General features: G+C 29.5%; 2 protein-coding genes across 2 annotated transcripts; one reads left to right on the forward strand and one right to left on the reverse strand.

Annotated features, from left to right (window-relative positions):
* Window positions 1-11,720: 11,720 nt before the first annotated feature.
* On the forward strand, window positions 11,721-43,365 carry LOC147065690 (uncharacterized). The gene is made up of 4 exons (XM_085957279.1): window positions 11,721-11,817; window positions 37,429-37,943; window positions 41,206-41,409; window positions 43,045-43,365. Exons 1-4 carry the CDS (start codon window positions 11,721-11,723, stop codon window positions 43,363-43,365), a joined length of 1,137 nt encoding a protein of 378 aa, XP_085813405.1.
* Window positions 43,366-50,175: 6,810 nt separating this feature from the next.
* LOC147065691 (uncharacterized) lies at window positions 50,176-94,548 on the reverse strand. The gene is made up of 6 exons (XM_085956886.1): window positions 94,435-94,548; window positions 78,182-78,327; window positions 64,318-64,560; window positions 63,374-63,576; window positions 54,473-54,668; window positions 50,176-51,345 (listed from the first exon to the last, which is right to left on the reverse strand). Exons 3-6 carry the CDS (start codon window positions 64,492-64,494, stop codon window positions 50,323-50,325), a joined length of 1,599 nt encoding a protein of 532 aa, XP_085813012.1. The 5' UTR covers window positions 64,495-64,560; window positions 78,182-78,327; window positions 94,435-94,548; the 3' UTR covers window positions 50,176-50,322.
* Window positions 94,549-144,179: the final 49,631 nt, after the last annotated feature.

Below are 144,179 nucleotides of genomic sequence, written 5' to 3' on the forward strand. Positions count from 1 at the left end.
AATTTAAAATGTTGAAAGTTAAAAATAAAAAAATTATATTATTTTATGATTTAGCTGGTTGAACAAAATGATAATACACGTCAACTTAATTATTAGTGTAGAATATTTTATTAAAATATATACACCATTTTTAACTGCTGTCTTTATTCTATTTCATTGATATAAAACTAAATATTCCACGCAAATAATTTTATACATAATAGTAGTGTTTTCACTGATTTTATTATTTAATACATAACAAATGTTCTACTAAATCAGTTAGATAATATTTGTTTAAATATTTACCTGAGCATCAAGTCATGCATTCAACGTAATCAACAGGCTTTAAGTTTTCTATCTAATTGTAAATTCATTAAAACAATTTTCACTCATGCAAGGTGTTAAAACTCGCGGATATATATTTAGTTACGTTATAAAAATATACAATCATAATTATCATAATAATAAACTGATTAATATTATATTCCTATTTCACGACGTTTTATTAGCTCGTATTCTTGTTTGTTCGGTGGTTGTTTGTCCAGTACAAATCTTGCAATCGATTTTTAACCAACTTCCCGATTAGCTAGAACTTTCACTTTCAGATTTTCTAGATTTTCACTTTGTCTAAGGTCATCACTTTTCCTAGGGACGTCACTGTATATACAGTTAATATCTAGTGTACTAGGTTTTAAATTAAAAATGTGACAACATAAGTAATCTAGTTGTGGATAATAATCAAGGTTACGATATATATAAATATATTTGTTAAATTCCTTTCGACTTATCTTATAATAAGCATTCAGTATCACATTACACAATATTATCTCGAGTATTTTATAACATGCACTGGTAAAAGTATTTTGGTTTTCAAAATCGCTACATTACCCTTTATGGCTGCGTAGCATAAGCATTGGCCTATAACGTCATCGGCCTCAGGTTCGAATACTGGGTCTGGCAAGTACACATTTTTTTTTAAATTTTTATATGAGCCAGAGTATGGACCTAATAGGTTGAGCAACTGGCTAACATCCATTTCTCTTAAAAACAAAATCTGTGAAAAATGTGATCTTATTAGTATCGGACATCGTCAATTTTTTTAACGTAGACACCTATTTCCACTACTAGACATATTATTATAAATCAGTAACCAGGTTAAACTAAATGCATTTTCAAAAATAATACTATTGGTGAAATTTAAATTGAAATTCTAATTGATTCAAGTGTTGAATTATTCCATTTAAATCGTATTTTGCGACCCCCGTTTCACCCTTTGGCATCGTCATACACTATGCATACTTATCAATGGTACCTATTAAAATATATGGAAAGGAAAAACAAACTTATCCTGTAAGTACGTATGTCTAATGTATATTCTAAAAGCCTAACATTTTGGTGATACGATTGATGTATTCAGTTTACTGATTATAGATTATATCTTAACAGTATTTTTTTTTAGTAAACAGGTGTAATATGTGACATTTCTCATTAGCCAATTTTATTAAATTTACAATATATTACCTAGTGCGATATTTATAAGTAATGGCAATCTAATACACTTACTGAATATATTTATAGTGAGTATCTAATATATCTATTACAGGTTTTTACACATACTTATAATTTCCAAAATTTATTTTTACACTCATTTACTTAGTAGGTAATAAAGTTTTCACATTATTTTATTGTATTAGTATGTTATGTAAATTATAATTAACTGTGTTCGTTGTAAATGTGCATTTACTAATTAATGATTAGTGCGAATAGTGCGAATAGTGCCTGAAGATGCCGAAGGGCAAAACCTGGGATGCAAAAAATGACACAAATATAATATTACAAAATTAAATCAATAATAATTGGATAACATTTTAGCAATAGCCTTAACAACATAGTAATAGTAAGAGGATATTAAATTTTTCAGCAATGTTCCATAAAAATAGCGTGTGTTGCATGTCACTTTTTTTTCAATCATAAAATTCTTTTAATCATAAAATAACTCAAGCACTTTCTGCACGCACTCAATCAGTAAGAACTATTTCTTTCTTTCAAATTTATAAAACTTCTGGTAAAATGTAATGAATCTACTCTTACAATAAATTCACGTTATGCAAATATTAAAATATTCTTTCATAGTAAATAATCTTTTAGTTCCACTTTATTGCAAATCTGTGTGAGATGTCATTTTTATTGTTTTGCTCTTTATATAAGTAACCGAAATGGATAGAAATTGATAATATATATATATACATACTTTAGAAAGGGCTGAATTGGTAATAAACACAAGATGACAAAACACCATATCTCACCACAGTTAAAATTATCGTAATTAACTATTTCTTTTATTCAACGAATAATTCACAAGATTGGAGAATGTACCATTCTAATTATTGAATATACATAATTTTGAAAAACACGTATGAGAAAATATATTTTAACCAATAGAAAAAAACTATCCAAATTTTTGGAAGAACGCTAGATTTGGAAGAACGCTAATGAGCAGGTATTAAAAAGACCAATAGTTAAAGATTGTCGTCATCAGTATGTCACCTCGCAGCATAGTGGATAATGCGCGGATTGGGGCGTTAACCCAGGAGATGCAGGTTCGATTCCTGCCAGGTGTCTAACTTTTTTCAAAAAGATTTTTTCTATTGGTTATAATATATTTTCTCTGAAGTGTTTTTCAAAAGTATGTATGTAAAATTATCGTGTTTGTCATATTATAATATTATGCATATGGGTACATTATTTATAATATATTACTTTATTAACAAAAATATATTTGTGACAAGCACGCTTTCTAGGATGTGAGTCATTCAAGCTATATATATATATATATATATATTATATGTGTGTGTGTACAACAAAAATCTGGTAAGTATATAAGATAGTTAGTGCATTTTTACATCAAAATACAATCGGTTGAAAATAATATTTTACTAAAGAACAAAATTACCATTTCATTACTGAAAAAAATATTGTAATTCAAACTTTTTAATAATTTACTTAATGTTTTAAGTAATATATTTATATGTTAAATATATAGTAAAATAGTTTTATATGTTAAAGTTAATTATGTTCTGTATAGGTATTGGAATTTAATCCTTTTTTAGTTCGTTCGTTTAGTTTTAAAATTATTGTTTTATTCATTATTGTTTATATACGTAGGTATTACATTTATATTAATTTTTCAAATCAATATCAATTATTACATAAAATGAAATATTTAGTACTAATTTCGATGCTTTATTTTATTATATATATTAAAAAAGTGAAACTGGTACTTAATATTGTGTTTTACTTAATTATTAATACAATGCATTTCCACCATGAAGATAATTCGTTTATTTTTCTTGATAATTAACTGTTTTTTTTATTATTATTTGCTCAAAATAATGGTTCAGACAATTAATGGATTTTATTGTATGCTAACGGTTTATAAAAATTCGTTCTTGTATACATGATATAACCGTGTCGTAAATGGCAGAATTACCGCTGGTTGGGGAAAAAAATATATGAATAAACAACCTAGAGTATGGAGAAGACCAATTGTGGGAGGAGTAGACACAAATTTGAGGAAGAATATTTAGATAAACCTGGATGATGGCATTTTTTAAAGGAAGGTTTTTTACATATTATACTTCAACTATTCATAATTTGTTTGTTATATTTTTTATTGTGATCTATGACTTGATAGGTGGGTGATAATTTTTTTTACTTTATTTAAGTTAGAATAAACTGTATTCGCTGTCAGTGTGTATTTATAATTGGTGTGTGTAAATGTGCCTAAAGTTGCCGAAAGACAAAACCCGGTTCGCAAAAAACAACTCAAATGGAATAGTACAAACAAATCCATTAGAATTTAAAATCAAATTCCATCAAATATCCACGGTCGATAGTATTAATATTAACAATATATTTAAAGATTAATAAATAATATGCAGTTATAATCGACAATAAATATTATTATTATCATAAAGCATAGGTCATAAAAATGATTGATATAATTTTAAAATTAAATTTGTCTTTCTATCTCTAAAATAAAGTATTTTTTTACGTGCGCGTTAAATTTATTCAAAGTAGGAAACTAAATATTTATTACAATAATTTAAATTGCATAAAAATTGTAAGCAGTTAAGATTTTTGGTAAAATAATTCGAATCATTATAAAATGTATTGATCTAGATCTGTAATTGCCATAGTAAAAAATTACGCAATGTCGGCGTTTATACAAAAAAAAACATCGAATTCTTTACTGAATGAATAAATACCTATTCATATTGCGATATAAATGTCAATTCGTATTGTTGCTTCCCAGAAACTATTATACCTAATTTATATTATGTTAGAGGCTTTTCTTGATTCATTATTTATTTTTACTCGCATTTTTTTGTACGTTATTTATTCACAAAAATAATTTATTTATATAACAAGATAACACCTTCAATCAATGAATATATTCTATTTCAAGCATCTTTCTCTCGTATACTATGTATTTGAATAGTGTAAGGGTGAAGTGAATAATATGTAATGTAAGTCTAGTAAGGATATCTAACAATGAATGTCCTAAACATGCAATCTAATGTGATTTATGTGACACCCCCGTATTATCCCCATTTGGGGATGTCTTTGTGTATCTGGAGACGCCCGAATCGGTATCAAAGCCAACAAATAATAAAGCGCTGATTACGAAAATAAATAATGTTAAAAGTCGGCCGGCAACATTGTCTTTGACCGTTGGAGATATGCAACGTCGCCCAAGAAAAAAAACCGTTGGGAATGATTTTTCAAGATGGCGCGGAGATCGCGACAAGCAGCAAAATCGCGAACGCGTACATTTCGCCCTGCGTAGAATTAAATTATTAAAAATGTAACCATATAGTATAATAAAGTAAATAAACTCGTCGTCTTCCATCATAATTCCGGTGCCTTAATTATCCACCTTCCATCCCGAATCCAGACGAAAAAAAAACACAAAGTGACAGTTGAGAAATTTTCTCTTACCAAAATGGAGGGGAGTGATAAGTGGCCCCAGTCAACGTGGGACTACGCTTCTTGATTTTGATCGTCTGGAATCAAGAAGCAGGTGAAATTTCTTTCACCCGGACACACACCCTGAGATCCAAACACCGGAATAGGAAACGGCGAGGAAGAAACATCCAGAGGCTTGCCTCTGGTGGCGCTCAACAAAGTATAAAATAAAAAAGCAGTAGAAAGAGGATGCTGCCAAAGCCAAGCCAGTGAAGAAAAGAGCAGAAACACCCGGATTGCGAAGTCATGGCTCCCGATGTACTCCCGACCAACTGCATCCGCCAGCGAACTTGGCCCACGGACGAGTGTATCGGGCAAGACCCTGGCTCCAACGAGGGAAAACGGCATCAAACGCCCTGCATCATCAGCCGCTTGAGCCCTCTTCGTCAACAGCAGCGTGTCTGTGAGCCTTGCAATCAGCCCTGGCCCAGATGCACCAGGATGAAGAGAGCTACAAAGCGGCCTTCTTCAGCTGAGCAAAGCAGCCTCCATCAGCGGATAGCAGCCAAGCAGCATCCTCAGCCATTAGCATCATATATTAGTTAGTTTTAAGTGTTTTGTGTTTGGAAGCGATGTATAATAAGTTATTTCAGTGCTCGAAGTGGAAAATTTTACAACCCGGAGCGGTTGTATGAGGCAGAATGGCGTTCCGGTCCATTTCGGGCCCTGATATATTTTTAAAATTATTTTTATAAACTTTAAAGCCATTTTAAGTATTAAATTAAGTTTCTACATATTATATTAGTATCATATCAGTGTAGTGCGTGTAATTCGATAGCCGCGGCAGGGCAAGCGAGCAAAAAAAGGGGTTCGAGTAATGCGCCGGTATGCATTTTCGTGAGGGATCGACTGATTTTCGGACGGTCGCTGTTGGGAAGGCTGGGTGCGACGTCCTCTCTCAGCATCCGCCCGTACGGTAGACATGGGGAGCCGCGAACCACTACGCCCACAAAGCGGCGTAGTGCTGCATCCGAAACTCTCCGGTTGCCGACGGTCCGAGGGTGTTGAGAGGGCTGGGCACGACGCCCTCCTCTCTCAGCAGCTTTACGGTAGGCCTGGGAACCGCGAACCACTATGCTACAGTGCTGCATCCGAGTCTCTCCAGCCGCCGACGTACCGGGAGGGCTTCGATCCTTCAACGTCTAGAGACGCAAACACCCTTTATCAAGCCGCCGCACTGTCCAGTTACACACGCTATCGTAATCAGCCCTTAGTTGGCCCGATCCCCATTCGGGCCTTTCCGGAGAGGTTCGCTTGTGACACCCCCGTATGGTCCCCATTTGGGTATGTCTTTGTGTATCTGGAGACGCCCGAATCAGTATCAAAGCCAACAAATAATAAAGCGCTGATTACGAAAATAAATAATGTTAAAAGTCGGCCGGCAACATTGTCTTTGACCGTTGGAGATATGCAACGTCGCCCAAGAAAAAAAACCGTTGGGAATGATTTTTCAAGATGGCGCGGAGATCGCGACAAGCAGCAAAATCGCGAACGCGTACATTTCGCCCTGCGTAGAATTAAATTATTAAAAATGTAACCATATAGTATAATAAAGTACGAGGGTGGGTCAATAATTCCTTAGAAAAAAGCATTAAAACAGTTTTTATTTTTGTATTTTTTTTTATTTCTCAACATAATCTCCTTGGAGCTCAATACACTTGGTTAGACGTTTCTCAATTTTTTTAAACCGTCAGAAAAATAAGTTTTCGGAAGGTCCTCAAAATAAGCATTTGTCCGATCGATGACTTCTTCATTTGAAAAAAAACGTTGTCCACTTAGCCATTTTTTTAAGTTTGGGAAAAGGAAAAAGTCACTGGGGGCTAAATCTGGCGAATACGGTGGGTGGTCGACCAATTCGAACTTCAATTCTTCAATTTTAGCCATTGATCGTAAACATGTGTGAACACGGGCATTGTCCTGATGAAAGAGGATTTTTTTCCTGTTTAAATGAGGCCGTTTTTCTTCAATTTCGTTTTTTAGCTGGTCCAATAAAGATGCATAATAATCCCCTGTTATTGTTTTTCCTTTTTCCAAATAGTCAACGAAAATAATTCCACGTGCATCCCAAAATACAGTAGCCATAACCTTACCAGCTGATTTTACGGTTTTCGCCTTCTTTGGACATGGTTCGCCTTTCGCAATCCACTGCTTTGACTGTTCTTTCGTCTCGGGAGTATAGTGGTGTATCCATGTTTCATCTACAGTCACAAAGCGACGAAAAAATTCATCCGGATTGCGTTGCATGAGCGACAACAGGGCTTTAGAGGCCACCACCCTATTGCGTTTATTGTCGACTGTGAGCAAACGCGGCACCCATCTTGCAGAAACTTTTTTCATGCCCAATTTGTCATGTAAAATAGAAATGACGCTACCTTTTGAGATCCCTGTAACCTCAATTATCTCACTCAACTTTAATCTTCGGTCACTTAACGCCATATCGTGGATTTTATTGATCATTTCTGGTGTAGTCACCTCTACAGGACGTCCTGAGCGTGGTTCATCCTTTGTTGATGTACGACCACGTTTAAATTCATTTAACCAGTTATAAATAGTTGCAAGTGAAGGAGCAGATATGCCGTGAACTAAATCCAACTCATTTTTTATTTCTTTTGCTGTTAACCCTTTTATATTAAAATGTTTAGTAACAGCTCTAAACTCAATTTTCTCCATTTTTGTAAACAAGCAAATTTTTTTTTTAAATGTACGAAAATAAAAAACAACAACCCGACCAATCTGATTGAAACTTCGCAGCATACTGAATCGGTAGTGCCGCTGCATGAAAACAAACCGCTTACAGTACTAGTCGCGCCACCTGTCGGCTTTTCTAAGGACTTATTGACCCACCCTCGTAAATAAACTCGTCGTCTTCCATCATAATTCCGGTGCCTTAATTATCCACCTTCCATCCCGAATCCAGACGAAAAAAAAACACAAAGTGACAGTTGAGAAATTTTCTCTTACCAAAATGGAGGGGAGTGATATTTACCAAAAAGTTTATCAATAAGAAGAAAAAAACTATATATATATATATATATTAATTTCATAGTTATTACTCAATTACAATTTTAAAAACGTCTTATAAAATGAGAGTTGATTCAACAGTTCATATTTATTTTTATTGTTTTTTTTTATATTTAATTTATCATTAAAATGTTTGATAAGTTCATTCAACAGTGTATAGGATATTTGGTACTGTTCGGTTATCAGGAATACAGCGGCAAATACATTTTGAAAATAGCCGATATACTGGATTATTTGTTAGTTTGGGTTAGTTTAGGTTAGGTTAGGTTAGGTTAGGTTAGGTTAGGTTAGGTTAACTTCACAAATAATCCAGTATATCGGCTATTTTTAAAATGTGTTTGCCTCTGTATTCCTAATAACCGAACAGTACCGGATATTTTATAGTATTTTTTAATTCAATTTAAAAACAACGATTTTTATAATAGTAGAAATCTTTTTATTTACATCTTCTTAAGCTTTGCTAAAGTCATAATAGTTTATAATTGGCAATTTACTTACATTGTGCTCTTTATGTAATAATATATTCGAAAATAAGGAAGTCTCATTTAATTGTATCCTCTGGCAATATTATATTCATACAAACAAATCCACCCGAAAAAGAAAGAAGAAAAAGAAACATAATATGGCAATTCCTAGTTATTAGATTTTACAAAACATCCATCAAGTAATCGTTTGTGATAATAAATAAAAATTATATAAAAAATACAGATTTAAAATAATGAAGCATTATTCTTGCTAATCATGAAATTAGTTTTTTCAAATTTTTTATGGAGTTCATTAGCATTATGTAATATTGTAGAAAAACTATTCTGATTCTGTTACCATCCGGTTTTATTTATAAAATGAATAATTAAATAATATTTTTTAAGTTAAATAAAAAATCCAGCTTTGTATATTGTAACTATGTAGAATCAATGAATCATCGACAAAAGTAATATTTTGAAAATAATGTTTGTAAGCCCGTAAGCAATATTTTGTCTAGATTTTATTTATTATATTCTCAACAACGGGAGGTAGTGGTAAATGAATATCAATATTTACAAATGTTAGAGATCATAGAGAGTATTGTTTTTTGTTTATGTGCACATAATAAACCAATAATACATTGACTATATTCTTTGTAATCAAAATAATATATAAAATGGTTATTTACCGGGATAACCTTCTACCCGCAGCAAGTACTTATACTCTGAAATCTAGAAATAGTAGGAGAGTTTGTATATATGGGATTAATTATTATTAGTGGAAAAGCGGATGTGAAGCAATGTAAAAAGACGTAAACAGATTGCGAAAAATGCGACAACACGTCTTAACAGTATTTGGAAAGATCGAGGACTCTAAATTTCGATGAAAATTGTGCCTATATGAGCAAACGCTCATAACTTTACTGTTCTCAACATTTTTGGACAGTATGCATGCAGTCATAGCAAGATAGTAGAAGATAATGGATGCTTTTATACCATTAAAATACTCCATATAAAGGAATAACTCTCGACAATATGACGACTGAAACGCATTGCATATTTTTTGTAGATATGTGGATATTATGCGCGGACCAGATAACCTGGAGAAACTTTTTGAGTAGTCTCCAACACAGACCAAGTAGAGAGAGGAAGAGCATCGGTGCGCTGGAGTAATCAAGTGAAACAGTTTACTGGGCTTAGCATGACAAACTCAGTTGACGATAACTTGAGATTGACCCCGTCTTGATTATTATCAAACTATGTGGAATCTTAGAATTAAGGTGGAATCATTAATTCCTATTTTGGTGAATGTGCCGCAGATGCCCGCATGAGTTTTTATAACTTTCTTATTAGACCAAACCCAACCTAATCTAACATAACTTAACCTAACCTAGCCTACCCCAACCTAATATAATTTTAGTGTGTGATAATGATCTATGGAAATGTATGAACATTTTAAGTTAAAAATTATTGGATCGAAAAGCATCTGCGCCGACAGAAAAAATGTATTTAATATAATTGTCTACATACATTAAAAAATAAATTATAAAAGCTCATGCGGGCATTTGCGACATAATTACCTCTATTTTTTTAAATTTATATGTAGCAACGCTGAATTCCATAAAATATGGAGCTGCATCTTTTCTATCACATCACATTGATTGTATGCAAACAATATATTAAATACATGTAGGCTTAAAAATAAATTGCATCCGCCAAAAAAACACTTACTTGGTAAAGAATAATTTAAAGAAATAGTAAAAGTGTTCTATTATAAAACACAAATTAGTTATATGATCGAATATCAGCTCTTATGCAAATTGAATACAATATTATACAAGTTTGTGTTGAGGGAAAAATAAAACTGTTGCATTTTGAAATAAACTTGGCAAGCACGCACTTCACTAACCATCAGACCCGGTCTACTTTTTAACAAAACGCCAATGATAATATTTGTTCGACGAATCGCTCAATTTTCACGCATATTTGGTTGCTTTAGTTGGCGTGATTTAATCAAATTGATGCCGTAACTCAACAAAAAGTGCACAAAGGGTTCGCATCATTTTGTTAAATAATAAAAAATGACTGACAACACAATATAGAAGTATACTAAAAGGTAAACTTTAGATAAAATTATTTTAATCTCTTCGTCTAATTTAGATTTTTCCTAATCAATATATTATAAATAATGAGCCACTACTTTGCGCTGCAAAGAATTTTCCAAGGTTTTTACAAGATGTTTTTATAAATCCTGGCTGAATTTAAATTAGCAATACCCGACGCGGGAAGACGGGAATAGGACAACTTGACACCAGGACAATTGGGCACCGTACTATCGAATGAAATATAATAGACATTCGTTACGATCTTATAGAGAAAATAGACGAGGAATTTTTATTAGGTTCTATCTACTACTTAGTAGTTTTAATTAATTCTGCTCTTAACATCATGTTTTTATTGCGGGTTGATATTTATCATGCCTGAGGTTTTATATTATAAAAATAGAAGAACTCTCTTTTCATTGGATCTTGAACATATGCACAATTAAATCATTATGTACGTGTACATATTTTAATTCTAACCAAGTATGAAATAATAATTTAAATATAAATAATAATACAAAACATATTTTTAATCACCTATAATTCACAAACGTCTATCTATTTTCAAATCATTCGATTGTGTGGTGCCCAATTGTCCCGGCACCAAATCGTGCTAGACCTAGGAAGACAATTTGTTTTCAATAAGGAATTTTTCTCAGCCGAAAAAAACTTCCTTTGACTTAGCATCAAGTAGAGTAGTTTGCATGCCAAAGTCCTTAAATAAACCTCGATAGTAAAATACAGGCATCCAGAAAAAATATATAACGAGCACCTTATCATTAAGTCTAATACATAATTCTTCTAAATAAACATGTTTAAATACATCTGTAATGCAAAGATAAGTACCCTTCGATTTGGAGCAAAAGTTATTTTGTTACCTAAACGCAACAAAAAATTTACAAGGCAAAGCATTATAATTACATATATATATATATTAGATAAATCCTAGATAAAATCTTGGATAAGCTGGGATTACAGTACATATTCATTTGCTTGTCGCGTAAAATATATTTACAAATAAACCTTCCAGATTACCAAATATACCTTAATTATACCAAATATAATTAATACTAATTTTCTTAGTTACAATTCTCTCTTCTTAGTCGTTTCCTTGTAGCTATTAATCATGACCACCTTGGAATGTTGTCATCTTTTGAGCAATGAAGACGGTCCATTGCTTTCAATCCTCTGCTTCTCTCAGGGCAGAGTGAAAGATACCACCAGTAAGTACCCCTGTTTCACCTTTTTTGGAGGTTACCCAAAACTACCAGTCGGTCCAGGATATTCTACATTTCAATATCGAGTTAAGTATTCACTGTATTCTTTTTAGAGGCATGTCACCAATATATCTCTAGAATGACTTATTTTTTAGATTGATTGTTATTCGTGTATCCACAAATAATACGTGTATTTTACAACGATTTTCTTAGGTCGTATTCTTATTTGTCCGGTGGTTGTTTATCCGGTACAAATCTTGCAATCGATTTTTAATTAACTTCCCGACTAGCTAGACATTTGAAACTTTTAGAATATATCAGAACACGATGCCAATGCATTTTTAAATCCTTTTAGCCATCTTTAAGTAGAATTGAATTCATTTTTAGTTAATTCCGTTTTGTATGAAAAGTTATTTCGATACCATTATTGTTTGATAGGGGGTCCTAGCAACTAAATTATTAGTAATATATACGTGCGTTACTATAAAAATCAATATGGAATGACATTTAATTATTCAGTATTTCTATCAAGTACAATTTTTTTGATCATTTAAGCTAGTCAAGTCAAGTTTATATGATTCAACAGAAAATTTAAAAACGTTGTATATAAAAAGTTCTATTTATCTAGTAATTATTTATATTTGTATTTGTATTCTTATTTGTGAATAGGTATTGATTGTTATTAATTACAGGGAGACTTTATTTTAGCTATTAAATACCATAAATGTAAATATTTAGAATAACTTAGAGACATTTTCTATAACTTTCTTAATAGTTATCGTCATTTATGTAATTTAGTCATATAGTACTGTGTTTTTGATTAATTCATGACAAACGTAAAATTGACAATTTTGAGATACGTTAGTTTTGTAATATCTATCATTTAGAGTTAGACAATCCAGATTATTTTAATAATAATAATAATATAAATAATCGATTGTTTAATAAAAAAAATACACAAAATAATTATAAGTTCAAACATTGTTAACTAAAAATAATAATTTCACTCTTATTACATAATATTATTAGTTGAATACAACAGATATAATATAACTCTAAATACTATACTGTAAATTTTACAAGTCATAGAGATTAACAAATAATTATTATCTGTACCTAGGTATTAATACGCATAGAAAAATATTATCTAGATTACATTTCCTGATAAATATTTAAAAACTTATCAAAGTATGTATTGATTTAAAATATTTATTTGGTTGCAAAATCACTCGTTTATTCTCTATTAATTTATTCGCTAAGTAAGACGTAGTAAAAAGGTAAGTAATAATGTATTTGCATAAAACTTTTGTTTTAAAATATACGGTCTTGTTTACAGTAATTACGTTATCAAAGACATACTTTTGAATAGAAAAAAACCATCAATTACCTACCGCAATTCTGCATTGAGCATAATATAATTACCTTGGTGTTATAACATATCCCAAAAATTATTGTATCAAATATTATTTGATCTAGTTTTCTTTGATTATCGGTTTTTTGTAAATTGTTTTACGTAACTTTTGACTAGAGTGTTTATTATAAATGAAGCATTATTCTTTAATAATGCAGCTCCGTTATATTCTGTAGGTATTACAACAGAATATCGGATGTCTGGAAAAACGCTCTTGCTGCGAGATCACTTCCGTAAAATTCTTTAAAAACTAAACGGTTGTCTAGAGTTAATATAACATTTTGCCAAAATATTGTATGTATCTACATATTTATAAATTCTCATTGTGAAATGGCTATATTTTATTCTAAAACTTTATAAAAAGATTATTATGATTTAGATAAAAAATATAATATTATATTTCAATCATTTTCAATACTTCAATTAGATAAGGAAATGAACACTTAATATATTTTGTTCAAATATTCGTATGTAAAAAGCTCAGTAGAATGAAATGCCGCCTGTTTAACGTTTTGGCAGTGTTACTTTCCGGTAGCAATTTAGAGAACCTTATACTGAGCTTTGAAAACGTATAGCAGATAGTGGGTGACAAGGAAATAAAAATTGAATTATGCAACCATTTGTTAAATTTACATAAGATCTTAACTTAACCACTGCGGATGCTTCAATTGAGTCTCAGTCTGGCATATTTTCTTTAAGCTAACTAAAATTCAGCATCAAAAGCATATAAACAATTATAGCATAGCTTTTAACCGTTTACACGTGCATGGATTTACTGCTGACAGTACGTGTTATTGCGGCCATAACAAAAAATGCACATATAAACATGTATTATCATGCAAGTTGTAAGATTGCGTGCATGAATCAAAAAAGTTCAGAAGCTTCTGAATGTTCACGCGACAGTTGGGATTGTTTGATATCTGCGCCTGCACAGTAGAACGATGGTGGCAAACCTGCCGGTAAAAAAACGAACTATACCGCGCAGAGACTCATTTTGAGGTTAACTGATTTTCACTACCCGTAAAATAGTACTATAAATCGACAACATTGCGTTTCGTTTACTCTTGAAGAATGAGATTGGCGAAATAGTCAGCACTTTTACGTGTAAACAGTTATTATCGCGATAGTTTAAAATAAACACTATTGCTGCAAATAAATCTATGCACGTGTATAGGCGCTATAAGGTACGGGATACAAGCATGACCTGTAACGATGCAATATGACTGGCGAGTAAGCATGGACTAAAAATATAAACTAATTATTTTTTAAGATATGATCATAAAATGATTTTCTAGTTACAACCACCTTTTTGTGGAATTAAAGACTTTTCAAAATAACTTTTAAAATATTAAACGTAGTTTGTTTATTATTTTTAAAAGACCTCGATTAAAAGTATACGTATAATAAAAATTACGTAATAAATACAGACATTAATATTATTTTCTCCTTTGCGGTGAATCCGTTTATCAATTTAATTCAAAAAATGCAGTTGTCTATTGCAAATAACGGTTAGTCTGTCTATATAAAAATACCAAATGAATTTTTCTTGAAATAATGGAAAATCTATCAATTTATCTCTAAAATGATGTCAGAGGCGTGCGTTAATAGTCTGTTAAAAATAAAAGTAATATTATTCTATTTATTTTATTAAAATTATGTTATTACAAACATAAACTAGGTACTTATCATTTTACTTACATAACCTACTAAAAGGACATATAATATTAAAATTACAAAATTAGCATATCATCATTGTTTAACGGTCCCACGATCAGTGACGTCCCTAGATAAAATGCCGCCCATAGGCAGCGCCAAAATGCCAACTCATTTTTTTATACATTATTTTTATCATCGTTTCATGAGTCTAATATCTAAGAAATGTGTTGTATGGATACATTACTAGCAAAATATCAGACTAACCGCATGATTTGCCGCCCTTCGAGTACCTGCCGCCCCCAAGCGACGCTCAATATGCCTACCCCCACGGGACGTCACTGCCCACGATGGTCGAGCGGCTAATAGTTTATAATGTTGTGGGTACCAGGTTCGAACATTGGGTCTGGCAAATACACATACTATTTTTCAATTTGTATTTGGAGTCAGAGTTTGGACATAATAGGTTGAGCAAGTAGTTAACATCTATTTCTCGTAGAAATAAAAAAAAACTGATGATCTTATTAGGATTGGACACAGCCACAAAAAAATAACATGCGCCACATTGGTCAAAATGGAGATTTTATGGTATTTTCAGAGCATAATCATGGACATTCCTTAAACGTTGTATATAATCTATTTATATAATTTTGAAGCTTTATTGTCTTACCCATGCTAAAAATCCTTGTTTTACCACTAAATTAATACACGATTGTTTAACCACTATGGCCTCCACAGCTTAGCTAGTCGTATAATATCCACGTATATCCACAATATATATATATACGATAATGATAAATGGATAAAGGCTTATCATTATTCAAACGCACCTTTGGTATTTTAATATATTTATAATTTTGAGTGACTTCGTTTTCAAAAAAAGATATTTTTCTATATAAAATTGTACTTAAGTATATTTATATTTTATTTATTAATATTTTTATTTTATATATTCTCCTTTTCTCTCTTGTGAGGGTAATATTTGTTATAATGTAAATCTCATATTGTGTACGTCTTGAATTTAGATTTGTTATATCCACAATGTTTTGTTTTCTTAAATAAATAAATTACACTGATGTAATCGGGCTTTATGACATGTTGTGTTGTTAGAAAAATAGAAACAAATATTAAAACTAAAATTTTTTAAAAATCTAGTACTTGCAGTATATGGCTATATGATGCATTTTATTCATTCATTTTGATATATCTACAGGTAATAAATATTAAAAGAACTAAAATTTCACGAAAGACTTTGAATTTTCTATTTCTATCTTTTGTTGGTATTTCAATTGAAACTAAATCGTGTTTTAGCGAACTTTTGGCAAAAAGTCCAGAGTGTTATTCTCTCCGGCGAAAGAAAGACAAACCATTTATTTCTGCAGCAATGGCCGATGTACACAAAAAAAATCACAATTATTTCTCGATTGCATTCTAGCGGCGATCGTTTCTTATAATCCGGATCGGGCATGATGCGCCAGCCGACCGTGACGTCCTACTCCGATGAATGACTCGGAGATAATAATGAAAATGATAATTCCTTTTCGTCTGAATCCCAACGATCATAATGGACCGCATGATTTATACTGGGCCATTATTTTACCTCCCACGGCCCTGGCCATTTCCTGACAGCAACGTGAATAAAAGAAAACAGAGATTTTCATATATAATTTTACTTATCTAATCCTTTTAGGATTCTATGATTTCACGATTTGCTCATTTCTAATTGATCTAATTTGGAGTCAATATCAAAAGGTTTTTCTAATACCTTGATAATATAATATATCATGATTATAATTAAAATGAACATAAAAAAAAACAAAACTCTTACTAGTATCAAAAATAGCGACACCAGACACCAAAACAAATTTTGTCATTAACAGCAAACCAATTGAACGTGTCAAATGGGACCAGTCTCAGGAAATAAAAACTAGAATTGAGATCGCAAGGAGTGCCTTTCTCAAAATGAGACGCCTCCTTAGCAATCGAAACCTTAACCTAGGTCTGAGACTGCGTATGGTACGTTGTTATGTTCTGTCAATAATTATTCTTTTATATGGTAAGGAATACCAGTTTTATACCATTAGCTAAACCAAGAGATGTCACGGAGATTTAAAGCTTTCGAGATTTGGCTGTATAGACGCATCTTGAAAATTTTTTGGACTCTCTTTTTCTTGGGTGACAAATGTTGAAGTTCTCAATCGAATGGGGAAGGACCGAGAAGTTCTGCGTAGTATCAAAACCAGGAAACTACATTACCTCGGCCACATTATGAGAGGACAAAAGTACAGCATACCCCAACTTGTCATTCAAGGAAAGATCAATGATAAGCGTAGCAGAAGACGGCGCCGCTTCTCGGCTTAAGAACCTCCGTGATTGGTACGAGTGTAGCCCCACTGAACCATTCCGGGTAGTAGATGACAAATCTAAGATCGCCTTGATAGTGACCAACCTCCGCTAAGGGATGGCACAATAAGAAGAAGAAGATATTAAAAAAGTAATGTCCATCAGTCATCTTAACAATTTTGACATTAATAATCATATACAATATACAAAAATTACGTCATAAATCAATGCTTTTCTTTCTAATATGTAACTCTAAGCCTTAAGAAATAAAGTACGATGGTTTGAATCCAATGGGATGCGGAAACGAATCGCGTTCTGTAGGTATCATTATTTTTTATGAAATATGTATATAATAGGTATGTTCCTGATGTAGATATTCCAAGCTATATATTATATGATATATCTAAACGTTTATGTTTTTTTTTTCCATGAGGTCATAGATGTATTCTGTGACGACCAAATGTTGTTTATTCAACGCTTCGACGCTACATGTGTTCCCGTATGGATGTGAGACATGAATCTCAAAGGTCTCGATTTTCGACTTTTGAGAATCAATGTCTCCGCCGAATCTTAGGGGTGCATTGGTACCAGGTGGTTGGTCACGGCAACCCTTGGTGATTGCAGTAATCGCGAGAAGACGCTTTACGTTGTTGGGGCACGTATTCCGGCTGTCGTTAGAGAGTGCGACTCTCAAGAATTCTTTCAACATGGCCGACCCTCCCTCACATGCTGCCAATGCGAAGGGTGGAGGTTGACTGTTAAGATCCGCCATAAATAGTCCACACTAAACTTTGTCAGTCATATATATTTATTTTCATTGAAATAAGACTACAATTTACAGATAATCTTGATTAGTTTTTAATATTCAATTGAACCCTGCGAAAACCAAGTCATAATAGATAATAGTAAAAAAAATACTCGTATATGTATAAAATATCTAAATTTATGAAAAATAGTCATACATAACTTTGAATATTTTATAGAATACAAAGCTTAATGAATTAAAAAAAAAATACCCAACTATATATTGTGTAATATGTATTCTTAATCCAACGAAAACAAATAAGTATACATGAAAAAGTGTGCACAATTTTGTCGTATTGCCAAAAATATACCAAAACTATTATGGTTTGGTTAGGCAGGGCTTAATTGATTTTTAAAAACTCACCAATACCATATTATGTAAATTGTAGTATTAGATCAATAAACACTAATTTATATGAATAACAAAGTTTAATGTACACTATTTATGGCGGATCTTATCAGCCTACCTCTACCTTTCGCTTACTTCTTGCTGCGGTATTACAAAGACGATATACGCGCTATGAGACGCTAAACGTGGTGATGTATCGAAGGAAGTGGCGCGAGCTTTCTAACATTGTAGCGTGACAGGGTGAAGTAGTAATAAAAAAGTAACCAATCGTTACAAAAAAGGGTAATTCAATATTATTGAATTAACTATTTCTTTTATTCAACGAATAATTCACAAGATTTTAAGAACGTACCATTTTAATTATTAAACATACATAATTCTGAAAACACTCATGAGAAAATATAACCAATAGATTTTTTTTTAATAAAGACACCCGGCAGGAATCGAACGTACGTATCTTGGGTATCGCGCCCTGTGCATTACCACTATATTACGACTGCCGTGCGTAACTCAATTTGGAGAACGCTTATGAGCAGGTATTAATAAGGCCAATTGTTCAAATTTGTCGCAATTAAGCATGGCAATCGTAGCATAGTGGTAATTCACACGGCGCGATACCCAAAATACGCAGGTTCGATTCCTGCCGGGTGTCTTTATTAAAAAAAAAATTCTATTGGCTATATTTTCTCTTGAGTGTTTTCAGAATTATGTATGTTCAATATTGTTGAAGTGAAATATTTATTTAATCATATTTAAAACTCAAGTCGCAATCTGCAGGATTAGTAAAATTATTAACTTAGTAATATAATATTATGTACTACGTAATAACAATAATGGTGGAAGCAGAACAAAAGCATTGATCTAGCAGTACGTCGACCCGGGTTATAATAATGATGATATGTTTCTATTGAAAATTTGACGTAATAAACTTCTAATACGATTATGTAAGAAAAATATTGTAATAGAACACTGAGAATGATTGTTATAGTGTTTTGCGTAAATCTAAGCAAACATAACTGTAGCAGAATTACAAAAATATAAATAATTTAATACCGTTTTATTGAATTTAAGATTTTACAATGTTATTTTATACAATGCATTCTATTATTCTTGAGATGTAGATTACCGCTGGTGAAATTTAATGGACTGTAAAATGACTTTGACTCTTCAAAAAGTCCACGATTTCTTTATATTTGTGAAAAATACTATTATTTAAATAAGCAGAAATATTGTTTTTTAAATCATTTTATTGAAACAAAACCAATATTAAGTTGTGTGATAGTAAAGTTAATTAACATTAACACTAATGTTTATATTTTTATTATTTACTTTAATGATTGCTAGTATTTTAGAAAACGGTATTTATTATATGAATTTTTTTTAAATTCATTGATTTCATTATTTCCTCATCATCAAAAAATACAGTTTTTGATGAGATATGGGTTCATTATGAATAGTCGTACAATTATTTGTGTATTGTTTTGACAAGTACTGTCACTTGCTTTCAGCATTTTTTTGCTGAGGCTTAAACATGGTGAACTTTCAGCAGTCCATTTCAGACAGGGCTATTTTTTAAAGATCACTTAAAAGGGCACACTAATTACTACAATATATTATATAACTCATTTATTATTCATTTAATTCAAATAAATCATTATTTTGACAAATTAAAATAAAAAATAGATTTTTTAAATCAATTAATTCTTTAAAAAATATATCGGACTCTATAACTAACACCATTAAATTGTGTTAACACAATCACAGCTAACCTTTTAATTACCTACCACATTTAAATACAACGTTAATTATATCTAATGGCTAACTACTCCAAACGCGTGAGTCGCGGTGTTAGCACTAAATGAGCACTAAACTTATAATTTGTAATGTCCACAATATGTAAAACAAATAAATTGAAATTGAATTGAATGAGTAGTATAGTTACGTCTATTATTAAGTAATTTCAACTTTTGAACAATCAAAATTTGATTAAAAATGTTTGATTTTCACCATGTCCTGCACCCTGTTACAGCGGCGCCAGACTGGCGCCGGTTGTCTCCAATTGGTTCTCCAAGATATTGTGTTACGTTTTAAGACTGGTCTAAGTCCAGATATTCCTTACCTCACCAAAAATGTTATATTATATTAAATGTTGTGTATCATTCTACATAGTCTAACCACTTCTGCCTAGTACTTCCAACCCTTCTTTTATATTCCTGTTTATCGAATAGGAGGCTTTTGAATAGTTGGCTGCCTTCCATCCTTGAGACACCTCACTTTTACGTGTGAGGTAACAGGCGGATCAGTACACATCACGTGTAAATAGTTCTTCGATTAGGTGCCTACCGTGCCACAAACTATCTTCGTCGCATATGGCTTTAAAAACCCATCTCAATATTTTTCATTCAAAGAGATTCAGTTTTTAGAGTAAAATATTTAATAAAACCCATATTCTTTATTATGCAAAATATATTCTTAAAAGATATTTTCTATTGATTTTCATTACAATAATAGAGATATTAATATTTTATTTAACATTACTAATATTTCATTACAATGAATAAATAAAATTCATTATCGTACCTACGATTATTTTAGTCAAAAAATTATAAAAACGTCCACAAATAATTTTCATGCTAAAAAGAAACTATATCAAGGTATTACTATTACATCAATCGTTTATTACAATAATTGAAGTTGATAGATTTTATAACAGTTAAACGTCTAAGACACATTATGTTATTGCACAAACGACGATTAATTTATCATTATTGTATGATATAGGATATTATAAAATAAAGAAGTAGACAACCTTTCCATACGTGGTTTTAATAATTGGACCGTTTTATTTCAATGGTCAATAATAATAAAGAAATTTAATATTATTTAGGAAAACAGAATAAAAGTGATATATTAGTGAGTATTTGGCGGTTTGTGATGTGGAGGAGGACATAGAAGGTAGTTGTTGCGTGGATGCTAAGAGGAGAGTTTATTGATCGATACAAGAATACAAAGTACTTTAATAAACGTGATAGGGTTGACAGCGCGAGGTAGCAATCGCGAGTAATGATGTACTGGTGAGATCGATATAATTAATAGATTGCTATATATGACTGAACTGAGATGCATGGTTTGACTGGAATGACGATTGACTATGTCAAGTGAAGGAGTCGTGACGATAATAGTCCGTCGCGTGCCGGACTTGGTGAGTAAGTGAGGTTTCATGTATTATTCTTTCAATTTATACAAATGCAGTACATAATAATATATTATAAGAGATATTGTCGCAATTAATAAATCATAACAGAGTCTAATGATATAGTTATGATTGAAGAAATTCTGATGAGGATTATCGCTCTATTATTTTGTTTTGACAAAAAAACATGCATATTAGAGTATGTCACTTATTTAATGCTAAATCGTATAATTGCTAAAATTATAAACAGATTTTTTTTTTTTAAATAAATATGTTCATTAAATCATCGTACAATACTCCCTGTTCCGCTGCTTAATATAATTTAAAACTGTTTTCTGTATATATACTCATTTTACAACTTGAGGTTCAACATTTAATTTCAGAAAACAGTATGTTGATTCAGTTGAGAAGAAAAAATATTCATTTTAAAGCTTATGACAGGAAACGCTTGTTAGCAAATGAGTCTATGATTTGAAACGCAATCTTTCTATAAATAATTGATCAATAACATTTTTTTTGTTCACCGTCGATAAAATTGTTGGATATTTTCCATTATACATGCGCTGGCTGAGCGTTTATATTTCAACTTATATAAAGTCGTGCATCTCGGGTTTGAATTCCGGGTCTGGAACAATTTGATGATATTTTCAATATATGGCATCGCAGTGTATTTACCCAATAATTTGAGCAAGTGGTTAAATAAACATGTCTTTTAAAAAATGTTCTAAAAAAACCTCATTAAGAGGCGACCAAGATCCTAGATCAGATTATAGAGCCAATTAAAAAAAACATCTGTAGTTTATTTAATACATCACTGATGTCTTATAGATTAAAAGTATTTAAAATAATTTTATTTTGTCACTTTTTTAAGAAAATCCATAAATGAAATAGAAAATCATAAATAATTTCAAGGAAAGTTTTTTTTTGTATCTTCTATTTAATTCGAGATACAAATAAAATATGTATATTTAATTCGTTAAGTACATTTTTTTATTGAAGTAATTGATTAACGATTTATCTGGTCTGAAATAAAGGTTTAGACACCTGATTAAACATGTAAAAACAATAAAAACACTACGGAACACATACGCTTAATAATTAATACTTTTTACTAAATCTAACCACATTCATACAATATTAATTATTAGAATTGCTGTTCAATTTGATTATGGTTTGGATTCGCCGTATAAAACAATAACTTGATCTCAATTACATATTCAATTTACTTTCATTTTAAATTTTAAAAATAAATCATTTTTTGATACTTATTTTCACTTTTCAATGAAATTTTAAAATACTGGACATATTTTTAAACAATCAATGCATCGCAAGTCATATTATTATTATCATTTAGATTTTACACTTGTGGACGGGTGAAAATTGGAAAAATATTTATCAAACCGCTGACGCATAAATTATTTACGTAAATAGTTTTTAACATAATATATAATATGTTTATAATAACAGACTGATTGCAAGTACAAAAAAAATGTAACATGAAAATTTTATTATGAATTGAAATAATCATTAACTGATCAGTAAATAAATTGTCAATAATAGAATCTCTGAAATTTGAGGAAGCAATATTTAGTTTTATTATTTATAATATATTATTTGCGGACCAGTAGAAAATTTAAAACCTTCATAAAGAGAATACAAATCTTAAAAGTACATACATCGCTAATTTTACCATATGCATACTTACATAAATCGATACTACAAATACATATCCATGAAAAATTAACGAATACAACTAGTTAGTGAAAATTATCCCGTGCATGTAAATAAAAATATTTTTTTTTTACCATGTTTGATTTTAATTAGAACATAATAATATAGACCTCCACAAAGTGACGGTTGTATTAACAGGTTTTTTTTTTTTACAAAAAAGTGATGTTTGCCATTTGTTCTACCTATTAGATCCATACTCTGGGTCCAAACACACATTGAAAAACTGCCAACCACTTATGACTCAATGAACCAAGACTAACGATGCTACAAACCTGATGCGTCACCATTTGGCCATTATAGGCGTCAAAATAAAAACTAAGTTTGTGAATTGTATACGCTTTGGAAGATTGTATAGTTCTATAATAAAACTTTTTTAATTCAATGAATAATTCACAAAATTTGACTTTAATCACTTTAATTAAATATTTTAGAGTTCTAGTACTAATTACATAAAAAATAATTTTGATTCATTCTTACATTTTATTCTCTATAAAAACCACAGTTTAATCAAATTTAACGGTGTAATAACGTTCATTGGTTATTATTATTTAACAAAATGAATAAATTTACCATTTATTCAGGAGCTTATAAAAATTAACTTGATAATCAATAATTATATGTAACTAGTCTCATTTTTTTATCAGAAAGTATTCAATTGAATGATTGCTTATGAAAATTATCAACCTTAACACGAAATTTAATAATGTCAGTATGCATATTGCGTCATAAAAAATTTACAACCTTTCTATTTATAAGTGGGTAAATTGAGTTGTTCAGATTCAAACTCACATCTCACCGTTATCAATTCACCACCAAATTTTATGTATTTAATACTAGTAGATAAAACTCTAAAAATAAATTAATTTAGCGTATTTTTTCTAAAAGGTTAAAACTTACCAATTTTAATAAACAATGTTCTATTTTAAGTTAAATGGATAAATTAATAATTATATTTATATTTTTGTGAGATTAAAATTTGAATTTGAACAACTCTATTGAGTCGCAGTAAGTTAATCTAGTTTGCGTGTGGTAAACATTTTTTTCTCTAATTATTTCATACAGCTTTAGTTGTCGCTGTATATCTAGAACTATGCCATATCTCGAAACTCTTTTTTTTATATCACCAGTGTGTTTTGTAAACTCCCTCATTTTTTATAAGTGATTTTAAGAATTTATAAATTTATCAGTCTATTTACGATAATGTCATTACATAAAATATTATTTAAAAGCCAATAGAGAAGCCAGATATTACGTTTTAATATTACAATTATATAATATAAAAAAGTTATTACGATAATGAAAATTTTGTTTAGGTCAATATCACTATCATCTTCCACTTTACAAGTAGTTACTTGCACTTTATAAAAAAAAATCATTATGTAAGTACATAAATACTTCAAACTACTAGGTCAGGCAATATGTATTAATATAAATACTATGACACTGTGAGTATAAAATCAATTACTATAGTTTTTTATGATAATTTGTATCAGTCATACTTAGGGATTCCAATCCCGGGAAATAAAATAAAAGCAAAAATATAACAGAAAAAATACTTTTAATAAAAAATGACTACATTAGAAATAAACTGAGTTTGAATGAAGTTTGATTTATACCCATGTGTAGGTTGCCGATTCATTTTATTTTTTTCACATAAATTATTAATAATGAGAAAGATTGGAAAAAACAATGCTTCGCACTTTTAACAAAGTAATTCCACCATGATATCATACGTTTTACGGCAGTTTCATATTTGGCTGACTAATTAGATTTATGAAGCGGAAAAGCCATAAGTACGCCATGATTATTTGCTTTACTATTTTAAATCTCGCTAATCCATTCATTATGTCTTTACTACCAGAAACAGCAATCTCATATTAAATTCACATTATTATTTATATTACAATATTATTTACTCCATTAAACTTATGTACGTACAAGATTGAACGTATAAAATATTAACAATAAATGTCTTAAATAGTATAAATTATACAAGATTTATATTTGACCGATTTTATCAATGTTATTTGTAAATATAAAAATTTTATATTAACAATGGAAAAAAATGTCAATCCCGGGATTGTCAAATTGTAATCCCGAAATCCCGGGATCAGAATTTTGGCTCGGGATTGGATTCCCTAGTCATACTCAGTGTCCCTATTATATATTAAAACTAATGTAACGAACCATGGAAATAAGCATATTGGGCATAACATAATATATACAGAAGCTATAACAGATAATATGATATGAAATAAGTAACCAAGGTGTCAAGGTCTTCTGAAAATAATTATTTATTTATTTAGAAAAAAAGTATTGTGGCATTAAAAAGATTGGCAATGCGCCATATATAAGTAATACAAAATATAAAAATGATTTAATTACAAATAACAACCAATATAACAATAAAGAAGAATTGATAATGATAAAATCATTACAAATTTAACCTATTTAACATGTCTACAAATCGCACTATGAGTACTTTAGTGTATTAAATCAGAAATTATCATTTTTTAGTTAATAATGCAGTTTTATTCAGATTTGTTTGCTTTATTTATTGCTTCAACGTAGTAACTCAAACAAAATGTGAAATGGGTTGTAATTGAGTTACTTCACTAAAGTATTTTCAAAATATTTTAAGAAGTTGACTGCTTTACTATATTATTAAGAAATACTATGGTAATGCATCAATGTGGTGTATATTTTTGGTGCATTAGTGTATTATTTTGATATAATATACTAAAGCATTAAGCTTATATGATGTTCTTAAACTTACCGGAATATTACAGTACGAAATTGATTTATAACTTCAAACGCTGATATCTCAAAACTATACTTTTAGAGTTAATACACTAAAGTACTCATGGTGCGAAATATTGAGTAGTTCAAAAAAATATCAACCTTTATAGTGTCATCCAATAAGATAATCGCACGATACAAAGCATCACGAAACATCACATCCACCCGGCAACAGGCTAGCATGAAGACTGCACCTCTCGAGCGATATTAGTGGAACCATTAAAATTAATAATTTGTCAGTATGGACGGATTGCGATTGAACCCACGAAGAAATAAAAAGAAATGCTTTAAAAGATCAATCACTTTTCGGGTGGGCAAGGATTGCATTGATAGTATACCCAGAAGAAAAGAGTCGAAAAAATCTTTCATTAACATTATCATAAGGAAATAATTAATATTCCCTTAAGTAAAAAAATCTAAGAAATCTATTGTGGACTCAATCCAACTTCATTGTGTGGACGGAACTGTGAGGACTCCAAATAATGCTGGTATATTCGAGAATTAATACTTAACAAAAATGATATATAATATAATATGATATGATATGTTATGATATGATATGATATGATATGACATGATATGATATGATATGATATGATATGATATGATATGATATGATATGATATGATATGATATGATATGATATGATATGATATGATATGATATGATATGATATGATATGATATGATATGATATGATATGATATGATATGATATGATATGATATGATATGATATGATATGATATGATATGATATGATATGATATGATATGATATGATATGATATGATATGATATGATATGATATGATATGATATGATATGATATGATATGATATGATATGATATGATATGATATGATATGATATGATATGATATGATATGATATGATATGATATGATATGATATGATATGATATGATATGATATGATATGATATGATATGATATGATATGATATGATATGATATGATATGATATGATATGATATGATATGATATGATATGATATGATATGATATGATATGATATGATATGATATGATATGATATGATATGATATGATATGATATGATATGATATGATATGATATGATATGATATGATATGATATGATATGATATGATATGATATGATATGATATGATATGATATGATATGATATGATATGATATGATATGATATGATATGATATGATATGATATGATATGATATGATATGATATGATATGATATGATATGATATGATATGATATGATATGATATGATATGATATGATATGATATGATATGATATGATATGATATGATATGATATGATATGATATGATATGATATGATATGATATGATATGATATGATATGATATGATATGATATGATATGATATGATATGATATGATATGATATGATATGATATGATATGATATGATATGATATGATATGATATGATATGATATGATATGATATGATATGATATGATATGATATGATATGATATGATATGATATGATATGATATGATATGATATGATATGATATGATATGATATGATATGATATGATATGATATAATATAATATAATATATTATTTTTTTTATTAAACGAATAATTCACAAGATTAAAGAATGTTACATTCTAATTATTGAACATAATTTGGAAAAAATCCTGTAGGATCGAACCGGCATATCTCGGGTATCGCGCCCACGCACATTGACTACAATGCAAAAGGGGTAATACTTAATAACGACAAATTTTAACTAATGGCTTTTAATACTCACTGAAGCGCTTTCTAAAGTCAGCTATATTGGCGATCGGCTTTTGTATTTTCAATCAAGTAGGTATTACTTAATTACTAACCGACGTCACGGATCACTCAAAGATTTTTTGTTGCAACTTGAACTTGCTAATAATTTAATTTTTTTTTTTTATTCAACGAATAATTCACAAGATTTAAGAATTGAACATTCAAATTATTGAACATGTACGTAGCACTCGGACATTTTCAAATGATCTTAAAATCCTCATAATAAAATTAAGATTAATTAATGAATGAAATTATCGTATTTGGTTTAAATGCGTGGATCAAAACTATAGATTAGAGAGGGGTGGAGTATTCTTGAAACAAATTTCATCTAACATTGAATCGGTATTGATTGGTAACCTTATTACATTTAGTACCTACTAATTTCTTTACACAATTATCTTAGATTGTCAACGTAGTATTATTAAAATGATATCACAATAAAGAAATATAATATCTATTACCTACTCATAAATTGTGATTGGCATTAGAATTTATTGGAATGACACTTATATATTTAACAGATATGCGTGGTAAAAGTATTGATTAAAAACACCATATTACGTACAATTTTATTTAACACCTCAGAAAAATAACTAAAAACATTTAAGTACACCGAATTAGATCTGAATCCATACCTATCGCATTTAACTTGTACTTCGTCTTATACCCTGTTTACACGTGCATGGATTTACTACTGAAAGAACGTATTATCGCGGCCATAACAAGAAAATGTACGTGTCAACATATATTATTCTGCAGTTGCAAGATTGCATGCATCAATCAAAAAAGTTCCGAAGCTTTTAAATTGTCATGTGACAGTTGAGATTTTTTCGGTCTACGCCTGCGCAGTAGAACTATAGTGGTAAACCTGCTGGGAAAAAATCGAACTACACCGCGGCCAATTTTACGACCTGTCAAATAGTACCATAAGTAACCATTCGATATAATTAGCATGCTATTTAAATATGGTAATTAAAAAGTAATTATCTAGTCAGCAGTCAATGTAACTGGAACTGCAAACCTAGTTCCAGAAAATTGTATTCAATAAAAAATGCTACAATCTTCAATCTCACATATTAAAATATTGTTATTTTAGTTTTGTATTAAAATTTAAATAATTACAAAACGGTTGATTTTATCAAAGGCGAGTGCAGACTGCAGTGTTAATATTGAGTGCCTACCAATATATAATTTTGAAAGCATATTAGACCCTGCTTTAACTGTTACAAAGAAAAAAAATGTCAAAAACTATGCAATCACTTATTTTGAAATATCAAACAGTACTTTACTTTATATACACTAGCCTAGATTTAATACGCGGTGCAATTCAAGGACGTTAATATCTGTAACACTATAAAAACTCTCTATAATCTATATGTATGTTTAAAAGATAAAAAATGTAAATAATTCGTTTGGTGATAAAAATACTTTTAGATGTTTAGAGTAAATCGTAACTATGAAACTTCCACGGGTGGGATACTATCAATTTCAAGGCTTTGTAGGAAGACTTTCTTTGATAATAAAAAAACAAAAAATGAGAGAAAATAATTACGAGATAAAAATAACTTTTTATATACTTACCACGTTTTTAAATTTTCTGTTGAATCATATAAACTTGACAATTAGCTTTAATTTCTTTTATTTTGTTAACAATTAACTAAGTATTAACTTATGTATTCCGAAATAACTTTTCATACAAAACAGAATTAACTGAAAATGATTTCAATTATATTTACAGATGGCTAAAAGTATTAAAATAATGCATTGGCATCGTGTTCTGATATATTTTAAAAGTTTCAAATGTCTAGCTAGTCGGGAAGTTAGTTAAGAATCGATTGCAAGATTTGTACTGGATAAACAACCACCGGACAAACATGAATACGAGCTAAGAAAAACGTGGTAATAAAATACATACTTATCTGACATCATACTTAATAAATACTATTACTTGTCTTGATTAAGCATAATGCTGATGACCGTAATAGCTAATCAGTCAATTCTACGTGATATAATATACTTTAAAAGTTTACTTTAAGCTACTTTATTTAATATATTGGTTTCTTTTTCATCTCTTGGTGGAAATTCATTGTATCAATTAAGATAAAACACAATATTGAAGATATTATGAATAATTATAAAATAAAATTCTAAAAAAAAATTTTTAAGAGTACCTACCTAAATTCGATTATAATAATGTTTTCTTATACGGTAGAAAAAATTAATTTATTTATTTAAGATAGAATTTTATAGAATTTTATTTATTATTATTCATATATTCATAATTTTATATTTTAAAATTATAAATGAGTATAATGTATTATTGTATATTCTTTACCGTTGACACTGTCACTTTTAAAGTGGACGAAACCGGTTCTGATTGATATTAAAACCTGTACTACACACTTATTGATTAGACAATATTATTAAAGTCCCTAATTACTTTTTTTATTATTAGTTGTAACCTTACACGAATAAAAAATGCATACTTTGTAATATATTTATATGTATTAATCATAGCCAAATGATTTTTAGGATATTAATATTAATACTATCAACCGAAGATACTTGATGAAATTTGAATTAAAATTCTAATGGATTTAATGATTTGTACTATATGACAACGAATACAATTAATTCTAACTTATATAATAAAATGATATATGAATACTTGAATTGTTAGTAAAAAAACCCTATCACTAATAGTACAATCAATAGGCGTATACATCATCAAACCTTAAGTATAGATCATTTAATAATAATCAATACATACTACATTCCGTCGGTCTAAAATCGTCAATACTAGAAATTTAATGAAGTTAACTAATGAGATATTATATTAATAATACCTATCGGTCTTTAAAAAGTTATATTAGACAAATATTCTAACATGCTACTTTTTTATAACATATCTACAAATAACCATGTAAAAGTTGAAAACTGCTTGTAATATTTCAATATTACAAATCAGAATACCGTATTACTTGGTGTTTTAAAGCATAACGTAAATAAACTTTTTTATAAGTATTGTCCTGACACCCAGATAGCATGTCACCAAATCATTTTAGACCTACATCAAATTCTTATTAATTATGAAAAATTGTCTGTCTACTTCTACATAACATTTAAATAATGCAATGCAATTTCAGTAACATGCAACTAATAACAATAATTTTATATAATCCATGATTATTACCAATCACTTGTATTTTCATTAAATATAAGTTATATCACCAAACTTACTATAAAAGACATCCAAAATGTATCACTTAAAATTTGGATTAAGGCATAAGTGACGAATCTTATGGATTAATTCAAAATCAATTTGAATTTTATAACAACATTTCTTCGGTATTTTGTAGCGTGCCGATTACGTCCGAGTACCCTGACGAGACGATTTGTGCAGTCGACCAAATGAAGCGCTTTCCCGCTTCGCGAGCTTCCGTTTCGACTGCCATCCGATCTGTGCTTCTATATTCAAAAGTCGGAAACGCTCTGAGAGGTGGCACAATGGGAGAGGGTTGCTATGCCTCCATACAAACGCAATTCATATAAATACTCGATTCGCTGGGCAATCGATATCTTGTTCAGTTCGATCAGTGCTAGCCATAGCAGTTTGTGGTATTCAAGTATTAGTGATCATATTGGAAGGTTAATAAATACATAACAACAAATACATTACGAATTTTCAGTGCTTTCGATTATTTTTAAAAATTAGGAATTACACAAAAAACAACCGAAAAAAAATTAAATTACATACAGTACATATTATACATTTTACTTTCCAGAAAAGTGTTATTATAGTCGATAGCTATTTCGGCTGTAACATCATTATCAAGACAATTAGTTTATATTTATTAATTCACGTATTAATAAAATACGTTAAAATATTTTATTCAGCTTAAATATTTTTTGGAATATTCGGGACATAATTTTCATATCGGATTATTTCCATATGAATCCAGTATATTATATTCATATTATGAAGTCTTAACATGATATAAAAAATACCTCTTGGTGGTAATGATTTAAAGTTCAATTTTGTTAATGTTAAATTACAACTAATCGGATATAGATACATCCTATATATATATATATATATATATATATATAGATACATAGTATTTTTTCATTTTAATAATGAAATTATATACCCGTCAAAAATTTAATAAAAAAAAACAAAATTAATTTTATTAAGTATATAAAACACCTGATAATAATTTTGAGTTTTGGAATTGCTCTCCTGAAAAATTGTTATTAGTAGCATCATAGGTATTGATATGGTGTTGATATTGGCGTTACAATCGATATAGCTATTGGCTAAAAATCAAATTTTGTGGAATTTCATATTATTTATATTACACTATTTTAAAAATATTTTTTCTCTGTGTAAATGCTATGAGTATCTGAAGAAATGATTACAGGCAGTTACTACTTTTGTTAATAACAAATCTATGTATATTGTTTTTATCATAGTACACGTGAAAACTATGGTATATTTTTCATATAAACAAAAATGTTCATCGTTCAAACCAATATTCTAATTTATATTATTTACAATATATTTCTTTTAAATTGAAATAACGTCGTAATAATAATATGTATATCTCATAAGACTATACATACTTCAGCATATGCTATAATGCTTTTCAAATCATTACTAGCTTAAACATATAATCATAATATCAGACTTTGATGTAAAGAGATATTTGTACATTTAAAATATGTTATAAATAAAACCATATCACTTTTTCTATAGTTAAAAAAACATACAAATTGCATAACAAATCTAAACACAAGTAGAACAAAGATTAGATATGTGTTGTATGAAAATATTATATTATACATATTTAATAACCTGCACAATTGGACAATTATTAACGGATTACGTTCTCTTATTTTCTTTTGTGATACAATTTAACAGTTTTATTTTTTATAGCTCGAAGTAGTCATGATGAAGATAGTGTGCGTCGCACTTTTGTGCCTAAGTAAGTAAAAACAAATTATTATCTAAAGCAATTTTAAATAGTTTAATAAATTCATGATTATTCACATAACCGGAAACATATTATATAACGTATCAATTTCATACAGAAATTTGATGATAATTTTTTTATGTATGATTAAACAAAACAATAATATAACAAAAAAAGTAATCAACTTGCTAATAAAATGGCAATTATTAAATATAAACAAAAAATATCTTTTTTAATTGTTAAGTTAAGATAACCAGAACATAAGTTATTAGTCATTTCGATTAAAATTGTATTTTTTTAAATACATTTTAAAAACACTCAATTAATAAGACATAAGATTTAAAAAGGAAACATTGAAAATACAATCATAACTTAGAACAATCTTAGAAGCATTCGTTATTATCAGCCAGTTAAGTCCGATAATATCCATTATAAACCGGCCATGATTAGTAATTGTTTTGGTGGCTTAATCGGTCATCACACGGATTCTAATAGGAAAGGGTTCTAGTTCCTTTTAGTACCTACATAATTTTGTAGAGTAGTTATATTTCTGAGATTGTTCCAAATTATGTATGTTAATTAATAAACAGTAAAATATCAGATAAATTAAATTTCTTTATATTTTCATTATCACATTGGCTTAACTTATTTAATGATATATGATAAAATACCATTAAAGATAATATATTTTTTTTAAATAAAGGTCTTTTTGAATGTTTTTAAAGCAATTTAAAAACCTATAAAGTGAATGACTATAGTATAGTTATTTTAGGGTTATCAAAAAATGTCTAAATCTAATGACTTGACAAATAACAACGAACTTCAAATTTATTTTTTTGACCGCTATTACATAAGCATCATTGCGGTCACCTATTTTACCAGTTCGGAAGTGAATTTCTTATGCTCAGTTAGATACGAACTTTCGATTACCCGAGTGCGCAATTTTCCCGATCTGCTCGGGCCGGTTCGTTGATTTGTTAAACTCTTTAAGATTGCTTGTAGTTGTAACAATTATTATGATTATATAGATGGACCAGAACGTGACCAATATTGATCTAATTTATTATTTAAATTTACAGTAAAGCCATAATGCAACATGATAAATGATTTATGATCGGATATGAAAGCAACGCAAATTATATGTAAATTAATTCATTTGCGGAGATTACATAATAATCTATAATAATTGATTAAGACTTCCGTGATTTTATAACTTGCATATTTTACAATTAATTTAGCATTTATGGGTTCCATTCCTATACGTATCAATAACATTACAGTAAAATGAAAAAATTTATAATCAAGTTAATGGATACTTGTGACAATAATTATTTTCTAATCCGTTTTCTCTCCAATGGGTCTATTCTATACTTATCGAACACTATAGTGACAAATAGTATCAAACTTAGGGTAGGTTTGTATCAAAATATTAGCACTTATTGTAACAATTACACGAAGTTGGTTTTTATTGTTGCAATAAGTGCAATATTTCAACAGCAGCAAGATAGGTGCTGTTAAAATATAGCACTTATTGCAACAATAAAAACCAACTTCGTGTAATTGTTACAATAAGTGCTAATATTTTGATACAAACCTACCCTAAGTTTGATAATATTTATCACTTTATCACTTTAGCGGTCGATAAGTATAGAATAGACCCACTGGTACCTAAAAGGGTTACAAAAATAGATTCTATAGAAAGTGTCCGTGTTAACGTTCTTTTTTTAATAATGACATTAATAATCCTAAAATAAAACACCAAATTTTAATTCAATAATTATCAAATGTATAAATCGTCAGAATTTTTTATGTCAGTATCTTATAGTCAGTGAATTTTAAGTCTGAAAAGGAAACTTTCGGGTAAACGAAGATGATGATATGACATACTCTTAATGTAAATTGAATCTTGGATTTCAAAATGTAAATTTTCTTCTAAGGGTATGTTATTTTTGGTTAAATAAATTACTTAACCGACTTTTCGCATATTTAAAAACGTTTTTCTAGTACGCAAAACAATAAAAAATATCAAAAACAGTATTTTAGTTTTGATTATAATATAAAGCTCACGGTGGCGTAGATAGTTAGTAGTAGGTACAACCGAAAAATAATTATTTATTTTACAAATTTGGATAAGCTACAAATTTATATTGATGTTTTAATTTATTAAAAAGCATTTTTTTTGTAGTACTTATTTCACTTTTAATCAATAGATTAGGACCGGTTTCGTCCAATCCTAATCTATTGATTAAAAGTGGAATAAGTACTACAAAAAAAATGCGTTTTATTAAATTAAAACAACAATACAATGCAGTTCCACCATGAATTGACAGTTAACAAAATATAAGAAAATAAATTTATCTTCGTCAAAATACAAATTGATTAACTTTATTCAAAAAAAGAGGTTTAGGTGACAGGTAAAAGGATATTTGGTTATAAGATAAGCTGACAATGATATATATTGACTTTCAAAAATCATTTAAATTAAAATATGTACACGTGACATATCTGTACTATATAAAATTTATGGCGTCACAATAATTTTTTGAATAAAATGGTATTTATTACCAATATCTTTCATATTTTCATAACTGTGACCGTAAAAGGAAATAGTATGTGCAACTCAATATTTGAATTTTTGTATCACTTTGTGTGAAATATTAATGCACCGTATAATGTGCCCGTACAAATTATTCGTTTACGCAACCTTTAGTGAAAAAAATCCAATACACGTCGAAGGCGTATCGTTGGTCAATACAAAAAACTGTGACTTGTTGTAGTAGAAATACTTTCGTAAGACTGTTTCAAATCGATCGTCATATTCCTGAAAAAATACAAAAAAAAACAACAATAAACTTTAATTTTCATGCTATTTGCGCTGACTGCAAGTAAATTCTCCATTTGCTACAAATGAAAGAACTTCTTTTTATCGGACAACTTTTGTATTCATTTATTTTGCAGTGATTGCACCATTTTAAATCTTGTTGAATATCAGGAAATTGCATTTAAAAATACTTTGAATTAAACTTAAAAATATTTCGCTTTACTCAAAAACGGCTTTCATTGGATCCGGTTTTATTTACGATAGCTTTCATTTTATATTCGTAACGTAAAAATGTTTACTTGTCATTCATTGACAGAATTCAGATAATAAATTTTAATTTAAATACGTAATCAGATCATTGCAATGTCAAATACTAAATATTATGTAATTAACGAAATACATAAATTACTAGCAATTATCAATCATTATTTTTTTTATATATTTCATAAATAATATCCTAAAATATATTTTTATTCTTAATCAAGAAGTAGTATTGGATATTTTTTTAGTATTACAAAATGCACATACGTATGTATTCTTTTCAATTAATGTGTTTAAAGATTATTTTAAAAGATAACGTTAGCCGATCCTCGAAACTATGATTTCACGGAAGATCTTAGCCACCATTTTTATTTTCATAATTCAAATCGGTTATAGAATAAAGGTGATGATTTTGGCCTTTTTTTGCTTTCTGCCTCTGCTCTTGTTCTGAAATATCTGATTTTTGTATAAATCTTCCCATAAACATCTTTCAAGCTTTAAGTACTTAATGTTTTTCATATTTAACACTCCTGATCGTAAAGCATTTTTCCCTACTCACATCTGGTATAGTTTTCAATCCTGATATTCTGTTAAATTTGAATTCATATGCACCCGTCAATTACATGCGTGGTCGCAGCCATGACATCTTTTGGATAAAAACTATTTCCTCTTGTCAGGCTTGTCAGGCACCACTAGTGAGTGCAATACGGCTGGCTAATACACTCACTAGAGACGTTGACATTTTTTTTAGTGATACGTTATGTATTTTGTTTTTAAAATTCCATTCTCATATATTTTTTTTACTACTTACCATATTATTGTTGGCTTATTTTCTTTTCTCTACTAATTTGATTTACATGTTTTTTTCATTCCGTTATGTTGTTAACGTCTTGAATTAATAATTTGTTATCTACTCAATATTTTTTTCAATAAATAAATAAACACTACCGCGACATTTATACCCACCGAAGCGAATTATCTTTAAACTATAGAATCCAATGCTTTTTCTCTGACAACTTTACTTTAATTAAACGGAAAAAGTTCACAGAGCATCACAATAGATATAGTAAATATAATACTAACAGCTTTCATGCAACAAATCCATGCATTGGATCCAAAAATACTTTTAAAAACAGCTAATTAAATGAAATCGGTCAATATAAGATAAAAAACGATGACCCACAGAGTTTTAGTTGGGTGTTACATATATCGCAGTGGACTGAACAATAGCCTTAAACTTTCTCCAATAATGTTTAAATAGTTTATTATAATTATTATTTCGTAATCTCATATTATTAGATATAATTTAATTAAATGAAATAACTAATATTTTCTTTAACAAATGAATAAGTGTTAAAAAAAATATTATGTAGCTATCAAAATATAACGCATAAAAATTGATTTAATTATCACGTTCTGGTCCTATCTTTTTATCATGTAAGCGTTTTACATGTTTACAATTAATTATTTACTATTTCCTCTCTGAAGACGTCGTCGTTTTGGCAAAACCCCCGAAGTCGCAAAGTAGTCAGCCTCAGAAACGACAACAGGAGCAGCCCCAGCCTCAGCCTCAGCCCCAGTATGACTATAACGACTACGACTTCGGTGCATCGGTACCAGCGGCTTCCGTCAACCACTTCGACTCCTTCGGAGTGCAAAGTCATGGAGGAGGCGGCAGTGGCGGAAAGAAAGGCTACAGCGTAGGCAGTGGTCTGAGAACGATCGCTCAAGGATCTGCAGACCAGGCCAATATGGCTGTAGCCAATCAGCATGCTGCTGCCAAACAGGCTGCTTACGTTGCCAAGAATACACTCGCTCAGTCGGCTGCCCAAGCTTCTGCTACTGCCCAAGCAGCTTTGGCTGGAAAGCAAGTCATCCTCAACGGGCTTGAGCAGCAAGTCAGAGATGCTAAGGTTGCCGTAACTGGTGAGACTATGCAGCTCCAGTCTGCGCAACGGTCAGCGGATTCTGCAGCAGCGGCAGCGCAACAAGCAGCCCATCAGGTAATAAATCAATTTGCATCATACCTTCTTTACGTTTTTGAAAATTGACGTCGCTTGTTTGAATCCAACATCGGATAACTTACAATATATTGTTTATTCAACGTGCGTCTGAATTCAAATAATGAGCCTAATGTGTTGAGAAAATGGCTTATATATATTTTTTTAATAAGTTTCTTCGGATCATAGAGGCAAATAATAATAAAAACAATTTTTTCATTTTTGCAGTAAAGTGTTGGTTTATAAAGTCACGAGTCAAACCCCGGGTCTGAAAAAATTCAGATGTTCTTTTTCCATTGTCTATTTTGAACCATGGCATAAACATCCATTTTTCGTAAAACCAGAAATCAGTCACAATACAACTCCCACTCTGTAGAAGCTCAAATGCTATGTTTAGAAAAATAAGCGTTAAACATGTTTAATGTCCCTACATCTTTAAAAACAATTTTCTTACACGAAACTTATTAAGCAGTTTCAAAAATTATACAATCGGAAACAAATTATTTGGTATAAACGTTTCTATAACTTAGAAGTATTAATAATACCTTCAAATAACGATTTTAATTAAAATAGTCAAATGTATTAGATTTTATATGTATATTATTTAGTTATTCGATACAGAACAATTGATACACTAATAATCAGGACCAGTTTTCTCTGCAATAAACAATATTATACTGATAAAAATACACTCCTATATCTATTTATACCAACAATTTAATGAAAAGAGTTATCACTAAAATGTTTTTAATATGAATACATGTAAAATATATTTTTTGTATTAGTTAAGTGTGTTCCTTCATTAGTAGGCGTAATTAGTCTTAAGCGTTTTTAAATTAGCTTCATAATATAGTATTTTGAATTAACGTAGTGTATTATTGTGAATATTTTACGCGATATAAAATCTTTTGTACTATTCTATCTGTAATATTCCATTTGTATTATTCTATTTTGTACTATTTTACTCAAATGGAATAGTACAAAACTTAAATCCATTAGAATTTAAATTCAAATTTCTACAAGTACCTTTGGTCGATAGTATGAATACGGTATAAAATAATTTGGGAGAAAACAATCTCTTAAATGTTATGATAACCATATAAGTCCGTAATGTATTTTTTTAATAACATTAAACATAAATCTTCGATAACATAATGTTGTAGTATTATAATATAAACTCATGTACCTAATAAAAATACAGTTTCGATTAAAACTATTGTTTCGATTATATTTAAATATGAATTCATTTTTAATCTTTTTGATATTTATTGTATCATAACAATTATGAAATTAAATTAATTTAAGTAACTATAGCATTTCCGCATATAAAAATTAACCGCATATGTACTTGACTGCATTGATTGATTACGTATTGTCTCGAAAACTTATTGAGCAGTAAGCTATAAGAGATAGAATGGTAGAAAATTATGTTTTCCACAGTAGGAAAAAGTCAATTACAAACATAAAAATGACACTTTACCCACTTATTTTTAAACGCTTCATCAGTTTCCAGGAAATAAATTAAATTTCTTTCAATGGATTAGCATAGATAATAATATAAGCAAATGAGAATATTTTATATTATTATCGTTAAAATAAATTCAAATATTTGCTTAAGTATTTACTTATTTAGATTTTTTAATAGTTAACAGAATCTATAGGATTTTTTCTGATTTATATTATTAATCTACAGATATGTATTTACTGAAATAGTTCCACTATTTTAGCTTTCACATAGTTTGCAACGATTTCTAACATTAGCAGTAGGTGTTTAACTGCATCTAGCGAGCTAACGTATCCAATTATGAGTAACTTTGTGAGCAATTTACCTCAAGATTGCAGCTTCCGATAGCTACAGATTTATTAAACGTTTGAACGAGTTATTACAAGTCAACAATATTATTACTTTCAGTACTTTATTATACATATCTTTATTTATTAGACCTGCATATTTAAATATCATATTCATATGCAAATCGATTTACCCTTTTTATTCCTAAACAAATATATCGATCTTCATATAATAGAGGTCATAATATATTGACAATCGTTTTACGGGATATTAATGCTTAACAGACTATGTTATTAATCTGGATCAAACATAAATTGAAAAACTAATATGTACGTATATTAAATTGGAAATCATTATTTGTTTAATATGTAGTTATATTATATAAATTTAATGAAAACATCACTACTAGACAAGTTCATTCATATTTACTATAAAATAAAACAAACATATAAAGAAATAATTTTACCACGAATGTGCAAAGATGTGATTTTTTTATTATGTGCAGGAATTAGATAGATCTTATGTCATTACTGTTATGGTTTATATCGCCAACTGTACTTAAACCAAGTCTGTTATATCCCCTTTTCTCGCTCGGATATGTAGTGTTTTGTGCTAAAATTACTATTGAACCTCGGTGCGATATGGTATGTTTATAGTAAGCATAGCCTTTGATAGTATTTTATGAACATGCTAGTTTAGAAATATTTCATTGGTGATATAATTCATCCAAGTTATTAACACAGCACTATTGTATATTCTTTCTAATAATATCAAGTCCTGAAGTATAGATATTTCGTTGGAATTCTTGTAACAGTATAAGTATTAAATATTATATTTAGCAATCTTGAAAGTATAAATCAACTTGGCATGAGGAAAGTCTGAGTTAAGTTAAGTCAAGTTAAGTTAAGTTAAGTTTAAATAATTTATGATATAAACGACCCAGATATTATTTTTTCTTCTTCAATTCAAATTCTCATTTAAATTCATTTATTTTACATATTATGATAATCTTTACAAATTATAAATTGAAGGCATTCAGAATATGATACTTAAAAACAAAGAAATAGATGCAGTATTAGAAAAACCGTATAAAAAGTAGATACACTAATTTTAAAGGAGATACATGAAAGTACACTAAATGAACTAATCTATATAATTCATGATGAATCTTCAAAATTTCCAAATGGAATAGTACAAAACTTAAATCCATTAGAATTTAAATTCAAATTCCATCAAGCACATTTGGTCGATAGTATTAATAATAATCTATATAAGTATATACGATAATTATAAGGGCGCATATATTACTTTTCTTCCTGGATGAATATTTATTTATATAATTATCTAATCAAAACTGATCTAACTAAAAACTAAAACTCGGAAAATTTGATGAATATAGGAATATAATATTTTTTTACTTGGTAGTCTGGTAGTGCATATGAGCAGAAGGATTAATAATTACCTTGTTTCTAGGTGAACGTAATCCAAGCCGCCTTGAACGCCGCCCAAGCGACGTCGGAAAACGCTAATATGGCTGCTAGTGCTGCTGCTGGAGAACTTGCCGCCCAACAAGCCATGGTCGGAGCAGCCAAACAGAGACTAGCCACCTTATCTGAACAGCTCCATGGATCCAGAATCGACTTCGAAGCTACTCAAGCCGCCGCTCAAAATGCTATGGTTAGATTTTATTTTATAAACTTAACTTATTAACTTAATTAACTAATTAACTTAAGTTTGCGTATTTGATATTTTATCCATTTAACAGTAACAGTAAAAAAAAATAGTGTATTCCATATGAAACATTCCATATTTTGAGATACTTTATTCATAGACACTAGATATTATAACAATCAATTAAAATCTATCAGTAACTTTTTAAATTTTCAGATAATATACAAAAAACATTTTATAGTTCCATTATAGACACGGCAAAAGGAATTCGCGATAATATTGCGGTACTGTGATGGCAGACGATTATAACTGGAGTATTTTCACTTTTTAAGTTTTCTTCCATAATATGTTCCAAATTGTACATTCTTTGATGTGGCAAAATATTAGAGTTGCAACTTTATTGGTCACAAAGTAACGTTAAAAGATATCTGCATATGACCAAATTTGAAAAAAGTTGATATGGCTGAAATATATATCTGCTTAAAATGCAAGATAAATAAATCCTCAATCTTTTTATCAAAAATGATTTAGGATTTATATTGCGATGCTGATTGCACTTATTTTGATATAAAATACTTAAAAATATCTAATAAACTAACTCTTGTCAGACTGATTTCAAAACTTTGTTTTTGCTCTGCTGTAAAATTGTGTAAACAGCAGTTATAACCGTTTGCCATCACACCATTTGATATTATTTGCTAGCATTGAAATATGCATTGTAACAAAAATTACCAATATACAAGCAAATTATTTGTAGTGCCAATGTAGAATGATTTAATGAATGACTAATGATGCTGCATTAAAGACCTGGCAAAAAAATGGGATGCCTCCATCAAAAGCGGGCACATATTTAAGTTTTTTTTTTTTTCAAATATCAAATGGCGAATTTAGATAACCACTTTAACTCTGGATCATTGCACCAATTAATTATTGACTGGGTACGGTGGCTTTGCTGGCAGGCTCTTTGAGCTTAGTCTTATTACCCATTCAATATACCCATGTGGCGGAGATATACAGGATGCAAACAATATCATTTATGAATGACCTAAAATGTGTATGGACAGAAAATAGCTGCTCAAGTTGGTTCAACCACCTTTTGGACGCATTGGACCGTCCAACCTGGTCGCGAAAAATCCCAATTTCGTTGTATTTAGAAAATTTGTGACGTCATACTGCTAACGTGAATATCTATTCAATTAGATTGTTCAGCAGTTTTTAATTAGCTTTTAACTCTTTCCCATGGATATTCTTAACTCTAAGTCATTTAAATTCAGTCAAAGCACATTTGAGTGCACGGCCATCTCAGTGTTGGATTACTGCTCTTGAGACATTCCCAGTCATAAAAAAATGATTCTTCACATTCAAACGTGGGGTCCTGTGATACGCTCGATTGAAACTGGCTGTGATACGGGACAGATGTCATTTGGTGGTACAATTAACTTCAATGTAAAATGATTTCAGTATGAATAATATGTGTCTATAATCAACTTAACAAACATTTATCCAATCCATGTAGATCTGTCGTTCTATTTGAGTAGTTTTAATATGGGTATATTAAATCTATGCTAATAAATCTTTTACTTAATTTAATAATATTTGTTCAGATTACATGAGATTAAAACAATTATTAAAATATTACAGGCCGCCGCCCAACAAGCCCAAGCTAACGCTGCTGAAGCCGCCGCAAAGGCCGCAGCCGCTGCTGCAGCTGTCGATGCCGCCGCGGCCGCCAAGGCTGGAGGAGGCGGAGAGCATGGAGGGCATGGAGGACATGGTGGACACGGAGGATCAGGAGGTTCAGGCGGACACGGAGGAGGTGGCCACGGAGGGCATCACTCTGGGCATGGAGCGCACGGCGCTCACGGGACACATGGTGCACACTACGACGACTACAGTTCATTGGCCGGAGACGACGGCAGAGTAGAGTACGGATACAAACTGCAATCGAGCTTCCTTTATTGATCACGAGGAGTCATGTAATGGGAAACTAATTAGGCCTTTACGCGATTGGCAATCTGTGATAAGCAAGTCTTTAACATTCTGTTCAATCTAACAGTATTCCGAGTGAAAGTTTTTAACTGCAACCGTTCATTAACCATTCAACATTATTTTACATACTCCTGTATGTAATTAACATAATATAGAAACATGCATTATTTATTTCAGCATCTATTTTATCTATACTTAGTTTTATATTAAACTTTTATGCTTCATACAAAGCAAAGTTTAAAAAAACTATGCTTTGTTTAAAGTATTGCATTTGGAATACCCTTTGAATAAATTGAGCATAATTTTAAAGAAAGTAGATTGATCGCGTAAAGGCTCTATCTTTAGAGGGTTACCAAGATCAACACATTGTTTAGTAGCCCGATAAGAGAATTTATCAATTTATTTAATCGAGCACTACCAAAAAACAGATATTTTAAATTAACAACAATTTTGTTCAGATTAGTAAAACAGTGATAAATAAAAATTGAATCAGTAAACTAGGAAAATCCGCATTGTTCCAATTATGATTTTTTTATAAATAAAAAAGCTTCGATTGCTTTCTTTCAAAAAATATCTGTTGAAATAAGCATTTGTTAGTCTCGCATGCTCGATCAGATAATTGAAAAACTCGAGCGGATTTCGAAACAATGTGATAGTGTCAAATTATATTTTAAGGTGTTATTTAATTGTATTATTACCAAATGCTTTTTATATAATATAATATGTATATAAAAATTTCAAAATTTCGTTGAAAACATCTTTGTTTAAATCTGTATATTATATGATTTTTATAATTGTTATTTGTTATTTCAAATATGTATATTATATTTCATATAAAGTTCATAAATATTATGTTATTTTGTATCACTGTATATTGAAATGTACCATAAAGTTAGTATAGTATTTTAAAACAATTTTTAATAATATTGGAAAAGACAAAAAAAACTTTTGTTCGTACCTAGCCTATCTTCGCTTGGTTAGGAATTGTTACAAAATAATAAGTTATGCCATAATACATATTATAAAAAAATGTCAAATTTAATGGAGCGAATTAAAACCGTGTAATTAGACACTGTTGGATTTTTCTGATAAAATCTAACGTGAAATTCTAATAGATTTTCTTGATAAATAATGTTGATTATTTCAGAATAATTTTATGTAACTACTTTTTGCTACTTTTATTTCCGCTTTAAGGCAGTTTTGATTTACAAAATTGTTTATTTTTCTATTTTTGACATTTTGCAGAAATGATTTATAAAAAAAATGTATTTGTAATAAAATGTAATCTTGTTTGAATAAACACGAAAATTTTACACAACTCCCCGGTATGTTTTATTTGTAATATTTTGCAACATTTTGCTAAAAAAATGACGAATCATTTTCATGAATCGATTTGAATTTCCATTATTTACGGTGTGTACATTTTGCAAACCAAAATATAAGTTGAAATATATATGAAACCGAATTTACTCAATCCCGAATATAAACAATTCAATTATCGAACGTTTTTCATATCTGATTTCTTAAATTTAATTTAGAAACACTAACAAGATTTGTCTATGGATAATAATAATAATAATAATAGTTTATTGAGTAATAACCTCAATATAAGATCACTATTTGGCCTTGCTGGCTGGCTTGGCTATTAACTTATTGGTATTATATTTTATTTTTCAGCTCATCTTGGGACCTAGGTCTTTCAATCAAGCCATCAAAAGCCAGAATAAGCTCAATCGATATCGCATAGTTTTAAGTACGATTCGCTTTTTAATAGCTTAATATAATATTCAAATCTTTTAAATCTCTTTATCTGACTTTTTTATCCATATTCATTTTTTTTAATTCAACAACAAGATTACAATATGATTTTGTAATACACATCATAAAGCATGATCATCTTTTTCAGCATTAAAACTTTATTATAATATGCAGAAGATTCTAATTATTTCTTATTATTTGGATATCAAACCACGAAAATAGTCAAGAATGATTTATGAATGTCACAATTTCAATTATTAGCTACTATTACTATTAGCTCCCGTTGGATTGAAGAATGAAAACATTATCTATTTTTATAAAATACTGCATTATTAAATAAAATTATGATAATGGTTTCTTTATCGGTAGGTACTCACGCATTTAAATTACCATGAAAAATATCATAAAGTATTTTCTTCTGCACAATATTATTTCAGCGGCATCTGTGTTATAGCATCAGAAACTATTTGTAAAACACTTTATATGAAAAGCTTATAATTTTGAATCAGAATAATAAATTGAAAAAGCCAACCGTTTTCAATATATTTTCCAATGATTTTCTTATAAAATTTAAAATACATACCAGCATGTATTTTCTATAATCCTGCTGAATTTAAATCTCTACAAGAATCTCATGCTGAGTTTCTGTATTTAAACATGCACTATTTAATTTGAACGATGTCACAGTTATGTTAAGGGATATCCATATATTATTATATCACGCTGTAGAGGAAAAGGGAGTCAGAGAAAATATGACGTTACAAAGAAAACAAAAAAATATAAAAGGATCTGAAAACGTGGATTTAAGGATACATATTAAAAAAAAACATTTTTTCAATATTTAGCGAGGGGTGTCAAAAACGTGACGTAATATAGACAGAGAGGTAAAAGATTATGTGATGAAATGTGATAATGGGGAGGAGGATTAAAAATAGCCAAAAATCGTGTTACATCATATGTGGACGGCTCTTTAGCTATATTTTATACTAATACGCGTATATATTTTATACTATTACAATTGCGTGTAATTTTTTCAGTCCTAATACCCACGGTGGCCGCGCGGCTTAAGCGTTGGACTATAAAGCCGTGGGTCCCAGGTTCGAATCCTGGGTCTGGCAAGTACACATATTGTTTTTCAATTTGTGTGTGTCAGGGTATGGACCTAATAGGTTGAGCAAGTGGCTGACATCCATTTCTTGTAAAAAAAAAAAACAAAATCTGTCAATACAAACCTCCACTCTTTGGAGGCCCATATGATCCTATCAGGATCGGACATGGTTGGAATATTTTTATTTTAGTACATAAACGTGATCAGTGCCTTATCATGTGTGTAAATTCAGTTTGATACTATAAGGGCATAAGACCGATTTATTCATCATCTTCATTGGATATTATTTTGATTAGAGAGTGTCGGGATATAAACCTTATCAACTCTGGTAGATTTTTACGAGAATAAATATCACTAGACAGCAGGAAATATAAAAAAATAATATTATAATAAATAATATTTCACTTAAATAATTCCCAGGGCACGTCGTATAAAACCAGAAACGGTTTTGTGTTTACAAAACAAATGGTTTTCCATTGCATGTATGTGTTAAGCACCAGTGATCAGTTCAACGCCATAGAAAAGTAATATTATATTTTATACTTTCGGCCTATAATTGGAATCATGTGTATAACTTTACTTAAAGTATATTCATTAGCACCCACAGTCAGATTTCTCTGTTATTTAATTACGTTATTAAGTACAATTTACACTCTAATTACTCTATATAATAAAATTGTTCCTAAACATTCTAAAATATAATCTTTAGAAACACGACGTACTATTTCTGTTCTTATTTTCATCTTTAAACTAATTAATAATCATTCATACTGCCCACAGTTACTGTCTAACATTAAGTTTAATATACCCAAAGTCAATAATCGTCCTCACATCTTTTCACCTATACCTATACATTTAAACATAAAACCAAACTAGGTTATAATTTTCCGGTTGTTCGACTTTGCAGAACCATGAATCTTCACAGTGATCGGTGATCGAGTGGATCTGTTGTGTTCTCTTGCCTCTTTTAAATTAAGTTGTTCCAAAATTTACGATTAATTGTATCTAGGTGACTGCTGTGTTATTGTATTTTTACAACGTTTTTATTAGGTCGTATTCTTATTTGTCCGGTGTTTGTTTATCCGGTACAAATCTTGCAATCGATTTTAACTAATTTTCCGACTAGCTAGACATTTGAAACTTTAAAAATATATCAGAATATAATGCCAATGCATTCTTTTAATACTTTTAGCCATCTTTAAGTAGAATTGAATTCATTTTCAGTTAATTCTGTTTTGTATGAAAAATTATTTCGGAAGAAATCCGTAATCTAATCCACTATTATTGGTTGCTATGGGTCTGGGGTCCTAGCAAGTAAATTATTAATATATACGTGCGTTACTATGGAAATCAATATGAATGTCAAAAAGACATTTCAGTATTATATCTATCAAGTACAAATTTTTTGATCGTTTAAGCTACTCAAGTCAAGTTTATATGATTCAACAGAAAATTTAAAAACGTTGTATATAAAAAGTTCTTTTTATCTTGCAATTATTTATCTATTATTTTGCCAATAATCTTTATTATATACTTTTTTATGTTTTTCTCTATTTTTCTTTATTTATTATGTGTTTTTTATATTATATATATACTATTTTATAAATGTAGGTACCTACTTAATATATTTGATCTAATTAAATTAAATTTATTATGCCTTTTACGTCCGCCTGTTATTGGGACCATCACATATAATTATTTTATTTTATATTCTCATTGTATTAAATTTATTCTCTGCGGTTGATCCTGATTTTTGATATAAATAAATAAAAATTCATAATAATTATTATCTTCAGTTTATTTAGGATGAAAATCAAATGATCGAAAAATAAAAATGCAATGATTCCGTTATAGATGTATTTCATATAAAACAATAACATGTATTATGAGCAAATCATTAGGTGTGTTGTAACGTTACATTTAAAATAATTTATTCTACATGATATGAATGACAAGTATAAAAATATATGACTATTGAGACAATAAGCAAGTAATGATAAATTACTAATGGAATTTCTTTTAAATGCTTATTATAACGACCATATTTGTTTCGTATTTGACCCAATATTCAAAGATAAATATGTTTTCGTAAATGTTAACTCAGAATTATTAAGTATTATTAATTCTCAATAAATTGATGTATTTACTACAATACCATAAAATTTATATTTTTAATTGAAAGTGTATTATCATACAATGGCAAAATATTTTTTTTAATTTTTAAAGACAAGATAAATAATACTCAAAATAAGATTTTCAAATTATTCAATTTTCGTCTAACTCAGTTATTTATTTATAATTTGAATGATCCATTATTTTATATTAGGCTTTGATTTATCTGTCAGATTATAAATAAAAACCATTAGATAGTATTGGCGTTGTCAATGAGTGTAGTGCTAATAGCGATATCTTGCGACAATACTACGAAACATGAAATCAAATACAATTTTCCATAATACTAACCTTGATTAGATATAAATAAAATAGATTTAAATTAAAAGAATTCTTTACCACAAGTTTAAAAGATTTTTAAAAATGTAAGTTTGTTCTGTTTGTATTGTTTTTTTTTTATGTATGTACGTACGTATTGATCGACTACTGTGAGTACATAACAATTATCATCATCAACATTAGTAGCCCAATAAACCAGGGTAGGTCTTAGCCTCCTCCAGGAATGTCCTCCATTTTCTCTATAATGGGCCAGTTTCCTCCAGCCATCTGCGCCGACCGATCTAGCATATTTCGACACCATCCAACCACCAAAGTTTAGGCCTTCCAATTAACCTACAACCGTCCAGTCTAGTACCACTGTACTATATACAGTACAAACTTTAGTTTTGGTTTTTTAAGAAAAACAGAAGTTGATTTTACCATACATTTTACATCCAATGGTAAAGTAGAAAACATTATTGCAAATTTGCCGATAAAGGTCATTTTAAACAAACGACGTGACCCGGAGATAATAATATAATATATTATGTATGAGCCATATTTTGGCAGTTATTTTTAACTGAAATGTTAGGTTAGATTTTGATCGGTAAAAAAATAAATCTGGATTCTAGTAGATTGATCGATTATATATGATAATATAATTGTTAAAAATAATTTCAGCATGACAAAATGTTGAATACAGCATTATTTTTAAACTATTAAATATTTTTTAAATTATTTTTCCCGTAATCACACATATCCGTTATATGAGTTTATGTTTTGTATTGATGAGTATAAAATCATGCATTTAAAGGATATGGCCCACCCATCGGAGTCTATCGAGTTAACTATCTAACTAATGTGAAGATACATTCATCTTAGAACATCATATTATACTCGAAATGTAATTTTTCAGTAAATTATATTATATATAATGTTATGTTTCGCAATTCAATCACTACACACCTCTATTAGCAATACAGTCTACTTTAAAAATACATATTAAATTTAAACTATTTACAATACATATTTGTTTGTGTACATAGCAACAATAAATTAATGTAATAATAATTAAATATTCACTTTTTACCATTAAATGAAAATATTATCTAAAATACAGTCAAAATTATTGGTAATATTGAAAGTTATATAAAATATAAATACACATATTAAATTCGTTATTATTTCATATTGTGATGAACTTGAATACAATAAATATTATGTAATTAAAATTAATAAGTTCTTTATATACATTTTTGTCAATCACCAGTTTTACTACTGCTTAATTTCTATATAATTATGTTATTTATGTATTCACTAATAAATATTGTATTATAGTACACCTATAACAATAGGTACTATAATATATAAATATTAATACATTCACTCTTACTGCCATAACATTCATAACAATTTTCTAACCCAGAATAATTTACACCCAACCATTTTCCTTCAAAATATATTTTTAAATGTGCCTAAATGTTAACAATATTACTTTTAGCACAGTTTCCATAGACAATAATAATCATCATAAATAATTTAAACGAGTCATAATATGCATTTATAGTAAAATGTCTTTTATGCATCCGTTCAAAATAGCGCCTAGTTCCTATTTGGTATTACTCACTTACACTTCACGTAAAGTCTTGATTCGCTTGACCAATAATTGCTCGGTCCATCTTGGCAATGGTATCTTCTACTTCCTTGCGAATTTCTGATGAAGAAATACCGGAAGAATATCTCGGCGATTTTTCAACTTCGACTATTGGCTCGACAGCAAGTACTTCGGGTTTAATTAATAACTCTTCATTATTTTCTTCACTTGCCCTTTCAAATCGTTGTCCTTTATTCGATTCAATATTACTTACGTTACTAGTTTTTGATGCTGTTTCATTTGCAACATTGTATTTTGTCACAAGTCTTTTTCGTTTTGTACTTCTCTCAATACTTGTACTCATTTTAGTACTCTTTTGCGTACTTGTAGTAGTACTTGGCAGGGTTGTGAATTCAATAATCGTTGTCTCAGTATTACTATTTATTGACCTTTCTTGTGATTCGGCAGATTTTATTTGATTCTGTCTAAATTTCCTTCTTCGTTCAAGTTTTTCTTCTCTTTCAATAGCTACATTTTCTCTCTCATTCACAGCAATCGATAATCCATTAATATCATCTACATTGACAGGAGTAAATACTTTACTACTTCTAATAATTACTGGCGGTGCTGGAGTTGTCGTTGAAGTAGTTGTCGTTGTAGTTGTAGTCGTTCTAGTCGTTGTCCGCATTCTTGGATAAGTCCTATTAGATTTCATTTCTACTATTTCTACTTTGGGTAATTCCATGTGGGATTGATCGTGTAGTATTTTGACGGCATCTTGTACCCCACTTGTATTTTCTGTGATCGTTGAGCGCGCCAAATTTGAATTTTCGTCTGTAGGAGCATTTTCTTTCTTGTATGATGAAAAGAATGTTAAAGCTTTCATCAACTGGTAGCTTTTTGAAACTGGAATATTCGAATCGTAGAGTCTTTTCGAGCTTTTGCAGTCAACGTAAAACCACCAGTTGCATTTCAGAATAGTTTGATCAAAAAGCGTGGACTCCGGACACAGGAATGATTTCATTATTAATCCTTCGTCTGTCAGGGCGCACACATGGAAAACCTGAAATCAATAATGCAAAATATTTATATTAATAATCGTGCACAACGTAATGGATCTTTTTTTAAATTTAAATTATGTAACTTATACGAAGTCTAAAACTTGACTTTTATAATGTAGGCGTTTGTGTAATTTTCTAAGTGACACTAGTATGTAATATTGCATCAAATATTAATTAACAGATGGCATCATATACTACACCAAAAGATTTTTTATGTTATCAAAAAATTGGGTAACCAAATTAGACAAAAACAAAAATACAGTACCTACTAACTAAATTATTTTTGCACTAAGCATGTTTTGTTTGTATTTAATTTTAGTAGTTTTTCTATAACATTTTAACTCCTCCCTTACAAAAAAATTGAATGTCAGATACGAGGTGTCAACTTATGAGCATCGTTATACCTAATACGTTTTTGATATGTTCATAATAAAATTACCCTAGGTATCTAGCGACAGAATACGAACATTGCAATTAAATAATTTATTTTTTTGATAACATTCATTTTAAATGTACATTTTCGATAGACAAACAGAAGTTTTATTCGATATAAATAAACAAGATTTCGACTTAAACACATTTTTTATAAAATATAAATATTATATCATCTACATGGAAATTATTTAAAAATCTTTATATAGGCGTCGAAAAAACTTATTAAACTACAAAATATTCATTAAAGCTTATTCAACAAACGTAGATTTAATAACGATTTTTTTGTTATAAATCTATTTAGATGCGTATTGAGTACGTACATACTTAAATTATTTGTTATAATTTAAATTATCAAAAAAAAAAATATTTCATTTTTCATAATCTAATGCTATTGATACACTTTGCTTTAAAGATTTTATAATAATTTTAAATTATTATACTTGATGATTTCGGTCTTAAATATATTTTCACAACATTACAGTGGTTCATTTATATATAAACTCAACAACGTAACTCATTTGGTAAATAAATTAAAAGCAAACATTCTCAAACATTTCTAACACGTCTATTTAATTGTAGCAGAATAATATAATTGTCTACAAAACTAATAATATTCTAAATTATCATCATTAAGTATAATATGCGCTGAACATGTCAATGATGTTACTTAGAAATTGTCGGTTTATTTATTAGTAATTATTTAAATTTTAAAATAAACACCGCGTGGGTCACCACTAATAATTTGTTTGTTTACACTAGTATCTCATCACACTTTCCAAACAAACGCAATAGACTTCACTGGCCTAATGACCCGAATAACCTTACCACAGAGTACTCTTTTGGTTTTAGTGACCAACAGTTATTTTAATATGCGCGTGAGAACATTTAAATAATATTTACATCACAACTGCATTATGAAAATTATAATTAACTGAAATAAAATAAACATACTTTAAATAAACAGTAAAAATAATAATATAATAACTGTTTCTAATTTTTTTGTACGCCTACGAAATATCTGCATTTTTTTGATGTTTTGTAATCGATTTTCCGGTGTAATTAATTATTTTAACAGCTTTATTTGTAAATAAATAATTTCAACTTTGCCACATAAAAGTCAAATGATCTTTGACTTGAGCATCATAAAAATTCTATTTGTAAGCAATTTTTAAATTTCCAAAATAAATATAATTAATTTTGAAATTTTACCTGATGAGGTACCTACATATTGATTTAGAACGGATTCCTTATTTTCAATTTGCATTAAATTATGTAATATTATTTATGGCGTAGATAATATATTTCTACAAATTGAAATCTTTGGTAAAAGTAAAAGTAAAATACTTCATTTGAATTTAATTTAGAATTCATCGATAGTCGTGATCTTGTAACGAAGACAAATATAAAATAAAATACTAAATCACTAAGACTTATTGACTTCATATACAAACCATCCATGCAAGGTGATCATTAATTCTTTTTTAATACAATAAATTAAAGTGTCTTATGATTTTTATGTTCTATATGAATAAAATTAATTTTATTTATTAAGTATGGCCTCAAAATACGGAACCATAAATAAAAAATACCTTCTACGTGTCTATCTAAGTGTGCGATCTTAAGACAAGAATAAAATTGTAATAAAACGTTTGCAAACTTCTATTTGTATTCTCCACACCATAAATCAAACAGTCGTATTATTAGATTAAAAATACAAACTGAATTTTTAATTTTTGATAAAAACGACTAAACGTAAACCGAAAATAAATAAGATTTTTTATTGTGTTCATTGCACGCTCTAATTTCAATGATGTAGTCAAAATATAATGAATTTATTAATAAAACTTGTCTGTCTATTGTTGACAATATAGTTTTTTTACCATGTCCAATCCTAATAAAATCATGAGCCTCCGAGAGTGAAGGTTTGTATTAACATTTTTTTCAAACATGACAGTATAGTATCATTTTAAAATACGTATTTGAAAATAATAATACACAAGGAACCAATAACCCTTGAGCAATGAATAACCATCTTTGACTATCATTTATATCTTGAAATTAAACCTATACGTTTCCGAAAATAATTCAAACCGGTGATGGGAATTAGGTTTTTTACAACAATAAATCTAGAGAGAAAAACGACGTTTTTCTTCAAAACCAAAACCTGTTTCTAAGGTTAAGACGGTTCTTATTTTTGTTTGTATGGGATATTTAGAGGGTAATTACATCAGTTACAGAGTGTGTTTCATCAAATTTTCATGATTAAAGACAGGGATGTTAAAAAAGCGCTCATTTTTTTTATAACTGAATGAGTATGCTGCAACACAATCATACAAGATTTCACCCAGTGAAAAATCAGGGAGGCTTAAAAGTTTTACAATATTCATCTGATTCACCAACTCTTCAAGCTATAATAGCATTCACTTTACAAGATTGTTTTACGTCAATTAAACGTGTCCAAATTATATTAAGACTTAACTGAAAGCCACCAGAGTTGTTCATATATGAGAGAAACTGAAAAAATTGCCTAAACGGTGGAGAAAAGTTTTGGTCAAACAATAGAAATTATATTATTCTAAACTACCATTGTAAGGTTATTTATTTTTTTTAAATTATAGAAAAATGGTATTTATTTTCAATTTGCATTATTATATTGATTTATTATATTTTAATGAACACATTTTCTTTACATACCATACAACCTAAGTCTTCATCCCCATACAATCCTGGGAAATGCTTTTGGTCCCCACAATAAAATGATGTATCAGGAAGCTCCACCTTTGAGACAAAATTGTCGTCGAAATTTTTATCGTAGCCAACTGGATAATATTCTTTTGGCGCGTTCATCACCTTTGATACAGGATTTAGTGGAGCAGCCGCTTGTTGATACCTGGAAACAGAATTATAATAAAATATATAAGTATATTTTAAGAATATTTTCAAAAAATGTATAAATTAAAATTTTCATTTTCTTATGATTCCATTGCATTATACTGTTTTAAATGATTGGGTACGCATATATTATTTTCACTGTTCAATCTCTATATATATAAAAATCTCGTGTCACGATGTTTGTGGTCGAACTCCTCCGAAATGGCTCGACCGATTTTTATGAATTTTTTTATGTATATTTGTTAGATATGAAAATAGGTCAACAAGTATATATCATACCGCTAGGTGATTAGGGTATCTCTATCCAGAAAAATTTTCTTTTATTTTTTTGACAATTTTTTTTTTGTATTTTTTTTATTATTTGTCATAAAAAAATACCTGTAACTCAAAATTTTTACCCTCCTACCCTCACCCTCCCATTTTTTAATCGCGATTATATTATTTTTGTATGAACAAAGTTAACCGTCGTTCGTATTTCAAACAGAACGAAATTATTTATGTTGTTGAATGACAGATGGCGTTACGTCCGAGAAGAATTCAAGAGAAGCGTCGCGTCATTTTGACATTTCATTCGGCATATCACAACGCAGTGCGTGCAAAATTTTGTACGATTTATTTTAATTTATCTATTTTTATGTGCGTGTATCAAAGTCACAATGCCAGCAAGATGCAAGGGGGGCCATTTGGGCCGTCGAACGAATAAAGCCACAAACATGCAAAATAGTAGAGCAGAAAGAACAGACGAACAAATCCAACAAGATAACAAAAATGTGCGTGTAAGCATGTCGCAATTGCGTGCATCTCAATCACAAGAGGCACGAGCTGAACGAAATCAACAACGACAATTGGAACGGAGCCAAGCGCGCCGGTTCGTAGTTAACACACGCAGAGCAAATAACCGACAACGCCAACAAGTACATCGAACATTTATATCCGCTTCGTTCCTTCGTCTCGCATTCAAGTACGAGCCAGATATTGAATATTCCGCTCATCCGAAAGTGCTGATTGGTGCTATGGACAAAGAATGTCCCCACTGTCATGCGCTCAAATTCAAACATGAGTCAGCCGGGATGTATTGCGCATCAGGAAAAGTGCAACTACCAGAAATTGAGATACCACCAGAACCATTGAACGGCTTGCTCATCGGCACGGTTCCAGATTCAAACCTGTTCCTGAAATCCATTCGCACATTCAATTCATGCTTCCAAATGACTTCGTTCGGAGCAACAGAAATAGTTCACAATACTGCGGCAAATGGTCAACAATTCCATTCTACGTTCAAAATCAAAGGCCAAGTATACCACAAAGTAGGCTCATTGCTGCCAATGCCAAACGAACCACATAAATTTTTACAAATCTACTTCATGGGCGGTGAGGACATCAATCATGTGGATGCACGTTGCGGCTACAATAGCCTTAATTCGCCGAATGCCAGGCGCATCGTCGGCGAACTGGACGTCCTGTTGAATGAGCACAATGAATTATTGAAATTCTTCAAAGCACACATGCACGAATTGCAAAGTGACAATCACGCTATTGTCATCAATCCTGTTGTCACATCAATGTGCCTGTTGCTGACGACATTGCTTGAATCATGGTTGGCGACCGCACATCGACGCGAGAAATCGTTATTCGAAGAAAAAACAATAATCTGGAGTTCATCGCTGACACACACCGTTCATACGACGCTCTCCAATATCCGCTAATTTTCTGGAAGGGACAAGACGGATATTGCATAAACATTAAATAACGAGATCCTGTCACAGGTAATTCATTCATTATGAACATCATTACTCATTTTGAATTGAGAAAATGAATGGTTAATGTTTTTTGTTTTTATCGGCGGTCATCGTCTACAGCGCTCTATTCCTCTTTCTGTCATAGATCCCATCCCCACACACTTACGATACATTCGTTATTTTTTATTTAACAACCAAAATATTCACTAGAAATAATTTATATGGCAGAACAACGTTTGCCGGGTCAGCTAGTAATATATAATAAGTAAATAGCATTATGCATTATTGATTTTAATTGCTGGCACTAGCTGCAAATCCAGTTTTCTCTTTAAACTTTTCACCATTATACTCAACACAGAATACTGCAAGTAGAATATTTGCTATTAATAAACATTTAGAAAGGAAAATTTAATATCGATAACCATGTTTTCTTGATATATTTTCATCGTGACGATAAGATGATTTCTCTAACTTAGGTATGTCAGCTAGTTAAGTTAATCATCATTTTTGATCCTAAGAGAATCATAATATGGTCCTTCATAAGCTGAAGGTTGTATTAACAGAGTTTTGTTTTTACGAGAAATGAATGTTATCCACTTTTTCAAAATGTATTATAGATGACTTCAAAATACTTTGAAAAACTACATGTGAATTTTCTATACTCGGGGTATGATCGACGATATTATAAGTATGTCTTGGCCATTTTAGGTATAGGTAGGTACAAAATAAATTGAACTTATGGAGTTATTATTAATATTCTACATATTATTTTTTAAAGGATATTATAGTTATTAAGTGCACATATTTTTAGTTAAATTGGTATAAATAAGAAACAAACACAATCACATAAAATATATACCTACATAAATGACAATAATATTAATGATTAAAATAATTACACTATACAGTATTTATTCAACCAGTGTATCATCACCTTACTATTAAAACCTCGTTAATCCGATATTATGGAAAAATTAAGTTTGTTCGACAAAACTTAAAAAAAAAAATTAAAATCATATCAAAACCTCGGTTCTCTAGTATGCTGTCCATCTATTGACAATTTTTAAAAACTCGTAGTTTTTGTAGTTTCAAACATGGTATTTCAGAAACAGCGTTAGCAGATTCATCAGTTAGAGAGGTGTTTAAAATATTGTTTTTATTACGTTTTTCCTACCCCTCAACATTCTTCTCAAACATACTTACGAGGTTTTAATAGTAAGGTGGTGATATAGTATGTATTGTACCAGTTTGTCCGCATAACAAGATATTCTCAACTTTAATAATACAAATAATATATTCTTGCCGCTATTTACTAGTATAAACACCTGTAGGAAAGCATTTTTCATATCAGTGTTGAGAATGCCTTGTTCAACGGACAAAATCAGTTACTTAATTATGGGGATTTAGTAGTACGTAGGTATATATTATTTATTTATTTATATTTTATGAATGGTGTATAAGATTAAAGAAAGTAATACAATCAAATGTTCATTTAATTTATATCACAACAATCTCAAATCAGACATGCATGCACATAAGAAAAAATCATAAAATATTATTATAGATTTTATGAAAAGGTAGGTTTTTGAGGTCTACTATACCCACGATGGCTGAACGGCTACGCGTCAGGCTTATAATGTCATGAGTTCTAGATTCGAATAATGGGTCTTGCAAAAATTCACATGGTGTTTCTTTTCAATGTTTTATTTAACCAATAGTATGAATCTAATAGGTTGAGCGAGCGATAATAATCATTTCTCCCTTAGGAAGGCGAAGCACTCCAAAACCGCATAGGATTGTCGAGTCGTTTCAATTTCTGTATATTAAATCACACCTTTTGTTTTATTTAATTTAATATAAATCTGTCTTTCCAGAAAGAATTATTCTCAATTTATACTATTTTGTAAATAATATGAATTTTTGTATGTTCTCATTATCTGTCACAAAAACTATTACGCCAATATGGTTTTTTTTTAAATATTATAATTTAATCAATAATATTCTCCGTTTTTAATTTCACATTGCTTTAAGTATTATTTATTTGACACATGTGATGTATTTACATGCGAAATATTTCCGCCAGTGATTTCCATTCACATTTTAACTTCCACTACATTTCATGGTCATTGCTTTATAAAATATTCAAAAGAATTTCATCATAAATATTTTATCTTTGCACAAATATTAAAATACAAGAAAAATGCAATTTATTTTTGTACATTTAAATGTTTTACATCATCTACATAGTGTAAAAAAATATTTCTATGAACCATAGAATTTATATAATAAAGCAATTTCTCATCTGGCAACCTTGTGTCTATCAAATTCAATTATTTTAAATAATTCAAATCACTTAATAATATATTATAACCGAAGTTTAAAAAAACTGTCAATAGTATTTTTTTTAATATTATACATATAAGCCATGAGAAAAAATCCATAATATTTGTGAGGAATAAAGATGACTATTATACTATTCTGTGATCCATCCACAGACAATTACATTTATAAATGTAATCTTTCGTATATGACTGCATTAGTATATATAATTCGTAAAATATGTTTTTTATATAAATAAGGCATTTGATTAATTTTTGATAAAAAATATAATGAAACTCATATATTAACCTCGTGCAGAATATAAAAATAAAATTAATTATTCTAGAATGTTTCATTCCACGACGATTATATAAAAGATATCGACACGGTAACTAGTAAGGGATGTGTTGCTGGGTCGAGTAAAATTGCACAATATTATGCTTTCTCTATGCTCCGAGGCTGGAGCGTGACATGGTTAAGTAAGCAAGTAAATTTAATATGTTGTTGACTTTTATAATTTTGTTATAATTAATAACAAAAAAATATATATTGTCAGGCCGATGCCATTTACAAATAAATTATATATTATAAATATTAATTTTCGCTGTTCACGTTAATCCATAATATGTTCAATAAATAATTCATAATATATAATAGTGTGAATAATAATAATATAGGTAACTACACAAAGCATAATGCTTACAGATCCAAACTGACCTTAAATGGAGTAGAACGCCTGAATACTATATTCAAAATTCACGTAAAGTTTTCAAATAATACATGTTATCAGTGCTAACGTATGCAAGTGAATATTGTGTAGTATATTAATATAAAATAAATTCAAGAGTCGAGGGATGTTAATGTACAAATCGACTATAGAGCATAAATTACATATAAACAAACTAATTTATAATCAGGTAAACAAGAGTTCCTGGTGGAATAAAGATAGTTAAAATGATAAAATGGCAATAATAGACTGAACGTGTTGCTCAGTAAATAGATAACCGCCTGGAAAATATAATCCCAAAAAATCACTAAATGACTTCATGCCCGCTCTATCACTTACTGGATATACCTTAATCTATAAGTGAACCAATTTCATCTTATGATCCCGATAGACGATTTATATTATTTAATTACTATATGTAATAAATACTCCATTATGTACTTCTTTATTTTACCCTCATAGCATATTGTGAAAAAAGTCTGTATAAAAGTTTTGGTTATAAATACACGGAAGAGAAGGTACAACTTTACAGATAAAGTACAGAATAGTAATACATAAATAATTTTAAGACACACAACTTATATACCTAAATAATAATTAATATTACTTATTACTAAATAATTATTTATTACTAAATAATATTTAAACTAGATTTTTAATTTCAGATAAAAAGAAGTAGATTAATTTTAATAAATTAAATATGTATAATCAACAACTAATCTGAATTGTAATTTCGTTAATTGTAAATCTTTTTATGTCATATTATTTAAATTCTAATGCTTTATAAAATAAACAAAGTATTTTATCCTCTTAATTATTTTAATAATAATAATCTATTTTATCTGCTTTAATTGAGAATGTTTTGCGTACTGATAAGTACAGATTTACTATTGATATAAAATACATACTATATTATTCTACGTATATAATTTTCATAACTATATCTTTATTATTTTAGTTTTTATTTACAATGATATTTTTTATAATTAATTGGCCAGTTTACTTTGTGTGCCATATTTAAATGCGCAACAAGCATTTTAATAATATTTCTATAGTGTAGCGATGTATAATTGGTGATTAATTAAAAAAAATTAAATTATTTTACCTGTGATGCTTTTCACGCCTTGAATTACGAGCTCGCACATATTTCACCAACTTCAAAGCCACATAAAAATCCACGATTGCATTATTTCAAGTATAATTAGAAAATTTGCAAAATTTAACCATCATAAAAATAACAACCAAATTACGGAAATTCTTAACGCAATTTTAGTGTGAATTAAATTTCTCGTAGTAAACCATCTTAAAAATACCAACATGTATCCTATAATATATTATGTTCTTGTTCTTTTAAACTTTAAATAATTACATGACCATTTAGACATCAAATTACTTTTAAAACAATTGAAAAAATGCTAATTGAGCTTATGGTGAGATTTTTAGAAGAATTTCACCTACCAAGAGATTTATGGGCTTAAAGATATCTTTATAAAGTACTATTCTCCTAAAAAATACGATAAGTAAGTAGACTATGAAAGAAATGTTTAAACTAAATTGAAAAAGTATATTATTTAGAAGACATTTAATAGAATAAATATTTAGATATAAAAATATAAGTAGATGGATCTTTAAACATAGTATTCCCTTTATTAAATAGACACGCTTATTAAAATAAACTATTATCCACTCCCTGTGGTAAAAACTATAAAGACTGAAAGAAACTATAACTTCAATTATAATGATAATTACAAGATAAAAAAAACTTTTTATATACCACGTTTTAAATTTTCTGTTTCATCATATAAACTTGATAATTCTATGTATTAATAAATACTTTTTTTGTACTTGATAGAAATACTGAATAAATATAGAATACTGAAATGTCATTTTGACATTTCATATTGATTTCCATAGTAACGCACGTATATATTAATAATTTAGTTGCTAGGACCCCCTTAGCAACCAATAATAGTGTTTTTATGTTTACGATTTTTTTTCCGAAATAACTTTCCATACAAAACAGAATTAACTGAAAATGAATTCAACTCTGCTTAAAGATAGCTAAAAGTATTAAAAGAATGCATTGTCGTCGTGTTCTGATATATTCTAAAAGTTTCAAATGTCTAGCTAGTCGGAAAGTTAGTTAAAAATCTTCAATCGTCCAATAGAAATCTTGGACAAACAAGAAAAAAAATTTACTGGACAAACAAGAATACGAGCTAATAAAAACGTGGTAAAAAATAGAGTGTCGACCATATTATTTCTGCAACACAGATAACGTTTAATAATAAGATTGGAATATTTCCTTTATTATTTTGAATAGTTCTATTTAACATTCAATTAAAATAGTCACGCCCAAAATCACCGAGCGGCTAACAAGTCCCAGGTTCAAATCCTAAATCTGGCAATAACATCATATATTGTTTTCCAATGTGTGCTTGGAGTTAGAGTATGGACCCAATATGTTGAGCAAGTGGCCAACATCCATTTCTCATACAAACAAAAAAATCTGTTAATGTAAACCTCCACTATGTGGAAACCCATTTGATCTTCTTAGGATCAGACATGGTGATTAACTTAACTAAGTAGCTAACATATCGTCTCTGTTCTGGCAGAACACACTAACTGGAGAATACTAGTTTTGAGTAATTTGACTTTGAAGTTGTTAAAATGTTTGAATTAATGGTTTATCGTGTGAGTTTATTAAGTAATCGTAAAAAGGATGACTTTAAAATAAAGACTGTTTAATTATTAAGAAGGTTTCCAGACGATAAAGTTTGAAATAAGGAACATTTTGGTATAACTAACTCAATGTCATTTTTTCGAATTAGTGTCTTCTGCCAGAACAGTGACGATATCTACAAAAAAATAGAGAAATAATGTTTTCATCATGATGAAAATATATTAAGAAAACGTGTTTATCTAATGTGTTAATCTAATGTAGTATATTTCGATTTTAAATTTACCTTTCTAAATGCTTGATAATAGCAAATATTCTACTTGCAGTATTCTGTGTTGAGTACATATACGGGTTAATAGGTTAAAGCAAAAACTGGATTTGTAGGTTGTGCCAGCAATTAAAATCAATACTGCACATTGCTATCACCTTGTTATGCATTATTGAATAGTGAAAATAATATGTGCGTACCCAATTACTGAAAGTAATATAATGAAATATTATAACCATACGAATAATGAAAATTTGAATTCCTACATTCCTAGATTTTCTTTTTTATTCATTCCTGAATACTGCAAATATATAAATCGTATAAAAAATATCGTTTGCGGTTTATTTACCGTGATCAGTCATTGGATACATTCATATAATCAGGGTACATTCATACAATCAGCCCTTGCACTATCCCCTCCCACCCAATCTGATGTGAAACTGCAGCCTGAGTTAAAAAGTCAGCCCAAGAGAAGGACCCGTGACACATCATGCGTAGGTATCAAATGTGCAAAACAAAAGCTTTATGCTTGAAACTTTATGGCGACAACCATACCCCTCTGACCGTCCCACCCGAAGAAGATAGACTGTCCGCATGGAAAGTGAACCTAGCCTCTGAGGGTCTCGAAGATTTGGGTAAAGCCAGTAGAGCATCTCCCATCCGGATCTAGTCTTGGGTACCGTACATGGAAAGCCCTAAACAGACTGAGAATCATTCGAGATAACAAGGTGAAGTGGTGGTTCTCCGATGATCAAACTTGTGAGTGCGGTGAAATCTAAAGCATGGAGCATCTTTTTTCATGCAAGGCTTGCCCAGTAAGCTGCAATTTCGACGAGATCCTACAAGCCGAGGGAAATGGTGATGCCTTTGCCAACATTTGGAGTGATATGTTGTAGCTATTGAAGACCTGACACAACGAAGAAGAAGATTCATTAGATGTTAATAGATAACATAAAAATAAATAAAATACCTTTTAGGGGGTGGCGGTGGTGGAGGGGGAGGAGGTCTCGGCGTCGTGGTAGTTGTCGTTGTCGTTGTGGTCGTCTGGACAGTCTGCGCCGCAATCATCTGATTGATGAGCTGTTGCTGCCGTAGCTTCACAGCTGCTTCAATCGCCTCCACAGAAATATTCGTAGCTTTCGAAATAGCGATAATCTTTTGGTGCAAAGAAGCCTGTGGATTATAATCGTTGATTGCGTTATATGCTATCATATTATCGATCTTCTGCGTGGGTTTCGACGCGTAGTTATTACTGTACTGTCCACTATTTGCCATCATCGTGCTTAATTGACTTGCGGTAAGTTGATTTTGCTGCTGTCCGTAAAACGCTTGAGAATTTTGAACCGGATATGCCGGAGTTTGCGACATCGGAGGCTTTCTCAGCGAAATCGTATTTTGAGTAAACGACGCTGACGTTGGATATTTGCTCATCATTGTAGGCGCCACTGGAATTTGTACTGTATTTCTATATGACTGTGGTGATACAACTGATACACCTGAATTAAATTGTGGACTATCTTCTACTTGGTATGAAGCGCTTGTTGATATTCTTGAAATTGATGAAGGCATTGCGTGGAATGTAGGATATTTATGTGGAGTCATACCAATCATTGAAGGAGCTGGTATCATTCTCAAAGCTTGATCTCCAGAATTAGAAACAAAGTTTTTATTTTGAATACTATTAGCTGACATTAAGTTTTGTCCAATGTTAGCAACACGTACTGGTGGTGCTGACACACTCATGAAATTATTATTACTTTTAGCAACTTGTCCTATTCTATTTAAGGTTCCTTGTGGATTTTGTGGTGATGGTCTCTGATGCGGATTTGGTAAAGTTGTGATAGTTCCCTTTGGAGACATTTGTGTCGGTATTGGATATTGTGCATATGATTGTTTTGTAGGGGTGGGTGCTACCATTCCTTGTGGTGGAGGCATCGGTTTGAAGCTAGGTAGAGGGGTAGCAGGTTGTTTCATCTGACGTACAACTGATTGAGATCTTCCAGTCTGCACAGGGGTCTGAGAAGAAGATGGCATGGTTGCTATTGTTGGCATCGCTGATGGTATGATGGTAGAAGCCGTAGCCTGCGTCATTGGTGCTGCACTCGTAGATGGCTGTCGTACGGTCAGTCGATTTCTTTTCACGTTCTGGGCATTGTTCTGAAATATTTAAAAAATAATATTTTAATATTTGAATGGTAAACAATATTATTATAAATACATACATATCAAATTAATATAATCTTATTTATATATCCTAATCTGTGATAATTGTATCGTTTATATTAATTTAATATCAAAACGTATTTGTTAAATTGGCAATTAATAGACGCTTCGCTAAATATTTGTATCAACCTAAAGCAAAAATATGAATATCGGTGTGTTAACGCCTCTTAGCGAAAAATAATGATAGTACTATAATTATTGACAGATTAAATTATTAATGACAACCGTGATTACATTTTATTTCTTTTGTATATTGTAAGCTCGTACAATATATTTGAATATGTTTAAATCTAACCACTACTTAGTTAGATCATAGCCAATCATTAGAACACAAGCCGAGTACAAAGTTTTGCGCCAAAACTCAGTGGTCCTCTTCTGTAGACGTTAAAATAAAAACCACATAATGGTGCTCCATCAAAATGGTTTTTAATCATGAATAGTTTTGTTATTTATCTCATAATTATAGTTTAATTAACAAAATAACTGTTTTATTTAAAAAAAAAAAAAAAAAAATATATATATATTTTAACTAGATCTCGTGTACTCGTATTATAATATAATATCACCACCATTTATCAATAAATATGTTTGATTTCAGTCTAAATTTGTTATTCTTAGCTTTGGCGCTAAAAATTGTATTTAGTTTGTATACTAAAGATTGGTTATGGCTAGATTTATGATCACATCCACCCTACAATAACGGATCTAGAATGATTCGGCACCGGAACAACTGGGCGCTACACAATTGAATTAAATTCAAAAATAAATAGACGTTCGTGAATTTTATATTCTTTTGAAATATGTATATATTTTATGTTTTATGAGAATTTAAATATGCACGCGTAAATAATGATTTAATTTTGGATATGTTTAAGTTTCGACAAAAAGAGAGTTTTTTTATTATTATATGAAGCGTCAGGCATATTAATTCTCAATCCGCAATAAAAAAACAATATGTTTAGAGCAAAATCAACTAACTTATTTAACTTCTTCATTTACTTTCTGTATCAAATCATAACGAACGTATATTTATTTCATTAATGAACGTTATTTCATTCGACAATGTGGCGCCTATTTGTCCTGATGTCCAATTGTCTCGGTGCCGCAATAATCGTATATTATATTCATAAAATGTTTCAATATTATCTATGAGTCTTGACCACAATACACGTCATGCCCACGTCACAATAATCATCAACACTTTTGTTGTTTAGCATACGCCCAGCATTATATGTTTTAGAAATTTTGTTTCATAATAATTAATAGAAAACCCGATGACTGGCGGATACATTGCTGTGAATCTTTTTATAAAACTGGACAGGTAAAGTCTCATCTTTTACTCTTCGATGATAATAAAAAAAACTTTCTCAAAAATCCAATAGCAGGTGTCAGAATTTTAACGACTTGTCTACATTGTACACATTTTATTGATATCATCATTAACCAGTAAAGTTTTTTTTTTTAATTTTGACGATCACAATTCATGATTTCATTGACGAATACATTAATAATTAAATTACCTGTTCTGTGATACTGCATATATTTATTTCTTCTTTACACTGTTTCTTTGTATTTTAATGTCATGTTGTGAACGTCTTAAATGTTTAATTTGTAATGTTCACGATATGTAAAATTATATGAATTTGAATAAATGAAAAACATATTTATTTTTATTATTAAATTCAAAACATATTACTTATCCACCCGTCACATTAAAATGAACGTTCAATATATTTTAAAGTACAAATATTTATGTATTGTATTATTTTTATATAATAATACAATAATTGTATCAGTAATTGTATCAAACATATTATAGTATATGCTTCATAACTTTGCACTCCGGCTCTAGCGTGAAAATGATGTAATATATTCTAAAAAAAATAAAAAATATATTATCTATTTATTTTCTTATTAATACAAGTGAATATATAGGTAATCAGAGAAAGAGGCGTATCAGTGTAGTAAAAAGTGCAAAAAAGTGCAAAGTTATAAAACGTATACTCTACTATGGACTAGGTACCTACATAACCAGTTAATATTTTTGATCATCTGCTTTCCAGAAAAATAAAATAATTATCTATACTTAACACATATTCACCCTTATAAATATACAGTAATAAAAGTAAATAAGAATACGCAAGCTATTTTAAAGAAAAATAGTTTTTCAAAGTCTGGCGTATTAAAAACAAAATCATCTATATTATTTTATAACATACAAAAACTAAAGTATCATACGCCATGTCTTGATTGGATTACTCTCCGTTTGCATTCATATACCTTACGGCAGTGATCCTCAACCCCCCAAATGGTACCGGGCCGCCCAAGTAACATTAAATTATTTCCATTTTATTTACTGTGGTGTTTTTCTCTCGAGTTTTTGCAACTTTCCATACACGAGAGGTTAACCGGGAGCTGAGAGACGTCACGTAAAGCCGCACCAATACCGCGCATGCGCAAAATAGCGTGATATCGGGGCTGAAGATTACAAATAACGGTGTCCTTAAAATTACGCTCTGCTGGTGTTCTGGATTAAAGTCATGGCGGAATACCCTGAGATGGCCACCAACCACAGCAATTAAATCCCTATTGCCATTTTCGACATCCTATCTGTGTGAAGCGGAGTTTTCTGCAATGACAGAAACCAAAACAAAACAACGGAATAAACTGGACAAAAGCAACACACTTCGGGAGTCATTGTCTCCTATTACCCCCAGATGGAACCGTCTCGTTGCAAAGAAAGAAGCTCAGAGTTCTCATTGATTTAGCGTTATAGTGAGTTAAAATGCTAAATAACTTTATATTCATTTTTTGGTGTGACTTTGTTTTTGTCTTTAATTTTGAAGGCATGTTTAAATACAATTAAATTTAATATATTAAATCAAAACAATCTAAAATATAAACTATCAACGTCCCCCCCTCAGCGGGCCGCGGTAAAATTATCAAACGTTGACCGGTCCGCGGCGATAAAAAGGTTTGGAACCACTGGCTTACGGTACACTTCAATACAATATCTCTTGAGAATAGACTCTTCAACGAGTACGAAACGGTGAAAAAAGAGAAAAAAGAAGACGCAGTGACAACTCAAAAATCTATTACGACAGTTTAAGATACTTAAAGGCAACTAGTGTATTTGAAGTCATCTAAAATCTACAAAATTTTATAGTTATTGGTTTTTAAGAACATAATAATCTGTGTAACGTATTTGAATTATTACAGAAAACAATTTCAGTATATTTTAGTTTGAATTTTCAATAAACTTAGTGTTAGCAGGCACCTATAGTTATTCGATATAAATAAAGCTTATTTTCTATTTAATAATAATGAAAATATATTAATTATTTATTATATATTATATATTTTAACATTTTCTGTCAATTCTAAAAGTTTCAAAAAATCTTCTATGAAATAAAAAAATATAATGAGAGTGTAGTAATTCATTTATAATGGAGAAAGGAAAAGATCAGTTTATTATGTAAAATTTTATCAATCTCCTACCTCAGTATTTTATTTTATTTTTAACTCTTTGACTACTTTCATACCACTAGCGTACCAAGTACTGATATTCAAAAAAAATAAAGTATACTGATACGCCTTGTTTTTGTTAATTAAAATGTTACGCCCATCTTCTACTCATTTCCTTAATTAGTAGGTAACTAAATGACTATCAGAAGAAAAATTTTCGATGTATACTCGATTGAAGTATGTGTATTGTTAATAATTGTAGTGACTAAATGATAATACGGTGAAATAATAACTCGTATAACATAAGTTCATCTTTTTATTTACCACAATATATTGGTAAAAGATCACCATACAAGATTTAGTGTGGGAAGAAATAATATGATTCTGTTGAGTACAGTCTAATATTTATGCCCACTGGTTACTGAACTTTTTTGCTTTGATAGAATACAGTTATTTTTTTTCAGTTGCAGTTATGAATGGGCATTAGCTATTTATGATGCATTGTGAATAAATTAAAAGCCAGTAGAGTTGAGTAAAATTCAAAAATACCACTTTCTAAAACATTTTCTCATCGCAACTTATATCACACTTTACCATATCCTGTTTTCTAAGATGAATAACAATAATATGTTTTACATTATAACAAAGAAATAGACGTAACTCAGTTGACTTGAGTATCTGAAGTATAATATATGAATCCGAAATACAAAACATCTCAACAGTAAAATTGTCTTATTTACCATGTTATGTTTCTGAATTTTCTGGCTATACCTCAGTTGAGGCATGTTGTAAAAATATCGTGGCTAGGCGATGCGCGGATTGTGCAAATGACGTGTACCGAACGAAATATAATTTGTCATATAAATCCAACATGCGTCCATTTAATGTTCTGTTTATTGTTCTATTAGTAACAATAATAATATATTCATTGACATGTTTTCTTTTTCAAGTAAATGGGTAACGTTTTTAGTCATCTTCACACGATTTAAGAATTAATACCCCCGTCGCTATCACGTAACAAATTGACATGTTTACAGCTCGACATTCGCTCTCCGATTGCCAGCGAGTCCAAAATTTCGTCGCACCTATAGTTGAAAATTATTTATCGTTTCACTGAAGTACCGTCTTAAGGGGGATGCTTATACTATCAGAGGCGAAAAGAGGCACCTAACGGAAAAATACGAAGCTTGCAATTTGAGATTTTTTTTGATAATTTACAATTTCAACTGTAGTAATTAATAAATATGTATCTGAAAACACTAAAAAAAAAATATTTTTTTTTAATTTAAAGATAAACTGGCAATTGTAAAAAAATGTAATAAAATGTGAATTCGTTGCAGGGTCAAATCTTATTATTACATTATATTTTATGGCCATATTTATTATTAAAATTTAGTTTATTAAGTTTTAGATTTTATGTGGTGTAGATTTTTGACTAATTCATCGTTTTAATATTTTTTATATATATTTTAAAAAACATTGATTTTTTAAAAAATATAAATGTGTATAACTTGAAATCCTTTTTATTTATATCAAATTTTATTTTAGGCATGGTCACAATATTGAAGCTCGAGTTGATATAAATAAAAAGGATTTCAAGTTATACACATTTATATTTTTATAAAAATCGATGTTTTTTAAAATATATATAAAAAATATTAAAACGATGAATTAGTCAAAAATCTACACCACATAAAATCTAAAACTTAATAAACTAAATTTTAATGATAATTATGACCATAAAATATAATGCAATAATAAGATTTGACCCTGCAACGAATTCACATTTTATTACATTTTTTTACAATTGTAAGTTTATCTTTAAGTTTAAAAAAATTAAAAAAATCTTTTTAATGTTTTCGGATACATATTTATTAAATAATACAGTTGAAATTGTAAATTATCAAAAAAAAATCTCAAATTGCAAGCTTCGTATATTTCCGCTAGGTTCTCTGCTGGCATGCGTCTCCCCCTTAATGAGATAAATAAATTTCTGAGACTTTTCCAAATTATTTTTAAACAATCTAAATTAATATAGCATAATAATAAAATGTCTCTGCCAAACTCTTTTTTCTGGTGACTCCAAATAAAAATCCCCCAAAAAATAAATATACGTAGTAGGTACTTTATGAATAAAAAATCTTTTAATAACAATATTTTTTATCAATATACTTAGGTAAAACTGATTATAATTTAATGAGTGAGAAGATTACAAATAATTACAAGATAAAAAGAACTTTTTATATACAACGTTTTTAAATTTTCTGTTGAATTATTTTGCTCAATATACTCAAACTTGTTCTTGATATGAAGTAAATAAAAACAAACAAATATAGAATACTGAAATGTCATTTTGATTTCAATAGTAACGCACGTATAATATATTAATAATTTAGTTGCTAGGACCACTCCCTAGCAACCAATATTAGTGGATTGGATTACGGATTTCTTCCGAAATAACTTTTCATACAAAACAGGATTAATTGAAAATGAATTCAATTCTGCTTAAAGATGGCTAAAAGTATTAAAAGAATGCATTGGCATCGTGTTCTGATATATTCTAAAAGTTTCAAATGTCTAGTTAGTCGGGAAGTTAGTTAAAAATCGATTGCAAGATTTTTACTGGACAAACAACCACTGGACAAATATGAATACGAGCTAATAAAAACGTTGTAAAAAAATAGACAAGCCAAAACGCAATGATAATCGAAATGACAACAAAGGTTCAATAGCTGTAGTATATTATATTGACTACAAGCCGGAATCCAAAATGTTGAAAATTCTAACTCAAGGAAGTGATGCTTTGTGCACAAGATCAAATTTTTTTTCTCTATTAATGTTTCACTTGTACATATTTTGATAATCAAGTGATGAAAAATACTTGTGAAATTATCCAGAGTAGTTTTTTACTGTGGTCTGCACTTTTGACAAAATTTTCGCGGCACACAGTTTGGCAGACATTGGTCTAACTAGAAAGTAAAATAGTACATAATAAATTGACCACAGCAAATGTAAGCGTAGGCCGTAGACAATAGACTGATGTTGTATTTTCAGGATTTTATTACCATTTTTATTTGTTTACTTGTTGTTACCCGACTAATATGTTCATGTAGCGGAGAAGTACAAGATGCAAACACATATTCTGAGAATGCCCTGAAATGTGAATCGAAAGGGACGAGATATTCAAGTCGGTCCAACCTGTTGTTGGGCCCATCAGACCATCCAACCTGGTTGACAAAAAGGCCGATTTTATTGTTTTAAAAATTGCGGCATCATACTGCCAACTTTAAGATCTCTTCACTTAGATCATTTTGACAGTTTTTTATTAGCATGAGATTTATATTTTATTATTATTTATTGTCTGTTTCCCGTACTCATCTCTACCATAGACAATCTTAATGTTATGCAAACTCAGTCAAAGTACATCTTGAGTGTATGTGACCTCAGTTTTGGGTAACTGCTAATGAGACATTTCCAGACATATACTACTGGTGATGCTTCACAGCCTAACATAGAGCACTGTGACATGACTAAATTAGATCGGGTGTGGTACAGGGCGGCTTAGCTTGGAGGGATCTATATTTAAGTTGTTTACTTGGCAAGGCATATTTTTTTGATCTCAATAGTTACGGTCATTTATTTTCGGTACGATTGCTTTAGGTGAAATATTATATAAACAGTTTACATTTAACCGCTGTGATAACCCTATCGATATGAAACAAAAAAATTGTGCAGTAAAAAAAATGATTTAATAATCAAATATTTTTTTTTTGGAGAAGACATTCGAAGAAGAATGTGTATTGAAGAAGTATTAGTAAATTTACGCAATAGTCTTTATATATAACCTTTTTTATATGGATTATTAAAAATAATTGATGGGTAAAGATATCACGATGTTGTCAAATGATTATTTGTAATTGAGAATATACAAAGCTATATTAATGGTGTCTATCAATAAAAATTAAGTGTGAAAATGAATAATTATTGTATACACATTTTTTTATGCACTCAATATCTTTAGTTTGAGATTTACAAAAAAAAACTTTATATTCATGTAGTACAAAAAAACTTGGTGCAGGCATGGCATGGCATGTTTTGAAAAATAAAAATAAAACTTTTCACCCATTGATATCTACAACATTTTTTTATAATTGGTTAATATAAAAAAAACACTGTGCTAATTGCTGATAGCTTAAAGAGTTTTCATCAACTGGTAAAAAGGGTTAAAGAGGTCAGCAATTTTTATGGTTTAAAAATGAACCTCCAGAAAACAAGACTTTTACTGAACATACATAATTTTGAGAACACAAAAAATATATTATAACCAGTAGAAAATTTTTTTTTGAAAAAAGTAAGCCACCCAACAGGAAACAATCGTGTATCTCTCGGGTTTCGCGCCCATTGGCCCCGCGTGTCCGCTTCTGAAACCGTGGGTAGCAATTTAAAATCCTGTATCTAACAAATTCACATGTTATTTTTTCATTATCCATGTATGTATGTTTACATACCATGAAACTATTAAATTGACTAAATGATTGACAACCATTAATCCTAGAATATTTTTAACAAACCTAAATAATAATAATTGTATAAGAAACCATTTCAATAACATTCTATGTACGTATAAAAAATACACAACATACAATACAATTAAATTATTTGAAACTCATTTTATAATGTAACTATCACATTGTTCTATGGATCTTCACCTCGTCAATTAATATAAAGAAATACAGGTTTCACAACATTACAAAAATAAATTATTATTTCAAAATATTTAAAAATTAGAATTATATTGCATGTATTGAATTGAAAATACTTCACACCATGTGGCAAAATAGCTTTCATAATATTTTTTAATTGAACTTTCCGCACAGAGCTGTCAATTGATAGTTTTATATCAGAATAATAAATTGTTTGCGTCTTTCAATAGAAGTGTTAAAAGCAAAATATTTTATTTTTCATTAATTCAATCAACTGTTTCGAAATAAATCTTCAATATTCATAACCAATGACTAAAATTTCTTGTAAGGTACCTAAGTAACATTCCATACAAAACTAAGTGGTTATTATTATCATTCACACAGTAAAATTAGTAACATTATTGTTTCGCTCATGGAAAGACTTGTTATGTTTTATGTAAGTATGCATCCATAATAATTGTCATTTGAAAGTGCGAGCTATTTGACGGACTTATGAGACGTATACTTTCCTTCCTTGTGTGGTCGTGCGAGTTTGTATTAAATAAGTTATTATTTTTGAAAAATATGTTTTAAAATTGTCTATTGTCACAACGTGGTCTGGCGGTACAAACATACGGGGTGTGAGAATACACAGTTAAGAAGTAGGTGATTTCTTAATTATGATTAATTTTCGTTATTTTTCAAGAATAATGAAAAAGTTTTTTAATTATTATTCAGTAACATTTTTGTTTGTTTAAAATTATTATCCGTAGCGTGAAAATATTTCTATGTGTCAGCAAAGTGTCGCCCGTCTGATGAATTTGACACACGATTGGACAGGTGTCTTGCGGAGTAATATTTTAATTTTAAATAGTCACGGAATATATTAAAAAAGTACATATTATAATATTGTAGGTGTGTATAAAATGAGATAATTATTTGTTTGCCTTGGTTTATAAAATAACCTCTGAAAATTAAAAAAACAATAAATCTTCTCTGTTCTGGCAGAACACACTAACTGAAGAATACTCGTTTTGAGTAATTTGACTTTGAAGTTGTTAAAATGTTTGAAATGGTCTATCATGTGAATTTATTAAGTAATCGTAAAAAGGATGACTTTAAAATAAAGACTGTTTATTTATTAAAAAGGTTTCCAGACGGTAAAGTTTGAAATAAGGAAAATTTTGGTATAACTAACTCAATATGTCATTTCGAATTAGTGTCTTCTACCAGAACAGTGATGAAATATACATATATCAAAAAAATATTCACATAAACAGAATATAAAATATCGTTTAAAAGACTCATATTATTATATTGGTTTCTTTCACATGATGTTTGTTAAAAAACAATTTTCTCATCGCTTTCATTAAATCTTCACACCCACTGTAGTTGTATTATATTTACACATAATAATTGAATAATCGTCTTAGTTTTTGATATTTTTTTATTAAAATTAAAACACTCATCAGATCAATACTAACTTACGTATTAGATTGCAGGATCTTATTTTAAAAGTATAACAAGGTGGAAATTAAAAATGCGAGATTCAAGAAGGATATTTGGAGCTATGTGTGAAGCGAGCTGTAACAAGAAGCCGTGAATTTTGAGCTTTACAATAATGTATGTATCGTCTTACATTTAAAATAAGAAAGTCAGTTGGGCAATGCAATATTATAAAAGATACTTAAACACAAAGCAAAAACTAGAGTAGTGATCTTATGGAGAGTAAGTTTATTTATGTTTGTTTATAGTTTGGCTGTTTATAAAAATATAAATAGTAGAGTTTAGGATAGCGTATGATGGTTACAGTAGAAACAATAAAGAGGAGACATGTCATTGAGGTAGTCTAGCTAGACCTATAATATGCGTGCAAATGATAATGATGAATATGAAATATATAAACCATCAAAAATACAGTAAATTTCGATCGAATGTTTAAGATTCATGTGTAATTAATATTGAGTTTTTTTCAAACTTAAATTTCACTAAATAAACATCTTGAAATGCATTTTGCATTCATTATACTTAGTATTTGAAGTGATTATCGTATCAATTTGATGACGACTTTATTTTAAAGGTTCTATTGAGAACAGAGACTCTTCAATTAATTACTTTTAATTTTTACTCAAATTATCTTTTTTGTATGATAAAATTGGTGTTTTGTATAACATAATTAATACAGGTTTTTGAAAAATACACAATTTAAAAAAAATTTAGAAACATAGATACATATTAAAAAAATTTTAGATAAAAATATACTCAAAAAAACTTAGGACTTTAAAAAAAGTATATTTCTAAGATTTCTCAATAAAAATAACCATACATTCCGTACGTATAATTTGTACCTATAGAATAAAAATGATTTTTTGTTATATTTTTGAGATTCTTATTTTTTATTTAATTATAAATAAATTTTAATTGTTACAAAACATCCAACTTTTTGTATACTTTACTAATTTTCCAATCCAGTATAGTATAGTACTTACATAATATAATACACTCTCTTGCATAATAGGTACTATACACTCAATCTAACATGCAATTCGTATTATAAGTAGGTATATTGATTTATTATGAAAAGCTTTTCTATCATACTCATCACTATATTGTCGGCAGCTTCAAATCACAGGGTTTTTAGCAATGGCTCGTTATTATATTTAGGAACCGGTTGTAATGTCAATCATTTATCGTTATAATCATGCATAAGTTGTGCAAACTTTTACATGTCAATAGTTAGTATTGATCTCACTAACAATGGTACATATTATTGAAAAAGCTAATGAACTGACACGCATATGTACATATATTTTTGAGCTTCTTATAATGCATTAGCAGTTTGACCCCTATGATTAAAATGCGTGTCTATAATATTTATTTCAATCATTTATAATATTGGTAATTGTACGTAGTACGTCACGTTTTAATAATAATTATACTCAGCCCACATATGGATATTAAAATAGTATGTTGTGCAATACGTAGGCATCAAATATACTCAATAATTATTAATCGGCCTTTCATTTCATTAGTATAGTTTAAAATCCACGAATTTATGATTATAACCGACTTCCAGAATTAATTTTATAATATTTTTAAAATGATGTGTCGGTATCCAAAACATTGGTCAAATGGAATGAGTAAATTGCTTATATACATCTGTTAACAAAATTTACCCCCTGTAAATGTATTGTTATAGTACTGGTAATTTACATTTAATTATAAACAACTAGCTATATATTTGAAAATAATAGTATTTCTTTTACAATATCCTCTATGTAATTAACCTGTCTACATATGTGTGATTATTTATTTTATGTGAAGATTTAAATTTATACTGAGCTATTTATTTTTTTTACGTTTTGAATAGGTTTTTATGCGAATTTTCAAATCAAAAAATATTACTATCTATGTTTGACTTTACCACGAAACATTTTTTTTACGATACACGGATTACTTTATAATTCTAAAAAAATATTTAGAACATATAAATAATTATAAAACATATTATTAAGATTCTTAAAGATTTTATCCTTATACTGTTATTCAAACCCTTTTCTATGATTTTTTATAATTTTTATATTTCTGAGCTTTTCCAAAATTATATTTTTTTATGTATAAGAATATTATGATACATAAACTTGTGAATGCCTAATATGTTATAAATTGAAAGTAATAACTTAACTCATTTAGTGCTAACACCACGACTGGCGCGTTTGGAGTGCTTGGCCATTAGATATAATTAACGTGTTATTTAAATGTGGCAATTAAAAGTTCAGCAGTGATTACTTATATTATGTTATTTATTAAGCAATTTTTAATGTTCACTACGTACACACTCAATTATAATTAATGAAAAAACGTATAAAATATAAAAATAATTAAAAAATAATAAGCCCTAGTTAAAACAATTAATTATTAGGTGATCTCTCAGTTATTTATACCAGGATTCGATATTACAAATAGGCAACTATATATTTCAAAATTTAAAAAATAGGCTATTTTTTTATTAAAAGCCCAATTAAATGTTTAAATTGAACGTCATCCTCAGTAACCAATCGCAAGAATAATCTAAGAGAATATTATCAAAATGACATCAGTTCAAAGATCAAAGTAGAAAACATGTCATGTCTTACATGCAAGATTTAATTTTAAAGATACGTTTTATCTTTCAAACCGAAACAATGGATAATTACAATAATATATTCAAACTATAATTTGATCGTGATGTTACGAATATATTTATAAACTAATAAATCACACAGTCACTCAATCGTATTATGCTAATTTCAAAGATTATTGAGGTGATAACCTTTTGTAAGTATGAACTGTAACTTGCATGTTAAATGTTACGGTAAATAAAATTAGCATTTTAGCGATATTGTAGGGTAGAAAGCTTTATCTCTGTTTTCAAGCTTATATTATTGAGACATATTATATTCATATTTGATTGTTATCCATTTTTTTTAATATGACATTTCAGATAATAGGTATCTTAAACTTTTACTAATAAAAAATATGATTGCCGAAACAATTTGATACATATATTTAAGAGAATAAAAACCTAGATAAATAAGATGTATATTTTATTCTTTTGGCTCAAATAAAAAAGAAAGACATAGGTTATCAAAGAATAATAATAAATGAAAGCAGGCACATATTGAGTTAATTATAAAACAACGATAAGTAGATCCCTGTGAACGTTTTAATGTATCGAAAAAGATTATCCTTCACTACTAGATGGTGCTGTACGGTTTTGAAAACTGCTTAATCCAGTAACAACGATAAGCAAAACAAAGAAAGCGGATGTTAGTGGTGTGAGCTTGTCATCCAGTAACATAAATCAATTAAATAAGGGTATAAAAATGAAGATTCTACGAAGTCTATAAGTATTGAAGTCTATAATTTCTATATTAGGTAATTATATAATATCAATAAATAAAAAAATGTATTTTCCTGTAAAAATATTTGATTCAACCTTTAATTAAATGAACTATTCCAGTGACGATTTAGGTGGCCATTCGATATAATGAGCATGCTATTTAAATGTCGTAATTAAAAATTATTTATCTAGTCAGCTGTCAATGTGTTAAATACCTATTGTAATATTAATTAAATAAACGACAAAATGTTTTGAAAACTCTCAGAATTAAAATAAATTATCTTTGAATCATTGCGGCCCTCGTAGTCTAGTGCGTAAGGTACACGCCTTTTACCCGGGGGGGCAGGTTCGATCATGGGTGAGGTTAAAATATATTTACATAATCTAATATATAAGTCAAGCCTAGAGTAATTGGGCTCCACGGTTTCTTGTGGTGATAAAGGTGATAAAGAAACAAATTAAAAAAAAAATATCAAATAACCAATATATTTTACTTATGTTTTAATTAAATATCTTATTGTTTTACCCGTTTCGGTTGTTGTTGTTGCTGCTGTTGTTGTGCTAATGCCGCGATAGCATTGCCTCCATTCCTGTTGCTAACTGAACGCCTCTTGCTCGAGTCTAAATTACTGAGAGATTGGCCAAAACCAAGCTCATCACCAACGCTGAAACCTGAAAATAAGAATAATACACCATGGGTTAATAATAATCTAAAATTCATAATATATATTTTTTAAATTTGGAATCTTTTTATGCATTTGAATCTTTTCCCTGACTGAAAAGACGTGCAACATGGCAATACTCAGTGATAAGTTTGATTAAGGGATATTAAAAAAAATAATAAATATATTATTTTGGGAGTAGATATTATCTATCTATAGTATTTGAATAAACCTTATATTTATTTATTAGAAAGAGTATTATAGCATTACAGCTAATGATCAATGCGCCATAAAACATAATTAAGTACAAAATTATAAGTAGTCATAAATGAATAAAAAAGACTTAATTACGAATAACAACCAATATAAGACACAAAATATGAAGAGAAAGTTAGTTCGTATATGTTAATATTTAAATTAAATAAATTATAAAAACAATTACAAATTTAACTCTACAAATATTATGTAGTTTTAAAAATCAGCCCTTTTGGTGCGGTCCTATCATCACATCTGTCCTGCTATGGGGTGAAGATTGCTGATGAGTTACAAGTGATTTTGGCAGGACAATACAAATTAACACTTGCCAGTATAGACAGATTGTATAATATGAACCGTCAAAAAAGAAGAAAAATGCCTTAAAATAGCAATGGATTGATAGCATACCCAGAAGAAAACTAGTTGGAAAATTGTTTTAATTCCCATTATCATAAGGAAAGAATCCGTATGTACTTAGTATAAAAAAATAATAAAACCTATTATAGCTTTAAACATATGTATTCATTTCATATTTTTAATACCTACTTCAACGAACATGGAGATAAAGATGGTAAAAATGTAGAATTTAATTTAGCGGATTTAAGTAAAATTATTTATAAATCAATTTCTGAGACTGTGGATAGTGAATTCGATTATACTTAAAGCTAAACTTCAGCTGAGGCACGGTCTAAAACGATCGTGACTACGCGTCTAAAACGACGCGTGACGAACAAAACATAATTTGTCATAAAAATTCAACATGCGTCCAATAATGTTATATTTTCTGTTATTTAATTAATAATAATAATAATATATTCATTGACATGTTTTCTTTTTCAAGTAAATACGGAACATTTTTTTAGTCATTTTCACACGATTTAAGAATTAATTCCTCCCACGCCATCCCAAAACAAATTGACGTGCTGACAGGTCGACTATCGCTCTCCGACTGGCAACGCATGCAAAATTACGTCCCACGTATTGCTGAAAATTATTTGCCGTTTCACTGAAGTATGCTCTTAATTTAAATCTAGTGCATCGACTCAATATAATGAGCGAATAGCTAACAACCAGTTTTCGTAAAAATGGAAACCTTGTCGCTATATGGCTTATCTCCACCCCAGATTGTAAAAACACATAACATGAAATTATACAATTATAATGATTTTCAAATTTCAAAATGTTCGATCCCAAGATCATAACATGAATAATAACAGATTTTTAATTTAACTAGAAATTGATGTTTGCCACTTGCTAAGCCTGTTAAGTCCATACTTTTGATCAAAATACATGCACATTGAAAAAACTAGCATCGATTTTTTTGCCTAGACCTAGGATTCGAACCCGGGACCCACGAGTTTATAAGACACGTTACTGCTTAGCGTTGTGATAAAAATGTTCTTATCATTTTCCATACATAAATAGATACACGATATTAATGCTGACAACTTTCATTTTGATGTTCTCTTTTTACTAAATATAAATTAAGGCTTTACCTACACAATATAATATGTTATACCTATCATAATAATATAGCAAGCAAATAACAAATAGGTATGTAAGTAATAAAATACACAATTCCATACGATATTTAATAATTCGTTTGGCATGTAATATTCTTTATATTATTGTCGTATTCCTAATGAAAATATAATATATTGTGTAATTTAAGACATAAGTAATAAATTAGATTCTAAGGCTAATAGCTTTCTTTATTACATTTTTTCATTGTATACTTCGTACATAATGTCATTGTAGATATATCGTAGTATGTAGATAGATCATTATGTATATGATTAAATTTCATTCATAAAATAATTTAATATAAAGGAGAGTAAACTAAATAAATTGATGTAAACCTCAAAATACCGTATTATTATAAATACATGACGTTCTGTGAGTATTTTCATTATAAACCTGATAATATGACACGCTACATTAAGTATATAATATGTGTTTAACGTAAATAGAGATACTTGTTGAAACAACATACATTTTGGAGAGCTGTTTCGCGGTTACAGTTTGCGATTTCATGGTCGCATGAGTTAAAAGCATGTCAAATAATATGGTCGTGCTTCATCGATGCGTATTTAATCAGTGACATACAACAGCTGTTCAAAAATAGCTGTTGTAGCTTCCCTAATTTAAGTTCAAAGTGGTTTTAAGTAATAGGTTAAGGTATTTTTCAATGAACGGTAGCAATATAAAGTACACAAAGACCTCTAGTACTGACAAATTTCAAAGCAAAAAAAAAAAGATTTTTTACTAAAAAAAAGTGTATCCTTATGCATTTTTACAACGTTTGTATTATCTCGTATTCTTGTTTGTCCGGTGGTTGTTTGTCCAGTGCAAATCTTGTAATCGATTTTTAACTAATTTACCGACTAACTAGACATTTGAAACTTTTATAATACATCAGAACACGATGCCAACGCATTCTTTTAATACTTTTAGCCATCTTTAAGCAGAATTGAATTCATTTTCAGTTAATTCCGTTTTGTATGGAAAGTTATTTCAGAAAAATCCGTAAAAAGTAAAAGACTATTGTTGGTTGCTAAGATGGTGGTCCTAGCAACTAAATTATTAATATATACGTGAGTTACTATGGAAATCAAAATGAAATGTCAAAATGACATTTCAGAATTCTATATTAAAATTGTTTGTTTATTTTTTATTTACTTCATATCAAGTACAAGTTTAAGGATATTGAGCATAATAATTCAACAGAAAATTTAAAAACGTGTATAAAAAGTTCTTTATATCTTGTAATTATTTGTATATACATATTGCATTTGTATAATTTACTGCTGTACATACGTATATACTTTATGCAATGTTTGTTCGTATATTTGGAGGCCCTTTTAGTGTACGTATAATTGTATATGCTCACAGTGACCGATTGGTAACGTGTCGGCTTATAATGCGGTGGCTCTCTGGATCAAATCTCGGGTCTGGAAAATTTACTTGTAGTTTTTTCAATCTACGTTTAAGTAGATCTAACAGGTTGAGTAAGTAGCTACTGTCTATGTCTCGTGACAACAAGAACCTGTTAATTCAATTTCCGCTTTGTGTAATGTAAATACCTAAAAACCCTAAATAATGAAAATATATTTGTAAGGTTCTGAATCAAATTTATCACTTTATGCGCTACAAGGAATACCATGACTATATTATAATATAATATATTATAAATTACATTTTATCAATTAAATGGCACTATTTTTCAAGTCCACTGTCCAAAACTACTTGCAAAATTGATGTTTATGCATAAACAAGTTATTTAATTTACAACATATCATTATGACGTATTAATTTATGGTGGAATGAAAAAGAGAAAAACCATGAACTGGAGAACCTTTTTTTAAAGCCTACAATGAGAGGAAAGAATGCCATATAGTAAGATATTGCAGATTCTTAGCGGATGGGTAACCAGCGAAAGCAGCCTAGAGATAGACTATAAAAGAAATGTGGAGGAAGCTATACTCCGCTCTTGAATTAAGCGCGAAGAAAGAGGGGAAAAAGAAAGCTATTTAATATATTATGTCCAAGTCTTATAAACTTTATAGATGGAAAATGTACATTTTCTACTGGAAATCAATAAATGAACTTTAATTTATGCAAAATTAGCATAGGTATAATGTCCAGAAGGTAATTGATGTTAGAATGCTCGCTACATGTTCTTCGTTCTTTTCTTTAATAAACATGTGTGTTTAAATTCAACTGGTAACCTAATTAGTCGGACAATAATTTCCTGACAGCCAATTCTTAAATAATATTGCATTAAGGAAATACAAAGTATTTTTCAATACATACCGTTTATCGGACGAAATTTAATAAAGTTGGATATTTTTGGTAGGTTAGTTTAAACAACTTGTCAAAATTGTACGGAATATGTATATGCCATTAATATTCCATATTTATTTTTATCATAAAGCACATTTATTATAAAATGTAACCAATAATGAATATTATAGTAAACGTCTTTGTTTAAAATTGAAAATAAGACCATATCTTACTATAGATCTTACATACTTACGTAATTTGAAAGCACATCAGATATCAAACCGAATACAGTAGATGCGGGTTCGCATCCCACTAAGCATAGTATTTTGTAAAAGATTTGTTTTCTATTTGGTGTTTTAAAATTATTTATATTCAATTATTATAAGTGTTAACATTCTCAAATCCAATGAATTATTTGTTGATGAAAACAAATATATTATGTACCTACTTACTCTCTATTCAAATTTAAAATTTAGTGGTATTTTTTGAGAAATTGTGAAATATTCTGTAATCTATATTTGCCATGATTTATGTTTTTTATATGATACCATATATATATATAATATGGTTAAATATATTAATAACTCAAGGTGTATTTTTTGTTATATGATCATGAAAGAATAATGATGTCTAAGATGAAAAAGAAATGACATCTATAATAATGGCGTAAAGGTATACCAGGGAACTCAGAAATAATGGGAACTGAAATACATAACGGGTAAGGAGTAGCCGGCAACCGATCTCGAGTGCGGAAGAATACGGGATAAATACTTGTCAAGAATACGTCATACGTCGAATACTGACAACTGCTCTCGGTTTATGCATTGACGCTCAGTCGATATTGGTGTATTGCACACACTATTGCACGTCCGTAATGCGTAGCTTATTTTTGTAGGACACACACATTAAAAGCCCTGCGTCAAAATTTAGTGTATAGAATATAGCTTATCGAATTCTATTTATTACTCTGTTATGTGAGCTATACCTTTTTAATATACGCAGGTATCTAGTTTATTTTAAACAGTGTATGCAATCGTGAGTCTATAAAGCTTCATAACTACTTATCCATATTATTACTAATATAACATTCCAACAGATTAACTAGATATTAAAATATGTATTATTATCTGTCAATATTTACAACACAAGAATAAAATACATTATTGACGGAGCCAATGATTGTGCATAATAAATCGAGTAGATGTGATTATTGCTTTTAATACCTTGTTTTACTATTTACTACTTGGTTAAAGAAACACTGTACACATATTATATACTACATCTAATTTTCTTGTTATTGCTATGTTTATTCTTAATCTATAAATTGCCAACACGATTCTTCATTGAAACTTGTATCTTAGTAGCAATTTATTGTTATAAAATTACTATGAGAAAACAAATAACCAACGTTAAAACATATTATGATAGAATACATATTAATAGAACAATAACGCAAGCTCGATAAAATTTTTAATTAAACTAACAATATTTAAAATGAATATGATACACAACGATTTAAAAAAAAGTATATATTATATCGTCACCTTGATACTACAACTAGATACCTTGTGAGGGCTATGATCATTCATTGTTATCATGTGTGTGAACATTGCCGACTCAAGTAGAAAGCCGATACATTCACAACGACTGGTCCTACTTTTTCCGCCCCTCCCGTTGTTGTCGATGGATGATCTGTCATTGTCTGTCATTGTTCTATAGAGTGCTCATACTGACGCGTCTATCGTGTTCACACAGGGAATGGTTTGATTTGGATAGATGAGTGACATGATAAATAATACACTAGCATTTAGACACCTTCTACAAATGTAATGCATAGATCAATCTTACATATTTTTTGGAAATAGATATTACCACCGGTTTTTGTGTGAAGGACTAGTCTGACTTTTACAGCTGATGAATAACAGGAATGTATGTTATTTATTAATAACACTGATAGTTAATATATTTGATGTGAGATTTTTTTATTAATTCAATTTAAAACGAGAAAGGGCGAATTAATATGTCAAGCAATCTGGAATCTGATTTTGACAGCTGAAAAGTGGACCACTCGGTGCTTGTGCAAAAAGTTATGCTCAGGTTCTATAAATCTAAAGATGGCGGTGGTGTGAATCATTTCACTGCTGGCTGAAAGCCTGTTCAAGCAGAATGTATTTTTTTGGGTATAACCACATACATCACACGCCTCTAATTATTTTTTTATCCAATTACATATTGTCACTTCAATACTATAACTAGACAACTCTGATTTAGTCATTGTTGGGAAAATGAAATTTAAACCTTACTTGATTAACCTAAATTTAGGCTAAAATTATTATTTGAAATAAAAATGAAAAATTGTGTTCGTCTAATTGGGAACAATTAAATAATGTTCAGTTGTATTAAAAAAATATTGTAGTTATATTATGTTCTTTATTTAATGCATTTATGGTTTCAAAGTTATCAAATATTTTTAAACACAAAATTAATATAGCTCCCATTAACTTCTGACTAGATTATTCTACAGTGGCACGATGGATACGGCAAAATCGACTCGCAGTCAAATGATACCAATACCCATGTGAATCGCCCATGCTTCCACTGTATAATAATTTTCCTATACAAATCATCAATATTATTATGTTACACATAATAAATATTGTCAATCGCATGAATATAGACAATTTTAATTTTAATTTTAAACTGGAACATAAATTATACAATTCTGAGGTAAAAAATGTATGTCTATTTAGTGCGGTGAAATTTGATCTTTGGCGTGACGTCGTTTTGATTTTCTGTCTATCAATAATCTTTATCAATAGTATTACGATTTTTTCAGTACAGATCCAGTATTTATAGAGTAATTATTGTATTGATAATGATTTTGAAAAAATAGGGAGCGGACTCATTATTTTTTTTTAAATAACAACCTTGCACTATTTTATTTAGCACTACACCACACTGGTTTATATTATTATTAAAAATAATATTAAAAAAAAATGTATTAAGTATTATTTTTAATTGTGTTCTATCCAACTTTTGTAAGAGGGATACAAATAGTAAATAGATACACAAATCAAAAAACAATTCGTTGATTTGAATATAGATACATGATAGTATCATTATAATTATGAACAAAATACATATTGTGGAATATTATCAGATACTCTTCTCTTGAACGCAGCATATGGCTAGCACACAATACTAATTACATTGCTTTAGTGTTGTTAATGAATCACCTTAATCGTCGCGTGAAGCAGTTATATTCCGGACGATGCACTTGTAATACAATAATTGTTTAATATACATACATATTATTATCATAGTACGTCGAGTCGAAATCGTGATTTTATGCTAGAGTGACCTCAACAACTTACTTAGCAAGGACGTCTCGCCTTTCTATTAAAATTAATTATACTCAGGCCGGTCAAACAACGTACTGTGTATCACTCCCTGGTATTGGACTTACGCGCTTTTACTTGTCATAATAATAATTAATTATTGAAGATCTTGTTTTGATTTATTTTGTATGGATTGTGTGGGAAATTTTGTTCCTAATAGCCTTACAAGGAATTATATTTTAATTCAAATTTGATCATGGTTTAAGATAATATCGATTCTTAATTGAATTACTAAGGCATGATGCACGTTTTGGTAATTATTATATTAAAAAAACATAATATAAAAGTTTCCTTACCACGATTCTTATATACTATGAATGTATTCAAAACAATAATAATAACCTTTATCTTCTTTACAAAAGTTGTTTTTTTATAAAATATACTTTAATTGAAATGAGGATCTAATAAAAAATGCAGGGCTTCAAACCAGAACTGAACCGAAAACCGGAAAAAAACGTTATTTTTGTCGGAACGAAAACCGGAAATGAACCGGGAAAAAAATCGTTTTTTCGGTACATGTTCAAACAAGCGCGTTAGCATGAACTTACTCCCCACTTCGGTCGTCGTTCAGTTGTCGTGACGCACTTCGACATAATTCTCATAATTTATAATATATTATTTTTTTAAATTATGGCTACGGCCGTGTGGTGCATCATAATCATTGGTTTCGGAGCGTGGCACCAGGCTATCATACAAGTACCACAAAATGTTTAAAACTATCGTAAAAATTAAATTTTAATACGGATAAAAACATTTCAAAATTAATCACTCAGAGCTGAACCAAAAATCTAATACCGGAAAATCCGTTATTTTTTCGGAACAAAAACCGGAATCGGGCCTATATATATTTTTTTTTACTTGAACCGGAAAGAAAACCGGTTCGAAGCCCTGGAAAATTGTTCCATTAATCGTCATTTAGAGTTTAGACTACTTAAATTAGTTGGGTTGCATTGTACACTTAATAATTAGGATACTGCATACAAATTGTATCGAATGGGGAAGGCAGAAAAGAGCATGTTGAAATTCACACGTAGAAATGGTGTTAAAAACTATGATCCCATACATTATGATAGCATAGTTAAAGCCAAATAATTAAAATCTGAATAAAACTGACTGAAAAATTATATTATAACAAAAACAAGACACAAATTTATCACATCCTATTTTATTTAAAAAAAAAAAAAAAAAAAAAACTTTTTCTTTGTTTTATACTGGTCTGTAAGTCAATATAAAAAAGGTACCTACATAACGATCGTATTAGGTTTTTTTTACATTGTGTTAATTTGCTCAGATTAAACTAACGTCCAATTCATTTATCTTTATTTCTAGAACAACTCAAATGTATTGCTTATTTTAAACCATATTAAAAAATATAATCACTAAAGCATTTTTACAGTCGGAAGCCAACAGCGGTGGAGTGAGGTTGTACAACTTCGCTTGCGTATTCGGGACGCTATTCGCCTGGTTACTCGCGAACGGTTATAAATACGGGATACAACAAAAATAATATTGTTTGTAAATGAATTTGACAATAAACTCAACATGTGTGGTCCCATGTGATTTTGACAATCAGTGCCAGTGCTTGAGAAAAAGTGAAAAATATTTATTGTTGCACGGATAGTGCACTTTGTGCGGGGAGTGCGTCAAACGCTGTGAAGCGAGGGGTTGTCCACACTGTTTTTTGTTCACACTGTTGCGCGAATTCCAAGACCGCGTGAACGGCAAAAGCAATAAAATGGAAAACACCACGATGGAAGTGAATGAAACCAAAAAAACGAAAAAGAAAAGAAACGATGATGAAGAGGAAGTGGTTGGAGAAAAAGAAGAAGAATGGCAGACGGTGACCTCTGGAAAAAAACCCAGAAGAGACTCTGGGGTCACTCCAAAGGGAAACCAAAACATCGTCATGATAGCGACGGGAAGTAAAATTCCATTAAAATTGAAAATAGCGCAGATGCTGCATAAGGCAGGAGTAAAAGTACAGAAAATTTACAATAAAAATTTAAAGACGTACATCCAAGTAGAAGACGAAAAAGAAGCAGATAAAGTGAAACAAGCTGGAGAACTCAAAGATCTCGGTTTTGTGACCAAAGAGAATGACTCCTGCTCTTATGGAGTAATAAGAAAAGTCGATATTGATATGGACCTCCAAGAACTGCAAATGGAAATCAAAAGTGATGCAAAAGTAATCAACCTTAAGAGGTTGACAAGAAAAGGTGATACAGGAGAGCTGACAAAGACCTCGTCAGTCAGTATTAAATTTGGGGAGAAAATATTGCCGAGAACAATTTACATATATGGAGTCTCTTTTGCTGTAGAACCGTATGTATTCAGGGTTATGCAATGCTACAAATGCTGGCGATATGGGCATATCGCGAACAATTGCGGACGTACAGTAGAAACGTGCCCTAAGTGTGGTGAAAACCACAAAACCTGCGAAAAAAATGAGGAAATTACGTGCATCAATTGCAAAGGTAACCACGCGGCAAACAGCCAAAAATGCCCAAAGTGGCAAGAGGAAAAGAATTGCAAAGAAGCAATGAAAAAAATGAACATACCTTTCAAGGAAGCAAAAAAAAATATGTTAAATAATAGCTATGCTGACATATTAAAACAAAAAAAAATCGTAGGAAGAGATGAAAGCGAAACAATTCAAAAAACTAAGGAAAACAAAAAGAAAGAAGAAGCGGTGGTAGAAGCTTCAGGCTCAACAATAATATCTACAGGTAGTAGCGTAAAGCCTACAAAAAATAAGAAAAATTCAAAGGGGAAGACAGAGGTTAACGCGATGGGAGAAATTATGAAAGTCTTGCTGAAAGGGGGAGACTGGCAGCAGATCATTAAACAACTAATAATTAAAGCAGTGGACTGGGTATGCAAACAATTCAAAGAAGGACACTTAAAGGAAATTCTAGGGGAGGTTCTGGAGCAAAATGGATAATAAAAAACAAATTAGGATTTTACAATGGAATGCCAGAAGTATGAAGCAAAAAAAGGATGATATAGAACTCTACTTAATAAGACAAAAAATTTCAATAGCATTAATCTCAGAGACTTGGCTGAGGTCTGAATTAGACTATCTGAAATTCAATGATTACACGATGTATCGAAAATACAGAAGGGATGGATACGGAGGAGAGCGATTCTGGTGCATAAAACACTGGCGTCTAAAGAAGAAAGAAAGAAAGACGGAAGAGCTAGACAAAATAATTATAAAGCCATTTAACAGAATAGGAGTGAGGACCTGATCGAAGGATCCCCTTCTAGAAGAGAAGAGGCGATATGACAGCGAGTCGCAGTCAAAGCCTCGGTAAAATCACAAAAAAAAAAAAAAAAAAGCATTTTTATATAAATAATAATTAAGTTGTCCGCGTTTTTTTATAATGCCAAAATCTTAGATTTATATACCTTATTAGTATTTAAATAAAATGTATTTATTATTTACTTGACAAACAATCGATGTTTTATCTTAAATAAAATCTAATAAACAAATCAAAACCACTGTACACTATAAATGTTTCCAATAAGTTTGAGTAGGTATTGTGACTAGCGATTATCATTTCTGATAGCTTCAATAATAATAATTATGATACATAATCATCTTATATAAATCTATTTCAATATAATATTAAATATGTACTTGTGTGATTATTTGAGTTAGTATTTACTTATAAATGCGTTAAAATACAGTTGTATTACATAATATATAATAAATAAGTGGTACTACTTTAATTATAATAAACTTTTTAATAGTGCATCACATTTGAAAGCACTTATTATATGCAAACAAGCAAAATTTAAAGAATAAACTTTCTTTTCGATTGGTTAATGATTATTTCTGCATTCTGATCTGCATTATTTAATCTTTATTTGCAACTCGAATTAATATAAATAATTTGGCTATGGAAAAAAAATTTCACACGTCAAACTATGCATAGAAATAGATACATTAGTGATGCATAAACTGTATTATATGTGTCCTTTATTATACTGTTATACCTATAATATACCCACTAGAAACAATCACATTTGAAAAAAATACGACGCCCGGCGGGATTTGAACCCGTATATCCACTAGTATCGCGCTAATATGCTTTAACCAATTAAACTACTGGCCTCCTACTTAATTACGATAATTTTAACTAGTAGGTCTTACATGAATTGCTTATCAAATTATAAATTCCCTGTTTACCCTGAAGAATTTTCAAGTAATATATGTTCAATATATTATAGAATGTTATATTCTCCGATTTTGTGAATTATTCGTCGAATAAAAGATGTGGTTTTCATATTTTTTTTTCAAACCGTGTACTTCAGTTAGTTCGATATTTTTCACATCTTCTTTTAACGACTAGTGCGGCCTTATTATTAAAACTAAAAGTTAATTTGTGCCCCGAAAGTTTATAAAGATTGCCAACCCTTATTGACTTCACAGTCCGAAGTGGATTTTGGCCACCGTACGGAGAGGTTTCTTATCCGATATTTGTTAACTAGTTGCTCGAACTATTGCATCTATGCTCAAAATGCCTATTCCAAGCTCAGTAATCAAATCTTTTACCTACAATAAAAACAAAGTGTTATCGCTGACCCCCATTTTAACCATTTTTAACTATTACTAAACTTGACGTTTACATCAATTTTCGTTACGAGAAAAAATAACTAAATACCATTCATTAAGAAATCAAAAGGCCAATGAAATTATTAAAATAATAATGCTAATGTCTTCATATCATAACCATAATAATTGAGTCTGCCTAATGACTATCTGAAATGACTTATTTTTTGAAATCTCTAGTCAGCATAACACTATTTTGCTATATGAACATTTTATACGTCAACAATTGAAAACCATATTTAAGCTTCATGGTGTTACGCTCTACTTCATCCTGATATACCAGACATTTTGATTTCTATAAAATTATGTATTTCTCTTTGGACCGTAACTAATTTTTTTGATATGTGGAAAAAATGTGCTGACCAAAATGAGATCTTTTTAGTAAAAAAAATCTTGTTGTTAAATATTGTCAACTATAAATAATTGGCAAACACGCATTTACTATCAAATAAGATTGCTACAATACAAATAGTAATGATATACCAAAAAAATAACAAGATAAAAAATATAGACACAAAAATAAGTTGAAAACGAATTATTTTTAATCCATTTGTATTCGTAGGTCCTAGGTATAGAACTTAATTTAGACATTACATATTATCTGGGTACCATTCAGTGTTCCCAAATAAGCATTTTTCTTGTCAAATCTAGCATTTTTGATTATTCATCTAGCTTGCAAAATTCACTTCTGGTATGTGGTGTTAAATTTAGCGTTTTTTGATATCAACTTCTCATAAAAAAGCCAGAATATTTGCGAAAAAACAACATGCCTTAAAACAGTCTTCTGATTTTCAAACAAAAGATTCTAAAAGTGGTATTTAGATAGACCATGGTGCATACATCGCTACCACGAAGTCTACAAGGAATTTGAAAAACCAATCAAATCCAAACCATAAATTTTTTTCGACTAAACTGGGCCTAAACAAATGGAAGGTCCTGAAAGTTTTTGATGTGAAATTGCAAACCCATCTGGGCAAGGAGTCTTGGAAGACTCAAATTTCGTTGGTTGGGTGGCTTGACTCAGGATGCAGAGCAATTGGATCCCCAGATTGGAGGAGGATTGCTGAGAATAGACCAAACTGGGTAAGATAACTCGAGGAGGTCAGGGTCTTCCCTAGATGTTGCGCCACGAATAATGATGAACATTATGTTGTTTTTTAATTGTGTAATATCTATTTTTCTCTATTATTATTATCTTTTGAGAGCAGAGTTTTGAGAAGTTTGTTTGGGGCTATTAAAGAAAGAATCATTTTGGAGATCAAGATATAATGAAAAGATGTACATACTGTATGAGGGCGAAAAGATCACGTGGCATATAAAAATGCAGGGACTGCACTGGATCAACCACGTGCATAGAATGCCGGAGGATATATTGGAGAGACGGGCTATGTATATAACCCCCGATGGAAAGAGAAGACCTGGACGGCCGAAATTGAGATGACTGGACTGTGCCACGAGAGACTTAAAAATGCTCGATTGTGTCGGTGCTGGATCGCCCAGGATGGAGGAAGTTTTTGAAGGAGTCAAGACCCACCAAGGTTTGCAATGCCATAAATGATGATGATGTTGTTTTTCTAAGTAATAAAATCATAATAATATTTTTATTTATTCTGGCATAGCATTCTCTGTTTTCCAAGAATTATTGTTTTTTATTAACAGTTCTTCATCTATTTCCCAGCTACTAAAACATGTCACAATGGTTAGAATTAATATAAGTACTCATATATCTGTCTCAGCACGAAAACATAAGAAAACACTATTATCTATATAAAAATCTGCGAGAAACATTTAATAAAATGAACATGTAAAGAGATTTCATTACCCTAATTACTATTGACGAATGAAACTTCTTTTGTGCAATAACATTAATAATTGGATTTTAATTGAAACTCAGCAGCAATAATAATTATTGTGTGAGAGAATGACAAGTGTCGGATATATTTCAGAATACTTTTATATCTAATAAAGTGTGTCAAGTTCTTTGATCATTATATATTTATAAATTTGCTACTATCAGAAGTTTTTTGACTATATTATTAAGCTTCTTAATTGTCTGTAATGTTGATTCGATGATTTAGCAAACTATGACATCCAAATTATCTGGGTATCATTATGAAAGGTTTTATTATTTAGCGTAAATTATCTATAAAACCATTGTGTAACCCAGTAAGTAACATGTATGTTGTCATCTGTTTGATTTGAAAGTTACTTATATGAAAGTATGCAATATACGTTAATATTTTTTATTAACCCTAATGGATGATAAATTTTAATAATATGACAGTTTGTATTCACTATAATATACATTTGACTTAGATAGACCTTAAACAACTAATAAATTATTATTTGTGATAAAAATCCAAAATTGACATAATGTGGCAGTTTTTTTATAATTCGGCTTTATTTTACCGTATTATAAATATAGCGTACTTCAAAATATATATTGTTTTATATTGATTTATGGTCGTATCTTTATTTTATATTAACCAATATTTATGGTATCATCCGGGAGCTCTGGGTTCGATACCTGGTGAGGATACGATATATTAATGTGATTTTTTCAATGTTTGGGTGTTTGTGATTGTTCAAAATTACTAACAACAACCTTATACGTAAAATCAAGGACATGGTTGTTTATAATTACAAAAAAAAAATATTTTTATTTTAATCCATCTCCATGTACTAGGGTCAAATACACAAATGTTAGTCCAGACAAACAGATATAGTGACAGATTTATTTTACATGCAAAAATAATATAAAGAAATACAAGACATTCATTTAAATGCATATTTCCATACGTATCATTTTAATAGTAAATTATATATATTAAGTGTAGGTACATACTATTATAGATACTAACATGTTTTTTTCAAAAGATATTTGAAATATTAGTTGAATTAATTAATTATTTAATGTTGTTTTGTGTCATTGTCTATTACAATATTTTTAAAATCAAATAATGTGATTATAGATAACATATATTATGTTAAATAGTTTTATAATGAATGCTTCTAATATCAATTAAATGATTATGATATAAGAAGCCAGTAATTTTCGACAATCTAATCTTAGCAATTAAGCATGTATACAATTTAAATTGTTATTTCAATACCAAATATTGATATTGAAACTATTTTCATATTATATAAAAAAACTCATGGAAAATTTTCAATGGCATATGCATTACTATAAAAACATAATATATTTTTAACTCTGTATCATTTTTTTTTAATAAATCATTTAAAAAGTAAAAATATGTAGACTTATAATGGTTTCATAAAAATATATGTATAATAGAGTTTAGGTGAGACGAAATTCAAACATGTTATTTTATAATAATATATTTGAATCAGTATTACTTAACTCACAAATAAAACTATGGTCTTCAGTCAAATTATGATACAAGTAATAATTTTCAATATATACACTTTCACCAAGTTTACTGAGATCTAAGATTTCTTAAATATAAATAATTATTGAAATAATGATAATACTTACTGATTTTATGGTTAATTAGGTTAAGTACCTAGTAAGTTTTTCACTATTTCAAGAGATAAATTAATGTTTCAAACTCTTCTAATAATTTAAAACCAGTTTTTCACATATAATAAATTGACCAAATGCCATTTTTGTATTGTATATAATAAAAGAAAAATTGTCATATTATTCAGCTATAAAAAACATATTATACAAAAGATAGAAAGGTGAAAGGTGAAAATAGTGCAAAGGATATAATGAAAAATGTTTTTTTTTGGATACATATTGATAATCATTAATATAATTTCAATCATAGTGATTTGTTAGTAGTCCAAAAATATTCATTAATAGTTAAAGCTGAAGAATATAATAGAAATAAATAAATAATAAAACATAGCAAAGAAAGTAAACTCATATCTGAAAACAATTGATAATGAGTATACAATAATAAGCACAATAAAATAAGCAGTTCAGTAGAAAAAAGATTTTCCGTAATATGTACATATATAATACAATTGTTCGTTTATATTTATAATATATTTTATTAGTATTCATTTTTATGTGCTATTTTTATTTAATTTTATTTACCCAAGCCAAAATGCGCCTTAACGCCCCCTAAGTTCCTCACTCGAAAGAGTCCAGATTTTTTGAAAGCACAGTCCAATGTAAACCCGTAGTCTGAAGCGAAAACACACGTGGCCTGCGATCGATCTGGAACAATATAACGCGGGCTTTTAGTGATTGCTTCTATGAGCTTTAAGCTTGTAATGATTGGGTGAAATTATGGTATTTGATGTGTGTGTAATGTAAACTAACTCTTTATTTTTGTATACGTGTGTTGTTTTAAAAGTACATGTAGTTAGAATGTCGAGGTTTAGATTTTTCTTTAAACTCTTCTTACTGTATTTTTATTATTATAACAAATATATTATTACAAATTTATTTATTTTTACTATTTTGTTTATTTAAAAAATAAACGTTGTAAAAATCACGATGGTTTTAAATAACTTATTTTTTTAAATTCGGTTGCTAAAACTTAAGGTAGATTATTTTATGAATAATTTACCGGAATTTTGAATAATTCTTGAGAAATATTTTAATATCATTTCATACTTTTATCTAACATTTTGGCCGAATGCGTGTTATAATAATTATAGGTATAGTAAAAATAATACTTTATGCGTGAGTCCAATAGCCTTTAAATAAAGGTACCTACGTGAATTACATTTTAATTTACTTCATAATAAGTTCTAGATCGTGTATTATTTGAAGTCAATCACGAGGGAATATGTTCAAATGATATTTTGTTTCATAACTACTTATACTATACTTATGAATGTTTTTAATGTAGTATCTTTATTCAACCTGTCCACTTTTAAAAACGTAAATATATAAATACATTATAGATAGTATAATATTATTTAATTATGGTTTCTTAAAACATGTTTTTTCACTACTAACTTTGAATCAATTTCAATTTATTGTAGTCATTTTATGCTAAAACTAATACTCATTTATTTTTCAAGTGCACTGACTTATCTGATAAAATTCATGTGGAGGAACAGTTCTCATGTAAATAATCAAAGAAAATGGTTATAATTTATTTTAATATTTATGATTATCAACAAACGATATAATTTACAATTATATTAAGTAAAGAAAACGCTCTATTATATAAATAAACTTTCAAAGAAATTATATTTTGTTGAATTCATTAAACGGTTGATATGTTAAAAAGAATCTGAATATTCTTCTAAAGAGTCGATATTGTATTATAAATATAACAAAAATAAACTACTCTACATTCTCAAATACAAGCTCTTGGCCAGATAATAAATAAACTGACCTATTACAAAAATTTCATTTCAGGCGAGTCATATAGTATTATGTATAATATAATATCATTATCTTCTAATAACTTTGATTATTTACGATATATATTATGTAGGTTACCTTGCAAATTGTGTCAACATATAATTTCATTAATCTTACGTACGTCTTATTCCATTTTTACATTAAAAATTATGTATTGCTCACTTTATATTCGTATAGGTTAGAAGTTAATTCTATATTATGTCATTGGATAGAAGTATATTTTCTTTTTTTTCTTGTCTGATATCTATTTCATGAACATCTATCAACATTGAACTGTTGTGCCCTCTTTCTAAAATCGTGACTTTTAATAATAAAAACTGTGCGTTCTCTGCATTGCACAACAATTATTATTTAACGTACTCATTGGATTCATAAATTTTCATCAAGTAGCACTTTAATGATAAGATTATACAAAATTCAATGAAGTTTTTTTTTTTACTTTTTTTTATTTGAAAGGAAACGCGATGTACAAATAATATACGTACATTTTTAAATTACATATTATGAATTTAATACACCTTTCAACATTAATAACTAAAAAATAAGACAAAAAACTCTGTTTCAAAATCATCAATATTTGAAAATTAGAAAACGCCAAACAGATAAATAATAAAACTACTACTTTTTTTAATATACAACATTTCACAACGTTTACCGTAACTACATAGATAATCATCAATACAAAGGAATTGATACTAAATGACTATCTAACGTTAGTCTTGAATAATAAAAAAATACTTTAATTACGGTACGTAGTAACCACCATATGCAATAAATTTTATAATGCCGATTGTTTTATTTGTCCGTTTTTAAATTAGACATTAGGTTTTAAAGCCACTAAACGACTACAGGACCACCGAACTAACTCTCTGGATCGATGAATTTACGAATATCAATAGACATACGTGGAGGAAAATAGCAAGGGATCGAAAAAATGGGGTAGCTAGTATAGGCCTTCGCCTAGCAGTGGAGTGGCTCCTGGCTGATTTTGATTATACATATTAAACACAATGCAAGCAAACTAGCGACGTCTATAATAACTCCAGAAATTTTTGCACTAAGTATAGTTTTTGGCATTCAAAATATATGAAAAATGCTAGCGTCATCCAGTGACAATATTAATATTGTCACACATTGATGATTTAATACAAAATATTATATTCTGTGTAGAAAGAATTTCGCGCTCTCAGATAATAAATATGTGATAATATTTGCTTCTTTTAGAGTATAATATCAATTGTATTTATTTATTAAAAAATTTCACAATATTGCACTATCATTGCATGTACTTTGGTCTAGTGCGTAGAGTGGTCATCTAAATGGTGATGGTCAAAACATGCATATTATTTTGGAATGTATGTTTAATACAGTACAAGTCCTTAATGAGTTAGTACAGTTAAGCGAACGACTAAAAACCATTAATCGTAAAAAAAACAATTTATACAATATTCACTAAAGCATCCAAAACTTTTCAACGATTTTCGAAAGATTAGTAAAATCGTATCCAACAAATGAATTTAGATTAACCACATCAGAAAATTTTTGATACAAAGCAAAAAGGTTATTTAAAAGATCCTAGTTACGTCGGTAGGATGGTGTGTGCCAGACCCCACCTTAAGGTCAACGTATATATGAATATTTTTCGTTACGAATCGTTTACTTTCTAACGATATACGGTGCTTGCCACTGCTAACTATTTTATAATGTCAAATTATTGTGAAAGTGCTATACAAAAATTATAGTCAATATGAACAATGACGAGTTGTTGAACGAAAGTGAAATTACATTTTTGATAGTATTTTAAACACATTAAGTGAAGATTACGAATTAAATCAAGTTCGTTTTTTTATTTATTTTATATTATATAGCGTGATAAAATAATACAAAGTACTTTTTATAAAACACTTAAATTAATAGAAAACAGTTCATCATTGCAGAACATCTTCAATCAACTTTTGATCGCATGATGTAAATAATAACCATCTGCAACACGCAAATAGAGGCATTATTTTACTACTTGTATTTTTTTAACAGTTATTTGTTCGGTACTTACTTTACTCCATTTTTTATACGCCACTGATTTCATCTATAATGTATTGCGGAGTGTAGCAAAAAAGAATCAATTTCAGAATAAAATTAAGTGGCAATCCATTAACTTATTATTAAATTTTGTTATATTTAATCAGTTTAGACCATGGCCGAGCGGCTTATAATGTCATGGGTCCCAGATTCGAATCCTGAGTCTGGAAAATACACAGGTTATTTGTCAATTTGTGCTTGGAGTTCTGACTCTAGTATGAACCTAATAGATTGAGCAAGTGGATAACATCTATTTCTTGTAAAAAAAATCTGTTAATACAACCTCTTCTCTGTGGAGGCACATATGATTCATTAAGGATCTAACATGGTAAAGTATGTAAGTAAGATGTAATAAAATACAATAGAAATAAATAAATTAAATTAAAAACCACAGTACTTATATTGCTTTAAATTAATATACAATAAGTCATTACTGTCGTGACTTATTATTTTAAATCATAATAATTACATAAATAAAATATAAAAAATTTCGTCGCCTATAAAGTTATCTAATGTTCCCTCTAATTATTATGTGTTGCAAGTGTATGAAAAAAACCTAAACGTCTATTATAAAAAAGCGAATTGAGATGTTATACAGTTTCTAGATATACGAAAACTTTCTATATACGGTCATTCATTCCTATAATTTTAGAAAAAAATGCTTTATACCGAATAATAACATTCACAAACTTTACATAGTTTTTTCACTTGATTTAGCTATGCGCGGCAATTTTTTTACACGAGTTTTCTCACTTAAAAAGGAACATTCAATAGCTGCATAATATATCTATGCACATGACGGGTTGATATAGAGCTTTTTATTTCTCGAGCTTTTTAGTTGTTCAAGAAATATTATTATTTCATCCAGCAATATTTTTTGAATTTCTTTAGTCTTTAAAGATTCCATTTCGGATCACTAGGTCTTTTTTGTTTCAAATTCTTTTTGTCAATTGTTTACTTATTTTTCCTTGGAACAATTTCTCGAGAATTCTCGAGACGATAAATCTCGATCACAACTTCTAGGTGGATATGGGGTAACATTTTATTTCGCTTACTTCATATAATTGAGTATGGATGCGTAGTCTAATTAACGCGATAAATCAATACAGACTTTCAAAAAAAATCTTCATTAAAAAATCATACATTTTCTAATGAACGAATTATCTTTAATATGAAAATAATTATTTATCGAATTTTACGTTGCGAGATTTATACTTAGGCTTAGTTGCTGTACGCATCATGATAACAAAAATGTTGCGAAGTTTTTAATAAATACCGTAGAGTCATTAATTTCATTCTGATTACATTTAAATCTCTTGTTTCTAATTCTATTTGTAACTTTTTTTATATTGGGTTCAATAGTATTTTACCGCCTTGTTATTTATTAATACATATTCAAGGACATACATTCTATCTTCGACTTGTAGGTGTTATACATTATGTTGTTTATCGTCAAATCGAATATAAAAACTTTTTGTTCTCATTAGAGAGGATTAATATTAATTTTATTATCAATCAGTTTAATTTTTCAATGTATTTAATATCTTACTTGATATACGTATCTATAATTTAATGTTATAAATAATTATTTCATGTGATTGACCATTTAATATTCTAATATTAATACTATCGATCGAGGGTAGATATTTGATGGAATTTGAATTTAAATTTTGTACTATTCCATTTAAATCTGTTTTATGTTATTCAGGTTTCATCTATCAGCTGACTGTTAATAAAATTGTTCATTAGCTAATGGTGGGTATGCGTAGTATCTGAAGATGTCAAAAAACGATACCCCGGATGCAAAAAATATTCAAATAGAAAAGTACAATCGAATTCAAAATATGATAATAAAATAATACCGTTCAAAGTTTAGTAGGTACCGTAATCTTATAAACACATCGTGTCCTTCTAATACCTGATAAGTATCTATACTAGCCTATTGGGTGTATACCATAGCATAAATAATGTGAAGTAAATAATAATATTTCACATGTATACTGGGAGTGTCTATGTCTGAATATATTTTTAAATGTAAAGTTGTGAATGGCGTACATTGGATTGTGAAAATTATTATTGTCACTTCAGGTAAACTTAGATAAAAAAAAAGAAATTTACTTTCGTCTAAAATTAGCTTTAAATCTTAACTGATCGAAATCTAAAAGTCAGGCGGACTTGAATAATCACAGTAAATAGAATATTAATTAGTATATGGTTTATTATATATAATATTAGCCTCTAAATCTTGCCTCCGAATTCCGTACCAGTGGGTCTATTCTATGCTTATCGACCGCTAAAGTGATAAATATTATCAAACTTAGGGTAGGTTTGTATCAAAATATTAGCACTTATTGTAACAATTACACGAAGCTGGTTTTTATTGTTGCAATAAGTGCGATATTTTAACAGCACCTATCTTGCTGCTGTTAAAATATCGCTTAAAAGACCCACTGAATCATATTTACATGTTTTTTTGTTAAATGGGCGTTTGGATACGAATCTTAGTTATAATTAATAGTGGCTAACAACTTATTAAAGAAATTTCAATCTGTATAAATACTCTTTCTAAGAGCAAACGTCATAATTTACCTAAATATTAAAAAAAAAAAGATAATTTTTAAACGAACCTTTGTAAATATTTTAACAATTCTCTAATCTTACTTACGTTTAAATATTTTTATTGATAATATCTACCAGTGGCGAAGAGTGACTTTTGAAAAGAGGTAGACTGTGGATTAACCACGCTTGTCAGATATATTTACGGGTAATAAGAAGATAACCCAATATTACTACTTATTGGGTTACCAATGTTATTATTACTCTCTATAGGATTTACAAAGACACACCAGCTGGCACTCGACCTCTTGGCCGCCCTCGACGGAGATGGGCGGACAACATTCAAACGGATGCGGAAAGGCTGGGGATAGTCAACTGGGAAGAGAGAGCGCTGGACAGAGATGCCTGGAGAAACGTTGTGCAGTCGGCCATGGACCTGAACGGCCCCTAGCGCCAGTTTAATAATAATAACTACTGATGAATAGGTAGGTACCTAAATCGATGAAATTTCAAAAGCTCAATTAGTTTGATATAATTAGTTTGTAAATAAGCAATTAGTTTGAATTATATATTTTCCTAAACATTTATAAACGTAACATACCTACGCTCAAAATATATTACCTATCATCTTTGAAAATATCCGTTGTTGTGTATAAATGTTCCATAACAATTTATAATTTAACCCGTAAAACTAGACATTTTAAAATACTTCTATATTTAATACACATACTTTGGTATAAATAACTGATACATAAAAATCGTAAGATAAATTATTTTATATTTTTAACAATCAATATTTATATGTGATTGAATCCCATAGAAATTATTTTTTAAATTATCTTATTAATAATTATTTTGAATAAATGTGCCCTAGGGATCTAAGTGCAAACTAAACAACTTATGATTTCGCAATAAAAAGCCAGATAGTAGTTGGCGCTATGAGACTGAAGTCATACAAAACAGATCTGGAAAAGGGGTCAACTTAATTCATAATACAGTTGAATCCAGGCGGCGCTAGTATTGGTATAAATGGTTATAAACCTTAATAAATAAAATAAAATTTCTAAATTCTGACGATAGATGACTCTAAATTGGATGGATTTTTCTGTGTACTTGTTTATTTTTTAAATTAAATTAGTTACTTGAAGATCTATTTTTCTTAGAAGGTAGGCTTTAAATAATCGCCTACTATGGAGCCTTCGCCACTGATATCTACTGCCATGCACTATTAATGTGTTTATTAAAATATATTATGTTATATTAAATTATTTTTGATAAATCCATCGAATTGTAAAATTTACATAACGGCAAAATTAATGGCATAATAAATATGACAAAAAACAATGTTCAACAAAAGAAAATTGTTCATTAACACTCTGCAAGAGATTTTCTTTTTTGTTGACCTAGCCTCCAATGTTTTTTTTTTCAAAGTGCAGAATGGTCAAGGTGATATCATTACAAAGTCATTTGTCTAAATAAAAGACGAAATCTGTAATGACATCAATTATTGCGACACTTTTTCTTCGAAACAGATACAATAGCATTGGTAAAGTGCATTGACTAAAACAATTAAATTTTAATACTTTTTAAGGACTTTCCAACTCACAAAAACCAAATAAGATTAATAATTATTGCCATTTTAACGAATGCCACATGTTTATTTTCAATAATTATTATTTGGTCAAGTATAAAACAACATGACTTTAAAAATGCAAAAAATACATATACTTTAGAGTCTTTTTTTTAGCATGTTAGTGTGATACGATATATTTTATTTATATGTAGTACTATGTTTTTATTATCATGTCATAGATCATGAACATAGTTTATATTAGGGAGATTATTGTATATTATGTTACGCCGAATGTACGAAATTGACTATTACATGAAATGGTCAAAATTTTGCCTAAATCATGAAAAATGCAAATTAGGCAAAATATCTGCCAAGTGCGTGAGTTCGGCAGTTATTTTTCTGCCTAGTTCATGCATTGGGTAAATTAGATAGTAGTTCTACGGTGTTGCTTTTTGCAACTAAACCAAAGTGTCAAATGCTCATGCATTGGTCAAAATAGATGGTCGCGCTCCGGTGGTGTTTTTTGCAACTAATCAAACTAACCAAATGTGTCAAATGTCATTGATTATATAAAAATATACCAATCAATAACTACAATGCCGTTCATATCCATTAACTATGCTCAAAAAAAATCTAGAACTATAATATGATAACGGAAGAATTTTATTAAAAGGTATTTTCGCGATTTGATTCGTGCTTGGGTATCAATCGTGCAATGGTCGATTGTTTGTTTGTGATAGTATGATTTGATAGTTTGTCGACACTTGTTAGCTAACCTCAAAATGGACATTGTGTTGAATTCAGAATTAAAAAACCTAACCTAACGTAACCTAACCTAATAATAATAATATTATATTATGTCCAATTATAACTAATAAAACCATCCGTATTAAATTTACTTTTTCTACTGTCATGTTGACAGTTTAAGAATTCTACACCCTGGCAAATTCACGCACTCGGCAGATAATTTACCTAATTCATTAATAAGGCAACGGGCTTGACTATTACATGAATTAGGCTAAATTTTGCACATTTCATGTAATAGTCAATTTTGCACACTTGGCGTTACATATATACAAAATTTCTAATATTCGACCAATAAAAAGAAATGGTACACAAAAGAGAGATAAATAGTTGAATATAAGAATTTTGGCAAGACATCAATGATAAGAATAACGTTTTTGACAAAAACTTTAATTTAACACATTAAACTAATACGGTTCATTTTAAATAATACTAACATATTTTTTTAATACGAGTTCAAATTTATGTCTTATTCTTTGACACCCGATATATGTACCGCGATATACCACACCCGATAGAGACAGCCTATTCCCATCAATTATATGTTCCCTGGTTAAACAATTACAACAAGCAAAAATATTAATATTAGGTACTGACTTGGACAGTAATAAACATAATATTATATATCTAACAACTATAGTTGGTTTTTGAGAGCAGAGTTTTGAGAAGTTTGTTTGGGGCTGTTCAAAAAAGTGGCATTTTGGAGATCAGGGTATAATGAGGAGATGTGCACTACTTTATGGGGCCAAATAGATCACGTGGCGTATAAAAATGCAGAGACTGCGCTGGATCGACCACGTGCATAGAAAGCCAGAGGGTATACCGCCGAGGCGGGCTATATACGCAACCCCCGATAGCAAAACCTGGACGGTTCAAATTTTGATGTCTGGACTGCGCCACGGGAGATTTAAAAATGCTCAGTCAAATCAACTGGAAAGTGTCGGTGCTGGATCATCCAGTATAGAAGAAGTTTTTGAAGGAAGCCAAGACCAAGGGCTGTAGCTGCCATAAATGGTGATGAATATAATATATAGTAGGTATTTATAGTAGATATATTCTAATATATTTACATGAACTTCTGAATTCTTTTATTACTCTAGAATTCGGCACTAGTTATTAGCATAAAAATATTACTTGTATATGACTATTCGCTCTATAAATGTATATTAATTAAATAATTGTGTGTCTAGCTATACATCATTACATAATAAAAGAAAAATAAATTGATTCGCACTATCCATGGTTAATTCCATGGTTCATGGTAATATATCCAATATATCCAATATCCATGGTTCATGGTAAATTAATCATTTCACATAACGTTTCCGTGGTGTACGAATCTATCAATTTACATAATGTGATGCTTTTTATGATAAAAATATGTCTAAAACGATCAGATGTGATATTAAAATTATTATTAGTAAACTTTAAAACTATTATTAATAAATTAGTATTGCGTAGAAGAAAAGGAGTCGCATCTAAAAAGAGAGCCGATACATTATTTAAACACGCATTGCCGCCATGGCAGGTACGTCACTGATAAGTCTTATATATGCGACTACAGCGACTTCCAGTCATCGACGAGATCCTGTTGTCGGACAGTACGATAATTATTTCACCCATCGCCACTGCTTGTCATTATGTTCTGGAAGTGGGAGGAAACTAGATGAATAGTAGAAAATCCATGCCATGGATTCAAACAAATACATTACCACCGTATCGCTAACATATAGCAATAGACGCAACAAGATGGCAAATATAAACAAATCAGATAGTATCAATATGATAAGACAGACATTTACAGGAAATATTTTTTTAATATAATATGTCATATAGCTCAAAATTTGTTTTTGTTCATGTTACAATATTTTAAATACTGGTTTATACGTGTCTATTATAAAAAATCAATAAACAGTCTCTTTATTTTAAAAATGTATCGACATTTTTTTAATACAAACAAAGCATGTTGATATTCACTATAAGTACTTTAGAATTACTCGGTTGTCTTGATTTAAATAACCCTGAGCATTATTGGCTGCCAGTAAAAATAATTACATAACGTAATCAAATAATAATTTGCTGCAACATTACAAAAGATTTTGTGTTAATGGATACCATTTATGGAATTTAGGATATTTCGCAAGAACAAAACGGAAAATGGCTCACATATTAAAACTGTTATTTGAAGAGTTTACTCATATAACCAGTTTTAAAACTTGAATGCAATTGAATTAAAATACGATTATATTAGCTTTAGGTACTTGATACATGTATTTTGTGATCAAATAAGTCGCACAGTTAGGTCACAAGGCCGACTAACTGTCACCAAGCATGCACAAGACTTTAACCAGAATCTTATTCAATCTACTACTTAGATGTATAATAATTAATTGCTATGCCTTATAAAATCAAACACCATAAGTTATATCTATAAATCTTGGTGGATGTATATTAATATCTGTCAAGTTTAACAGTTCATGCTTATTATATTATTTTATAATGAATTAAATTTCCTGTCATAATATTTCAACGTAATACTCGTATTATGATTGTTTGTATATGATTTTTATTGTGCATTAATCATTAGTATTTTTATATATCAAAATCCAGTAGTAGAATAATTAATAATTAAAAGTCCGCCGCAATTCAAATTTTTATTTATTTTTTACGTGTAGTGAACATTACAAATTATTAATTTAAGGCATTCACAACATGACATTTAGAAAGAAAGAAATATTATTAAAACAGTATTTATATAAAAAAAAATAGATCAGTATTATAATATTAATACTATTAAAATATAATGGATTTAAGTTTTGTACTATTCCACTACTTTACTACTCAAATAGAATAGTACAAAACTTAAATCCATTATAATTTAAATTCAAATTCCATCAAGTATCTTCGGTCGATAGTATTTATATTGCAATAAATTTAATCAAAACTGAAGAATCTAAAAAATTATATATTTTTTTGAAATTATATACTTACATATTACGTTATTTTACAATGACTTTTAGTCAACTCAAAAGAAACGTTGTTCATTAGTATTTATACTAATCTAATATATTATATAATTAAACAAAATATTCATAACATCAGACTGTCTCACTATCACGTATTTTCTTTCTTTGTCGTCAACGAGTGAATGAAATAAAATTGTTATTATTAGCACATAATTGCATGGCAGTTACATTTTTTTACAACCGGTGTGCCGGCTCGTTGCCGCGAAAGTGTGATATGATTTCATGATTGAGAAAACAAAATGATGTAAAAAACTTATCTTTCTTTAATATTTCATCAATATTAACCGCTCGATTATCTTTAACAGTTTAATGCAGCGTTTCCCAAACGTAATATTAGATGAATAGATATTTCAGAGCCAGTTGTCGTCCAGCGTCGACAGCTTTAAATACCTGGGTGATTCATCACGGGAGATGACATTTTGCAGAGAGAGCTCGCTATCCGAATGGGAATGGCTGGAGTAACATTCAACTCGATGCGGAGTATCTGGGACTCACGATTGTACTGTCAACACCAAATGCCGCCTATTTGACGCTTGTATTCTGACGGTGCTGCTTTACGGTAGCAAATCATGGCACCTTACGAAGGCTCAGAGCAACCGTATACTGAATTTCGAAAACAGATGTTTGCGACGGATACTCTGATTTTAGGAGCAACGAGGAGATAAAAGAACGCACCAAGCAGCCTCTCATCACGCTTAGAGTGAAGAGGCGACGTTGGATCTGGCTCGGCCACGTGCTGCGAATGCCAGAAGATAATTTCAACCTGGCCTGCCTGTTCTTCAAACCGACCGAATTCCGGCGTCCTGGAAGGCCGCTAAATACTATCTATATAGAGTGTATTCGGCGGAGAGATGCTGGTTTAACCTGGAACGATGCGATAAGACTGGCGAGCGACAGGGATTCTTGGAGGCGCCTCGTGGTATCCATATGCTCCAAATAAGGGGCGCATATGGCCGAAAAAGATATTTCAGTATCATAATAATATGTTAGCTTATATTACTCTGATATGAACGTCTAAGAAAATTAGGCGAAGAACCGTGATATCCTAAAACCTCATAAGTAAAAATATTGGAAAACCGCACCATCATAAAAACTCGTCAAAGAACTGATATTCTCAATAAGTGTTTCACGCGATTTTAGTGTTCCACGCGATTTAAAAAAATATACTCAACGTGTTTGAGATGTACTATTAGCGGAGAATAAGTACTGTGCATTCTGTGGACAGCCATGCCTGTAAATGTCTTAATATTGGAAGAGTTTGGCAACAAAAACACTCATGGGCTTCACTTCTTCTGATACAATATTCTAGGAGTGATCCAGTCTGGAGTCTGGAGAGGAAGATAATTACTGGTGGCATGAAAATAAGGAGATCGTACTGGTAAGACTGAACTAAAGAAACTGAGCTGAAACAACCAGAAATCATTTAAGATAGGTAGTAGTAATTTTATTTGTATTAGTTATTGATAATTAAATATTTTTTTGTATAATCCTTAAATGAATTATTCAATAATTAAGAAATTTTATATAAAATGTAAATTAGTATTCAGCATCATAAAATGCATGTCTGAATTACAAACTAATCAAATCAGGTAATAAATATAGAAAATGTTATGTATTTAATACAATTTAAATTTAATATTTGCTGGCATCTCAGAATTTATGGTGTGTTGCCAAAGCTTACGCTTTTATATAAAAGTATACAATTGCTTTACTACGCCACTGGACTATTTATCCATATTAAGGAATACTTATATGTCGTTAACTGATTATCGTAAAGATATTAATATAACAATCACTGCGTAATATTTATTGGAGCTGTTCAACTGTAAATAAATCATACTTCCTGCGATATACAGACAAGAACTTACTATAAAACTAATTGACTTAACTATCTTGATTTGTCATACCTACTCATGGATGTGTTTAGGCGAGCTTATCTATTTATTGTATATGGTCACCATTATGAACAGTGTTTACATCACGCCATGTCCACGCTCAGCATTCCTCCCAAAACTATTAATTGATCTTTGCTTATAATGTGGAATATTTCTAGTGTTTTGATTTTCAGAAATACTGAAAAATATTTAGTAATTGCTAAATTATTACGTTCACACATCCAAGCAGAAAAGGTACAGAATTGTATTCATTGTCGTTGACGATACGATCTGCCATGATCCGGAATATTATTTCTGCAACAAAAAACTAGGTCACGACCCACCAAATGGGAAACGCTGGTATACAAAATGAAGAGCGATTTGTACGGATTAATAATTTGTTAATATTGTAAAGAAATAGGTATTTTCGTAAAAATATTTTCTGCGATTCGAAGAACTTCATTGTCACTATTGCCAGTGTACAATATACATGCTTTGTGAATTTTTCGTGCATGGTAAATCGAGATTCAATTTTATCATAATATTATTCTCAATTTCGTATTAAATGGAATATAGTTATATTAGAGACATCTAGTGATGGAATTTGGAAACACGCAAATAAACTTATTTTTTAAAGGTGTGTAATTAATAATAATAAATTATCATCATCGGCACTACAACTCAACTGAGTTTACTTTTTGAGATAGTGTTGCCAACCGTACTATAATTATAGTATCTGTACTATAATTTTGGTCCGCGTACTATGTACGGTATAAAACAGGTATAGTACGCCCAAAATAATATAATTTTTTATATCGGGAAAAATATCTAAAAAGTACTAATTTCCGTTCTATAAATTTGTGCAAAGTACTATAATTTCAAAATATAAGATGATTTGGAGAACTTGGAAAAAAAATCTCTTGACTTTGGTTTAAAACGAAATTTCTTGAATTCGTCGGTAAGCATTTTTGGTCGGAAGAGGTATCTAAATAAAAAGGGGTATCGGAGTTTCTCAAATTATCCGTTATTTTTTTTCTGAGGAACAAAAAAACCTAAACATTTTCAACAGATGACAACGCGTACTATATTTTTTCCCCAAATACTATAATTTTTAAGGTTCTGTACTGTAATTCCAATTTGAAAAAATGGCAACACTGTTTTGAGATACATATCAGTTTTGTCTGTCAAATCGTCAAGTATAGAATCATGCTTTAGTAACCCTACCTAATTATTACAATTTACTTTGAAAATCTGAAATCGAACTGGTAAAGTTCGGCGGAAATACGTGGCAGCGAACGACACAGGACCGAGAGAGTTGGAGAAAGCTTGGGGAGGCCTTCATCCAGCAGTGGATTGACCCCGGCTGATGATGACTTTGAAAATCATTCATCGATCACACGTTAAAAAGTATTGATATTTTCCTTTCAATAGCGACGTAAGTATATCATATTATTATTTAATATTTTGTTACTATATTATTATGTTAGTATACCTACTAACTTTTTATTTTTCTCAAAATTACATTGTACAGTTATTCGCGACGATCATTGATGGTCATCCTAAAACAATTTATGATTAAGTGGTGTACGAATGTTAGTTCAAAATCAATGCCGACGTATCGATCAAATTGGCTAATAACGATTGTTATAAATAATTTTCTGTACGTGAGCCACAAACGTTTTGTGACGTGCTATGACGTCACATAATAATACGGCATGGCGCGCAGTCATGTTAACATCCCGCTAAGGCTAGCGGGCCTATCTTACCCACTGACCCAGATATACTACACGGACCGCCACTGGACAGAACATGTTTATTTATATGAATTTAGTACGCCTTTGGAAACAGTGTATCGAAACCGTTTATTATTTCGTTTTGGTCAGTGTCATACCTAAATTAGCTATTACACATGTAAAGGTATGTTTACAGTATTTTAATACTATTAAATTACCTGTGCGCATCCCATACATTTCACGGCTTAAATCTACTATGCCTAATCTATTCGATATAGTAAATATATTCTCAGAATACATGTTTGCTACTTAGTCAAGTTTAATGAAAAATAAAAATGTAAAAATAATTATAAGTAGATAAGTACTTGTCAAATCTTCTATTATCGATGCCTTATATAACCAAGGAATTTTTAGACGCTATATAAACATCTTCAACGACATTTATAGTAATGTAACAGCAAGTGTAAAGCTTCATAAACCATCCTGTAGATTTTCAATTAGCAAGAGTGTCCGTCAAGGTGACACAATCTCACCCAACTATTTACATCCACTCTAGAAGATATATTTAGACGCATCGACTGGGCAAAAAGAGGAATCCTTTTCAACTGAGAATACCTCAGTCACCTGCGTTTTGCAGATGATATTGTTGTTTTCGCGAAAACTCAAGAAGAACTCCAGGCCATGATGCAAGAGCTCGCAAATAAAAGCTTGAAAGTAGGTTTAAAGGTTAATGAGTCAAAGACAAAAGTAATGACTAACCACTTCGCCGATCCAAAAGCGATCTTCATCAACGGCAATCAAATCGAGAGGATCAACAGCTATGTCTACCTCGGACAGCAAATGTCTGTAGATGGAGGCATAGATGACGAGATTGCTCGAAGAGCTAAGCTAGCATGGAGTGTATTCAGACGTTTAAGTAATATCTTCAAGAGCGACCTTCCAATATGCCAGAAGCGTAAAGTATTTAACCAATGTGTGCTACCAGTGCTAACGTATGCTTGCGAAACATGGACTCTCAACACACGAGGGATACAAAAATTGAGAGTTGCGCAACGTGGCATGGAAAGGTGCATGTTGGGCATAACGCGTAAGGACCGCAAAATAAACCAGTGGATAAGAAACCAAACAAGAGTGAGAGATGTGATAGTGGTCACCAAATGGATGAAATGGCGGTGGGCCAGACATATTGCACGGCGAACGGACAACCACTGGACGAATATAGTCATCCAGTGGTACCCGAGGGGCACTAAGGGCCACAGGGGCGCCGCAAAACCTGCTGGATTGACGAACTTGTCAGATTTGGTGGAAGTACGTGGCAGGGAAAAGCAATGAACCGAGAAGAGTGGAGGGAACTGGGGGAGGCCTTCATCCTGCAGTGGATCGACCCCGGCTGAAAATATATACTTGTCAAATATCCTGTGCTGCATTTTAGTTGCTGTATACGTAACGGCCTTGATCTCGTGCATGCACTAATGTGGATCGAAACGTACGCCCACCAATATGCGTCAAATCTTTTTTTTATTAATAGATCACTCCAAAATGTGAGAATTTTATATTATGCTCATTTAAACCCTAAAAACTAAAAAACAATTAACATAATATCGACTTCAGAAAGGAAAAGGGGCGTAAACCTTTAAACAATTAAAAAAGAACGAAATGACGTGGGAAAAACGACTTAACCATCATTTTAGTTAGTTTTTTTTTAATTAACTCTTTCACCAAATTATAAATTATCATGCACTTCAAGGTTATTTTGTATTTTAACTTTGACCGAAAACCATTACAAACACGTTTTTGTGCCTCCCGTAAAATTTTATTTGTGTGGATTACTCCCTTTTTTCCTTTCCACAGTCGATATATTATTCAGATATCTACTTATCAGTCATGGTAACTGTTTAGGTTAAGTAATCAGTGTTTTTAAATCCAAATGACGAAAATTGAAAAATGCATACAAATTGCACATCAACTCATATACGAATACGGCAGTTCACTTCAAGTCACTTCGCGCAATAATTAACAAGTGCCAAAGTAATATTAAAATTATTTTATTTTTTTCCCACTCATATAGACCCTCAAAACCATTTTCACTAACACGAAATCGTGAAATAAATTAAATGTCAGAGGCACCACGTAATGTGTACTTTTTTTATATCGTCACAACCATTTATACCGTATTTAAAGAACAAATCAACCGTTTTGAAATGGTACAATTATTTATCATAACTTATAGTAGTTTTAGTCTTTCCATAACCAGGCACTGTTATTTTCATCCATCTAGTAAATATTTTCGACCCTTAATTTTATTATAATCCGTGGTATGTAGTATGTACAAACGTATCAAAATATTTATATTCGATCTGAATAACAATTGAATCAAAATCAATTAATTCTACCATGAGATAATATAAAATTGGGGTAATGGTTTATGAATGTGGAGTGGTAAATGATCATAGCTTTTTAGATGTGGCTTTATTGATCAACTTTTTAAATGTCCCCCGGCCCGATTATATTATCAATAACGGGATATTAAGATTAGCAGATAATTTAAGAAAGCTGATAGCTGTTATATTATATAAGTAAGGTTTAATATCCTAGTACCATGTATCGTGCAATGAAATATTTGAGACATCAAAAGCCATAATACAAAAAGGTTAACTAGGCTGTGCAGTCTGAGAAGTGTTATCAATATTTGAGACGTTAGAGCACACATTTCCAACCCTTTTCGAGTCGTGGACTCATGACCCCATTTTATAGAAGCCTAGAGACCCGCGACCCCGATACATTGAAAAAATGTATTTTAATAGGGTAAAAAAACGTATCTAAAGTAGATTTTTCATTATAATATAATTTTAACTTAAGACATATTATTTTAATGCGATGGTTGAAATTTTAACTCCAAAACAACCAGCTTCAAAATTCGCGCTCGAGTTTTCGTTAATATCAACCGCATGTCATTCTCAACATTTAATCCGTTTCTTTTTTTGGTTTTCAAATAAAGAAGCGTTGAAAATCCACTCTTGCAGAGATACGTAGAAGCAAATGGTAGTAAAATTCGAAAGGCAAGCATGATTTGAGCATGGGTAAACATTTGGATATGACTGATACATAGCACACCAGAATTAATTCAAATTTTTTTCTTAAGTAGTATCTTCGTCAATTATCAGCAAATAATCCTGAAAAAAATATGTCATAATTATTATGGATAAGAAAAATACTTTCCCAGCACATTTTCCCACACAATTTTGGTTAGAACATGTCATACTAGGGTGCGATTTGATTCAAAATATTTTATTTATGTTTAATGTTTCAGTCGGCGACCCCACTTTGGGTCGCGCCCATTGATTGAGAATCCGTGCGTTAGAGAATCCATGTCCATGATACGAGATAGAAAGAATTACTAGAATTTAAAGGCCAACCTTCAATATAAGATAAATATAATGTTAATAAATAAATACATATTGGCAAGTTGGTTATAAAATACGTAAAACGAAACTAAAATTCATCATTAATTCGATAACAAATTCTACCTAAAAATGATAAGGAAGTAATGTAGCCTAGCCTCTTCTGCATATTAGCTATATTTTTGCGAAAATTAATAATTAAATAACTTAATCTAGAAATGATATATTATTATCACCTCTTTTCTAGATGTCTTCAATGTATATATTGTTAAGATTTTTAAACTTAATAAGTACTAACTGCATACAATTGGATCGACTAAGTTCTTTTGTATTATAGTCATAATTATATAGTTATGTTGTGAATGTCAAACAAAATAGCACGATATCACAAAATTCAGTTAAAGATTAAGAAGTAATATTTTTAAAACCTTATATAATTATATGGTCCCCATTGAGTTATCTGCCAAATACGTTATATTATAATTATAGTAAGGAAAATAAAATTAAGTGAAGTTTACTACATTATGAATGTTCCTGTAAAAAGGCACAATTTTTGAGTATAGATAAATTTGAGATACACTTAAACAAATGTTAAATAATATGTAATTTTCAATATTTACGTCAGTATCATAATGTCTTAAAGATTGACAAGTAAGCGTAACGCGCATTTAACATTGTCAACATATTATTATGAGGACACTCAACAAGCTTTACATTTATTGCATTTCATTAAGTCAAATACAAAAACTGGTTTCAATATTTTGTTATATGGCGGCTTACTTTCGCAGTTCTCATCTTATTATTAATCTAATATGTGATATAGGCAGCAAAATAATGTATCAGATTTGGTAACATTCTCAAAAACATTATAAATCGAGTTACCTACTTGTAGTATCGACTTGTCAATGTATATTATATTTTATGACACCGTACTGCTAAAAATAAATGAGGTGATCTCATTGGAAATACGTGTTATAAATTCTTTAACATGCCAACAAATAAATAAACAGCGATTCGTTACATTTTTATTTTTATATGACCCAATTTAAGTTTATATACTCGTATCCGATTTATTACTGGTTGTGAACCTTCAAAAAATGACTCGTACAATGATGAGCAATAGTTGCCCGTCACTGATACTAAGTTCGGTTCCAACATATTTCAACAAAATTGTTTTTGAGTTACATATCGAATACTTAACATGGCCGGAATTCTTTTTTTGTATTTTTTATCACCAAAGAAGAGAAAGTTTTTTTTAGTATCATTACAGTTTGAACTTCTAGCGGTTTATACAAATTAACATAATATATTTATAATATTCACTAAATCTCATTTAAAAAACTCGGTTTGCCATCACCAATATGACATTAGTTACAGAGTTTGTTATGCCGTTTCTAACATACAGTAAGGAAAAAATATTATTTAAGTATTTCATCATGGTAATTCTTCAGTTAAAACAACTATTATTATGTATAGTATTTATAATATGTCTTTGGTAGGCATTGAATATTAATATGCGCAGAAGTTTTGTCTCCGTGTACGCAGGAATTATGCTGATGTTATAGTTTTTATTGTTGAGTGTATTTGAGACGCCTAGGGTCATAACTCAAATTTTGCAATTTTGAATTTTTTATTTAAATATACGAAATGATTCTTAAGACATTAATCTATAAAAAAAAGAAACTTAGCTGGCTATCAAAAGTCACTTTAAACCATGTGCAAATCGTTGACAAGCAAAGTTGACTGTTGGTGTCATAACTCACATTTTTCAATGAATAATAACTTAACCTAACCTAACCAAACAAGGAGCTCTATTTCTCATAGTATGCTGTGTGTCTGCAGCCTTATAAGTATTATATATATTTGAAAATATATTTTAAATGGATTTACTCATTTTGTATTCAAGGGAGTTGAATATTTTTCTTCTAACTATAAAAAAACAGTGCTATGGTGGTTTTTTGTGATTAACTCAAAACTCGATTTTTGGAATATATGAGTTGTAACTCTAGGCAACTCATTTATATACTAGCTTATTGTATCGCCCATTCTCAGTGGACGCCTCTCAGATAATGTCTTGTTTCGTGACAAAACTATCAAACCTTACGGTAATGTGTTATGTTTACACCCGTAATTCTACTGTGCGGCATATTCTCGGTAAATGTCGAATCTCGATTTACTCAAAACTTAATAATTTACAATAACTTAGAACTCCCGTGATGATTTATTACAGATTCAAAATTGTTGTAAGTATATATTATATTATGCATATAACTAATAATAAAAAGTATATCGTTAAGGTTCAAAAAAGTTAATTGTACCTATATAATTATGAACATTGTAGACCTATTATCATATTGTTAGGCTGTGTCGACCAGTGTTTTTTTTTAATAATTTATTTTTATTTCTTACAATTCCATAAACCGGTTTGAATATCAATCATACATTTTTAATTGTTTACCCATCACCGTAAACTATAAATATATTTAACACTGTAGAAACATCAACTAAGTTGATATAACTGTAGCACATTTCAAGGACACTAGCTCGGTTAACGAATACTTCCGATAAATAAAATAATACAAATTATATTAATTTTTTCGGATTTGTTGTATTCACGGAAACCTTTTAAAAGACCGATTAATAATAATACGAATTTCTGCGAATTCAACAATTCTTAAGTAATTATTTTGAAACAATTATAATGAAATTTAAAATAAGATCACTAACAGTACCTAAATTATATTTAATATAATAAGATTTTTTATAGACTTTGTATTGGCAGTTCTATATTTTTAACTTCATATTAAATATGTGCTCTGTCATCATCATATATATATTAAGGTAGAAGTGAAACAATCACTTAAACATCCAGATTTCGATAAAATCACATATGTGTATTGTGACCTCACCGAAAATCAAACCCAGAGCCTCCGGATAAGAAACCAGTACCTTACACACTGTAAAACGAGGGTCGCCTATATCTATCTACCTGGGTAAAAAAAGTCATGAGTGATTTTTTCAATATTTTTTTTTGTTTAATTGTATCTAAGACGTAAAACTTAAAGGTTGAATGTGTTTCCGATCACCAAATCTTATATAAAGCCTATTAAAATTCTTCCACATTATGGAGCTTTATTTGCTCTCTCTCTCTCTCTCTCTCAGTAGAAATGGTCAAAGGCTCCTATCAATTTTATTTCGACAAAGAAAAATCAATATTCGTAATTCTAATATGTACTCGTAAATTGGTAGGAAGCATTATTTCTTGTGTAAATGTATAATAAACTTAATTAAATACTAATTAATTATTATTCTGAGGTTAATAACCTACAAAATTTTGCGTAATTTTTTCATCGATTTGACAGCAATATATTTTTTTAATTCATTGTGAATATTGGTACTTACTTATACAGTAAGCACTACCAAAATAAGTGTAAGGTTACCAAAATAAATATGTAGGCGTTGTTTGGGGTTACCGAAAACTTTAAAAGATTTTTTTTTTAATTACTATTAGGCTGTTATTTCCATACAGTTCACCGAACTATGTTTGTAAAAAGTAAGCTTGAGTCATTTAAATTAATGTGGGATGATATTTTGACGTATTGTAAATAAATAGAACATAACAAAATAACTTTCATTGAACGCAAAACGTGTGGGTTTTTGGCAGAAGTAATCGTTTGAACTTTATTATTTCAAACTCGTGGCATTGAGTGCTAAAATTTGCTAACACGGTACGATTGTATTTGGGCAACTAGGAAACAATGGCGGAAGTATAATGCTTCAGTTTGACGCCGCAAGACTGCGCTATTTCTTTCCGATTCAGTTTGGACAATTTGCTTTCACTTCAATGTAAGTTAGCATGATACTTAACATAGAAATTGTGCTAAATGGTAAAATAGCGTTAATTTTCAACCTAGTGATCAATACTTTAAAGATCTTTACAATAAATTTGGCGGTTACTTTGTAGTTATCCGTAACTACAATTTTTGATAAATGAGTTGCCTCGAGTAATAACTCACTTATTCCAAAAATTCAGTTTTGTGATAATCGAAAAAAACCACCAGAGCACTGTCTTTTGTAATTAGAAGAAAATTATTGAACTCCCTTGAATATTAATGAGTGAGTAAGTCGATTGTCATTATGTATTAAAAATATATATAATACACCAACTGCAGACACACATCATACTAAGCGAAATAGAGCTCCCTGATTGGTCAGAAAGGCCTTGATGACAGAACTCACATTATTCATTGAAAAATGTAAGTTATGACATCAACAGTCAACTTTGTCAATTATATTCACATGATTTAAAGTAACTTTTATAGCCACTATTTTTCTTAATAGATTAATGCCCTTAAAATCACTTGGTATATTATTTAACTCAAAAATGACAAAAATTGCAAAATGTGAGTTATAACTCTAGTTGACTCAAATACGTTGTAACCAAAATTTGGACAAATTAGTAATCAGTTAGTAATTATTAATGTAATTTATACTTTGATTAGGGCATGAAACTCGATTACCAAAATTAACGGAATTTTTGGAATATTTCAATATCTAAAAATAACTAATTAATTTCGTCGTAACTAAGTAGGACGTCCATGGCTAAATTATTGGTAAATCACATTGGCGCGAATCCAGTAGATGCGGATTTTTTTCAAAACTTTTTTTAGAAGGTATATATCTGAAGTACTTTCAAATTATGTATGTTTAATAAAAGAATATTACATTCTCAAATATTGTGAATCATTGAATAAAAATAATTATTCTATCATAATATAATAATCTAATAATATTTTGTCGGTGATTAATATAAATAATAAATAAATATTTAACATGGTTGTTATATTTTAATGATTTCTACGTAAAATTTATATTATTATTAAAGTACATACGAGTTAAAGTGTGTTGTTGTACATAGTTATATATTATGTAAATATAACAAATAAATAACCAAAGCGGTATTGACTATACACGTGTGCACCTATATGCCATGCAATTACTATTATACGTGATTCAAATCACCACAATACTTAACATCAATAATAACACTAGTTTGATAATATTATTTCGGTCATACTTTGTTATTAGAATTAGACCAACAACCGAATCGAGGTAAGTACCTTGTATTTGTATTTGAAATACCGTGGGAGATGAAATAATTTTTCAGGTCAAGTGCAAAGAAATGCCAATTATTATTCAATTTCCTAGAAAGGCAATAATTGCGACAATGGCGTTATGTTTATTCTGTATGGCCCATTTGCTTTTCTTTGTCAAACGAATAAGCGTGAGTTTTCATACTACTTACTTCATTTTTTTTTTAATTCTTTTTAAAATTGTAATTATGTTAGTTTCTATTTTATACCTAAAGATTTAAAAAAAAAGATACAATAATTTCAGTCTGTTGACTATTTACTCCAATAATAATAATCAAGTTTAATTCACTCGAATAGAAGAGGTTCTATTTTTAGAGGTATGGTATCATGAAATTTTCTTTTCGTAAATAATTTTATACATAATTAGTAGGTAAAACTGCTTTATTCCATCTACCATTATCTTAATGTTTAATAAAATACTAGTAGCTTTCATCCATACACTATGAGTACATGTATGTACTTATACATGTAAAACCTAATTTAAATGTATTAATAACTTTATATATACTTTTATAACAACAGTAACAACTTCCTTGAAGAAATTATCATCTCTAGTATCTAATTAAATTAATTTCTTTATTTAAATGCAGACACTGACATAACTTTTTAATTAAATTATCATTTAGATTAACAAAATCGACAACTCTACATATATACAAGTCATATATATGCCATAAATAACACGAAATTATTTACTTAGAAATATTTACCATAGTGTGTCATGTTTGTTAAAATGATTTTTACTCAATATGTTTCTATATTTTTTACATTTTATGTAATATAAAATTTCAGATTCATAATCTAATCATTGTAATGCATTTGGCGGAGATTTTGAAACAATTATAATCATAAAATAGTTTACACCTTATAAATAAATATAAAATATTGTGACATTTATTTTAATTTTAACATTATAAAAAATATATCACTTCTGTTGAGAAGTATTAATATTAATACATTAATAAATTAGTAAAAAATAAATACTAAGCATAGAAATGAATATTTAACGATCAGCTTAGTATAGTTAAGAATATATCAACTGTTAAGCCGCATTTAGACCAAGCTAGCAAATGTTTATTCTTCCCCCACTCCAGCAAAATACCTTTACTCGCTCAACAAAAAACGAGAGAATTTCGCTGGAGTGGGGTAAGAATAAACATTCCCTCGCTTGGTCTAAATGCGGCTTTATGATACTATTTAGTATTATTAAGCATATTATAACATTACTAATATTTTAGTATAGGTACATAATATGTTTTTTTTTTATATTTAAAGTGACCTACATTTGGATATAAAATGGAAAATCTTATCCACACATTTCTAGGAATTATTATCCTCTAAACAAGGTATATTGGTATGAAAATATTCTTGTCTCTTCTCCTATTAGATTGTTATTGAGTATCAAGTTTGTATATGAAATATATTTTTATGTTGGTAACATTTTGTTGCCTTCCACAACTCAGTTTTATAGTCTCATTTTCGATACAAAATTGCTTTTTTGCTGTTTTTTATGGTTTATGGGCATACTACCTAAAAATACAGCGTAAACTAATTTATGCACATAAGTAGACATAAACAAATTAAAAAAAATATTAACATATGCAATAAATAAATAGAACAGTTACAAATGCAATGCAAGATAGTACCTATACATAACATCATGGTATTATCTAATTGATCTGTGTTCGGCACTGCTACGGAATGTAGACAAAAGGAGATGGTAGTGAAACCCTTTTTCCCATTTGCAAATATATGATATTAAGGAAATATGAAGTCATATTATGTATAAACACAGTTTTTTTACTGCTGCTTTCCCCAGAGCAAATAACGCATGGCATAATTTACATTGTTTGAACGAGATACGGATTAATCAGCATGGCATTACCTATATTAAGTATATCAAATATTATTAATTATAATTATTTTTTTTAAATAAGCAGAGCATATTGGTATGTATCTAATAGACATTAATTAAGAGAGACTTTTACGGGGAATGATTGTTAAATTGAATCCATACTTTGTATCAGATACATATTGAAAATACAACATATAGTTTTCCCAGATAAGTATCAAACTGGCATCCAGAGATAAGAATGCTTTGCTACTATAGGGCAATGATATTATTCTTTGATTAAAACGTAGTAAATAAATTACAATGAGTAAATCAATTGCAACTTGTTAATTAATTACTTGAGTTAATCCGTATAAAAAAATCATAAATTGGTTATGCAATATCCTATGCATTTTGATGCATTGTATCTGTAGTGCATTAACAATATTGAATATGTATAAAACACGTAAATTAAGCACAGACAAATAGGCGCTAACATCCTCACAATAACACGTGTATCATACTTTGTGAAGAAAACAAATATTTGCATAACCTCAATACATCATTAATAATAATAATGTTATAAACCCACTGAAGAAACGGTAATCATATTGAGATTCACTAACAGTGAACTATGACAATAATTTAAATTAATAATATAATCATATTGTGTTTGCTGCCAAAAAAATGTTAACTTAATTAACTAAAACCTCATAAAAACAATCTATTTTTATATTTTGACATTACTAATCTAGGCAGATATATCAAATATAAATTTGAACTAAAGTATATATCCCCATTGTCAATTATTTTAATTATAGTTACAAATTGTATTTTAAATTTTGTTTTTACAGTGTTTTTGTCGACGATCTGTTAAAATCTTTAATGCGGCATTGTTGTCAAATTATTTTTTCAACATGCCAAGAGAGCCATAGGCTTAGATGAATAATATATTTAAATAAAATGAAATAATCAACTACATAAGAAAATTTTCCCTGAAAATTCAAATCATTATCAAATGCACTTCAAAATCGTCATTTAAAGTTAAGTAAATAGTGAGTAGGTACATTTAATTCTCTATTCATTTCCGGGAAAGGGCTAATTTATATGTTATTACATTTCCCACATCGTGTCTTTTTATCTGTCAAAATTGTACATCTGCTCTCAAGAAAATCTTATAAATATTTTGAATAGAAGTGATTTTGTTTGTCGCTGGTTTGCACAAGTCACAAGGATTATCAAGAAACATCAATTTATGACTTTCAAAAAACGAATACATAACTTATTTAGCTTATAAAAACCTATTATAAATAATTATTTTTATTTAAAATTCATTATGTAATTAATTTTAAATTAAACAGTGCATTTTTTTTGGTAAAAATATTATATTTAAATGGAAGGCATGAGTAAAACGTTTCAAACATATTTTATATAAATAACTATTGGAAATATCTTCGATGAAACCAAACTGTATTTTAAAATATTGTGTTTAGCTTATGCGAACATTAATTTACTAATACATAATATATTATCTATTCATTTGGGACACCAAAAAGTTTTCAATCACAAATCTATAACGTTCATCATTGATAGTTTCCGTGACACCATTTTTATTCTCAAAAAATATAGACCATCGACCGTTTTTGGGCAAATGTGACATCACTCGGTGAACTTTGGTAAGATGTATCTATGTATAATGAATTCTTCTTTGATTGTTAATCCCCCAACATTGTCCGTTTCGTTTCATGCTATGTTCATGAGGATCAAAGTAAATCACTGATTTTGATGATTTTTTTTCGCTACGATAGGACAACAGTTAAATTTGTTTAAATAGAAATTGTGTCAATTTTCACACATTTTTATGTGTACGCATCGAAAATTAATTTCATAGTACTTTGCTATAATCATCTGCTATGTCCTAATAATAATTAAGAGTATGCCTAAAATAATTATGGTGTCTAACAATAAGGTGATGATATATGCGCCAACCGTTATTTGCAGATATATGATAATATGCAATGCTCAACTTTACTCACAATCAGACATATCAATGTGCGTTTTAGAGCTGTTTATATGCATAAAGTACAATGACACAGATTTTGTTGAAGTATGTCAAATTCGCAAAAAAGCCAAGATATTCAGACGAGCCAAGCCTTAATTAATTGCATCAGACTAATATATTAATGTCCGGTTTTTCATGCTAATTATTTTATTTTATTACATGATTAACCTTTTTATTTTTCGGTGATCCGAATAATTAAATATATGCATTATATGTCACCATAAAGTTACTTAACAATTAATGTAATATTAGTGGCGACATTCTAGTCATCATTGGGTTTCTTTTCAATCGTTGCATTACGTATCCTTGTCTGATTTATGATATTATTTTTTTTATTTTACGTTTCAATGACATAATTTATTTTTGATTAGTTTTGATAACTTAATTTAGCAATTTAACAAGACATTTCTTTTTTCCAAAGCCTGGGATTATTGAAATATATTTTTACAAAGTGGTGTACTTAAGTCATTTTTCATATACAATAAAGTGACATAATTTGTTTTTATATTCACAGTTGATTTCCAGATTCATACGTATAAATACTTTATTTATTATGTTACTTATCATTTTTGGACCACAACACTTGTGGACGTTATTCTACACCTAAAAGTTTTTCCATTGCAGACAATCTACTACCAATTTCTTTGGCCCAGCATTCTCAAATCCTTCGTGGCGTATATCAACCATCTCAATTTCAGTGTTTCATTTATTTTTAACCTCACCGATGTATCTATAGTCTAAGACCTCACCTGTTGCATATATACTTAGTTCAACATATTCAACACTATCTTATATACAACTCTCTAGCTATGCTCGATTTGTACATGTTCTAACTTTAGAGATGAGAAAGATGCTACTAATTTACACTATTTTTAAAATAACGACAAATTTATGTAATTCTAGTCATCACTAGATTAGAATACTCACTCATTGATCCATTTAATACGGGTTTGGATTCCACGACTGGGTCAATTAATGTAAACATGTTTTCAAATATTCAATATTGTTATGTTTCATAGCAAATTCTTTACAAAAGACACCTGCCAACAAGTTTCATAAAGTCATTTTCATGATATTGGTTGCAAAGTGTCATTACCAAACGATTATTTAATGCCTACCTTGACTTTTAATAAATAATTTAAATATGAGATTTTACTAGACGTACTATTTATATTGCAATCGTTATGAATAGTGGGAACAAATTTATTTTTCTATCATTTCTACAAGTAATGAAATGACATCAGAAGAAACTGATAATATCTTTAAATACTATGAGATTATCGGTTTATTATAGTAACTATTATTTTTCTATAAAATAAATAAGTTTAATCAGATTTTTTATTTGTATAATCCTTTACCTCTATCCAACAAGCATTTTTCCCCGCTACATGACGTTTTTTTTAAGTTTCTACGTATTACTATTACAGATAACAAATCAATAACCACTGTACGCATACTTTAAAAATATCGTTGAACATTAATTTAATACAAAAGTAAAAGTGAGAAAAAATTCCGTATGCGATATTGAAATATAATCATAGCACAATCAAACTATCAACACGCAATCAATGTTAAGTATATTAAAATATTGTTCATTCTGTAATAATATAACATAATTTTTGTGATCATTAATTAAACAGCATTTTCTTTAGCGCGACTGTAATTTGCATACAATTCTATATTCCATAATAACATAATGCTTTTAACTTGGCGCAAATGCCTACATGCCAATGCATTTAGACAAAGTGGTTCGCTTCTGTATGAGATTGCCCTTAATAGCATAGAAAATTTTATACCTGAGATAATCACACTTACATTGTAGCTGATTTATTCAGAGGGACTATCAATGCGTTCCTTGATTCAATATAAATTATTAATATTCTTCATTATTCCACTTACTCTTTGAGCTACTTTAACAAAATAGTAAGAAAGTTTGCTTTCGTAGTTCAATGTATAATGTACTTTCTTCTCATACAAGTGGCTTTGAGTACGATTTCTTGTTAGATCAAATACATATGATTTTCAGTATTATCAAATACTTTTACTACTAAATAACTTCCCACTGTAGTCATGTACATAAATGCTTCAGTTTATACATCATAAAATAGGCGTTACTACAGTACTTACCAGGCAATATTTATATTAACACCGAAATTATTAAGACTGAGGAAAAATAAAACCAGGATAAATACTGGTATATATGGCCCCCACATCCTGAAGCGGGCTCCTAGGCTAGAATCTTTGGCGCCCCCTCCCCTACTTATCGCTAAGGATAAAGGCACTGTGATGCTCTACAGTAGCGTTTTCTAAATGGTGTACGCGGTAAAATTAATGTGACCTGTCGCCCACCCCCCTTGTAGGGGCCATAATAAACTCATCATCATAAATTTTTGCTCTATTTATATCAGTTCTGACCAAATTTGATGCGTACTGTGACATTGATACTAATAATATGTAGATTTGGACCGCTCCATGAAGATATTTTTTATTTGACTATAAAATGTTAATTACTTGGTCAACCTATTAAATCCGTACTCTGGGTCTAAACACATATTGAAAAACATAATATGATATGTTCTCAAATTAACTTTACCTAACCGATTTTTTTTAAACGGTACATGTTCAGACACGCGCGTTAACATCATTTTATTCCCTAATTCAATAATTATAATTTGTCAATTTATGGCTACGGCCGTATGTTGTAGCTTAACTACTGGGGAATGACAAAAGAAATGGCGTATTTTAAAAAAAACACTACCTTATTCTTAGGTCAATAATTATTATAAAGCAATCATTATTCGTAGAATGTTTATCACACTTGAATGGTCAAAGACATAGCTTATAATTAGTATCTTTAAAATTATCTTCAAATGTGTTAATCTTGCCCATTTTTTGAATAATAAAATGCCTAATTCTTGTCAAATTTGGGATCACAGAGATTATCAATATAATTTTTTATCGTAAATATTTCACTTTAATAATGTCGACATAAATTATACTAATGATTTTATAAATGCGTTTAAAAATTAATAAACGTAAAAAATCTGAACACCACTGCACTTGCATGTACTGAAATATGACTATATTCTAAAACAAGTTTTAAAAGAATACTATTTTATGTAATAAAAATACTTTATGCAGTCATCAAATGCTTAAAATAAATATAAAGGATAATAAGGCTTCAAAATTATATAAATAGATTATCTACAACATTTAAGGAATGTCCAGGATCATGTTTTTAAAATGCAATAAAAGCTCCATTTTGACCTACGCTGAGTATGTCCCACCTTAATAATAACTTTTTATATTATAAATTATTCCGCTAACTAAATTTATATCTATTTAATAATCGACACTAACGTAGGTAATTCAATGTTCTTAAAAGGAAACCCTAATTATTATTATACTGGTACCTAACATCTTAACATTCTAATATTAAATTAATTAACCTTATAAGATTTACGTGTAATTATAATTAAACCATTAAGTACCTACTCAACAAATAGTATGGATTACATACATAAACAACGCATTAAAAACATAAATACAAGCGTAAACTGTTAACTTTATCTAGCAAGATAATTAAATAATATTATAACCGGAAATATCGGTATTCTTGTTTTTTTACAAAATTACTTTTTAAATTTTCTCACAAAAATATGTAATAATAATTATACTAATAATTAATTGACAAATAGTTTCTTTCGAAATTAAATGAAATTAAAAAAATAGTTTATACGTTGAGTAAAAATATCAGTGAAATGAAAAATAATGCAGGGGTTTGAAACACTTTTTCACATAAAAAACATCTAACGAATAAACAAACTATGTGGATATTACTTTGAATAGAATCTTAATATTTTTTCAATTTGATTTTTTTATTTTTTCATATCAATTAAATTTTTAGAAGTCAGCTCAAATGAAGTATCAAAATTTAGCGTCAAAATAGTGAAGAAGTAAAGGCCATCAGATGGTTTATATAGGCAGCGATTCTGTTTTATTTTTAATTCAAATCAATTTAACATTCATTTTTATATTAATAACATCTCATCATCATCATCATCAGCTGAGGTGAAGGATTCTTCTGGTTCTCTCCACTCCATGAACTCGTTTATTCAGATTTTAGCGCATCCATGTGGGCGTTTATAAAATTTAATTATTTCTTTTTTTTAAGAGCAAGCCCCTTGGATACCACTGAATGATGGCATTTGTCCAGCGGTTGCTTACTCGCCGAGCGATATTGTCTGCGTACTTAACCATTGATTTATTTTGTCATCTTTACGCGTTTTGCCTGACATGCACCTTTCCATGCCACGTTGCGCTATTCGTACTTTTTTTAATTTCTCTTACACTTATAAATATAACTGCAATATTGTCTTATTTGCAAAAAAATATTGTGTTACGCTACCAATATGACACTATCAATAGTTGGCCCAGTAGGAAAATGACGATAAATATAATATTCGATCCGGTATCTCTAGTCGTAACGAGTGACACATTACCCTGAGCAACATTTACTCTTAGGTCATCGGATTCCTTTTGCCATTCTTAGAGCGACGTTTGCATTCATACACCCACACTTCACTATCATAGCACATCAAATTCAACAAATCAAAACACTATCAAAGTCTCAAACATTATGTAGGTACATAAATTCTGCCATTTAGTTTGCTGTGTTTTATGGATGATTTAATGATTATCGGACAGTTTTAATAGTAAAAGATTTTCCTTGAGAATCCGCGGTAAATACATATTAATGTGTATTAAAAAATCTAGGTGTATGTAACTTAATATTCTTTTAAATATAAATTCAATGTTTAGAAAACGACTGTTTCGGACTACTAAACAACAAAATTGATCAGTACGGCTAGTTGAACCTTCAATCACTGATGCTTATTAGCATCTTTGATATGTATGTTAATTATTTCCGGTAAATGTTCTGAATATTTTATATTGAAATATAAAAATACAACAAACCATATATTACTGTACCTATCTTCATTTCAATTAAATAAAAAACGTAAATACACGAATTATAATTGGCACACTTTCTATGTGATTGAACTTGCTCTGATTCCATACGTAATGATGTTGAACAATATAATGATTTTATAATTTAGAAACGTGACTGTATATGTATATATTTGTATTTCAATCCAGCTACTTATTTTATTCGTATCCATATTCGCATGTAAGAAATTTCATTGATTATTATATTATAGCATATCGACTGTGAAAAGGAAAAAAGGCGTAATCCACACAAATCAAATTTTACAGGAGGCACAAAAAAGTTTTTGTTATGGTTTTCGGTCAAAGTTAAAATACAAAATAGTCATAACCTTGAAGTGCATGATAATTAATAATTTGGTTTTTATATCCCTCAACTGATATTAATTATTGAGTTAATTAAAAAAAAACATTCGTCTGTCACTTCCTTCTTTTTTTAAAGATTGTTAGCTATATTTAGATAATAAATTGGCATTTGCAACTTACATCCTTTGGAGACAACGTGCATTTAGTTGTGTACAACATTATTATGCAATAAAACCAATTTTGAAAAAACTAAGGGTTACGCCCTTTTCCCTTTCTATAGTTGATATATATATTATGAGAATCAATCCACTGCTATCGTTGGAAGAAGGGCCGGTTCTATCTTAGGGGTTCATACGGACCATCCCCATATCCTTATGTTAAACATGCATGTTTATTATTTGTATTATATGACGTAATATTATACATACTTCCTTATAATTAGGATTAAATTAAATACTCAATTTGTTTGTTACATCTCAACCAGTCACTATTTTATCAATATATGTATTTATATTACAGTATTATAAGTCGGTTTAAAGATAAATGTCTCAAAGACAAAAGTGATGAGGGACCCTGCGATTATCTGTATTAATGGCATCCAACTTGAGCAAGTCAGCAGCTAAGTCTATCTCGGACAGCAGGTGCTCATAGACGAAAGCATGCACAATGAAATTCCTCGCAGAACAAAGTTTGTATGAAGTGCTTTCGGACGTCTGAATAGTATCTTCAAGAATGACCTACCATTATGTCTTAAGCGTAGGGTGTTGAACCAATGTGTGTTGCCCGAGCTCACGTATGGCTGCGAGACGTGGACCCTCAACACGAGAGATTTCCAAAGGCCAAGAGTCGCACAGCGAGGCATGGAGAGGTGTATGTTGGGCATCACGCGAAAGGGCCGTAAGAGAAACGAATGGTTTAGGAAGCAGACAGGAGTACGCGATGTAATAGACGTTGCCAAACAGCTGAAATGGAGATGGGCGGGGCATATTGCTCGCCGAAAGGACGGCCGCTGGATAAATGCCGTCATTCAATGGTACCCAAGGGTTACGAAACGGCCACAGGATCGCCCTAAAAGCCGCTGGATTGACGAACTGATAAAGTTCGGCGGAAATACGTTGCAGCGAACGACACAAGACCAAGAGAGTTGGAAGAAGCTTGAAAAGACCTTTATCCAGCAGTGGATTTACCCCGGCTGATGATGATTATAAAATAAATCAATTGTTGTAAATTATGTTATATCGTAGTGTTGGTTATGCGGCAAGTGGCATTACACCAAGATATAAGGTATAAAATAAATGATCATGTTGATTTTAAAGCAAATCTGGTTGTTCAGTGTTTTATTATGAAAAGTTAAAATAAAAGATCATGTTGATTTTAAAGCAAATCTGGTTGTTCAGTGTTTTATTATGAAAAGTTATATGCTGTTTATGGTGCCGGAAAACGCTAGATTTAACACCACATGCCAGATGCGAAATTTGAAAGCTAGATATTTATTCAAAAATACTATTTCTAGTAAGAAAAATGCTCAATTAGCAACGCTGGCTGTGTCCCATCCTATCGCCACGATAAACAATTCTTTTTATAAAGTATGCGCAATGATACTGGGGAGTAAGTCAATAACTCCGAAGTGAGTAAAAAGGGCCTCCTAAATAAACTGTTTAAAACTGATGATAGTATTCAATCTTTATTATAGGCTATATTATACTAGTTTGTTTAATTATGGACAATAATTAATCTAATATTTTTCAAGCTCGCTTTTCAGATATGATTAAGTATTGACTCATATACCTAATATTACTATTTATTCTGAAAAACTATTTAATATATAAAATAACCCATATCCCTTTTAATGGTTAAGTAAAATAGTAAATTATTGCAGAACCAACTATTCGCTACAAAATGTAAATTCCAACTCAGTTAACATCCTTAGCAACTTGGTTTTTCTACAATTTATGAGAAACTAAACAATGTGTTACAATTCTCTTTAAACTTTGTATTTTATTTTTATTTTAAGAACAATTTATTATAAATATACCTATCCTAACCTTGATAAATAAGCTGCAACATAGCTTGGAAAAATTACGTTTTCAAAATAAAGTATTTTATATTCGATTTAAAAATATTTACTTACCAAATTATTTCGTTTACATAAGTGGTATTCAAGCTTTTATGTTTAATGCGTCAATTACATTGAGCTACTTTACGAGCTGTTTGTTAGCGAATTTAAAAGCGGGCAATTCAGCTACTGCGATTGTGATGATGACACACAACACTTTCCATTCGCTGAGAAGCCAACAAGCTAGCGACTATTTTGACAGAACGTAGTTCGTTTTTTACCGGGAGGTCGCTACTACACTCTACTGCGCAGATGCAGTAGGCCCACACGCCGGCGTGTAGCGTGTAAAGTTGACCGGCTTTCAACTTTTCTCGGTAGATTGTTTACAATCTGCTTGTTAGCTTGACACTGGGCGACTTTACAGGTAGATTGTAAATTCGCCAACAAATAGCTCGTAAAGTAGCTCAATGTAATTGACGCATAAGACGGATATAGATTTTTTGATGGTGTCCACAAAAATACCAATCAGTTTGATCGATAAACGTACTATCTACAACACAGTTTCTTAAATCTTAGAATCTAATTTTATAAGTTATTCTTGTATCCTGTTCTATGTCAAGTTACACAGTCGATTTATGCATAATGAAAAATTTAGCTTTTAATGAAAATGACGGTCAGACACGACAATACGATGCAACGGTTAGTGATGGGCTAACCACCAGACGTTTTCAACGCATAATAATCCCCAGTTAGTCTCGTCCGACCCATGCATAGCTCACCTAATCTTATTACCTCCGTAGCGATACCCCCCGCGTAACGTCGCTCCTTCTCTCCAGAAAATACACAATATACGCGGACTGGGTGGTTACGTTGTTTTTAGCGGCATTCCGTCGTAATGGGCAAAAGATCATACAAAAATAACCACGTACATTACACGTTTCATAACTTCATTCATCGGACGGTTAATATAATACTTATACGACTCAGAAATATGAATATTTTACGAAGAGATAAAAGTTAATATCTACTTTATTTTAGAGTGACGCGATGCATTCTTTTAAAATAACTGTTTTACATCATTGTATAAATCGTACTTGACTCCAATTATATCTTTTATTTGACTGTTGTACATTAAACAATAAATAAAACGTCTGAAATCCGATATTGTTCTGAATTATAGTCATTTTACAACGCAAGTGAACAATTTAAAAGATATACCAAAGAAATATTTGTTATTTATTGCCTTTTTCTTCGCAATATGCCTATAATAAAATTTATTATATGGCCAATTATCTACACGGCTATGATATTATGAAAAACTATTTCAAGCTTTGATATGCAGGTTTATCAACATTATTTTTTTTAAATAAAAAACAACGCACTATTTGCGTTACTTAAATATGACAGTAATTGGATATTCTACAAGTGTTTTTTTTCGATTTTTTTCTTCACACAAAACTGAAGTTTTGTATAATATGTAAATATATTTTTTAAAACTGTTCTTTATATAAGTACATTATTTTGAAATTAAAAAGAGGATCTTTATAAGCAGGGCCGTATGTTTCATAGGATTATAGGATATACATCTGAAAACATTTGGCAAACGAAGCAGTTGCCCTTGCTTTAATGATTTTGTTAAAGTAAGTAACTACTTTCATTACAATATTTTATTATTAACAATAAATTGCAAAAAATATCCAACTAAAATAAATGTTTACTATGCATACATTTGTATATCAGATAGTGTTTCAAAAATGATGTATGTTCAATAATTAGAATATTACATTCTTCAAATCTTGTGAATTATTTGTTGAATAAAAAAAATAGTTTATTAATCATCAATTTTGTACGCAGCAGCCAAAATATTTGCAGCTAGAAGTTGTCCATACAGCAAAAAAAAGCAACAAAACTGTTAAAAATATTACATATTCTCACATGTAGTTCTAGTAGTTTTTTTATTACCTAATATATAGACTGATTAATAAGATAATATTATTGTATGTATCTAAATCAAAATAAATTAGTAAGCAAGTACGCACAACGTCATGATTTATAAAACTCAACATTTTTTTTATAATGACCTTTTTACCATTAAATTTATGAAAGTTGTAATATAAAATTATCACGTAATTATCGTAGGTAAAGTGAAAATCTACGAAGAACTTTCTGTTAATTATGAGTAATTGTAGACCTTCAATTCTAAATATCACTTTTGATAAACGCATCCATTTTGTCAAGTCACGCAACACTCCCAGTTACTACGTTTCGTGTTATTCATTGGTTTGTGGTGGAATACAAAATCTTAAAAGTACTTTTAATAAAATAATATATTCGTAGTTATTAAATTATATAGAAGACTAATTACTTTAGAAGATACCCACACAAAAGAAGTTTACTAAAGTATATATTTAAAACATATGTTGCGCCTTTAATTCATAACTTTGGCTCACCTCACCCTTTTCGAAGATTTTTTATTGATTTTTTTCTTGATTTCTTTTCTTTATTTCTTTTTAAATAATAATTATAAATTGTCAGTAGATTTATACGCCCACCCGAGTAGTTTAAGCGTCAGCTTATAATGTCGATGGTCTCAGATTCGTTTCCTGGGTCTGGCAAACACACATAATGTTTTTCAATTTGTGTTTGGAATCAACGTGTGGACCGAATAGGTTGAGCAAGTGACTATCATCCATTTTTCGTAAAAAAAATCTGTTAATACAACCTTCGCTCTGTGGAGGCTTATATGTAAGTAAATATTTTTTATTTAATTTGAGCAAAATATTAATGTGTATATTTTTACAAAAACAAAAACAATTTCGAACTGGAATTATATAACTAAGTATTAAATTCAATTAAAAATTAAATATGGAATTGTTCATAATTTATACATAATATTTTATTAATCACGCCTGTTTATAATGTAATTTTTAACTAATGAAAATACTCGTAGTAAATAAACCTGGTGCTGTTCTACTAATTTTTCTATATTAGTCAACATCATTCTCAAATTCATTTTCAACAATAGCGTAACGTAAATGTCATTTTTTCATGAAAACATCTTAACAGACAATACTCACATTTGGATTTGATTTTATAACCAATACTTTTGGTACATTCGCAATATTAATAATTTGCTCAAACTGTTGACAAAGAAAAATTTTAAAAATTGTTTAACAATTTTTTTGACGATTTCTTTATCCCTAATTATTCCTCAGCGTTCCTTACCACTATTGGACCATCAACGTCTTTTATATCACTACAGTGAGAGTGTCCACAGGTGGTGGAAACTTATATTTTAGGAAACTATGATCAGTGCTGTGTATATTTCAATATTTCCAGATTTAAAAATAATACTCAGCTACATTAATTATTATATTTTAAATACATTGTAGGTATGTGTATATAGTGCGTAGTACCAGTTATATTGTAACTAAACATGCTTTATTTTAATTATTTAATTTTGATATTATAAATACATATCACTTTACAATAAAATCTATCGCACGTATAAAATAATTTTCATCACCTAAGCACAAACTGCTTTAAATCAAATTCTCTTTATATAATTTACCATAAATGTCTTTATAGCACATGATTATCTAATTTTATTATCTTCTAATAATAATGGAACTAAAGTATTGAAATGACTTCTATGAAATGCATGTCACTATATTGAGTTTATCACCTGAGGCAATCGATTGACTTTGTTCCCAGACTAGTTTCATTGTCAAAATAAATATATTATGGTTTCGCAATAAATAATTCATCTTCAATAGATTACCATCCATTCACGTTTCACCGGTAGTATATTATTTTTTGTACACTGTATATTTCACATTACAATTTTATTCTGATATTCTATTTTAATGACACACATTAGATATTATACTTATCGTAAATCATCTCAGTGCGATAATGATCTAGGAACACACTACAACATCGTATATAATTATATTAGAAGGAAGTATAAAAGCACATCTACACCCAGCCTAACCTTAAACTCAGTATACGGTAACATTTAAAAACGCTTTTATCATGGAGGAAGAAAAAATAAGACGGTATACAGCCTAACATTCAATAAAGATAACCTTTTAAAAGCCTGACATTCTTACCAATTATGCATTATTAATACCTATTGTTATTTACCTGGTAATTACGATTTTACGCCATTTGATTGTGTTATTAGTGAGTAGTTATCTTATGATCTAATTTTAGATTTGACGATTTATACGCCTATTTAATCTATTATTAGTAATTAGGTAGTTTTTTTACAAACACTTCAACTACTCATAATTTTTTCGTTATGTTGTTTAGTGTATGCTTTGATTTGATAGGTAGGTTATAAAGTTTTTACCTACTTAATTGTATTAATTATACCGAAACGCGAAACCCTGGTCGCAAAAAATGAATCAAATATAATAGTATAAAACTTAATTCCATTTAGATTCCACTAGAATTCAAATTCCATCAAGTACACTCGGTCGATAGTATTAATAGTATATACTATTAATACATTCAGTAGGTAAGCACATTAAAATAGCACTACTTGTAGAAAATGAAACTAGATAAGATATTGGAAATTTAAGATTAATTAGAAATAATGATAAGGTGGTTAATATTTCTTTAAATTCAAGCCAGATTACATAATACTATTTCACCGTTGCGATTAATTTCGGAATCACTATTTTTGAAACCGTGACAATATGTTCAAATTTGGCATCTGGCAAAAAAATACATATTGTTTTTTATCAATGTTTGTTTGATCTATATCAAGAACTTATGAAGTTGAATGAATGTTGATATAACCTCCACTTTCTGAAAGCTTATATATGCCGCATAGGAACGAGAATAATAATCAGAAGTACTTATCCATGATATAAGTTACCCCTTTTTCTTCTAGATTTGTTTGTATTGTATTTATAAAAATGAATTAATTTTTCTCAGTTTTGTTTTTGTCTAAACGAACCCTAATATTTTATTATCCGATAGAACCACATTTTTACTAAGACTCATAATATCTAGAAACCACTTTCTATAAAATAATACGATTAAAAAAAGCATTATACTTTATTACTTAATTCAAAATTGACTAATAATTGCATTTAAGTAAAAAATATATTTAAGTACTTACACATAAGTACTTTATATGTGGTGCTTAATATCATGTTCGTTCGTAACATTAGTATCGCTCGTAAAAAAGACAAATTACTCGATTTAATAAAATCACTTTTACTTAAGGTCTGTTTTCAATTATGTCAGTCTAGCAAGAGACTAATGATACTTCTAACATTATGATCACTATTTCATTCACAAAAAATATTTATTGCTACAAAGAGCTGATGTTCTTTTGACATAAGTTTTAACATATAAAAATTTAAATAATTGATATTCTAGACATGTGTGAAGGAAGAATTTTAATGTTATACACTGACCGACCAGCTTTAAAAAAAGTGTACCAACATTCCGTTAACGCCCTAGAAAAAAAATGTAGGTAAGACATTATTCACAGAAACAACCAAATATTCAAATATTTTTTTCATTCCAATTTCAAAATAACAATTATTTCATAAACCATTTCTTTTATTCACTGAATAATTCACAAGATTTGAGATTTTCATCTAAGAACAACTCATACTAGTTAAATTCGTCGTAGTTAAGTAGGGTGCCTGTAGTATAATTGGTTAAATCACATTGGCGAGAATCCAGTGGTTACAGTATCAAGTCCCGTCGGGCGTCGTATATATTTTTTTAAAAAAGATTTTTTCTACTAGATATACATTAAGGTGTGTATTCAATAATTATATTATATCATTGTATTTATAGAATATTTTCAATTAAATTAAAACATATTAAAGATTTTACATGATTAAGGAATATGACATTCTTCATTGATAATAAATAATTTTAAAAATCCCCAGAATCATTGAGAAATCTTTAAAAAGAAATTTGGACCAAGTAGGATTTAAACATATTATTATCTTATCTCACGCCATATAAGTGTTATTGATATTATATATTCGAATCCCACTTAATTTTAAAATAATGTACGTGTTTTTTTATTATATACTTACATTACTGGGGCTTTTCCAAATTATGAAAATTGTCAAATAAGAAATTATGATTATACTAGAATTCTATATTTGCAATGCAATGCAGTTGCATGGGCATTATCACAATTTTACTTGATAATAGTTAGTACTAAATTTATAATGTTTGGAGATTTTGTCTTCCTACAGAGCTAACGGCATGCAGTATAGCTTGACCGATTGCCCATTCAATCGATATTAATTATAATGAAATGTCGCTCGGCCGTCGTGGGCGGCAAGATGGAAATTAATGTCAGCCTAAAATTAAATAAGTATCTACATATATAAATCGAGAATATAATATTTGAATATATCATTATAATTAAGTTATCATTATAATCAATAGATTGATAAACATATTCTACATAAAAAGCATATCTGGACATAATCTTATCAGCATATTATTAAAAACATATTCTTAAGTACAGCAACATGATTTCAAAATATAAAAAACTAGTCGTCGTAATAAATATGCATATTATACAACATTATTTAAAACATTTTTTAAGTCATTTTTTATAATAAAATGACAAGTTTAAATATTGTAATATTCTATTGCGAGATAGTAGATTACTGCAAATAACTAGACTAAATTTCTTAAAGCCCATTTAAAACAGTGTTCTAAATCGGTTAGATACTTATTGAGACTGCCAATGTTATCATTTGTTCATCTTAAACATAGCGAACATTTTAAAAACAAATCTTTGTCTGCCATCGCTCATGTATAGTTATAATTACTACTAGCTTTTCTAGACAGTGGTGTGACTTGTTTCGTGATACTTTTTGAACAATACCAAAAGAAAACATGGCATAATTATACTTACGGAAAATATTGGCAGTAATTATTGTTGTTATTTATTTAACATTATCATTACTATTGTATAGAAAATATCTTATTTCTCTATTATTTATCAAAAGATGACAATACAGTAAAAAATAATTTTATTACTAAGATCAATAACGTTACTTTCTAAATAAACCTATTATTTTACTATAAAAATAAGGGAAAATCTTTAATAATTCAATACGTAATGATAACAGATAGAAATTTAATGAACAAACACCTGTTTTTTTGTAATGGTAAAATCAATATATATATATGTATATTATAATTACTTTGTTTTACTCTTATTTTTTTATGAAAATACATGATTTAGAAAACAATTAAGAAACACCAATTAATTAATGAACATAGATAACTTAAAAACTCCTCATATATAATATTATAGTTTCTAGAAAAAATCATATTTGAAAAAAATACGATGCTGAATGTATGTTCAATATATGGAATGTTACATTCTCAAAATCTTTTGAATTATTCCTTGAATAAAAGAAATAGTTTATTAAACACCAATTAGTTTATACTTTAAGCAATATTTCCGTAATTTATGGTATAATTCCAAATGGTAACTTGTAGAAATAGTACCTACTCTAGTAAAATAAATACTTGCAAAATAATGTTTGTTAAAATATAATCAATGGTAAGTAAGTATAAATGGTGCCCAACACTGTAGGAATAAACAACATACGCTGTGTATATGCCTATGTATATTATAATATGTATATATTATGTAGGGACCAGTGGGGGTCTTCTTCTTTGTGTGACTACAGAAAAAATTAAACTACTGAGAATATCGTGAAGCACTGCATTATATATGTCTTTCTTATAGTATTCTCTGCCTTTCAAAATTATAAAAACTCGCTAGAATGGATTGAAGTTCTACGACTATCCTTGATGAGAACACTACTTATTGGCAATGTAATTTTGTATATTTCTTCTACATTCTGCCACCATGCGATTGAACGAATAGTATGAAATATTATATCGCGTCTATTTATCATAAATATGTTTTGATGATTAGTTCTAATCTCTCGGTCAATTATTTGTTCGTCTTAAATGTTGGTATATAATGGGAAGGTCACATCAGCGCTCGCAATGTCAAGAATACTTGATTGTTTTAAATTTTTAGAAACTGCCAAAATAGCGGTCATGTCAAAATCAACTTCTTTCATTATTTCATCTTTCTCTTATTCAAGTAGCCAAAACATTGTAATACCGGTAAAAAGATCACCAATATTCAACATTTAAGGATGTTTTACGTACATTTTAGTCATTTTTTTTAAACCACTGCATTTTTTTATTCTAGGATAGAAAATCACAATGGAATTTTAAAATGTCACGAACACCACTTGAAATCTGATACTGTGAATCCAAATAGACAAACATGACAGCTTAAATAAACAGTGGATGATTTTGAATGAACCTCTAACTAGATTCAACTGACGGGCAAGTAAGCTGATAACTTATTCAGTAAATTGAAAGAGTTTAATTTTTTTTATGCTTAATTTCTTTATGAACTTATTGCATATGAATATTCCTATGATACGAATGTTTGTCACCATCCTGTCATATACGCTAAGTAAATTTTGAGAGTCTAAACCTGTCAAATCATTTTACACAATGAAACATATATTATTTTGTACTTATAATTAAGCAATGTTATTTAATAAACCTTTAAAAGGTTGACATTTTGAACCACTATCGATATCACTACGTGAAACAAATTCTAGCATCCACGGTCAAAATACAAGTAGGTCAATGGCGAAGAAAGAAAGTTGAAGGCCGGAGACATTAGCGTGACTATTCATTTTGGAATTTAACAAAAGTAATGCAGACAGTTAACTTGTTGGTTGATCGATAGCTTCGTAAACGACAAATATAATACCTACTCATAGACAGTATTAATGATAACTCAATTGTAAGACAAATGCTAGCTATTCATTTGTTTTAAACTAAGTACTAGAAAATATATTATTAAAGTGGTTAGTATGATTTTTTTTTTTTAAATTGGGTAAGTACAACATTTTAGAATGTTTTTAGTATGTTTAACAAATATACATAGCCTCTTTATTGATATCATTCATGGATGCTTTCTTTCTAAATAAAATTAAAACGGCGATCATGGCTTCTTTGTTTGATTATATTTATATTCGTACTATTTATTATATGCAACTCACGTGATTATTCATCTAAATTTAATTATGAACTTTTTGTGATACCTATCTATTTTTAACGCTAAATTTAAAAAAAAATACAAATATACTGACTAGGACCTATGATTATTGACAAGTATGTACCTAGTGTTATTATCTTGATTCCAAATCAGAAAAGATGGTCGACTCTCTTTTTTCTTCTTAGTCGTTCCCTCATGGGTGAGAATCGTGATCACATTGGACGCATAGTTGTTATTTCTGCTAGGTTATGTCTGGTACATGTTTTTTAATTAATAAAGTATATTGGCCGGAAACGGGTAACATATATTATTTAAAAATATACTGTAATAGATATGTTTCTGATGTATTCCAATGCATGTGTAACAGTCTTCGTAGTTTAATGATAACGTGAGGAGCTAGTCTTTCATCTGGGGCTCCGGGTTTGATCCCCAGTGAGGCCATAATATATTTTCGTGATTTTTTGAAAGCCTGTGTGTTTCTGATTGTTTCGTTTATATTACTATTTATACAACTATCATTGGGCCTCGTGACCTATTGTAGTGCTAAAAATAATATATATTATACATATTATATTTATTATATCTAAAAAAAATAGCGAATACCTCATTCTTACATCTTCGGCATCATGCATTGAATATTAAATGTTTAATTTAATATTTTAGTACCAGTTAACGTTGGTCACACTATAACTAATATCAATCACCATTCACTCCAAGGTATCATATTTTAACCCTCAGGGCTTAACAACTTGTTGAATAACGATTAGCATAAATTACAATTGGTAGTATTCATAACTTTCAGGAAGCATTAAAGTAATTATGTATGAACGGAACTAGTAAATTGAAGTTATTAGAATTTACTACTAAATTATTGTAACCTAATTTAAGATTATGTAACCTGGAAAATACACCAAAAACAATATCATAATTGAACATACATAACTTGAAAATACCTCAGATATATGAAACGTCACATTTTCAAATCTTCGTTCAAATCAACTATTCGTTGAATAAAAGAAATGGTTTATTAAATATCATAATTAGTATGTATTGAATCATAAGAGAAAAATAAAGACGTAAAATTGATAGAAGAAAACGGACATCTCTATATCGTTCTGAAAGAAATAAATGTGAATGACTTCTTCTCTAAAATAAGTCTCTAAGGAGTTCTTGAACCACATAATTCATAATTCCTCGTGAGGTTAAACATCTAAGGTCAACGCAGAAGAGAAGAGTCGCTTGTATGATGGTCCGACCAAAAGTGAAGACTGCTACGAGTCTTTCAATAGGTACCTCAGAGTAATAATATAAAGAGAGCGTGTATTTTTCGGCAAAATGAAGCCATATTTTTTTCGTATAATGCACATTAGAACCTCATTTTTATTAATATTAACTTAATTATGAAACGTTATACCATTATGTTGCTTCTCAGTATGGCTACTAAATTTAAACACAACAACTAAATTAATTAAAAATAATAACCACTTATTTTATATTTCATTTATTTATTGTGCTCGCAGTTTTTAAATGACTGTAGTGATTCAAATTAATATTTGCTGGCGACGTGTAAAAAAATATTTAATTCAGTCCTAGTAATTCTATCTTACTCTAACGCATATTTCGAAGATATAACTGTGGCGAATGCTTTCTCACTCGCACGTATGGTTATTTTTTGTTCAGGCCTTAATAGGTACTTTCAAGAATGCAGACGGAAGAATAAACGGATTGCTAAAGAGATATAAATATATATTATAAATAATATGATTCACGATGTTCAACAGAAAATTTTATGAAAGTAGAGATTAAATGAAATATTTGTTAATTTTTTTTATTAAATTTGAGGTCAAAGCTTATTTTTATATACTCTGATGCTGGAGCATGATAATATACTACTAGAGTGGAATAATTAGGTTAATATAATAATATCAGTCAGTTTTTTTGTAAGAGTAAGTACAAGTTAAACTATTCACTATACTTCTGATTATTCATTCAACTTCTAAATACATTGTGATCAATTTCAATAAACAGGTAGTCCTTGTTTTTGTACCTAAAAGTTTATTAAGAAAATAATTACAAAATAAAAAAAACATGTCTATAATGGTCGCCAAATCTTGATGTTAGAATAAGGTTAATGTATACGTGCCAGTAGTGTCTATAAAAATGCCTAAAGCTTTACAATTAATCAAGCATGCTTTTACTATAATACAAAATATGCATATATTATTAATGAATCAATCCAACGATACAGTAGGTACTTGATAGCGTAAGTGCCATAAATGGTAAGATAGATAATGATACTTAGGCGTATTCATGTCAAAGTTTGAGAGGTTAATTTTCACTTTAACGTAATAGTGACCTTATGTTTAACAATTTACATCACAAGTAAATGACCAGTTCAATATGTTTATGTAATAATCAAAAAAAACTAGCAATGTATTTGTAATGATGGGTGTGTACTGTGTACACAGCTTTTAAATCAAATTGTTTTTTTTATTATTACAATATTATTTATAAGCTACTCAATTATTCATGATATGGGTATATTATATATTATGTCTAGTAATGTCGTTTTGGTAGTCTTTCAAAATAGGAAAATATAAATAATGTCTAAAGTTTAATATTTTGATCGACGTACATATTTTTTGGTAAAACATGTGCATATTTATTTGAATAATAAATAGACTGGCGCAAGCTTTTTTGTTCCATAGGTCTCAATTCCTTCTATTAACATAATATACTACATATTGTATAAGAATATCGAATGCTGTATCAAATGGTCACGTTCTGCGAACGACAGAAGAGAACTTCCACCTGGCTTGCCTGTTCTTCAAGACAACCGGATCCCGGCATCCTGGAAATACTATCTATGCTAGGGGATTCTAGTATGACCTGATGACGTAAGAATACTAGCAAACGACAGGTATTCTTGAAGGCGCCATGTACTGTTCATATGATCCATCAAAGTGGCGGATATGGCCAAAGAAGAATAAGAATATTTTGCTAATGGTCATTCTACCTTTAGTAACTATTTTATGTTCTAAATAACAAAAAATTTTATACCGTGATGGCATATTATATTCCATCTTAAAGCTTAAATAATATTCAGTATAATAAGCATTTATTATAGTTTCTAAATTATAAATATGCGGATTTTTAAAGACATTTGTGAATTTATAATATTGGATAATAATATTATTTCACATATTTAATTATTCGTAACGTAAATCTTTCTTCATCTTTAAATGTCATGTCCGGTCTCTCTGACGTTATCATTTATATCTTAAAAAAAACATCATCTCGATCATTGACTCGCCGAAACAACTTCTTGGCATCTCGTTTTCCACTTCAATTTTGAATATTTTTTTAACCAAAGTGATCGCTTTCCTCCTTTACTGTGATGCCCGTTAACGTTGCTTTCAATTTTATTGCATATATGCCTGACTTTATGATAGGTACTTCATATCGGTTGGTTCTTTTGAATCAGTACACTCAAAGTATTCTTCTGCCAACCTACATTATTTCATTTATTTACTTTATTTATGATATTTACCTAAATAATATTTAATGAGACTTTACAAGTTAAATTAATATATTAGACAATTATAATAAATTCGGCAAACCTCGCGGTCTAATGCGTGAAACAATGCTTTATCATACCCGGAATTTTTTGTTTGATTCCTTTTAGGGTCACAGTACCTACATATTTGTAATTTTTAGTATTTCTGTGATTTTTTCACTTACTATAGAGTTATATACATAATATATACTGAACTTTTCTCTCAATAAGTTGATTGTGTCATGAGCTGTATGGAATGTTGCACCATCTTATTGGATATACCTCAGTTGAGGTATGGTCTAAAAAAAATCGTCGCTAGGCGATACGCGGATTGTGGGTCGCGGGTGCAAATGACGCATGCCGAACGAAATATAATTTGTCATATAAATCTAACATGCATCCATTTAATGTTCTGTTTATTGTTCTATTAGTAACAATAATAATATATTCATTGGCATGTTTTCTTTTTTAAGTAAATGGGTAACGTTTTTAGTCATCTTTACACGATTTAAGAATTAATAACCCCGTCGCCATCATGAAATAAATTGACGTATTCACACTTCGACGTTCGGTCTCCAAGTGTCAGCGAGTCCAAATTTTATTTAAAAAGAACACACTTGCATTTGCTTGAAACATTTTTTTAATGTTTCAAGCATTAACTTCGATTTTTAATCTCAAAATTGTGGATGCCTAAATAACCATCATTTTATAATTGTTTAAATATTTTACAGTGAGTAAATTTTTAAGCAAATTCGACTATTTTTAGAAATAATTGGATTGCTGCATGGTTTTTACGATCATGACGAAATGAGAAATTTCCCGTAAAGAATATGAGAATGAAGAAATTACGGTAGAAACCAAGTGACTCAATAAATCGCCCGGCCATTCATCGACGATAATTCTACTCCAACCGCAAAACGTACACAAAACACTCACCCACTGACACCTCATAAGTAATAACTTAGATAAAATAGTTAATCAAAACTATAAATTGTACTGCTTTTACTATGTGCTATTATAATACATAGGTATGCTTTCATTTTATAAATTCATATTACCTACTTACGGAGTTCAAAATTATGAGACGTATTTATCACTTCATATAGATATATATAATGTATACTCGTATATGTTGAGATTTTTTGCAGTACTAAACTAGTATAGAATGCAATTTGGATGCTTTCATAGTATTGTGGCCAAGGATTTGCCATATGAGGTGCGGCAAACGTCTGAAAATATATATTTTTAATAATTTTATTTAAAAAATATATGTAATTAAATTACATTTAAAAACTCTTACGATTCTCCTAGTGTCGAAGGGCGACAGCACGGCAAATCGAATATATAGAGAGAATTTTACAAATATTACTTTTGACAAATACAAATATTGTTTTTTTAATTTGTATTTGAGTCATAATATGGACCTAATAGGTTGAGCAAGTGGTTAACATCCATTTCTCATAAAAAGATATATCTGTTAATACAAACCTCCTCTCTGTGGAGTCCCATAATAATATGATCTTATTAGAATCGGACATGGTTTTAAAAAAATACAATCTAATTGAGAACTGAAATCATAGGTGCATAGAAAAATACCGAAAAGAATTCAAAAAGTTTCAAAAGAACCCGGCACTTTCATAGCATATCTACATAATAAACTAACATTTATACAAAAATATTGTTATGAATAAGACATAAATGACAGTCATCAAGATACAATATTTCAAGAAAAAATAATTTGTCTAATGAGTTTGTTTCATGGACAATAATAAATATTGGTTGCGGCACAATTTTCTTAGGTGTTATTTTTATATCGATCACCCACAGCCACATTATAATCTTTTCAGGAATATTATATATAAATAGATAATGAAATATTTGGGGGGTGGCAATTTTAGAGACCATACATAAACCGACACCATATGCGGTTTAAAACCGTGTGCTATACAACTTCATGGAAATATATTTTCACAAAGTATATTATAAGTATCTGATCGTATCCGTTTATACCATACACTTACACTTACAAACTTAGTGAAAATATATTTTCATCAACAGAAATCATAAATTTAGTATGGGCACACGGTTCTAAACTGCATACGGTTTCAGTCTAGGGATGGCCTCTAAGGCTAGCACCCGGGCAGCAGTCACCCTTAGCGCAATGTTAATGGCGAGTCGATGGAATTTCAAATTCCACACTGGCAAATCACTCAGATATGGCGTATCCGTAAATTAATACATATCGAAATGTCAAAGTAGGCTGGCGACTGGTCAACGACGTCCAAAATATTAAAATTTTACATGGCTACCAAATTCATTCACATTAAAAACGTTTTTATCT

The sequence above is a fragment of the Rhyacophila brunnea genome, unplaced genomic scaffold, assembly GCF_057557595.1.
Source record: "Rhyacophila brunnea isolate RB1 unplaced genomic scaffold, BYU_Rbru_1.0 scaffold_6, whole genome shotgun sequence".
Lineage (NCBI taxonomy): Eukaryota > Metazoa > Arthropoda > Insecta > Trichoptera > Rhyacophilidae > Rhyacophila > Rhyacophila brunnea.

Bases quoted from the DNA above. Each gene is read 5' to 3' on its own strand.
- LOC147065690 (XM_085957279.1), top strand. From the start codon at position 11,721: ATGACCACCTTGGAATGTTGTCATCTTTTGAGCAATGAAGACGGTCCA. The intron at 11,818-37,428 runs GTAAGTACCCCT...TCCTCTCTGAAG, and splicing joins CAGAGTGAAAGATACCACCA to ACGTCGTCGTTTTGGCAAAA. The intron at 37,944-41,205 runs GTAATAAATCAA...CCTTGTTTCTAG, and splicing joins CGCAACAAGCAGCCCATCAG to GTGAACGTAATCCAAGCCGC.
- LOC147065691 (XM_085956886.1), bottom strand. From the start codon at position 64,494: ATGACGCAGGCTACGGCTTCTACCATCATACCATCAGCGATGCCAACA. The intron at 63,577-64,317 runs GTAGCACCCACC...TATAATCCACAG, and splicing joins TGCCTCCACCACAAGGAATG to GCTTCTTTGCACCAAAAGAT. The intron at 54,669-63,373 runs GTATTTTATTTA...TTCTGTTTCCAG, and splicing joins CCACCGCCACCCCCTAAAAG to GTATCAACAAGCGGCTGCTC.